This window comes from Aedes aegypti, chromosome 3 (genome assembly GCF_002204515.2).
Source record: "Aedes aegypti strain LVP_AGWG chromosome 3, AaegL5.0 Primary Assembly, whole genome shotgun sequence".
Lineage (NCBI taxonomy): Eukaryota > Metazoa > Arthropoda > Insecta > Diptera > Culicidae > Aedes > Aedes aegypti.
Genome location: NC_035109.1, coordinates 300,747,811 through 300,891,989, shown reverse-complemented (window position 1 = coordinate 300,891,989; position 144,179 = coordinate 300,747,811). Strand labels below are relative to the sequence as shown.

General features: G+C 36.0%; 1 protein-coding gene across 2 annotated transcripts; it reads left to right on the top strand.

The window, feature by feature from the left end:
* Positions 1 to 32,736: 32,736 nt before the first annotated feature.
* On the top strand, positions 32,737 to 136,575 carry LOC5574266 (substance-K receptor). 2 transcript variants are annotated; one of them, XM_021851324.1, is made up of 8 exons: positions 32,737 to 33,572; positions 111,870 to 111,955; positions 112,051 to 112,402; positions 112,461 to 112,582; positions 119,492 to 119,724; positions 120,264 to 120,364; positions 120,500 to 120,590; positions 135,526 to 136,575. In XM_021851324.1, exons 2-8 carry the CDS (start codon positions 111,871 to 111,873, stop codon positions 136,294 to 136,296), a joined length of 1,755 nt encoding a protein of 584 aa, XP_021707016.1. In that variant the 5' UTR covers positions 32,737 to 33,572; position 111,870; the 3' UTR covers positions 136,297 to 136,575. The 2 variants fall into 2 exon arrangements, with proteins under 2 accessions (XP_021707016.1, XP_021707017.1); XM_021851325.1 differs by lacking the exon at positions 32,737 to 33,572 and adding an exon at positions 111,199 to 111,440 and having other exon boundaries at positions 135,526 to 136,296.
* The last annotated feature ends 7,604 nt before the right edge of the window (positions 136,576 to 144,179 follow it).

Below are 144,179 nucleotides of genomic sequence, written 5' to 3'. Positions count from 1 at the left end.
TTCAGTAGCTCAAGGACTACCATTATAAACGCTATGAGGTTCAAAATGTTGCCACCAGGTGGCGCTAGTAAGCATAAAATTTTTGTTTTGCGAATAGCTCATGATCCTGACCGCTTAGAGAGATGGCGTCTTCGGCAAAGTTGTTCAGTAGCTCAAGCGCTATCACTATAAAAGCTATGAGATCCAAATTCCGCCACCAGGCGGCGCTAGTGAGCATAGAACTTTTGTTTTGCGGATATCTCAGGATCCTGACCGCTTAGAGAGATGGCGTCTTCGGCAAAGTTGTTCAGTAGCTCAAGCGCTATCACTATAAAAGCTATGAGATTCAAAACTCCACCACCAGGCGGCGCTAGTGAGCATAGAACTTTTGTTTTGATGATAGCTCAGGATCCTGACCGCTTAGAGAGCTGGCGTGAGAGTTGGATTTGCAAGAATTCCAGTCAGATTTGCAAATATTTCAGTCGGATTCTTAGGGATTGTATTAGCATTATCAAGAGATTTTAAAGAATTTCAGTAATATTCATAAGAAGTCCTGTCGTATTCTCATGGAATCTAATCGGAATCTCAAGGACTCCAGTCAGATTCGCGAGTATTTCAGTCAGATTTGAACAGAATCTTGTGGTATTTGCAAGCATTTCTTTCGGGTTCTTATTGATTCCAGCGGGATTTGCCAGTCGGGACGCCAGTCGGATTCGCAAAGACTTCTGTTAGCGTTGCTACGATTCCAGTGGTATTCGCAAAGATTCTAGTAAAATGTGCAAGGATTCTGGCGAGGTTTACAAAGATTCCTCTCGAAATCACAAGGATTCATATTGATTCTACAAGGATTTCAGTCGGATTCGTAAGGATACCAGTCTAATTTGGTAAGTTTCCAGTTGGATTCTCATTGATTCTAGTTGAACTCGCAAAGGATTTCATTCGGATTCGAAAGGAATCCTTCCGGATTCTCATGGATTCCAACGACATTCACAAAGGTTCCGATCGGATTAGCAAGGATTTAAGTCTGATTCTTATGAATTCCAGTCAGATTAGCAAGGATTCCAGACGAATTTGTAAAGATTACAGTTGGATTTGCAGGGATTGCATTAGGATTCTCAAGGAAACCAGTCGGATTCTCAAGTATTTACAAAAAAAATGGCAGTAAAATCTGGAAACTATTCAAAACATAAAAATCTCCTCTCAGTTTGATGTATGTATCGTGCAAAAGTTTGATTTTCCAATTCTAACACTTTTTAAATCACTTTGATTTCAAAGACTAACATTCAAATTACTAATTGTAAAACTGTACAGTTTTATCGGAAAAACTTCAATAACTTTGGATCTAAAGAAGATATGATCAATATTTTTGCATATAAGTTTACGTGTTTCTAAGTTCTAAGAGGGGCTATCCATAAACCACGTGGTAATTTGTTTGTAAGTTCTAATAGGGGCTATCCATAAACCACATAGTAATTGGTTTGTGTTTTTTCAACCACCTCCATCCTCCCATGACACTGCGTAGTTTTGGCCAAAGTGATTTCAGAAAATTTTCCAAGTATTCGAATAAACATTTGATTAGTATTTCCTTAAGGCTTTCCACCATGAAATGGTTCAAACAATTTTCCAGGGTTTTCTCCAGTGGTTTAACACTTCGTCTTGAGTATGCCTAAAGAATGTTCCTAAGTATTACTGAATTCAGAGAATGTTGTATTCAAGGGTTTTGAATTTCTCAAATAGTTGTTCTACTGTGTCTTCGACTGAGAATCTCTTCAAGTAATTTCTCTATGATTTAACGTGGCTACAACTACGAATTGTTTAAGTTTTTCTGCTACTGATACTCTCACTTCTTTATTAGTATCATTCTAAACATTACATTCATTTCTTATATCTAGGTGTTCTGTGTTATTAGACAACACTATCATCCTAATTTGGTAAAACAAATTTTAGATATTATTAACATTTTGTTAACAACATATTACATTTCATTTGCCGTAGCAGTTCAGATTTTTTACAGATGAGTTGATTTCACCTGCTTATAAGAGAAAAAAAACGCTTTGAATATACTTAACCTAACTTAATCTAAACATATAACGCATAAATCGTGGCAATAGAAAATTGTAACGATTTTTGCCTGAAATTATTAATTATTTTATTTGACATTTGTTCCAATGTTTCAACATTGGATTTTCTATATAACTCATTGGTACTATACCAGGGAGGAAGCTTCAGAATCATTTTCAAAATTTTATTGCTTGGTTTTCTGATTCCAGGCACCCATTACGGGCACCCGGTTTCTCCAAAAATAACATGTCCCGTCACGCGTGAACGGCAAATGTGAGTCCTTGTCATGCTAGGAAAACTAGTTCTACTAGTGATGGATATTGCCATTGTAAAAAACGTTCAAATCATGTATAAAAGACTTTGCTATCGAACCAAAGCCAATCCTTCACAGAATCATAAGTTTTACACGTCATTTCACCTTGCAATTCGACACGACAGATCCACGTTGAAAATAACTAGGATCAAACGTGTGGATTATTTTCAGTGTAGCGCTTGAGCTACTGAACAACTTTGCTGAAGGCGCCATCTTTTAAAGTGGCCAGGATTCTGAGATATCCACAAAACAAAAGTTTCATGCTCACTAGCGCCGCCTGGTGGCAAAATCTCGAATTTCTTGGCTAGAATTATGATAGTCCTTGAGCTACTGAACAACTTTGCCAAAAACGCCATCTTTCTAAATGGCCAGGATCCTGAGATATCCACAAAACAAAAGTTTCATGCTCACTAGCGCCGCCTTGTGGCAAAATTTCGAACCTCATAGCGTTTATAATGATAGTCCTTGAGCTACTGAACAACTTTGCCGAAGGCGCCATCTTTCTAAATGGACAGGATCCTGAGATATCCGCAAAACAAATGTTTCATGCTCACTAGCGCCGCCTGGTGGCGCAATTTCACTTAAGCAGTGTTGCCAGCTACAAAAAAAATTTGAACCCTTCATGAAAAACTGGATTACAGTTGAAGAGTATTACTATGTTGCTAAGCATTATATTTTTCTGTTCCGCTCAAGTTTGATGGTTTTGATCTTTACTTTATTCTTCTTAAACAGTGTTGCCAGCCACTTGAACATTTGTGATTCGGCCGATTGTATGGCACGCAACACTTACTTCGACTTTGGTGAAATGAAACATTCGGTATCGTTATCTTCATTTTTTTTTTGGTATTTGCAAATCACACCCCATAAAATTGGCTCTTTTGATAACAATCGAGCAGTGTTGCCATCTTTTACCAAAATATAAAAACTTGAACGGCCATTTTGGAAAGTTCTCAACCCATGCTTCAACTTTGCCGAAGATCTCGAATCAGTATTTCCGCATCTGGACGTTGCATTTTGCAACAACTTAATTATCATCCTGATTTTTTTTACGACCGTTTTTTTTTTACGACCCCCCGATAACGGTCGTAAAAAGAGGTTGGGGTGTATTAAAATGATGTCAAATCTGTTTTTCCGTTAGTTACACAGAAAATAAAATATGCTCAAAAAAAAAATTAAAAATTAAATATTGTCAAAAGTTTTGTAAAAATTTAAATTTATATTATTGCCAAAAATCAATAACCAAGACTGGCTTCAAGAAAAAATGAAAAAGCGTAGGGATGTTCAAAAATGAAAATTATAAAAATCAAAAACCAAAATTCATAAATTCACGAATAAAAATAAATCAACGTGTTTAGAAAGATTCTAGATAACGAAAAATGATATTTAGATTGAAAATAAAAATTTGGGTATTACAGGGTTAAAGGCGATGGCTGTTCTAATCGCCAATCTAGAAGGCGCTGCACTAATCGCCAATCTAGAACAGTAAAAAGTAAAAAAGTAAGTAAAAATAATATTAATTACTAGTGGTCCCGTCAAACTTCGTTTTGCCATCAAGTAGGCTGCTGAAAAATGACATGCAATCTCCCAAGATTACCACAATCATTTAACTAATAAGATGTTGGCAATTCAAAGCACAGGAAACCGTATATATTCATAAACTTTCGCAACATAACTCCACATTCAATCGCCAATCGGGGTGCCCAAAAATGCAAAAATGTGTCTTGGCAAAAAAGCTCTCAGTTGATAACTGCGGTGAAACTGATGAGAAGGCCTTTCTTATTTGGGATGTAATGCCATAAAAAAAAGAAGCAGAAGGATGAGGATGAACAGTAGAAAAAAAAATCTTATTTAATTTTCCTTTAAAAAAATAAAATAAATCAATGATCAGCCTAACCTATAAGGATGAGCAATCTAAATGCTCCTCACAGCTCCTAAACATCAATACTGTGCATTCATATGATGAAAATGTCCTGACAAAACCGCATTTTTATTTTCAAATTTTTAAAATATTTTGTCTAAGAAAATTATTCCGTTTTTGTCACGGTTCCGTTTTTGTCAACTGAAAATTGCCGATCGTGTTGATAAAAACGGAACATACCTGTATATAGCAATAAAAAAAATAATAATGCATGATAAAAACAACCCACGACTTTTTTCCATAAGCATAATATTGACCCTTTCCAGACACCTGTTAAGATTGGCTTTGACCAAATAAGAAATAAAATATTATTGTGATATCTTTCCAACCATTAAAACCCCATCGGATTGTTAGACGGAGTTCATTTTCTCATAAGCGGTTTGGTGCGAGATCAATTGTATTTAATTAAAAAAAATTCTGTATAATTCCGTTTTATTTCTTTTAACTACTCCCAATAAAACAAATATAATCTATTTTGTGATTAAAACTCATTCATCACTTCAAAATATGAGCATACTAGACTATTTAAAGCGAAATAAAAAAAATCAAAAAAAAAAATAATTTTGGCCTTAAAAAAATTGTGGTTAGAAAAACTTTTTTCCCTAAAATAGGCCCAATTTGCAATGTATGGACGACTTTTAGTAAATTTAATTACGAAACTTTTTGCTTAAGGATGATCAAAATCTGAAATGGCCGTTTTTTTTTTAATTCGACTTTAAAGTTTTGAATCATTGTTTTTTCGGTGTAGAAAATGTTTTTTTTTTATTTTTTCAATATTTTTTTCTAAAACTTCAGAAAATTTCACGACAGTACCCAAAAAACACTTTTTTGTAGGTCTTACCGTTTTCGAGTTATACGGGTTTATAAAAAAAGTAAAAAAAACTTTGACCCTTTTCAAATGTTAGTCAAGATCGATTTTGAAAATACAAAATATGCAAAGTATCTTAGTTTCACATACTTTTGACATCCAGAAAGTTTCATTGAATTCTGAAGGGGTGCTGCCAATCGCGTGTCGAGTTGGCGTGAAATCCGTCAATATGGGTATTTTTGGAACGGGCGCGACGAGGGGATGACGAAAATCGATGTCCGACGCCATTTTGAAAACCAAGATGGTGGCCTCCGGGCATGGACAATTGTTGGAAACTCATGTAATATGGGTATTTTCGGAACGGGCGCGACGAGGAGATAACGAAAATCGATGTGCGACGCCATTTTGAAATCCAAGATGGCAGCCTCCGGTTTGGTAAAATTATTGAAAATCAATGAGTGATTCCAAGCAACAGCACCAACATTTGGTAAATTTTTTAATTCATTTTTTTCTATTGAGCTGAAACTTTGCACAGTTCTCCAGTTCCATCTAAATCGTCATTTTCCGATATCAAATCTTCAAGTTGAGGCACGACTAACTTTTCAAAAGGGTGTATGTGAAAATGGTTCAAAAATATTCAAAAAGCTGCACAGCAAAAACGGTTCGTTCGATTGTTAGACAACTAAAGAAACAAAGTTAGACAACTAAATAGAGATTCCAAAAAACATACACACAGTAAAAAAAAAATATTTTCGCATTAAAAAACATAATTTTTGACACAAAAATTCAAATATCTCAAAACCCTATCGGAATACCAACGTAATTTTTTGAGGGAAAACGGTCCATTATATTAGCTATCTACCATAAAAATTTGGTGATGTTAAGCCAATAAACAAAAAAGTTATGACATTTCAAACATGTCACAATTTTCACATTTAGTAGAAAAAAAAAATAATTTTTTTTCGGTGTAAATTATTACGGGAACCGCAGTTTGTTGCTGATTTTATTGTTAAGGGCCTTGCGTGAATTAAACAAGTCGTTTTCATGTATACATTAGTATTATGTATATTATATGTACAAATATTATGTATATGTATAAATATTATATGTATATGTATATATGTATAAATTAAAATGAATTAACAGATTACACGAAAATAAATTTTTTTTTTACCAGGATATATTTTTTAGAGTATGATCGATGAGATTCTAAATGATATGTATAAACTTTAAAAGTTTTGGATTTGGGTATGCGTTATGAGATCATGAAAACATTTTATTAATACTTATTTATTTATTTATTGTTATTCAATTTTTTTACAATATCGAACACTTTTGCATCATTATCAGTACAGTTCGAATATAGTTTTGCTTTAATTTTATTTTCTGACAATGGAATGAAACAGTGAAACTTTTGGGTTCCTTGGATCGTTTTCGCGTTATTATATTGCTCGCTGAGCTCTGATGCCGTTAATTCGTACTCTTCAGTAGTAGTAAAACAAAATGATAATTTTGTTAAATCTTCTTCTTTTCTGCGATTCGCCCAATCAAATAGTTCTTTTGCAGTTTTAATTGGATGCTCACGTTCTTTGGCTAAACTTGCTCTTGTGGCCATGCGCTTTATGGTTCCTCCAATAGCATCACAAGGACCTTTGCCATGTGACGTAGCAAAGAAATGCCATTCTGCATCAATTCCGTACTTTGATTTAAATTGACATAGGCTCGAAAAATTCTTACGGTTTTTGTACTGCAATGCTGCTCCATCAGACATGAAATATATCTTTCTGATTTCTATATCCTTATCAACTCGTAAAAAGTTAATCAGCAATGAACAAATTTACAGATACTGAGTCGTGTCTTAAATCTTCGGAAATTACAATAAAACTAAAATGTTCAATTTGCGTACTTCCATTGAAATAAATAACGAATGGATGAATTGTAGCTTGTTGTACGTTCCAGTGATGGGACTGCACTTCATCTTGCAATACAAAGCTATAGTTTTCAGAAAAATCACAAATGACTAAAAATTCACCATCTTGTAATGTATTTTTCGTATTTTTTAAAAAGCGGGATTGCTCTGTTTTAATAAAGTCGTGAGGAATTAAACTTTCTGATTTCAAGCAAAAAATGACACAAACTCATCTACAGGTTTTACAATAGTTTCTAGGTCACACCTATCCGTGGTCACCCATTGCTCAATATAATTTTCTTCAAACTCAGCGAATAAAGTATTTTCCAATGATGAAGAATCTGGACAATCCGAACAAGATCGTAGATAGCAATTTGATGTTGTATTTTCACACAAAAGACTACCAGTTAACATTTTAATATCCTTTGATAAATTGATTCTTTTCAAACTATGTAAGATTAGGTTAATATTTTCGTGTGTTGTGCACACACAAACATTATGTGTTCCTGAATTGGATAGAAGCTTGCATTGCCTTGGACGAAGGCTTGCAAATGAGGAAAAACCTACCTTGATATTTTCGTTAATTTCCTTGAAGCGTGTATACGCTTCTTTCAAAGTAGTCATCATTAATCGTTTTTGGATTGCTTGACGCTTTCCATCTTTTTTTACAGATACATAATCTTTTTGGCCAGGCATAGCTCTACTTACTTCATCGTCTTCAAAATATTGAATTATTTTTTCTTTTGTCTCATCTGTTAATGAAGTACTCGACCTAGCATTTTTGGTTGCAAGACAGTTATTTTTGAATTGTTTTGCCTCTTTTGCTGTATTTCTATTGGTTTTGAACTCATCAATGGCGTCTTGAATAGACCACGAGCTTGGCAGCATCGACAAAATCAATAATTTTTCTTTCCTTGTCGTGGCTAGATTCGAGAACCTTTCCTTCATATTCATAATTACCTCATCGTAGTCTGTATTTTCCACATCCTCAGGTCCTAATTTGAAGAGGTTTCTTCGTTTATCTATGGTGCTTTCGGTGAGATTTCGTAGCTCTTTCGAACACTTTTTTTCTGCAAACGGCCTGCAACAGTTGAGAAAGCGACTACTCATGTTGCTCGTTAGATTTTAATAAACAAAATCACTTTTAAGTTTTAACTGACTAGTTTGGTGTCGTTTGCTTGACTGAAGAAAAATTTTACAATTAAATCTTTTATAACCATAGTGGTAGTATATTTTTAGTTTTTTCGTGAGTATGTTCATGGTATGTAACTATCATGTTTTTGATGTTGTTGAAGTTACTCGCTTTCTCCCAAATATGATTAACAAAGTCTATTCTCTACCAAGGCGGGTCTATACCCAGGTGTAATCAGATTTTAACTTTGTGGAGAAAACCAGCGCCGAGAAAACCGACCTGCTTTACGTATACTAGATCACCTGGGTATAGACCCGCCTTGTTCTCTACGAGGTAAACTTTTTGCAGGTAAACTAGTCGTATACCTGTATAGAAAACTTTTTTTGTAGCTTTTGTCTTCAATATTAGATTTCTTATAGGTTTCTTTTATCAAAAAGTTTCAACACTATTGAGAGATTTTTTCTTCAGTTACGTACAATAAAAAATATGACACTATCAAGACTTTAGATCACAACACTGGATCGCGTCTAACTTTCTAATAGATGCTATAATAGTTATGAATAATTAAATAAAATATCATGAAAACAACTTGTTAACCTCATGTGGTACCCTTAACAAAAAATTCAGCAACAAACTGCGGTCCTAAAAAATATTAACAATGAAAAAAAAAAAAATTTCACTAAGTGTCAAATTTGTGAAATATTTGAAATGTCATAACTTTTTTGTTTATTGGCTTACCGTCACCAAATGTTTATGGTAGATAGCTAATATAATGGACCGTTTTCCCTCAAAAAATTACGTTGGTATTCCGATAGGGTTTTGAGATATTTGAGTTTTTGTGACAAAAATGATGTCTTTTAATGCAAAAAAATATATTTTTTTACTGTGTGTATTTTTTTTTGGAATCTTTATTTAGTTGTCTAACTTTGTTTCTTTAGTTGTCTAATAATCGAACGAACCGTTTTTGCTGTGCAGCTTTTTGAATATTTTTGAACCATTTTCACATACACCCTTTTGAAAAGTTAGTCGTGACTCAACTTAAAAATTTGATATCGGAAAATGACGATTTAGATGGAACTGAAAAACTGTGCAAAGTTTCAGATATTTTTGATATGGTCGATCAGAATCGACTTGCATGCCTCCGTGAAATCCTCCAATGCAATATGAGCATTATCGGAACAGGCGCGACGAGGGGATGAACATTAGGGCTCCTGGGAAGAAAATATATTTTTTGACCAGCATACACAAAAAAACCCTTTTTTCAAATCCCCTATTCTTACCTACATCCAAAATTGTCAAACCATTCATATTGTATTGCAATTTTAGAGATAACTTTCCGTTCTACGGTTGAACAGAAAGCTACCGCATTCACATGGATAATTTTCTCAGAGCATCATCAATCGGCTGCGATGATACCTTGGAAACCAAGCTAATGGCTGTTGTTATTTGCTCTTTTTAAAAGCTTTGGACTCTATTAGCATACTTTGCTTAGATGGTTTCGTTCAATGATTCAATGATTTTAAAGCCTACGGTAGAACTTTGACAGCTGCTATAAAACTTGGCGGCTACCGCAGAACGGAAAATTTTCAGAAGAACAGTAATATATTGCAATAATAAATTATCTCAAATTTATGCATAAAAACTGAAAAATAAGAATTTCATAAAACTAATTCCAGATAATCGCATCCCGGATAATCGAGTCGCCGAATAATCGAGCCTCCGGATAATCGAGTCCGACCTGTACCATTAAATGAGGGGTGCCTTCTTCTCGATTGCTATCCAAACAGTCCCAGAATGTTCAAGCTTGACAAGAGCTGCTAGACAAGATCGATACATCACTCTACAGTCGAGACATGCTCTGGCCATGTCCTAGCAACAGCTAAGGATTGTTATTACAGTCATACCTCGATATAACGTAACCTCTTTATAACGTAACTCGATATAACGGAACTTTGTTCGAATCCCATTTATTTTTTTTCCATTTTTTATCAAAAGCATGATTTATGATTTCCATCATCCCCTCATCGTGCCTGTTCCGAAAACACCCATATTGCATGGGTTTTCAACGATTTTCCTTAATCGGAGGCCGCCATCTCGGATTTCAAAATGGCGTCGGACATCGATTTCCGTCATTCCCTCGTCGTGCCGTTCCGAAAATATCCATGAGAACATACCTTGAGTTATTTCTATTAGCTTTTTCCCATTATGCGCAAGATTTAGGTTTCGGTTTTTGTATCAAAGATAGATAAGGATAGCTATAGAATTTTGCAGATAGTATATTTTTCCCCAAAGATAGATGATAAAGATATGCTTGATCCACCAGTGATGAAAAAATGCTGATAGTATCTTCATCCGTCTATCAATTGATAGAGATAATATAGTCTATCTTCAATCCATCATTTTTCAAGAAGTGATAGTATCCCTATCACTATAGTGGTATACCCATAGTGATAGTACATATCATTTGATAGTATCAAAAGGTACACGCAATAATGGTAAATGAGAGGGATAAGGTTGCCGTGAAATATATTTTTGTTTTCAAATTAGGTTTCATAACGTAAATTTATGAATTTCAATCCGTTTTCTTGTGGCGAATTTTCGTAAGGGTTTCCTATGTTTATCGATGGTTCAATTTCCTGAGTGTAGTTTGTTTGACTCCGTAGTTAAATTTAAACAAGACCGATTGAAAACAAAACCATGAGAAAAAAAATTGAAAAGCTCTTCGATATCTGAATCTCACAGTATGGTTTGGTCAATTTTCCATAATAGATTACAAAAAAAATCATGCACGTCAAGCCGAATCCTGCAAAACTCTTTCCGAGTTAATTAAAAAAAAAAAATATTGGGATTGAAAATGTGCTGTACATTTTTGCAGGGGGATGACCCATTCCACATAGAGACGTTTCGCATAGAGAAGTTTCATGCAAGAACAGGTAGCATTTTAAAGAAGGCATATAATTCTGATAAGGGACCTTCCTTAGCCGAATGGTTATAGCACAGACAAACAGACGTCACACTCTCATCATTGCCCATCGATCACCTTAATAACGGTCGATTCAAAAATATGGTAAGTGGCCAATCCGCCACCCACAGCGCTCGCATCGTTTTTGTTCGTGTTTGACGTTTACACACTACCGCCATCTGTTGGCCCGTCGGCCAAACACACCGATTTTAGCATTGGGCGTACATGTCTTCGTGACTATGATTTTGATCAAGATTTGTTCTAAGTGTTACGTCTGTTTGTCTGTGGTTATAGTCCGCGGCTACAAAGCAAAGCCATGCTAAAGGTGTCTGGGTTCGATTCCCGGTCGGTACATGATCTTTTCGTAATGGAAATTTCCTTGACTTCCCTGGGCATTGAGTATCATCGCACCTGCCACACGATATACAATTGCTAAAATGGCAACTTTGGCAAAGAAAGCTCTCAGTTAATAACTGTGGAAGTGCTCATAGAATACTAAGCTGTGAAGGAGGCTCTGTCCCAGTGAGGACGTAATGCCAAGAAAAAGAAGAATTATTCTGATTATGCCAAACGTCTGTATGAGAAACGTTATTATGCGTAACGTCTTTACGCGAAATGTCTCACCCCCTTTGCAGGATCTTATAAGCTGAACCTGTAAAGGCCGTGACCCTTCCGAATGTCAAAAACTTCTTGGGAACTCGAAAAAAAGTAACACAATCTTCTATCTTGTTTGAAATTCGAGTTGATTGTCACTAAATGTCTTGAAGATTGACGTGAGTTTTTCACAGTTGCACTCGACCAGGGACGCGACGTGATAGTGCGATGAAAAAGTTTGGGAAAGCCTCCGGAATAATTGGGAAAATGGGAGAAAACTAATGTGTCGTTTTTGTGGGGAATTACATGACGACTTACATTAGCCTACTTGATGGTCAATCGAAGTTTTCCGGGTCAACTAGCTTCAAATAATTTTCAGTCAACATTTTAGAGAACTAAATCTCCGGTGAATGGTCATTCCGATAAATGGTTCATACCTGTAAATTCCATTGCGGGTAATGCCCGACACTTTGCAGTCCAGCGGTAGAAAACATACATTATAAATCAAACCAATAAAACGTCTATTCTTTGACATTCGCAGTATGAAGAAGTGAGTGTTTAAAAAACAAAATCCAGAACCGCTGTGTGCTTTCCACAAATTTGCCTAAAGCTCCCAGACCAATAATAGAATTCATAATTGAAATTTCCATCAGCCACTTTTAGAGTCTAACCCTTCCCTTCTCCCACCACGTGCTCCAATTGATACCAAATGGGAAAAGAAAGTGTTGCGTCGCAACGGCCATGTGGAGAAGCGACGCAGCAGAGCAGACCGCAAACTGTGCGTTTCACTATCCGGAAGACAAATATAGCTGTTAATTAGACAATGTTTACGTTAGACCCGGTCTCTCTTCAGCTACAACAACAACAGCAGCAAGCCCAATATGCGTGCACCATCTGCTCTCCGGTCGTAATTTTTTGAAATATCCAAAGAACTTTAATCCTTCTATCGGTAGCATACATTTTTTACCGCAAAAATAATCCACTATTTCTTCCCAGGTTCTTAAAAACTCTTCTATTTTAAGAATATATGTTAATTTTGTTCATTAATCATCTAGTTCCAGAAATATTTTAAAATTCTTCTGGTGACCACAGTTAGTGGTAATCTTAAGCAATGATCAACTTTCTTGAGTACTTTTTTACTGTCGGTAAGGCGACAAAGCCGAACAGGATATTTCGAAAAGTCTGTCTTGAAATGTCGAAAGTCGTCACTGGGCAGCCTGGGCAGGCCACCCGAGGAAGCTTGGTGGCTGGTTTCTGGTCAAAATATAACGCCATCGGTGACGATGGGCGGATGACCAAGAAGTTGTCTGCCATCTGTATAGGGTTACTGCTCTTTACCAAACATTCCAAGCTCTAATATCAGCCCCGCTCAAGACTTGAGCGTTGATGCGCAAATCGCTTTGTTTTCTATTTTTGTATTTGGTTGGACATGAGAAAACATTATAATAAAAACGAAACCGATCAACTTTGAGTTCCGTTCGTCTGCCAGCGGTCGATATGAACGGTGGTGAGATGGGTAATGAAGCCGTTCCGCTTAGAAGACTTCACGGGAAAATGGAAAACCGATAGCCCAGGGAGATGGGGTAATGCGAAAACAATTAATGAGAAAGAATATCTAACAGGAAGCGATGCCTTATTATATCTATAGGTATTAATACCTACACTTATTTTTAGTGAAAACCAAACTATTTGAAACCCTTTTTAATTCTATGTCAAATGAGCGTTATCCTATGAAGCAAGGTCGGATTAATCATTCCCATGACACATTTGGCAATGAAAGCTCTTAGTTAATAACTGTGGAAGTGCTCATAAGAACACTAAGCTGAGAAGCAGGCTATGTCCCAGTGCGGACGTTAATGCCGAGAAGAAGAATAAGAACACATGGGAAAATATTCCTTCCATGTTCACATGAAACTTGATGGGCTACAATTTGTTACTTTAGTACAGTTTTGGACAAGAAATGCAAAATTAGCTTATTGAATGGAAAGCTGTGTCTTATTTATTTATTTATTTATTTATTTACCTCATCTTCAGATAAACTGTACAGACTGATTGATAATATATTATTTTAATACACTGACAGAAATAATCAATATAATTGAGAACACAACTACAAGTACATTTCAAAAATAGAGACAAACTTTTGAAAATCCATTCAAGAACTTAAAACTTAGTAAATACTTAGAGCGATAAAGAATAACAAACACTCGAAACAAAATTTGAAACATGTAAACAATCTATCAACGCGCAGGTCTCCATGTCGCATTCGCAAACTCCCTAAACTCTCGGCATCGGATTCCTTTCGGCCACTTCGATAGATTCAATGCGGTTGTACGATGACAGCCGGGTATTTCCACTTTGAATGAGATAAAGTCCATGGTCCAAGCAGGCTTCAAACATTTGATGTACACAACTTCATCAACTCCGATAGAATCAGACATCATTTTCACAATTTCATCTGTTGTTACATCGTTGGCGATGTTCGACAAGTATAGTTTGACGGTAGCATCGTCCGAGCAAGTAGAACCAAGTCTTGTAGAACTCAACGGGGTGAATGAACAACAGATGGTGGTCGAGACGTGGTCATTGAAGTTTTAGAACACTCGTGTATCACATTCATAACTTTTTCAGACAGGCTTTTAATGCTCCCGTTCTTTTTCATAATCTCGGTTTTCAAATGTTCAACAGTTTTCAAATGTTGCAAACAAACGCCACCTTCATCATCTGAGAGTTCCACGCATCTTGCGTGAAATCGTTTAATACCGACGCAAAATCTTTCACACACAACGATTGTTTCGGATGTTAGACACTCGCTTTTACATTTGACACAGTCTCGTTATTGTGCCATACTTCCAACCCGTTGACAACGTAGAGTGGCCTCGTTCGAATAGAGATGGCTGTAATCCAAACACAATGGTAACAGTGCACAACGGAGACAGCCTTCCCAGACAACCAAAATGTACGTATAACGAAATCACCTGGAGGCATTGTATGTATGTGCAAATTTTCACTTATAAAATGTCGCGAAAAGGCCTTCTACGTACAAAAGTGGAGGCAATATGCGTGCATATATTATGTGATGGATAATAACATACAATGCGAGTGTATAAATATTCTACCGAACTAACCTGTAATCATATGCAACTTAACTTATGATAACAAATGTTGATTTGACAGCTGCTACGGATTGATTCCACTTACTTTGTACGAGTGTACGAGACGAAACAAAATGTACAAATGAACTTAGAAAAAAGTGTTTTATGCGAGGAAACTCATCAATCTGACGAGTTTATCCACGGTGTTTTTCGGGTTAGATGTAATTAGTATGAATAAAAGAGTTATAACGTGAACCTTCATGCGATTTCTGGTTGTCTGGGTTTGAATTATGTACCAACTGTAGTTTGAAGAATTCGCGTCGTGATAAAATTTTTGTTATGCGTTTATTGGCGAAAGTTTTAATTTCTACTGCGAAATTCGTAGGCAAATTAACACAACTCAGTTAACTTGATGGTGGTGTCTTTGAATACACCGTATTTAACGTTAAATTTCCACAATAATGCTTTTTTACGAGAGCAAGCGCAAACGACCGTCAGCAGCGAAGCGACACACACATATTCAACCTAATTTATGTTATAACCTCTATATCCAATATCAGGGATTGTATGTTATCGAATTGCTCATTTAAATTTTACCTTTTTCTAAATCGTACGTATGTTAAAATAAAATTTCCTTACATTTTCCATTCCTAGTGTTTTGTACGTTCTACCTTTTACCATTTAAATAATTCAACTTTATAAAATCAAATCAAACACTTAGAGAGCTTTGTCTTCTTTCGACACAGTTATTACACATCCAAGCGACGTTTTATCATCCACTTTCGTTCATGTAATATAATTCACAAAAATACTAGAGTAAAGTGGGGCAAGAGTTTCTTTTTGAAATCCTAGCTCAATTCAAAACAAATATTATATATGTCATGGTGGTTCGAATGCTATTTGTGTAAACGACTTTCACTCCAAATACCATAAAAATTGGTTGGCTTTTATGAGGTATACTACAAATAGTCCTGGTTTGAACAATTTTTGATGAAAATTTAGCGTGTATTTCTCTGCAAACATTCGTTTATAGCTGGTATAAAGTATTTCTGTCATAAAAGTGTAGATATTCTGTGTTTCTTCCAGCGAACTTTTGCCCCTCACTAGATTCGAAGTCTTGCTTCATCGGTGGGCCAAAAGTTCGTTTAAGGCAATTAATTTTAAAACTGTAAATTGGGTATATATTTTGAAGGAGTTTGTTCGGCAAAATAATACCCAATTTGTAGAAGGTTCACTGTGTGGCATTTATTTATTTTCAACTGCTATTGTTTTTCTGGAAGTTTTGATTATACCACTAAGGTTGAACTTATCACCCACTTTACTCTATGATAATTTCCATTTTCCAACTATACTTCGAATGCGACTTCAGTTATTCAGTTATATTTTCGTTCTTATATTACTATATGTTTTGTAAATTTATGTACATATAATGTTTACGAAAAAACACAGAAGAGCAATTCCACTGAACATGACGATTTTTTTTTAAATTTAATTTTTGTATATTTTGAATTGCCTGAAAATTTGCATACAGATTCTTTATGACCAAAAATGCTATTTTGCACCTTCAGACCGCCATTTTGAACCTCGCCTTATTTTTGAGAAGGGCGTATCGGAAAATGCATAGCAAATCTTCAAAAAACTGTAACTCGAAAACGGTTTGTCCGATCGATTTGAGATCTTTTTCAAAGTTGTAGGTATTGCTTAGGACTATATGGAGAAAAACATGCACGGTAAAAAAGAGCTACAGATTATTTTTTATTTCAAAAACAAAATTTTCAAATTGATTTTCTCCAGAAACGCAGCTTCGATTTTTTTTATTTTTGGATATGTTTTAGGGGACAACTTATGTGATTTATTGCACAATGTTTCAAAATGGAAGAATTATGGACAAAAAAGTTATGATATTTTAAAACATTACAGATTTTGAAAATAATCAAAATAGAGGAAAACAATAATTTTTTATGTGAATATTTGAAAGTACAGAAAAATTGCAATCGAAAAGTACCGTAAATTCGGGTGAAATTGATCAGTAGGGTGAAATTGATCACGGTGTCACACGATTCTATTTCCCACTAATAGAGCACAAAAATCAATGCAACCTTAACTATTGTCGAATGTTTGTCTTAACTATTGTCGAATTGCATGTTGTGAAGCTTTTTGTGTTAAGGAATATTTATTTCTATGAAAATAATTGAAAATTTCACAATCGTGTTCTGTGTGGTATTGGCAGACATCAATAAACTTATAGTTTTAAACAAGGCATGGTGTCGACCTGAAAATTTGTAAGGATGCTTGCAATATATCCCCAAAACGAATTTTATCATCCAAATTCGTTCCAATTTGTTCATTTTCTTGTAATAATTGAATTTATTATTGATAACAGAAGATTCCGTCAGAAATTGCCTACATTTAGGCGTTTTCTGCGGTATTGTTGAATATTAATTGTTTATTATTTCCATAAATTATGCATTGATAAGAATTTGGCAAGCATATTTGGATTCAGGAGGCTCAAATTGAATAAGTAAAGTTGTTTTCAAAACTTACAATAATGGTTTTGACAGGTGATCAATTTCACCCCGAAATGGAATTCCTTGATTTATTATTTTAGAGACGATTTTCAGCACTAAAATCACAACTGTTTGAAAATTTGAGTATATAAATCAATGAGGCTCACTGTCGTACTTGTTTTCTTGCACTAAATTGTTTGGAATTGGCAACATCTTAGAAAACAGACATGGAAAACAGTGAAAAGTGATCAATTTCACCCGAAATTACGGTACTTAAGTAAATTTTTTCTAGGTTGCATCAATTTCGAGATATACTCATATTTATATAAAATTTTCAAATAAAAAAAGTAAAATAGGCCCCTTTCAAACATATTTCGTGTTTCTCCATTCCAGAAATATTTTATTTTGATTTAGTGAATCGTAGCTGAATTGTTTATTGTTTGATCATAACCTATATACTAAAGTATTTAAAAAAGTATGCACGGTAAAAAAAATATAAACGAAATTTTCAAATGAACATTTGAAGTTCATTGTTCTTAAAAACCGCAAAATTGATGTTTTTAATTTTTGGATATGTTTTGCAGCATATTGTTTGTAATTTCTTGCACAATGCTTCAAAACGGAAAATTTTTGGATAAAAAATAAATTATTTAAAAAAATAAATAAAACGAATTTAGTAAAACGATATTTTTGGTGCTTTTTTTTGAGTACAGAACAATAACTATATATTTTTAAATATGAAAAATTTGTATCGAAAAATACTCAAGTAAAATTTAGCTGAGATGCATCACTTCCGAGATATACACGGTAAATCTAAACGTGGCATTAAAAATGTGATTCTATCACAACGGTGTACTTTTGATCCCCAGGGCTAAGCCCGGCTAATGGGTAAAGCCCTCTCATCGCGGCAAAATCGTACAACCATGGAGAAGGAGTTTGTTTTTTTTTTGTTTTCTTGTTTTTGTTTGTTTTTTTTTTTTTTTTTGTTTTTTTTTATATATATATAAACTGCAATTTTATTTCTAATTTCAATTTGTGTTTCAGAGATAGGGATAAACGAGTGATATTTCTAAGTGCCTTGAACTGTTTTTGCACTTGAAAATAGTTGGTTAAGTTCTTGTGCAATGATATCATATTCCTCAGTAGTTGAATAACAAAAGAAGATTTGTGTAAGCTGCTCTTCTTTCCGATTTTGAGCCCAATCATATAGTTCCTTAGCATTTTTTATCGGATGTTCACGTTCTTTGGCAAGACTGGCTCTGGTAGCTATACGTTTTAGTGTCCCTCCTATGGCATCGCATGGCCCTTTTCCATGTGATGTTGCAAAAAAATGCCATTCAACTTCTATATCAAAGAGTTGAAAAGTTCTTCCTATTTTTATACTGTGATGCAGCTCCGTCAGACATAAAATATATCTTGTTGACAGTTAATTTGTGATCCAATTGCAAAAAATCTATCATTTTAGATATGAATAAGTTGACAGATACAGAATCGTGGCGCAAATCTTCTGCAATCACAACAAAACTTAAATGATTGTTTTTGCCATCTTGACGATAATATATTACAAACGGATGCAAAGTAGCTTGATGAGCATTCCAGTGATGGCTTTGAACTTTATCTTGAAGAATAAATGTGTAGTTTTCCGTGTTTTACCGTGCACTCATTTTTCAATACTTAAGCATAAATGCTTTGATCAAACGATAAACGATTTAGCTACGATTCGCTCAATCAAAATATTTTTTTTCTGGAATGGAGAAACACGAAATATGCTTGAAAAGGGCCTTTTTTTATTTAAAAATTTTATATAAATATGAGTATATCTCGAAATTGATGCAACCTAGAAAAAATTTACTTAAGTACTTTTCAATTGCAATTTTTCTGTACTTTCAAATAATCACATAAAAAATTATTGTTTTCCTCTATTTCGATATTTTTTTCAAAAACTGTAATGTGTTAAAAAATCATAACTTTTTTGTCCATAATTCTTCCATTTTGAAACATTGTGCAATAATTCACATAAGTTGTCCCCTAAAACATATTCAAAAATAAAAATCGATTTTAAAATTTTGTTTTTGAAATAAAAAATAATCTGTAGCTTGTTTCTACCGTGCATATTTTTCTCCATATAGTCCTAAGCAATACCTACAACTTTGTGGAAGATCTTAAATCGATCGGACAAACCGTTTTCGAGTTACAGTTTTTTGAAGATTTGCCATGCATTTTCCGATACGCTCTTCTCAAAAATAAGGCGAGGTTCAAAATGGCGGTCTGAAAGTGCATAATGGCATTTTTGGTCATAAAGAATCTGTATGTAAATTTTCAGGCGATTCAAAAAAATACAAAAATAATCGGGTTTGCGAAACGGCGTGGAACCGCTCAGAAGAGAAAATAGATGAAGAGAAATCGATCACTGCCGTTATGCCCTTATGATACTGATCGCGAGAACTGTATAAAAATAATGATGAAATTCTCGATGGACTAGTCAAAATGAAAATAAACTAACAGTTTGAATACCTTTGAAAATAACAGCGTGAAGTAATCGAAGATGGTGTGTAAATAAATAAATACCATAGTGGAACACGGTGACCAAACGAACAAGTATCATATATTCGTTTAGCTGGTTGTCAATTGATTTTGATTTATAGCTTATGTTATACATTTAATTATCGCTCATTCACACGGTGGCATGATGCTCATTCAAGTCTTTTTTCGGAAAGATGGAACCAATACGATATTTTCCGGTTCATACCGCACTAAGAGGCTGTACAGCTCTTCGTTGTCTACTAGTTGAAGTGTTGCTTGAAAAATCCCAAATTTAATATTAAAAAAAGGAGTAGCTTAGCTAAGGAAGGCGGCCTGATCAAATTTAGTAGGTTTTTTTTTGATTATGTTTGCACATATTCTGCTAGGGGGTGCTTCGTTAAAGCAGAAAGTTTGTTTTTTCGTCGTCGTACAGTAGAAATGTTAATTATATAAATTGATAAAACAAAATATGGACAGTTTGTCATTGAAAGTGTCGACCAAAACTCTTGTAAAGGGTAAATTCCAAACCCGGAACGTGTTCTTCTTTATATTTTGCATTTAAAAAACCTGAACACCCCTTATTTTGAAGGTTGCTCCCATTTTGATTTTGAAATTCACTCTTCGGTTGTCAAAACAACAAGAGAAGCGTATCAAAATTTTGCTCGCGCATCGCAAAAACCGAGCTCCTTGCACGCAAAGTTAGCAAAACCGCTAAAAGTGGCCAAATCAACCGTTATAAATATAATTCAAATGTTTGGAGAACGTTTGCCGACAGCCATGAAGCCTGGATCGGGAGAAAATCCGGAAGCCGCTGTAACGACAAAGAGAGTAGGCGACAGTTTCAAGCGGAACCCCAATCTGTCTCTCCAAGATGTCGCAAATAAGCTGGGTGTGTCATCTATAACCGTGCATCGAGCCGGACTGTCGGCTTACAAGAAGGTAGTGACTCCAAATCGCAATGATAAGCAAACTACGACGGCCAAAGCGCGATCTCGGAGGATGTACCCGACGATGCTGACAAAGCTTGACTGCGGGGTAATGGACGACGAAACCTACGTCAAAGCTGACTACAAGCAGCTTCCGGGACAGAAGTTTCATACAACAAAAATAAGATGAAAAATACCATATATGAAACCATCGAAGTTCGCAAAGAAATATCTGGTTTGGAAAGCCATCTGTATCTGTGGCTTTAAAAGTATCATTTTCACAGCAACCGGGACTGTCAACCAAGAAATTTACGTGGAAGAGTGTTTGAATAAACGGCTTCTACCTTTGGGATCGTTCAAATATTACGTAACGCATCAGGGGGCGGGACATAGTGTTACGGTCCAGAGAGAGGGGGTCTGAAATTGCCAAATTTAGCGTTACATAATATTTGAATGAACCCTTTCCTGAAGAAACACGGTTGTTCCGTACTGTTTTGGCCGGATTTGGCATCCTGCCATTATGGTTAAAAGGCCACGGAATGGAACGCTGCCAACAACGTGGAGATGGTTCTCAAGGACAAGAATCCTCCCAACACGCCAGATCTCCACCCAATTGGGAAATATTGGGTTAGAGTCAAGTGGAACCTAAAGAAGACCATAAAAATTGCTAGTGACGAGAAGCAGTTTAAGGCAAACTGGAGTTCCGAGGCGAAGAAGGTAGAAGAGGTATTTGCACAAAATCTGATGGCAGGGGTCAATCGAAAGGCTCGGCAATTCGAATTTGGAAAAGCAGAGGCCCAACTAAATATTTTTCTTGAGTTTTTCACTATTTGAACTTGAAAAAGAAATATAATGTTCAACATAACAGTAGAAACTCCATACCTTTCGATTTATCTTATTTTTATCATTATAAAAAAACCTTTCAATGGTTTGATGATAAAAGTGTCGACATATAGTAATGTTCACGTTGTTTTTGAAGAACTGATAGGTGATTTTTTGAATTGAGGTTACATGAATCGCATCACTTATCAAGGTGAATCCTGATCACGCAGCTATGATCCTCCGACTTACATAACTTCTTCCCATGACATCCATGGAGATGCAGAGGTGATCTCGGTCTATAGTCGCAATGGATGTCACATTAATATTCTTTCCATTTCTCGATGACTGTAAGGACGTGCCTGGCGCCGTTTTTGACTTCTTTTTGGGGTTTTTGAAAGTGTACATTGAAGATAGAAAACTACTCGCAAGCTAAATCAGCTGATTTCTTCTGCAACATCGATTAATTTGGTCAATCACGGTGTATAATTTACGAATTGTAAGGTCATCAATGCTTATGGTTATGCTTTACAATTAAACTCTCATGCCAAATTCTGTCGAATTCTTTTTTATGACTTGAAAAGTAAGGCCAGTTGAAAAGCGTTCAAATTTGTTGAACAGAATCGAATTCGTTCACGTAAAATTTGAGTGGTCAAATGTCCATGTCAGAAACTGAAGTGTTCATTGCAAAAAAATTAATTTTCTTTGACGTGAACCATCATTCTGTTCGAAATAACTTTTTTTTTCTGAAAGTTTTTTTTAAGAAATAAGTAAACTAATTAGACAATAGCTATAAGCTGCGATGTGATTTTGGTTCAATATTGAATTAGTTCAACCTAAGCATTTTTCCATTTTTCAGAAAAATAAGCCCATTGACAACATTTGTGAAACATATCAACCAAGCATTATAAGCTAACTTCTGAATGTTTCTTTAAGAAGATGTAGCAATTGCATCCTTACCAGAGGCTTTTATATGTTTAATATTTTCAGTAATAGTTCCACCTTTTTTAAAATCAGTCTCTCAAGAATTGTCGAAAACGTTTTCTTGATTGAGAATGCATTCGAAGTTTCGAGCAGCCTAATTTTAAATCGACTATCATGGCTTAAAACTACATGTTTTCAATCTTTTTCGTAATAAGTTAATAATATTCTGTTTTCCATTGCCTAAATGGGATTTTTGAGTTTCTCAAAATTAAGGATTATTTCCAGCTAGAGTTTAATTGAGATATTTTGTTTTTTCAAATTTCTTGTTTCTCTATTCAGAAAAAAAAAACATTTTTTAATTTCCTTTTGACGTGGCTGGAGGTTACAATCCGCAACGCATGGCAAACCGAATGGACACTATTTAGAGGTAAAGTTAAGCAAGGCATTGATCCCTGGACTGATTTCAAATCGTTGAAAGAACAGCGAATCATATCCCGTCTTCGAACGGGACATACTCGTATATCTCACAACTTCGGTGGTGTTCCCTTCCACAAGATCTGTGAAATCTGCAACACGCTACCCAAGTAACAATTCCACAGCAATTTGGCATTCGTGTGGATTTATTAATGTTTTATGACAGTAACGTGAATGCTAGGATAGCTAGAGGCGACATTTAACGTTGCTAGAAGGTTATATTTTGTGAGTCAGCTCTTAGTTGTTTTCAAAACCTTTTAGAGACAAACTATAAAGTTAAAATTTTGTGGCTACAAAACCAGCTTTATTGCTGCATATAATACCTCATTTAAACTGCTAGTGGTGGCTGAATGACACTTATTTGTGACGGCTATGATAAAAGACTGATATAATACACCTTGCTGTCATAAAAGCTGCTTTTAAACTGATTGACTTGCACTTGAATATTAATAACTTACCTTGTTTATACCTTTGAAATCAGTATTTGGGCTCTTCAGATGTATTGCGAATGCATTTCGATGCATTGCAAACACTTATTCCTGATGTAAAAACGACAAACTTATGTCCGTTTCATTGTTTTTGCGAATATTCTTCATAATAACATACCCAAACTGTCAAACTTTGTTGAATGCTGCTTAGTTACCTTAAAAAGCGAAACAAAGCTGAATCATCTTCAATCAGCATTTATAAAGGTAATTTAACATCCACAAATGCCGAATGCTAACTATGTGCCTTTATTTGTGTATTTATGATGATAAAACAGCATTTGTCGGTGGCAATCTATCAATTATGGTTCCGCCATATTAATTTCACTCCGGTTGCAACAATTTCATTTTTTCTTTTCACATTATCTCCATGAATTCGCTCATAAGATGCTGTGTGATGATTAAACTGACTGAATATAATTTAAAGCACAATAACTGCCCAATCAAACCAAAACATGTTGAATCCTTCACCTGTCGGTTTATATTAGCAATTGCTAAATTAATAGAAATATGCCACTTTCAGAGGGGGCACAGGCAAATTTTCTTCTCTCTCATCACATTTCACAATAAATCTCACTCGGCACTAAAGATTTGAGCACTATATCTAAAGGAATCACTTCAAATAAAAAGCACTACGAAATAAATTATCACAGACGTTTTCATTCTTATTTCGTTTTGTTTACGTTATGAGAACAACGTTATGATAAAATCATTTTCAAGATGAAGCGACATTCATCTAGAACAGGTGGCCTCAAAATTGCTACCATTAATGCTATTTTAATTTATTTGTGTGGCATAAATATGCACTTCATAGCCTCTTTCAGAGTGGACCAACTTGTCACGTTCTAATCTACAAGAGGTTTTGGGGGATGCGATGAAGGCAACAGTGCCTTGACCGTGGTTTTATGGGCGTTAGTTTATAGCACCCTGGAAGTAATTCGTAAAACTAAAATTGTTACTTGGGTAGCCTCTGTGGAGCACATTCTGTGTGTTTGACCACAATACGAAATGCTTTCCTGAAAAGACATTGGATTTCCCAGAATTCTGTCAGAAAACCTCTAAGAATTCCGCTATGGAATTGCACGAAAATTCAATCCCATAAAATATGAATTCTGGCAAGAATTGGTAAAGTAATGTTCAAGGAAGATTCTTACAAATTTCTTTATGGATATCTTAAGAAAAAACCGTGCCCTCTCCCGACTTAGTTTGCGTTATGTTTTTCTTTGGATTCATTCATTTCGAAAGCAGAAGGTTTTTCGACAAATTTCCGCTGCAGATTCGGAGGCAAGAGGCACTTTTCGTGGATAATTCTTTTAAAATCCGGGGATTCGAAAGAGAATTACCATAGACAAATATATAGTAGAATGTTTGACGCAATTTGTGATGTATTTTGGAAATATTTGAAAAAATATCGATGAACTTCGCGAAAGAGTTTTTTTTATAGAAATTTACTAGAATGAATTAATAGAGGAATTTCTAGTAAAACTGTCAGCGAAATATCTTAGTATAAGATTTCACAAAATCAATGTTTTTTTTAGAGAAATCTTTGAACTTTGAGAGGATTAATAAATTTCTAATTGTTGTATCCGGGAACATATTCCGGAATCAGTTTGTGGATTAAAAAAGGACATAGAAAAAACGGCTGCCCCCTGGAGAAATTCATTTTGAATATACGGCAAAATCTCTAAATATTAAATGACTAATTTCCAAGTGATTTGTAACAAAAATTCTGTAGCCACCATTTAATATTCCTTAAGAAATTTGATTTTATTAGAATTCTTTAAGGAATATCGAAGGGCTGCTTCGAAAATGTTAATACATATCTGTTGAAAATTAATCACGTTTTCGTGGAAATATGTACTAAAATGGATTAAAGAAATACATAAGTTTATTCATGCGAAAAAAAAGTAGAATCGAAGAAAGAAATTATTGCTGGAATAAAAAAAAAACTATGGTCAATATTGTTTAACTTTTCACACCAGATTAAATTTCTGGCATCCATCTGAAGAAAACTTGACCAAGTTGAAGCTCTTTGAAAAGATCTATTATGAGTTAAGCCTTATATTTTGCCAACAATACCCGCTATCCATTGCCTAAGATATTCCAATAGGAATTTCGCCTATTTTTCAATTAATTTTGTCGAACGGTTTATGGATTGTAGTTAATATATGGATTTCGCTAGTGAATTCTCATAAGATAATTCATCATTACCGGATACTTTGAGCAGGGCATCCTTCTAAAATATAAAAAATCATAATGCAGCGAATATGCTGCTGTATTCCAAATCATTTAAAATAACATTGTTTCCTTTTTCAGAATATAGGAATGTTCGGAACCAAACTTCCAGGATATTGACCTTTTTTTTGTACCACGGTATGTTCACAAAAAAGACATCTAAAAATTGAGCTTTTCGCACACAACAACAAGCTGGTTTTAGCGGTAACCATTTTAAATCTTTCGGTTGTGATCGGATGCTGTATACGACAAGCGAGGTTTTCTTACTATTGTTGTAAAAAGTAAATGAAAATAACTACTGAAGAGTTTTTTTTATTTTGTATATAATAAGATTCATGTAAATTGATTCAGAAGATTTTTCTTCACTTTAGAATCATGTTAAACGTTTTTTTAATCATTATCATCCGAAACTTCGAATGAAGCCTGGTTGATTCTGGTGGGGGCCCGGCCCCCATGCCCTCCTGTTCCTATGCCAATGTTTCTCCTTTTCATAATGATTACTTGGACTGGAGAAAATCCAAATAAATCATTTATTCCTTTTTTGATCTCTTCAGGTGGATTTTAAGAGTTATCGTCAAAATGCGCCAGTCTTCTTTCTTTGCGATTTGAAAGGAAACTTTGATTCCCCTAATGGTTTTCAAGACCACCCTCCAAATTCGGAACAACTGACCACGATTTCTGACGCTTGTTGTTAACTCACTTAACCCTTTGGGGCCGGCGCGGTCATATATGACCGCAGTACAAAAAAGGCTGTAAGAAAAGAACCAATGAACAAATGTATATACTGTCTTCGGCAAAGTTGTCCCAAATATACTCTTTTATCAGAGAAAAATATGAAGTATATGCCTTTATGACCTAATTGACAACCTAGAACATCCTGAACATCCTGAAGTTTGGAAAATTGAACTATAAGTACATACGAAGCGTGAAATGCTGTTTGTGAACATAAATGATGTTCAGGCTAGACAATACAGAATTATTCTTTTAACAAAAACACTATTTCACTTGCTTTTCTATGTCCTGGGATGTTCTAGGACGTCCAAACTGTCCTGAAGCACACTCTTTGAAATCTACAACCGTAACAGTAATTGTTTGGGTTAAAAACAATAACATTACAAATTCAAATAAAATCTACCAACCTCTGAGAATCTCAAGAGCTATTTCAAGGAACGTTTGGGATATTCCAGGCCCTCCAAATTACCCTGGAGTTCAGAACTTCAGGGCTACACTTATTCCAGAAATTTATCTCGCTAAACTTAGTGAATTTATAAAATTCTTACTGTTCACTAAACCTTCTCATGCATCAATAGGCTGTTTCAAGGTACGTTTGGGATATTATAGGTGCTCCAAATTACCCTGGAGTTCAAAACTTAAGGTCTACACTTACTCCAGTATTTTGTCTTGCTAAACTGAGTAAAGATATATAACTTACCAAGTTTACTGAACCTTGTCACGGATCAATAGGCTAATTCAAGGAACGTTTGGGGTATTCTAGGCCCTCCAAATTACCCTAGTGTTCGTAACTTCAGGTTTACATTTGTTTCAGTAATTTATCTCACTAAACTGAGTGAAGTTATATAATCTAACATGCTCACTAAATCATCTCATGGATCAATAAGCTCTTTCAAGCAACTTTTGGGATATTCCAGGCCCTCCAAATTACCCTGGAGTTCAGAACTTCAGGTCTGCACTTGTTCAAGTAATTTATCTCGCTAAACTGAGTGAAGTTATAAAATCTAACATGTTCACTGAATTTTCTCACGGATCAATTAGGTGTTTCAAGGAACGTTTGGGGTATTCCGAGCCACCCAGATTACCCTGGAGTTCAGAAATTCAGATCTACAATTGTTCTAGTAATTTTTCTTACTAAACGATGAAGTTATGTAATGTTCACTGAGCTTTCTCACGAATCAAAAATATATTTCAAGGAACGTTTGGAGTATTCCAGGCCCTCCAAATTACCCTGGAGTTCAGAACTACAGGTCTTCCCTTGTTCCAGTAATTTTTCTTTCTAAACTGAGTGAAGTTATATAATCTACTATGTTGACTGAACCTTCTCATGGATCAATATGCTGTTTCAAGGAACAATTGAGGTATTGCAGATCCTTCAAAATTTCCCCAGGACTTCAGAACTTCAGGTCTACTATTTTTCCAGTAATATTTACTTCTAAACTGAGTGAAGTTATATAATCTACCATGTTCACTGAACCTTCTCACAGACCAATTGGCTATTTCAAGGAACGTTGGTGATATTCCAGGCCCTCGAATTTACCCTGGAGTTCAGAACTTCAGGTCTACCCTTGTTCCAGTAACTTCTCTCGCTAATATGATCAAAGTTTTCCCTTTGGGGCCGGCACGGTCATTTGTGACCGCAGTCGGAAAATGGCTGTATAAAAGAACCAATGAATAAAATGTACTGTCTTCGGAAAAGTCCTTGCAAATATACTTCCCTGTCAGGGAAAAATTTTAGAAGTCTGACAAATAGAATAATAAGTATAAAAGTAGCTTAAAATGCCTTTTATAAATACAATTGATGTTCGTACTTGGTAATACATTCGTATTATGTCACGAAAAACGCTGCTTCACATGCCTTTTCATGTCCTGGGATATTCTACGACGTTCAGACTATCCCGAAGCTCAATTCTCGAAATTTACAGCAGTAGTTGCTTGCGCTAGAAATAATCAGCGATGCCAGATTTCTTTGGAAATCATTCAGTAGACGAAAAGTGATAAGCGGGGGGAGAGATCCCCGGCATTGCAATTCCGTAGATTTCCGTTGGAAAAATCCGTAAATTACCGTAGAATAATGAGAATTTCCGTAGCTTTCTGTAGAAAATATACATTTTCCGTATAATTCTCGCGGAACATTACTAAAGGACCTATGTACAAATGAGAGATTCTCTCCTCTCTCATTCTCTTTCGATTATAACAGTTAAATACTAAAGATTTTGGGAAGTTTTTCACTATAGATCGAAAGTCAATTTCTTTCACTAGCGTTTCATACAAAAAACGCAACAGAAGAGGTTAATGTGACTCAGTTATTAATGAAAGAGAAATAAAACAAAGAGAGCCTCTCAATGTTAGAAAGGTCCTTTAATAATGTTCTGCGAGAATTATCTTACGGATCCGTAGAAAGTGCTCAATTCCGTAGATCTACGGAAATTTCCGTAGATCTGGCAACGCTGCAAATAATACTATTTTCAACTCCAACGGAATCTATTGACCTCTGAGAATCTCAAAAGCTTTTCCAAACTATCCTGAAGCTCAGAACTTCAAATCTGCCTTTGTGGCAGTGTTTTTTTTCGCTAAATAGAATTCAGTTATATAATCTACCAGGTTATATAGGGCCCCCATAGCCGAAGCTGTAAAGACGCGGGTATTCATCACGACCATGCTGAGGGTTCCGGGTTCGATTCCCGGTCGGTCCAGGATCTTTTCGTAATGAAAATATTCTTGACTGCCTTGGGCATAGAGTAAAGGGTGTCCACGATGAAATTGCCACACACAAAATTGATTCGCAAAATTCGAGTTTTAATCCGATTGCCATCAAAACTGCAGGGATTGAGAAATAACTATTAAACTTCATTTTACCATTTTTCTCGTATTTTATTAACAGTCCATACGTAAATGCCCGCACTTTGACCTCAACCCCGGCCATGAGATTCTGCACAACCTGTGAATCAACCGTTTTTTGCATGTAAACCCATACTTTCATGGACAACGAAACATATGTGAAGGCCGACTTCAAACAGATCCCCGGCAACCTGTTTTTCACGGCCAAGGATAAGTTCAGCGTTCCGGAGCATGTCCGCACTCAGAAGAGGTCCAAATTTGCGAAGAAATTCCTGGTTTGGCAAGCCATCTGCACGTGCGGGAAGCGGAATGCACCTTTCGTGACCTAGGACACGATGAACGGACAAGTGTACATGAAAGAGTGCCTCCAGAAGCGGCTGCTCCCTCTCCTGAAGGCCCACAACGTCCCAACAATCTTCTGGCCGGATTTGGCCTCATGCTACTACTCCAAGGACGTGTTGAAGTGGTATGCGGATAATAAGGTCAATTTCGTGCCGAAAATGTTCAACCCTTCCAACACTCCGGAGCTCCGCCCCATCGAGAAGTACTGGGCGATTATGAAGCAGCACCTTCTTACACACTTAAATTATTTTGCCGACCTCAGCAAACGGATTGCCGAGAATCCAACAGCTTTGATTTCGGTAAAAAACTTTTTACCGAAATATCGTTAAAATTTTTACCGAAATATCGTTAAAATTTTACCGAATCTCGGCAAACCAATTTTTTTTACCGAGATTTCGGCAAACGTTACCGAGATTCGGTAATGGTTTACCGGAATCTCGGTAAAAGTTTTGCCGAGATTCAACAAATATTTTACCGAGATTCGGCTTTTGGATTCTCGGCAATCCGTTTTACCGAAGTCGATTTTGGAAATTTAGTGTGTAAACGACCTAAGGTAGTGAAGACAGTCGAGGAACTGAAGAAAGTATGGGTTCACATGCAAAAAACGGTTGGTTCACAGGTTGTACAGAATCTCATGGCCGGGGTTAAGGCCAAGGTGCGGGCATTTCCGTATGGACTGTTAATAAAATACGAGTAAAATGGCAAAATGAAGTTTAATAGTTATTTCTCAATCCCTGAAAATTTGATGGCAATCGGATGAAAATTCGAATTTTGCGAATCAATTTTGTGTGTGGCAATTTCATCGTGAACACCCTTTATCTTCGTGCCTGCCACACTGTGGAAGTACTCAAAGAACACTAAGCTAAGGAGCAGGCTTTGTCCCAGTGGGGACGTTACGCCAAGAAGAAGAAGAAGAATAAGAATCTACCAGGTTCACTGAACTTTCCGTGTGATCAAATGGTATTGCTAAATACTTTTGAGATACTCAGGGTCATCCGCAATGCCCTGCAGCAGTCCCTGAAATCTACAGTCGTAGCCTAGTCCGTAACATCAGTTGTTTTCGCTTACATAACCAATCGAAATCTGTGAACCTGGGGGTCGGCTCTGGTCGCATGGTTTGCTGCTAGGGTTTGATTAACATCAATAAAGAGGAGTAAATATCAATAGAATGATTCGTTTATAAGGTTTCAAATTCATCGTTAAACGCATGTACCATGAGCTTCTCAAGAGTGTTACGCCTGTTTGTCTGTGACAGTACAGTAGTGACGCCTCTACACGGATAGTTGTGTTGCACGATTGCAAAAAAGAAGTAGAGCTCGAGATTTGTATGACGATTACCGGATCTTTTCGTAAATGAAAGAGTCTTGACTTTCTTGGGCACAGAGTATGGGCGCATGCCTGCCACACGATATATCCATGCAAAAAGGTCATTAGCTGAGAAAGATCTCAGGTAATAAATGTGGAAGTGCTAAACTAACACTAAGCTGAGAAGCCAGCTTCCTCCCAGTAGGAACGATATGCCAAGAAAAAAGAAGAAGTTTCGTCGACAAACACATATATTCAAAACGTGTTTCTACTCGTTTACGCATTTAGACTCTACTGACGTTTTCACAAATTGTTCTCAAACAACAGGTGAAGAGCAGGGGGGTTGAAAATAGTATATTTTTACGTGACATAATTTATGGATGCTTCCCAATAGATGTCGCTAATTATGACTGGAAACTTTGTCGAATACACCATGTTTCGGAAGTGCTTCGTTTCGTGGTTATTAATTTATTACCACTAAATCCTGACTCTCATCGCGTTGTAGATCTTATGTACTGAACATCCCGACAAGAAAGATAATCTGGAACATTCGAAATGATCTGATAATATTTGCTGAACACTCGGAAGGTTCAGAATATACGGTAGATTACAGTTCATCACCTTGTATGATGAACAAGATTGTTATTACAAGCATAGACTTCAAGTTATGAACTCAAGAGCAGTTTGGAAGACCTAGCACTTCCCAAAAAAAATATTTGTCATCATTTCTTGTTATGCTTAGCATTTTGAGCACCAAAACTATTGAAAGGCGTTCAAAAAACTGTATAATAGTTCTTGGAAAAAATCAGGCCCCAAAGGGTTAAATCAAAGACCCTGGGCTAGATGCTGTTAGTAAAATTTGTCTGAAGCATCGAACTGATTGCTCATTTTGATGCAATTATCAACATCAACCATTTCACCCTCGGAAGAAAGCGCGCATTCCGGAAAAACGTCATTTCTTCCCTTTTTGCCATGTTAAGTGATAGTTTTAATACCCTCATTTTCGGAAGGAAGTTGTGAATTCAGAGATTCACCCTTCCTTTTGTTCATGGTTGAAACCATGTTCAGTGAATAAATGAACCTTCTAAGAGGTTTTTTCCATGGCGGTATCCAAGAAGTATTACAATCACTAGCAACAAAATGAAGGCACGTGGCCAAACAAGGATCGAGCAGGGATCAATAGGTATAAAAAGCACCGAAGAGAACTGTTTGATCACTTAAGGTAGATTTATAAAACTTCCGAGAATATACACAGAACGATATGATTGTATTATAAAATTAGACCCTCACACTATCCATAAAAAACTCACGCGGGGGTTGGAAGATACTTCAAAGTTTGGTTCTTACGGAACTTCTACTTACGTTGGGTTTGTTATTGAACCCTTGTCGCAACACTAAAATCACAGTATCCTCATACATATTTATAACTTACTTGGCCCTTCTATCACCTTGCGGCAAGTTCCATATAGTTTCCTGCCCTTGTTAGTGTGTAGGATGTGTCGTCCATCATAAGCAAACAATATATCAAAGCGAAAGATTACGCTTCGATACTGGAAGACAGAAGCACGTGCTTTTTCGGCTATTTCTCTCACATTGGAATGAAATGATCTCTCGGTTTCAGCACGAATGGAAAATCGCTTTCCTACTCTCAACGTGATAATGGGTGAGAGCATGCATTTTCCAGCCTCTCTCGCGCCAGATTTTCCACTGGCTGTTGGCGGTGGCGGGAAAAGCCAAAACCCGTATTGCTCCATATTTCCACATGGGAAAGTGGGCCGATGCTAGCTGAGCTTGCCTAGTCGTCTGGTTCTACTAGTTGCTTCCGTTCATTCATGAAACTGGGATCTCCTCAGTTGAATCCCGGCCGGCATCGCGAACGGTAGCTCTCCAAATCGCTCCAGGAATACCTGATTCGGATAACGTTTAGCTAGTTGATCTTAATAGTTGAGACATTAAAGTATAAAGAATAGTGCTTGACGGGATATAACTTTATAGTTCAAAATTCCTCGCCACCATAGACATCGACCAAAAAAGACGAAGTTTGTATCATAAATTAAAATTCCCGTCGCAAATTGCCTCGAAATTCAATTTCTCGCTAATCTAGCAGAGCCAGTGAAAGTTGAAATTTGCGTGCATCACAGTTCAAGTGGTTCCAGCACCCATATTAGAAATATCCACGAATTGAATCTCGTTTGATCCGGATCTACCGAAGTGGATTTCAAGTGGTTGGAGGTGCCGGCAGCAGTTGCTTGCGTATGATTGAGTAGTGGAAACATGGAAAAGGATGTTCTGGCAATCAGAAGGCAGGCCGGCAAAAAGTGTGTATCCGAAATTTCCAGTGAAAAGCGCATTCCCACCGTTAGCTGTCGTATGTATCAACACGGATCATTGCATGGAATGGCAAAGTGATTCTCTTTAATTTGGCCGTTTGAAGATTGGACTTCAATGGAGTAGTGGTTTTTGTGCAGTGCAGAAAGTTGGCAGATGAATGCCGAAGAATGAAATGAAAAACTAATCTGATTGATTCTGATTCAGAAAGTGGTTTGCTGTTGTGGGAATTGCAGTGCAGATCACTTTGGTTCAGTACATCGAGAAGAATCAACGAACCTGCAGTTCGACTAGAGAGTGGATTATCTGTTAGTGTTATTTAAATTAAGAGCAGATAAGGAATACCAAATTATCTACAAGGTAAAATTCAAATACAATTATGAAATTACTCAATCACAACGGTCGTAAATCATATTTAGTTAAATCAAATGGTTTCCTATAATTGTGGGAGGTGGGGAATTTTTGATCAGTTTTTGATTTCTGTTCAATTATTTGATTCAATATGTGATCAACGGTTTCATGGAAGTGTAAAATGTTTTTGCTCTTTTTTTTCTTCGATGATATTTTTATTGCAAATTTGCGTACCAACAATTTTACAAGGTGTAGGTCGAATGGGAGGCAGATGAGCTCTTCGGCGTTCAGACTAACGGTTGAAGAGGTTCGAAGAGCACCTGAAGAGATTCTTGACAGTTCGTTGTAGATTGGTCGTAACAGCGCAGTGATTCCGTCTCCAAACAATTCTACACCATAAGTTAGTTTTGTTAAGTGCTTGTTTAGTCTTGGCGGCATTCGTGGAAAACTGTCCTCTACGATTGATCTGTATTCCAAGAAAGCGGGCAGCATTAACCTCCGGAATAGCTTCATCATCTACAACCATTGCTGGCAACGTCCTTGACCCCCTGTGACTTGATCTATGACACACATGTAAGAGGCAAGATTTGGTAGTCAAGGATGAAAAATTTACTTGCTTGACCTATGTGTTAACCGTGCTAACTGCATTTGTTTGTTTGTTTTTATTGTCCAGCAGCGTGAGATATAAAATTTATATAATATTTATAGTTATTTCTTTGCTAAACCGGAGGTAGCAATTTTAGAAGATTTAATCTTTTAAAATTGCTACCTCCGTTTAGCAAAGAAATAACTATTCTACTATTGCATATCTTATTTGAATAAACTATTTGTTAACTCTAACTATTGCGGTTCCAAAAGTTGATGCAGTCTCTTTTGAAAATTGCCCCCGACAATGAACGCTTTATTTCGGGTGGTAATTTGTTCCAGTTTACCACACCTCGAACGAACAATGATCTAGCATAACATGTGGTGTTGTTTGCTGGATTTATTAAGTTATTTAAACGGCGGCCTCGGGTTTGAATGATCCTCTGATATAGTGTAACTGGAGACTGTGATGTACAAGATGTAATACAGATGTGAAATACAAGATCGATGAGCCAGGAAACCTCGTAGAGATCAGATTCTGTTGTAAGTGACTTACAGGATCAAGACGGTGTAATCCAAACACGTACGCTTGAGCAGCTTCTCGAATGCTTTCGATAATGCACAAAGTATACTAATAGGTCGCAGATTGTTGATATCATTCATGTAAGGGTATCCGAAATACCGAATGATTCCGTTAAACACGCTTCGAAACAAAATTCCGCAAAATTCCACAGAACTTTAACAAGCGAAATTTTTATTTTACGATTTCGTTTCGTTTCGCCAACTTGTAAACAAATTTCCGCGAAAAATTGGAAACAAACGGAATGAAACGGAAATTCGCGAAATTTCGAGTTTAATTTCGAACCAAAACGACATAGCGCACACTTCTACTCCTTTGTAGTATATCGCCCAAAACTACACACCAATGTTAAAAAAGCTTTATCGCAATATTTTTGCAGGGCGAGAGTCCCCAATGTTACGGATTAACTCAGGTGGCGCACATTAATGATGCACGCATTTGTTCTTTCACTTACTCTCCCGCTGTTTCTATGCAGAGCAAAAAGTGTCGTCACATTAAACTCTACATAAGACCAGTGGAAGAATAGAAGAGAGAACTAGTAGCACATATCAATGATGTGTGCTATCTGAGTACACAGAGATTAAAAAATGGTAAACACGACCAAATTTTAGTTATTTTCAAACTAAAGTTTGGGTTGAATTTTGCACAAACAAAATCTTAGTTTAATGCAATCTCTAACGGTGGTTGAAACAAAAAAAAAATCTTGGTTGTTTTTACCACAACTTTCCATCTAGATTCAACCAAAATTTATTTAAAACAAACAAGAAAATGGTTGTTTCATTTGACAGTTGTGAACACAACCAACGATTTAGTTGGTTTTAAACAAGAAATACTCGTTTGAAGATGTCAATTTTTAGTTTGTTATAAATCGATCTTTTGTTTGAAACAAACAAACTTGTTGTTTGTTGTTAGGTTTATTGTTTTCCTTTTATTGATTTCAAGATTTAAAATAAGCTAAATATCTTTCTTCTTTATTTAGATTAATAAATTGTAAGGTTTATCCGCATGTCTAAAATATAATTAACATCCGGTGCTGCTATACGCACAATATATTATGTTTTTGCTGTACATGGCCGCCAAAGCTCCTGATAACCGGCAAGGATTTTGACCACATCTTAGGCGCTCTGAAATTGAGTTTTTTAATTGATGGCGAACTGCAATCGAAGTTTAAAAATATATATAAGATCATGGATAAGAGAGATGGTAATGTACAATATAAATACCATTATATATTATGCATGGAATACAAGCGGATATTCTGGTCGTTTCTGTGAAATATGGCGTTGGTAGAAACTCTGACCATTTCGTCTTTCATGCTGTGAATAAGTGGTGAAAAACTCTGAAATTAAAATCTACTTGTATTAATTACACAAAACAACACATTGCGGACAACTTACTTGATTTACTCTTTCAAACTGCGATAATATCTAACGAAAAATATACAATTTAACCAATGTAACAAACTATCCTAAGCAAATTAACAAATTTCGTTAGTGGTGGTGGAAACATTAACCCAGATTTTGTTTAAGCAATGTAAATGTTTGTTAAAAACAAATAACGTGTTAGCTCAAAACAAACAATTTCAATTAGAAATAAAATTGTTCTTAGGTTAATGTTGACTAAATATTATGTTTGATTCAATAAAAAAATCAACTTTGCGTCAACAAAAATATAATTTGAAACAACCAAATTCTTAGTTTGAATTTCAACCAACGAAATGGTTGTTCCAAACTAATGCCATTTTTCTCCGTGTAACTTCAGAACACTGATCGAATCTTCATGCAGATGAAATGCTGTTTCGGTGTTGTCGGAAATCGCGAGTTAAATTCCGGATAATTTGTGTCGTATTTCATAGAAAAAAAAAGTTATTACGAAACCTTTACGGGTTTACTGATGACGATATGATGGGGCCGTAGTTTGGCAGCCAATGAACCAATACTAAGATGTGGAAGGAGAAGCAATGCCTATACATTAGGGGTCAATGCACAAAAGCCAAGCGTGACAAGCCTTACACAATTTTCGGACGACTTATACAAAAAAGTGTGACAAAAGGGGAGAGGGGGTCGAAAAAGTTGAATTTTAGCGTGACATAATTTGTGTACCATCCCTTAGTAAAGAGAAAAGACGTCAACAAAAATAATTACGTCATTAATTGACACAGCTTTTTATGAGAGCTCAATCGCTTGTAGTTGTAGATGCCAAATACCGCACAATGGTCTTAGCCTTATGGCGATTCCTCCAAGAACTTATTTACATTTTCTCCAGGATTTTTTCGGGAAATTCATTAGGAACTCATAAATAAACTCCACCAGGAAATCCTTGATAAGTTTCTCCAGCAATATCTCTTATTACTCTTATAGCTGTTCCAAATTTATCTCCCCTGATTTCTCAAGTATACTTTCATGTATACTTGAAAATTTAATTTAATCCAATACTCAAGCAAATACTACAGCAATTATTCCGTTCTTCTTCTTTTTCCTTTTCCTTTTCTTCTTCTTACTGGCGCTTCGTTCCAACTAGGAGAGAGCATGCTTCTCCACTTACTGTTATCATAGGCACTTATCTGTTTATGCCCCTAATCACATTCTTTCAAGCCACAAAGCTACAGTATGGCCAATCATAGAATAGAAAACCATTATTTCGTGTTTTATGGCAGGTATTGATATAACATCACCGCTACACGATTTTTAAATACATTGTAAGGTATTTCAAATAATTGCTTGTGGGCTCAACTCAATATTTTTGATATGGTTTAACAACATTTCAAGAACACCAACCCATTCTCTTTAACGTTATGAAATATATGAATGGTCTTTTTTTCAAACAAGACATAATACATGATGGTTTGTTCTTGAAAGTCAGGAAAGTTTCCAACACGAAAAGATCGGAAAACGGGCTGGGGCTTGTCAACCTCAGCATGGTTTGGCTGAAGCAATTAATATCATGTTGCAATAATTTCTTCGTTTAAATTTTCAATAGTTACTTATAAACCCTTATTAGAATTAAGAACAATCACCATTTTTACAAGGTGTTTATAAGGTTCGCAAAGTTATACCCTAGGGGCACCAGGTGTGGTGTATACACGGTAATTGAGATAAAAGTGAACGGGATGTTTATTCCAGTTATGGGATCTTGTATATTATCAGCAGTTCAATTCTCTTCGTAATGGGACATATTTGTCACCCAAATCGACTGAACAGTAAGACGCACGTAACATATTAAAAGATATGCATGAGGTGATAAGATGCACGTAATATGTACGTTAAGCCAGATGAGTAATAAAATTATTATTATTATTGATTGATTGATTTGACTTTATTAACGAGATTTTTAGCCCTAGGCTAGTTCATCTCGGGACCAACGGCTTTGCTTCCCTTCCGAAGGAAGTCGTTACTATAACTTTTTACGTCATAAGTGACTATGTCGGGGGATGGGATTCGATCCCAGGTCCTCGGCGTGAGAGGCGAGTGTTCTAACCACTACACCAGGTCCGTCCCCACTATTATTATTATTTGTTTTAGAGGTTTTAACTAACATCATTCGCCTCTGCAGTAATATATGAAGCTATCACAAATAGAAGAAGTGCAAGTATAGCAAAATCATCACTACACGAAAAAATTTCGCGGAATATTCTCAAAAGTTTCGTTTCGTTTCGAAACATTTCGTGAGGATTTGAATTTCGTATCGTTTCTACGGAATATTTCAATTATTCGTTTCGTTTCGCCAAGCTCAGTGTTGAAAATTCCGTATATCGTTTCGTTTCGTATCGCCATTGAAAATACTCATATCGCATACCATTACATTCATGTGAGCATTCTTTTTCAGTGGGATAATCTTTGCATGCTTCCAGCACTCAGGAAATGTAGAAGTTCTGATGAATACGTTGAATAAATGCGTTATGTGATGGAAAACCAATGCCAGAGCATTTGCCAAGTGATGACGTACGACCAAAACTATATCATCAGTATAAACTAGGATTCGAACATTCTTAAGTACTCCTTCAAATACGGAATTCATCAGTAGCAAAAACAGTGTTACAGCAAGAACCGAACCTTGAGGACCCTCACTGTCTTGGGATTTTGTAACACGTAGCAGCCGATCTTTAAGAAAATCGGAAAAACAAGATTCCATGCAATTCAAACGGTTCAGCTGATGCCAGATATGTGAACGCCAAGTCTGTCGTAGGTCTTCCTGATATCTAACAAAGGTTCCACGACCATATCGAAAAGCGTGTTGGTTTGGATAAAGAATATTTTACTTTTCCTGATAGCATATTTACCGTAAATAACGTATCATCGGATATCCGGTGTTATGTTTACCCGTGGAATATCCTACATCGGAGTCTACAGCTCGTCGGAGTTCGTCTAATGAGAATTTTTTGTTAAACTCTGAATTCGATTCAGTGGAAGATATCAGCATGGTTTCTCCGTTGCTTGTCCTAGCTGAATTTGTTGGAATTGTAGATGCTTCTTGGAAATAGTTGGCAAAACATTCAGCTATTACGGGAGAGTCTTGTGTGAACGTTCCATCAATGACGAGCCCTTTAATCCCTTTTTTATTTTACCACTTAGCCTAGGAAAGGGTGCGTGGGTTGAACCTACTGCAGAAGTTAGTCCAGGATACCTGTCTTGCTTGGACTATTGATTTTATAGCGGCAGCACAACGAACTTGGAACGATTTCCGTAGGTTGGGTGACAAAACGTCGAAAGACAAAATGTCGAATGCCAAAACGCCGAATACCATAATGTCGAAAAGACAAAATGTCGAAGGGACAAAACGTCGAAAGGACAAAACGTCGAAAAACAAAATGTTGAATAGAGAAACTTAAAAGTAAGTTAAGTTAAGTTTCTCTATTGAGATTCTGCTCAGAGGATTCGAACATTAATTAAAGAAAATGTTGAATGCCAAAATGTCGAATGCCAAACTTGGAATGCCAAAACGTCGAATGAAAAAAAAAATGCCAAAACGTCGAACATCGAAAACAAGAAAATTCGAGAATATCTGACGAAACGTCAACCTATTCAATTGATAAAGAATACGAAGAAAATCGATAAAAATGTAACGTAAAATCAAAATACTAAACAATGATTTGAACAGTCAATACATTGAAAAATAAAGTATTTTCCTATTTTATCACCGTGATACCTTGATTTCAATCTAATCTTTGCAGATTTAATTTAAAAAAAAAAAATCAAAATGATTAAAGTTCAAACTTGTCGAGAAAGCTTAAGATTTTTTTATATAATTTTCAGGCTATAAAACAATGATTGGAGTCTCTCACCAAAGTGCAAGTTTTCGTCAAACATTGAAAAGGGATGCGCGGGGCGCGTTTTGAAATAAAACTATCAATTGATGCTTGTATTGTTCTTATTTTTTTTCTTCGTACGATGCACATTTTGAACGAAAAAAAAAACTTATTATATGTTCAATAGTCGATTTTACAAAAAAGATGGATATTTCGAAGCTGGGACCTTCCTTAGCCGAGTGGTTAGAGTCCGCGGCTACAAAGCAAAGCCATGCTGAAGATGTCTGGGTTCGATTCCCGGTCGGTCCAGGATCTTTTCGTAATGGAAATTTCCTTGACTTCCCTGGGCATAGAGTATCATCGCACTTGCCACTCGATATACGAATGCGAAAATGGAATCTTTGACAAAGAAAGCTCTCAGTTACTAATTGTGGAAGTACCGTCCTTAAATGACGTAGAAATGGCAATTCTTTTCAAACGAGCTGTGATTGCACTGCAAGTTTTGAAAATTTAACTTCATTAAACTATGGAATACATTTTAGAATTGGATTTGTCATAATCAAGCATACCAGACATGTATAAATAGTAGAAGTAGCTATATGAAATACGGTTCCAATGGAAGAAAAATTTAGCTTTATCCAATAATTTTTACAATTACCTACCAAAACTCTAGAAGTTACACGATAAACGCATTCTTTCTCCAGTTTTCCATTGCAATCGATTCATTTAAAAAAATACATTTTTTTCTGAGGGACTTTGAGAAATTATGACAATAAAAATCAGCCATAACGGAAATTCTAAAATTTTCAAAAGTTATTTGTAAATGCTCATGACTTCTGACGTAATATTTTGACAAAAGTATGATGAATATGTGAAATTTTAATTCAAATAAGAGCATTTATCAGTTAATTACGTATTATTAAGATTTGTTGAAGAATATTTGCATAAAATGGATAGTAATACGTGTTGTCTGCCCCGGTTGATTTGAATCCCGGGTTTGCGGAAATTGATTTTGTAATGGTGGAGGTCAGTTCTGTTTGATCCTACGTGGCATCATACTATTGACTATAGAAGATTCGTCACTGTTGTAATCCGACTTGTTCGCTTGAAATGCATTTATTGCCCGCCTTGGTTCACCTATCTGCTGTAAAGTCGGATCTGCTGCGTCAATTCGATGGTTTAGTTTTATCAGTTATTGAAGGTCCTTAACGTCGACTATCGATATCTTTGACCGATAATGTTGACGCATATTATCCCATATGACTTCAAGCTTCCTTGTATTCGATAAGTGTTTCGAAAGCATACGGTTCAACTTCTCTCTCTGGTTTGGGTTTCCAAAGCGATACTTAATTAGTCTCTCAAACGTCTGCCAGTCCTCCAGCTCGTCTACGAAGGTAAAAAAAAAACAATCGGACGCTGGACCTTCTAGGAGAAGATGTTCTTCTTCTTTCTGGCGTTACGTCCTCACTGGGACAGAGTCTGCTTCTCAGCCACAGTTATTAACTGAGAGTTTACTATGCCAATGACCATTTTTGCATGTGTATATCGTGTGGCAGGTACGAAGATACTCTAAGGCCTGGGAAGTCGAGAAAATTTCCAACCCGAAAAGATCCTCGACAGGTGGGATTCGAACCCACGACCCTCAGCTTGGTCTTGCTGAATAGCTGCGCGTTTACCGCTACGGCTATCTGGGCCCCTAGGAGAAGATGTATGTCCCTCAAGAGTTGGTGGTCGGAAACGCCTTCCCGTTCTGCGACTTTCTTCAGTTTGTATAGAAAATTCTCAACGGTGACTGACCTTGAGTCCCCCGAAAACGTCAACTTCCATTTTTCTACTCGGTGGTCTCTAATTCCGTCGTCTCACCTACGTTCATGACGAAAACTTCTTCACCCAGTACTTCTTCTCCCTCCTATACTCGATCCAGTTCTACGTTCTTCCTCAGAATCGCACGGATCCTGAAATCTTTGTCTATTTCCAAATACTCGTTGCTGGTCGTGAGCTACAGCATAGCGTCTTCTACTCTTGAGTACATTTTTCGGACCCTCGTCTCCGCTCGAGTCGGAATGAGGCCGTGTGAACAATTCTGAATTGCGTGAATTACCTATTGAGGGTCGAACTCTCTGTCCTCTCTCCTATTGCACGTCCTGCGACTCTCGCTCCAACAAGAGCTTCGTCGCGCTCTGAAGCATTCGTTTTGGATGATCTATCTTTTGTTGCATTGCGTTCTGGTCTTCTCCTGCCTTCTCAATATTTCAAGCGTGTACTAGAATAAGGGCATAAGTCGCATGATCGATTTCTCTTCATCGATCCTCTCTTATATGAATAAAAGCGACAAGACGCAAGTTTGTCAGGATTTTTTCACCTATGGACGCAATATTGCATCACTGGCTAGCGCCTTGAAGTAAAAGAATGCTAACAAACTCGCATCTTGTCACCTTTATCCACAGAAGAGAGGATTGATGAAGAGAAATCGATCATGTGACTTACGCCCTTATTCTAGCACACGCTTGATTTGCGAATTTGTTTTAATTTGCGTCTCCAGGCGTAAACCCTTGGGATTTTGGCGTGGTACCCGTAAATTTTGGTGTATCCTGCGGAGTACTAATAGGCTGGTCCTGATATGCTACCATCTGTTCAAAGGAAGTTTTACCCATGGAGCTTGAGCTAAATCAACCTTGTCAGCCTCGTTCGACCTGCTGTTCATTTTCTGTTCAACCAGTGAAACTCCTTCATATAACCTTCAATTCGGCTAATCAAATTTCTTTTAATTTATTTTCTTCTGGAAAGGCATCGTTTTGCACGATAGTAGTAATGAAGTAAGCGAGAAATGTATCGCTGTTCTACACCTCGTTTCAGTGCATTCATCAAATCTGATGCACGACCGTCAACATAATCATATTCCTCAGTAATAGTGTATGGCGACTGATAATTTTTCCATATTCTTGACATCGGACTTAAATAGAGTCCTTAGATCCCCTTGTTTGCTTGCCAGATCAAGATTACTATTTTCCTCACCTAATTCAGCACGAATAAGAAGTTCATAGTCAACCTCTTCTTGGTTCAAATGCCCAGCGTAGAGTGGTTTTTCCATTTTTAATGATTAACTGCTTTGTATATGAGTTTTTTCAAATAGTTTTATGGTAAGAAACGATGTACCGTAATCTGGGGGAAAATTGATCACTGGGGTGAATTTGATCAGGTCGATACCAAATAGTATTTCCTTTTAAGGATGCTTAATACTTCGTTTGCATTCCATATATTTCATGTTTTCTGGTTTGTAGATGTCTAATGATGATATCAAATTATTTCATTTTTATTAAGGTCCGTTTTGCATATTTCTAATTCACAGTTTTTGAAGGTGCTAACAATACTGTTTGAAATGTCGGTACTGAACAATCCACTGGTGCTAAGCCTGCATACAAACTTTGAGAGTTAAAAATATTGTGCAAGATGCAGTATGAACTGTTGAACTCGTTTGAAATCGTATAGAATTACAAGAATTGTTTTTTATTCATAAAACCGTTTATTGTTGAAAAACGTGCTTATTTCAAGGGAAATTGCATACATTTAGGCGTATTTTGCAGATTTACAATGTTTAAATTTGCAATATAAAGATGGTATATACACTACCCACCATAAGTATGGAATCGCATAATTCAGTATTGCAACACCCCAGTTGAATATTGCAGCACCCCGAAAAGTTTAGCATCACCCGTAAACTATTACAATAATAACGCAATATTTAGGAAACCTTACTTTCTAGAAAGCTGCGGTCTTCGGCAAAGTTGTTCAGAAGCCTTACGGCGTTCATCAGCTAAAATTTTTAATGCGCCATTTTGCCGCTACGTGGCGCTAGTGTGCATGTAATTTGGTCATATTCTAGCAGGCTCTAGCTCATGAACCTGACCACTTAGAATATTCGTGTTTTCAGCAAAGTTGCTCAGAAGCTTAAAAGCAATCTGAGGCAGCACTGATTGGTTAGCAATTTTGCCGCTATGTGGTGCTAGTGCACAGCCGAGAGAGGAGACAGCTCACTGACAGTTCGTATGTTTTCTTGCCTTCTTAGACTTCTTTTTTTTTTGTTCTTGGGTTGTGCACAACGGTCTAATGACCTTATTTTGGTCAAAATCATTCACTTCCTGTTGTTTACTATGAAAAAGGTATGAATAAAAAAATTCAATAGCAGTTTGCCAACACACGACTAAATTTAAGTATTCAATTATTTAAAATGTGCAGTCATCGAAAAACACATAGAAAATTTAATTACCTTTACTTAAATTTTGACGGTATTTTACGCTTTGCTCTTCAAATGTGTGGTTTTCCAGTGGCAGTTTATGACAGGTTCCCTTGTCTTTTGGGAGCTCGCAATCTTAGCCATCTGTCTCCTCTCTCTCAGATGTGTAGGTAGATTTGGTTATATTTTCGCGGGCTCTAGCACATGATCTTGACCACCTAGAATGTTCGTATCTTCAGCCAATATTTAGAAGAAGGCATATCTACGAACCAGTTTACATAGACAAAATTCAAAACATTGTGGAATATAATACAGTGAGGACCCGATTTTGTCAGCCCCTTGATGAATTTTAGGCTGATAAAATGGGGAACCTGACCAAAATCAGGTCATTTAATTATGTTTCTGTTTTTCAAATTTTGACGTGTTAATGATTGCTTGTGAACCGCGTCAAGAACTTGCATGGACTTTTAAGAGTTCATTTAAAAATTACGTAACGCAAAATTTATCAATTTAAGACCCCCTCTCACCTCCACGTAACAACTTTTGTATGGAAAATTTTAAATTTTTGTATGAACCGTAACACTATGTAAGACCCCCTCCTTCCCCCTGTTGCGTTACGTAATATTTGAACGGTCCCTAAGGGGTCGATGACCATTGGCGTAGCCAAGTTTTTTTTATAAGGGGGGTTGAGAAGATCGGTTCTTAACATTTAATTCACGATTTTCACGACTAAACCATCATTGTACATTACACTCTTTTTGCATAAAACATAAAACTATACAAGATACCCACCGTATTTTTTCATAGTAAGCTAAGTAAAGTCTTAAATGCGTCTTATTTCAGTGTTGAGTGACGGGTCTATTTAAACTCTTGCAGATTTTCCTATTGGAAAAATTCCAAACATTCAATTCGTTGTGGTCCCTTTGATCGGCAATTTTGCTTTGTCCAGTAAGACAAATGGAATCAACCTGAGTTCCTAGTTATACATGATCGATGAATTATCTAAGAATTTCTCACAGAACACAGGAATTCCTAAAGAGGTTCATATTAAAATTCCTCTTTATTTGGAAACTCCTTCGAAATAGCATAAATAATTACCTCGAAGCTATTCTTGGAATTCATTTTAGTATAATTCAAAGAATACGGAGTTTTCACATAATTTTTCCTAAACATTGTTTTAAAACTCAATGTTTGGAAATGGAATGTATGTAAAAATATTTCTTACTGTTTGAAAACCAAGAAATTTTCTTTAGTTTTCATGGATTTTTTTTGCGGGGTTTTTAGCGCAGAAGTATTCATAAATTACATAATATGAAGTTGTGAATAAATCTCATAAATTATTCCCATACCATAGGGATGCCTCAAAATGTTTTTGGTGAAATTCCTAGTCAAGTTCCTGAAAATCTCGTGAGATGATTCCTGTGGAAATCTTTCAATAAGCATAGAAATAAAAAAAGGAGAAGGAGGAGAAAAAGAAAAAGAAGGGTAATTGGATGAATTTCCAAACAAATTTTTAAAACATTTTTTAGAGGAATATCGGAATTATATAAAAATAGATTTTTAATGAGCCCTAGGTCAAACTTCATCAAGAATATCCTAAGAAAGCTTCAACTAATTTTTTTTTTTAAGGAACCTTTTAAACAGTTTATTGTAGGCACAATCTCAATAAAACTTTAAGGAGCAAATTTTGAAGTTTATCTCGAATGAATTGAACAAGGGCTAAAAGAAAATAATTATTGAACCCAGTATGTTTCTGGAACAATTTATACAATTATTGCTTGGAAATTTTTGAAAAAAAAAAGTTTCAACAGGAATCCATAAATTAATTTTTGAAATAGTATTGAGAGAAATTCTCGGAGGAATTCATGAATGAACCTACACACATGTTTTTTTTTTGTGTCATGAACTTGGCTGTAGGAAACCCGTTTTTTTTAATTTTAAGCATAATTTAACTAGCGAATTGCCAAGTTGTTTAGTAACGAAACACAGTTTTATGATACTTGAGATCGCTGTACATATCTCGTTTAATATTTGGCATACTAAATTGAGTTTTTCTGGAAGAATTTTTAGAATCATCTCCAGAAAACACCTTTGAATTTTGTTGAGGAATCTCTGGAGAAATTAGAGGTACAGCCAGGAACGATTTATAGAATAATTTCAGGAATAATTGGAGAAACACGTTGAAGAAATAGCTGGAGGATTATGAATAATATCTCGAGTGGAATTCCTGGGGAAAACACGAGGAGTTTTATCCGATTACTTTAATGATACTATTCTGCTGACAATAAATTTTGTAGAACCTTTTTGAGTTTCCCAACAGATTTGATAAACCCTTCGAATAATTTATGGCAAGATGTTTTTCAAAAGGCTAATTGTTTGGTATACTCCATAAGTTTTCCAATCTATCATCATGTAACAATTATATAAATATGAGTGCTGGAGACAATCTTTTAAGAATACAAACACATGCTTAATTCCCGTAATATTGTTTTTAGCATCGTCCAAAGGGGAGGAGGCACTTCCATTGCCCCCTTTGGCTACGCCCATGCGTGCATGACATTAAACATCATCATCAATTTTAATGAAAATGTGGTAAAACATGGCGAAAACAATTTTTTGATAAATTTTAAACAGGCTGACAAAATCGGGTCAAAAAGCTGACAAAATTGGGGATAGACAAAATCGGGGGCAGACAAAATCGGGGGCTGACAAAATCGGGTCAGTACTGTATAATTGTTTACTATGCGTTAAAAATAAATCAAAATTTGACATTTTTTGTTAAAATAGGCCATATTTAATGCCTTAAGGAATCGTACACAGTTTAAATTTAAAGTTATTTCCAACATTCAGTTCAAATTTCGGATCCATCATTTTGCTAGAAGCAGAGCCACCGACATCAAAATTGCTAACCAATCAGTGCTGCCTCAAATTGCTTTTAAGCTTCTGACTAACTTTGCTTAAAACACAAACATTGTAAGTTGTCAGGTTCATGAGCTATAGCCTGCTAGAATATGATCAAATGACATGCACACTAGCGCCACGTAGCGGCAAAATTGCTAACCAATCAGTGCTGCCTCAGATTGCTTTTAAGCTTCTGAACAACTTTGCTGAAGACACGAACATTCTAAGTGGTCAGGTTCATGAGCTAGAATATGACCAAATTACATGCACACTAGCGCCACGTAGCGGCAAAATGGCGCATTAAAAATTTCAGCTGATGAACGCCGTAAGGCTTCTGAACAACTTTGCCCAAGACCGCAGCTTTCTTGAAAGTAAGGTTTCCAAGATATTGCGTTATTAGTGTAATAGTTAACGGGTGATGCTAAACTTTTTAGGGGGTGCTGCAATATTCAATTGAGGTGTTGCAATACTAGATGATGCGATTCCATACTTATGGCGGGTAGTGTATGAGTTGTGGGGCCCAGATAGCCGTAGCGGTAAACGCGCAGCTTTTCAGCTAGACCAAGCTGAGGGTCGTGGGTTCGAATCCCACCGGTCGAGGATCTTTTCGGGTTGGAAATTTTCTCGACTTCCCAGGCCTTAGAGTATCTTCGTACCTGCCACACGATATACGCATGCAAAAAATGGTCATTGGCATAGTAAGCTCTCAGTTAATAACTGTAGAAGTGCTCATAAGAACACTAAGCTGAGAAGCAGGCTCTGTCCCAGTAGGGACGTAACGTCAGAAAGAAGAAGAAGATATATGAGTTGTAAGAATTTTGACATCATTTTCAGATTCAGGAGACCCAAATTTAGTAAATATGGAAATTTTACATTCTAAAATATGCTTTATTTTATAGGGAAAATGTACCAGTTATGGCTATAGCGATTCCCTATTTGGCCATATTTGTTTTCTCGGAAACTTTCACATTTTGAATATTTTTGAATGTTTTAACATCAAGATATATTTGATATCAAAATCAAACTACTTAAACACACAGAATGATTAAAAATTAGAAGATAATCAAATTATCACGTATGGCGAAATAGGGAACCATTATGTCCATAACTGGTACATTTCCCTAGTGATCAATTTCGCCCCAATATGTCATTTTCAATTTGTTAAATTAAAACTAATTTTATGAAATGTTAAATATAATTTTATAAAAATTCGATTACATAAACTGATAGAGATCAATGAAGTACTGATTTTACCGAAATATATTAGCCAATATTTAAATTGCAAAGGATAACGTTTGAGGTTATGGCTTTCAGTCTTAAATAAAGCTCAAGAACGAATTTTTGCTTACATCCGACGTTTCGGACACATGTATTGTGCCTTTTTCAAGGATTATCTATGTTCCGTAACTCTGGAGTAAAAGTGGCGCCAAAACAGGCAACTGCGTTTTCAGTTCTGCGATCCGGATCGTTTTCGGATTTCTACTCCCGTATAGTACCCGAACAAGGAATTCATTTTATGCTGTTGGACAAATGTTGGTTATACTGTGGGCAAACGATAAAACGGAACACAGCTAATCCTTGAAAAAGGCACAATACATGTGTCCGAAACGTCGGATGTAAGCAAAAATCCGTTTTTGAGTTTTATTTAAGACTGAAAGCCATAACGTCAAACATCAACATAACAGTCGTACCTCCAAGAAAGCAAAGGATAAGATTACAAGAAGTTGTGAAAAAGTGATCAATTTGCCCCCGGATTACGGTACCAAATGTTAATTACAAATTCAATCAGTTCTATATTTAAACCAGCTAAACAAAATTACAAAAAAAAAATATTGAGGTAATGAAATATAAAGTACAACGCTTAATAATGAAAAGAAAAAATAAACTTCCACCATAAATTATTTATATTCAATCAAAAAAATGAGACAAATGTGTTTTGCCAATTTTGTTGGGCGCCAAATGTAACCCGGCAACCTTACGAGTTTCCCGGATGTAAGTTAAAATGGCTTAAGCGCCACTCCGATTGGAGACCACTAATCGTTTTTGGAGGTTGCCCGACCTTTTGAGACCCTTCAGGGGAGGGTTATAGATTTTCCCAAAGTTATTGGGCGGGAAACGAGTTGGCTGACCTAGGAAAACAAGATGCCTCACGACTGTGAAGTCGTGCGAATCAGAAAATTTATGTGTGAAAAAGCGAACTCTGCCGGCGACAAGACAACTCTCGTGAGGGGTATCATCACGGGCAGACTTCACCAGTGAACACTTTTGACAAGCCACGTTCGATGAGAGAAAAATCGTGGGTTGGATTCAGGACCAACCTTCCCAGAAAATACTCAAAAAGAGACTAAAAAAATAAAACGACCTAAAGTGTGAAAAAAACTCCTACATTTACCGCTTAACATACGAAATGCTGTTCAAAAACTTTTGATCTGTAGTGTAACCCAAACTCCCATTTATTCAACTCAAATCAATCTCATTTCAACATGTGTATTTACAATTCTTCTTTATCGACAATTCTTATAGGCCTATCTATCCAATCCATTCAAATTCATTCCCTCTAACGCTAGCTAACTATAAATTCCTACGTGCGGTAGTCTTGTACGGTGCGGTATTCATTCGGTGAACGACTCAAAAATTAAAACATTAAGCCTGCTACCGGCGCTCACGCACGGCTAAACGGTACACCTATTTGCAGCGGCCACACTAGCTGATTTGGCTAGGGGCAGATCTCACCATGCGCATGAGAATCGAAAAGCATGTATGCTACTTACAGTTTGGACGCTGTCTACTCTCGTGAGGGCATCTGCGGTTTGCTGGAAACTCTTAGTACCACGTGTACTACACGCGGTCTCCGCTCCAGTGCTCGACTCTTGGTGCTTCTCGCTAGTTCATCCCTTTGCCTGCCGTTCTCAACCACGCATCCCACACAGATTTGTGTTCTACAACGACGGGGTACGGCCGTCTCACCAACGCTCGAATCTGCCGTTGGTGTAGTGGATACGGTCTTTGCCGCTCACGCTGGTGATAACCGGATCAAATCCGGTTGGGGATTTTTTTAGCTTCGCTGTTTCTCACTCGGAATCTACACTCGCACAAACCGCAACTAACTACTCTAACTTCAATATACACGGTATACGCGCGGTAACCAAAGTTGAACCATTCTCGCCTCTTCCGCGAACATGAACGAAGTGCACGAACTAAGTCTGAGGGTCCTCAGATAAGGCGCGAGATGTAAAGGTCTTCGTCACCGGATATTACGCGAAACTAACGAAGCTATAGCGTTTTTCGTGGTCATTTGGCCGAACAGTTAACATTTTACTTCTTTTTGCTGTCGTTACCTCCCTACTGAGGAAGAGCTTCTAAGCTCAGTATTGTAGTGTGGGACAAACATGGGGATATACTATGCCCTGGGAATTTTCCAACTCGAAAATAATCTCTACCTGAGGGGTGCGGTCTCAAACATTTTGGTCATTCAATTTGAACACACATTTTTCTTGCAGTGCTAGCCCTTGTTTGTTTGTTTGTTTCGCAGGAAACCATTTTCAAGGTGCACACTTAAAAGAATTCCCGCAAAGTTTCTGCAGTTTGATGCAGGCAATATGTGCACAAAAATCAGCTGAATTGAATAGCTGCTGACCGTATGTTAATTAAAAATATATTCCATAAAAGTTCTGAAAAAATTACGCACCGGACCATTTTAATGGAAATTGTAGCTTGACAGCACTGCCCATAACCGCATAACAGTCACATTGAGATTATAAATGAGCCTCGTAATGTAATAGCAATTAAATTTCTATCAGAATTATTTTCTGACTATTCAACAGGTATGCGATATGAGTTGTACAAAATATCAGCCTTAAATGAGCACTTTTGAGTTCCTGGTAATTTTTAGAAATTTTAGTGTCCTCCCATACTGCCATAAAATGCACACTTGGTATTCCATTTACTCAATGCCTACTTTTGTCTAATGTTACATATATGCAGTTATGGGCAGAGCAGCCTGGCTGCTTGTTGATATCCAGTTCGCATCCTCCAGATCTTTACCAGAAAGATTTATATTTCTGCCCTCAACTAGATTTTTTCCAAATTGAAATGAGTTGTATCCGGATCATTCTTTTGATTATTATATTGGTATAATTTCAAACATAACTTACATATCTTATATCTAGTTGTAATATGGTAAGCAACACTATCATCCTTATTTGGTAAAACAGAATTATTCTTTCAACATTTTGGTAACAACATATTAGATTTAATTTGCCGTAACAGTTCAAAATGTTTACAAGTGAATTGAGTTCACCTGCTTGTTAGAGAGAAAAATAACTTATCTGGATTATAAATCCCAGACTTGATCTTTGCTCACTAGACAAATAGAGAAACCCATATCAAAATAGCAATTTCCCTTCAAGAAGATTATTGATATGCTCTCATATTTATCTACTATACAATACACTTCACGAAAAACGAACAAATCGATTGATATTTGATGGACGGCAGTATAAGATGAACGAAGAAAAAAGTTCTCTCACGAGACATTGAACGCTTCCATTAGTGACTGCACAATGCATTAATTTAATTTATCAGGAAACGATTCCGAGGCGGTGCTTCTCGCAACTTTATTGGCGCCTCTATAGTCGAGTATTGTGTGGATGTTATATAGGTTTCCATTTTTTTTCAGGTCATACCCAGAATGTAAGTCTATTCATGGAGGGAATCATTAATCATTCCGTTCGTCACCAGCGAGATCTTAGACACTCATCTTGTCCATCAATTATTCTACATATAGAGTTGCTTATGCAACAACACAACTGGGGCGGCGTCCACAAGTAACGAAACGGTATACGGAGAGAGATGAAGTAGGCTTAAATGTCGCGACTCATACAGTAATTTTAGTGGGAGGGAGAAAAAAATAAAAAAGGTTGCGTTAGGTAGTAAAGGTTATTGTCCTGTGTGCCTGTGCTAAACAGCATTACACAAATTTTCCATCCCGACCTCCAGTTCAATCATTTGCTCGTGGTTGCACGTAGGTCTGGTCGACATGATTTAGAGAAGACATATGTTATTGCTCAAAAAACGATAAAAAGCTTGTTATAGTTATAAGAGATCAAGGTGGCGCGTTATAATCAAACTCCGAAAATCTTAAGTTAACCTCTTAAATTTGTTAATAAGGATAAACAAATTCAAAGGGTTAACTAGGTACTGTTAAAATTTGAAAGGAGTCCGGAATATTTTATGAAGAAAATCGACCTGTATATGGGATAAACTACTTATAAATTCGACCATAAGAGGTTTTATCAAGAAACAAAAAAGTTATACCTCACGAAAATGATATCCGCCTTTTCTCCGTGTTGTACCAGGCAGCTTTGCAGAAAAAGATTTTTGTTTAAGTGCTCAGATTTCATTGAATCATTGAATCAAGATGGTGTCAAAATCCAAGATGTCTGCCAGATTTTTTACACTAAAAATAATACTCCTATTCTTCATCTGACTCTAATAATACACCAACGATTGAAAACTTGCTTCTTTGTTGTACGAAAAATGATGTAAGTGCATTGAATGCACTCGCCATATACGTCAAAATCGTAGAACATGATTTAGAAAATCATTCATTTCATAGGGTAAAAACCATTGCTCACCTGATTTCTGTAGCATATCTTACGCAATTTTCCTTCAGCTTTCTGATGGTGATCTCAGAATTCAAAACTAGCGGAGCGCTAGTGGTGAAAAAAATGATTTTTCTAAAAAATCTCAAGATGGCGGTCAAATTCAAAATGACTGCCAAATTTTTTTTTAACTTCAAATGAAATTTATATCCTTTCTCTATATGATGCCACTAAGTTTGCTATGTGTTCCAAGGGAAATATGAGACATATCACGTGAAGAAATACCCAAGATTTATAAAAAAAATGGGCTTTTCCGCAAACTGTTTAACTAGCTGGCGTACGAGGGGTCCACCAATTTGAGAAAACCGGAAGGACCACCCTTAAGTTTTATCTAAAACTAGCGATCAATGACATAAAATTGGAATTCTAACGATGGGTGCCGATGGCGGCCTGGTTTCAGCGAGAATTGCTCAATGATTTTTTTTGCCCCTTCTTTTTTGTTCTTCGACTTTTTGTCATACACGCTAAACTTGTCACGCTCAGAAATGAGTGCCGAGTACACAAAATCAGCCTCTCTTCATGCAGCACAGATTCTGTGCAAAGGGGGCTGTACACAGTTTTGTGCAAACGGTGGTAAACAAACCGAATGAGTGAAATGCGCACAGAGGAGGAACGCTTGGAATGCGGAATTCGCTTCCATTTTTGTTTTGCTTCTGAAAACATTTAAAAAAAAACATTCAAATTTTCAAGTTTTCAGAGATTTTTTCATTCGAATAGCCGAAGCGGAAGCAAACGGGGAAAAAACTTTCGCATTTGCGACCATCTTCCGGCTTTTCGCCTGAAAAAATCACAGAAAACTCCCCATCTTACCAACGGCCAACTGTTTGCTGCCGCGCGGGAGAGATTGACAGTTCCATTTCCACCAATCCCCGCACAGCCGAAGGCCAACACATCGGCTACAAATAGCATGAGTGCGACTCACACAGAATTTTCACTCAGCCAGAGAGTCCTGCATTGGTTGCCTCATTCTGTGTAGCGCTGCGTTGAGCAGGCTTAGCGTGTAGATTCGGTCAATTGCTATTTAATTACAATGCACCTAAATCTAATCTAATCACTTAATTTGAGGTCATTTAAGGCTTCTCAGATGAATTTATTTGCGAAATTCACTGTTTTTCTTGTATGCTAAAAATCGGAATCATTAGCAACAAAAAATTTGCACGCTAAAAATGTGATCTGAAGAAAAAGATTATGTTTCCGAGGTCGCCTACTCCCTCACAATAAGAAGGTGCAAAAATTTTGAAACGGGCAAAAGTAAGCTGTGCGAAACAAAAATAATTCAACTGTTTGGAGATCGAAGCCAATTAGGAAGCCAACGTGTGTATGTTAGCCGCAGATTGACTGAAAGATGTTCTCGTCGATCGATTTTATTACCTTAGCAAACTGAGTGGTCATGTAAACAAAGTGAATTTGAAGAATGTGAATGGCTCTCACCGTGCAATGAACGTGTTCAATCCTAAAGATGGAAAGAGCGAAGGTACCAGTCTATTATAAAAGAACTATATATAGGGTAGGTGTACCAGTTATGGATATAATGGTTCCCTATTTCGCCATACGTGATTACTTTCATGTCTTCAAATTTTGAAAATGTTTGTGTGTTGTAGCAGTTAGATTTAAGATAGATCTTGATGTTAAAACATTCAAAAAGATTTAAAATGTGAAAGTTATCGAAATTTCACATATGGCCAAATAGGGAACCACTATGGCCATAACTGGTACACTTTCCCTACATGGGTATTCTTCGATTCAACGTACCTTCAGTGCGCATCGTACCTTCGTGATGTGCGTACACGAATTCTCTCTGCTCTTGGAAGTTTTCTTAAAAACTACCTAAAGCAATAAAACAGTACTTATCAATGCTACATAAACAGTACTTTTCAGTGCTAAAATTAAAAACGGTACTTTTCAGTGCTATTTTTCCACTTTTGATCCCTTTACGATCCTTGTTTGGACCCGTACCATCGATTTTTCGTTGGACCCGTTGGAGAAAGCTAGCGGTGGTAATCCTTCTTGGACACCGTCTTGGGAAAAAAACCTCTCGAAGGTCACGTCTTCTTTCGCTTATTAATTAAACACGGTATTAACAACAAACAAAAGGAAGGGTGAATCTCTGAATTCACTACTTCCTTCCAAAAAAGTGGGTTTTAAAACTGTCACTACACGTGGCAAGAATGGAAGAAAGGACGTTTCCCCGGAATGCGAACTTTCTTCCAAGGGTGAAATGAATAATTATATCGAAATGAGCAATTAGTTCGATGCTCTAGACAAATTTTCCGAACACCAAATCGGTGCAGCCTCTAGCCCAGGCTCTTTGATTCAAGTGAGGAAGCAAAAAGTGCCGCCTATCGTGGTCAGTTGTTCCGAATTTGGGGGATTTATGCAGGAGATCTTGAACTCCATTAGGGGAATCAAGGTTTCCTTCCAAATCGCAAAGAAAAAAGACTGTCGCGTTTTGCCGGAAACTCTTAAAGATCGTGAACTTCTTCTCAAACATCTTGAAGAGAAGAAGCACAAATTTTTTACTTATGACGACAAAATTGAACGTTTGTTCAAAGTTGTCTTGAAAGGTCTCTCAAGTGACTATAAATCACCTGAAGAGATCAAAAATGGAATAAATTATATACTTGGATTTTCCCCAGTCCAAGTAATCATTATGAAAAAGAGAACCCAATCTGGCATTGTTCGGAAAGGGCTTTCTCAAAAATATTATTTAGTTCACTTTAACAAAAAAGAACTAAATAATATCAATGCTTTAGAAAAAGCAAAATTTTTGTTCGATTTCCGTGTGACATGGGAACATTTCCAGATATCTGGAGGAAATTACCAGAACTCCACTCAGTGCCGTCGGTGCCAAAATTTGGGTCATGGTATAAAAAATTGTCGCATAGATGCTAAATCCATGATTTGCGTAGGTTCTTCTCACGCCAAGGACGTCTGTCCAGTGAAGGAAGATAACACCAAGCTAATATGCTCGAATTGTGGGGCTAATCATAAGTCAAATTTTTGGGATTGTCCTTCACGCAAGAGCGTCATTATCCTTTACGATAACGGTCGTTTCCGGAATTTGCCTGGTAGAGTATCGAACAATGCTCATTTTTCAGTAAACGATCGCTTGATCATGAATCATACCCTTCAGGAAGATCATAATCATGCTCAAACTAATTTTAATCCGTCGGGTAGCCGTTCGAATCTTTCAATTTCGAATATATCTACCCACGGAAAATCCTTTGCCGATAGGTGATTTGAGCTCCTCCCCTATTCGTTCCATGAGTACCCATTCTACTTATTTCAAATCAAATGAAAAAAAACCCTACCGCCACAGGTAATTCCTACTCAGCTTCTTCGTCTACCAAAAATTCTAATGGGAAATCATCAAATGGACCCACTTTAAGTGATATGTCTGCCTCTGATTTTAATTTTCTAACTGAACAATTGAATCTAATGATTGATGCAATGTTCAAAGCCACCACTATGACGAAAGCAGTCCAAGTTGATGTAAAATTTACAAACCAAATTGTTATTGGATTACGTTTTACTAATGGATCCAAATAATAATTTAAATATTTTAAATTGGAATGCTCGTTCTCTGAATAGCAAAGAGGACGAATTGTTTAATTTTCTTACAGTAATAACGTGAATATAGCATATTTAAAACATGGATCTAAACTCAAAAGAGATCCTTACTTTTTTGTTTATCGTAACGATTGACTTGATGGGGCATGTGGGGGAGTTGCAATCATCATTCATAGGCGTATAAAACATCAACTGTTTTCGTCATTTGAAACTAAAGTTTTTGAAACTTTAGGTGTTTCTGTTGAAACACAGTTTGGTAAATATGCTTTCATAGCTGCCTATTTGCCTTTTCAATGCTCTGGACAGCAAGTTAATTTGCTCCAAACTGACTTGCGAAAATTGACTCGCAATAAGTCATTTTTTTTGTCATTGGTGACTTTAATGCCAAACATCGGTCATGGAATAATTCTCAAAGTAATTCCAACGGCAGAATTTTATTTGATGAGTGCTCTTCAGGATATTTCTCAATTCAATACCCTGATAGCCCCACATGTTTTTCCTCTTCTAGAAATCCATCTACGATTGATGTGGTCTTAACTGACTCTAGTCATCTTTGTAGCCAACTGATTACTCATGCTGATTTTGATTCTGATCATGTCCCTGTTACATTTCAAATATCCCAAGAAGCGATTCTCAATCCTATCAGCTCCACTTTCAATTATTTACGAGCTGACTGGAATATATATAAAAGGTATGTTGACTCTAATCTTGATGTTAACATTTCTTTAGAAACTAAACTTGATATTGACAATGCTCTTGAAACTTTAAAAAATTCCATTGTTGAAGCCCGGAGCATTGCAATTCCAAATTTGAATCCGTGATTATAGACGATGATCTTAAGCTCTTGATTCGTCTTAAAAACGTGAGGAGAAGGCAATTTCAACGCACTCGCGATCCTGCTATGAAAATTATATGGCAGGATTTGCAGAAAGAAATCAAAAAGCGTTTTGCTCAATTAAGGAACAAAAATTTTGAAAATAAGATTTCTCAATTGGACCCTGGCTCTAAGCCCTTTTGGAAATTATCTAAAATCTTGAAAAAACCTCAGAGGCCAATACCGGCATTGAAAGAGGAAAACAAATTATTACTAACTAATTGCGAAAAAGCTCAAAAACTTGCTATGCAGTTTGAAAGTGCGCACAATTTTAATTTAGGACTTACTAGTCCAATTGAAAATGAAGTTACTCAGGACTTCGAAAATATTCTCAATAAAGAGAACGTTTTCGAAAATGCCTGGGAGACTGATTTGGAAGAAGTGAGAACTATTATTAAAAAAAATCAAAAATATGAAAGCTCCTGGCGATGATGGAATTTTCTACGTCCTCATCAAGAAACTTCCAGTAAGCAGCTGATCATTTTTAGTTGATATATTCAACAAATGTTTTCAATTAGCATATTTTCCTGACAAATGGAAAAATGCTAAGGTTGTTCCAATTTTAAAACCAGCCAAAATCCTGCAGAAGCTCCTAGCTATCGTCCAATCAGTTTGCTTTCCTCCATCAGTAAACTTTTTGAAAAGGTTATTTTGAACAGAATGATGGCCCACATCAACGAAAATTCAATTTTTGCCAATGAACAGTTCGGATTCCGCCATGGACATTCGACCACTCATCAACTTTTACGTGTAACAAATTTAATCCATTCCAACAAATTTGAAGGCTTTTCTACTGGTCTTGCTCTTCTAGACATAGAAAAAGCATTCGACAGTGTTTGGCATAAGGTTTGATTGTAAAATTGAAAAACTTTAATTTTCCAACATACATTGTTAGAATAATTCAAAGTTATCTGTCAAATCGTACACTTCAGTTTAATTATCAGAACTCCAGATCTGAAAGACTTCCTGTAAGAGCTGGTGTTCCTCAAGGCAGCATTTTGGGACCAATATTATACAATATTTCCACATCTGACTTAACTGAGTTCCCTCAGGGATGTCAAAAATCTTTGTTTGCGGATGACACAGGCCTCTCCGCCAAAGAACGAAGCCTGCGTGTCATCTGTAGTCGATTGCAAAAAAGTTTGGATATTTTTTCTTCATACTTGCAAAAATGGAAGATTTCTCCTAATGGTTCCAAAACTCAACTAATAATATTTCCACATAAACCAAAAGCTCTTTATTTGAAACTTTCAAGTAGACTTGTTGTCACGATGAGAAGGGGTTCCAATAAATTGGTCAGATGAAGTTAAGTATCTAGGGCTCATGCTAGATAAGAATTTAACTTTCAAAAATCACATTGAGGGCATTCAAGCCAAATGTTATAAATATGTAAAATGTCTCTATCCCCTTATTAATAGAAAATCAAAACTTTGTCTTAAGAACAAGCTTTTGATATTCAAACACATTTTCAGGCCAGCCATGTTGTATGCTGTACCAATATGGACTAGCTGTTGTAATACCAGGAAGAAAACTTTGCAGAGAATTCAAAATAAAATTTTGAAAATGATTCTGAGGCTTCCCCCCTGGTATAGTACCAATGAGTTACATAGAATATCCAATGTTGAAACATTGGAACAAATGTCAAATATAATAATAAATAATTTTTGGCAAAAATCGTTACAATCTTCTATTGCCACGATTAATGCGTTATATGTTTGGGTTAAGTTAGGTTAATTATATTCAAAGCGTTTTTTTTTCTCTTATAAGCAGGTGAAATCAACTCACCTGTTAACAATCTGAACTGCTACGGTAAATGAAATGTAATATGTTGTTAACAAAATGTTAATAAAATCTTAAGAGCCAGTTCGCGAGAACCGCAACCCCCTTTCCAAGGGAAGTTGTATTGATGTTCTCCGATCAGGCTGAATTGTTCAGGAATTGTATATAAAAGAAGATGTTTTGCAAAATTTTAGATTTTTATATTAGGGGGAAATGGGACAAAATGACCCCCAATGATTTCATGTCACTAAACATGCAAAATCACAAAAACTGATATAACTATAGTAAAAGTGCACGGATTATGTTGAAAATTGGCATGATTACTCTACGTTATATAAACTTTTAGATTGGCATGGTATTTGGATTTTAGAAGTTCTTTAAATCGAAAAAAAATGAGTTTTTCGTAAAAATTTTAGTAATTTTCAAATCGATTTTTTTTCTTACCAACCGAACCAGGTCAAAAATCTAAACATGAGTTTGTAGGGCAACTCATGGGCTTTCATTTGAGGTGTAATCCAGATATGCCGTTTCAAAAATTTTCGTAATTTTTTTTTCGGGGTGGTGTTTGAATTTGAGCTTTTTTGCGAGTACCGCAACCCCCTTACCTAAAACTGTTTTGACGGTATGAGCAACGTGTGAAGGCCTCCGATTATATCATACCGTGTTATCGTTGCCATATCTGAAAGAAATGTCATTTCCTTGCAAAAGTGATTATGTGGATAACAATAAGGCATTGCACCAATGTTTCCAGTCAGCAGTAAGTGTTGTTTCTTCTCACGCTATTTGATTGGGAATCAACTACCACATTTTATCAATTTGGGTAATGATTTGATGGGTTCGATTGGAAGGGCCACATACGTGTGTACCTTATATGATGGTATGTTTGCTAGAGATCATTTTGTAAATAATTGAGTTGAGCTTAGTTTAGACTGACTGCACATATGGCTGATATGAGACATTGTACAGTTTATACCTTGAATAGAATTTTGACTTTTACTGGCCTTGATGTTTACAAACTTCACGAAAGAGTGAAATTGCATTTTCTCACGAAAATTAGGTGTTTTTACAATAAATAAACCTTAAACGTTAAAGTAATTCTTATGATTTTGTGTATTTTCCGACATTAATATATACGGGCTAATAAGGTCATTTTGATTCAATTTTAACTTATGAAAAGTGTAGTTCTGCCAAATGTGTTCCATTTTGAATAGTAATGAAAGCATATTAAAAAACTATAGATTATTATGAGATAGTTGACAAGCTTTAAATTGTGCTTATTGTAATTTGCTTACCTGTTTAAGTTCAAACACTACAACGAAAAATGCAGAAAATCATAGCTATAAATCCGAACACTTTTAAATCAAAATCCGATCAACTTTGTTTCAACATAAAATTGTAAAATTGAACCATGCAAAGCTTTTCAAAATCAACTAAATAACACGCCTTTAATAACTTGTAGAATGCATGTTTTCTGTATTCGTTTAAAAATACAAAAATAAGCAATGTTTGTGATTTAGTTGTTTGGACAGACATGTTTGTGGTTTAAACTGCAATCATCACTGATTGGAACAATAAATTCGCATTGAACGACGCACAGTATTGTTCTTATTACATATTACTCATGTGTTGATAATGATCAAAATATTATTTCAGTTTTATTAGAAAATTGTGTACTTACGGCATCTAAACATACGATTCCAATACAATTTCCGGATTTAAAAAATATGGCTCCATTCCGGACAGCCTCTTTTTACCATTTTAAACTGTATTTATATCATATTTTTGCAAAGTGGTGTCACTAAACTTTTAAACTATAACTTTGCATATTATTATGTTACAATCACTATATAGAAAGCATATTTTTCATTCAATATAGTCGTATAAACGTTGTGGGTGTATTCGTTGGCACTATCACTAATACAAGTTCACCACGGAAAATACACCACGTCTGGAGTTACTTCTTCATTTTTATTAATAATTTATCAATGTTTACTGAATTAAAAATGCGCTTAAAACAAGTAATCATGTTTATAACAAATAAAATATTAAAATAAACATATTACCCATCAATTTGGCATTTTTTTGGTAAATATTATCAGAATGTCCGGATATTGGTGCCGTCCGGATTTTGGTTCACCACGGTACACCACAAATGAGCCCTTGAGTTACCTTACAAAACTTTACATATTTAGTTTTTTGACCTAGTTCGGTTGACAAAATATAAGTCGATTTGATAAAAAAAAATGATTAAAAAACAGTTAGTTTTTTATGTGAAACATTTTTTTCAATCCAAATATCATGTTCATTTTGAAGTTCATGTAACGTTAAGTAAACATTCCAGATTTCTTACAAATTCGTGCATTCTTACTATAGCTATAGCCATTTAATTCATTTTTTATATTTGTTTTCATATTAAATCATTAGTGGTTAATTTGTACCACTTCCCCCTAATATAAAAATCTGAAATTTTGCGAAATAACTTCTTATATATAGGAAAACAACTCCTGCAAATTTCAGCTCGATCGAAGAACATCAATACAACCTTTCTAGGCAAGGAGGTTGCGGTACTCGCAAAATGGCTCAAGTTCAAACACCACCCCGAAAAAAAAAATATTTTTCGAAAATTTTTGAAACGGCATTTCTGGATTACACCTCAAATGAAAGCCCATGAGTTGCCCTACAAAACGTCACATTCAGATATTTGACCTAGTTCGGTTGGTAAGAAAAAAATCTATTTAAAAATCACTAAAATTTTTATGAAAATATTTTTTTTCGATTTGAAGTACTTCTAAAATCCAAATACCATGCTAATCTAAAAGTTTATATAACGTAGAGTAATCATGCCAAATTTCAACACAATCCGTGCACTTTTACTATAGTTATATCAGTTTTTGTGATATTGCATGTTTAGTGACATGAAATCATTGGGGGTCATATTGTCCCACTTCCCTCTAATATAAAAATCAAAAATTTTGCAAAACATCTTCTTTTATATAGAAGAACAATCCCTGAAAATTTCAGCCTGATCAGAGAACATCGATACAAGAAGGGGTTGCGGTTCTCGCGAACTGGCTCTTAAATTTGTTTTACCAAATTAGGATGATTGTGTTGTCTAATAACACAGAACACCTAGATATAAGAAATGAATGTAATGTTTGGAATGATACTAATAAAGAAATTAAAAAAAAAACGCCGGATTGAAAACCGGTCCATTTGTACCTCGGTTGCAACCGCGGTTCAAACTTTGGTGCAAATCTTCGATTGCATTCAAGGCTCAGAATGATGACACAAACAGACAGACAGAAAACAGTTGATATCTACGCTTAGCAATTTCTACTTATCGTGTCTTGTAGTATGATATAGTAAAATGCATAGTTTGTTTTATAAAGTTACCGCTAAATGTTATTGAAAGTATTGATCTTAGTTGATCTGCTTCAATAAAACATTTATTCAAGCCTCAAGGGTCGCGCGAAGAAGTTCCATAGGGGAACTGGGGGTAAATGAATACCTTAAGCAATTTTCACGTTTTCTTGCTTATGAAGCTGGCAGATTCTTTTTCAATTGCTCAGAATTGAAGAAGGATGTTTATGCAACGTAACAAGTTGAAATATTGTGATGGAAAAGGAATTTTATCAAAATTATTATAAATTTCAAAATTTCTTTAACCAAAATGAACATGTAACGGGGGTAAAATGAACACAAACTTGGAGGTAAAATGAACATATAATGGGGGTAATATGAACATATACTGGGGGTAAAACGAACACATGCTGGGGGTAAAATGAACATCATTCAAATTGAACGGGTTGCGGCATGTTTCTCGGCATCTGGTACATGATCAATGCATATCTCACAGACATACTCCGAATCGATATAATGTTTAGCCGCGACTATTTGGATGGCTGTCCATGTCTGTTTTTGTATTTTCTCTGGAAAACTCGCGGAATCTGAAATAGAATCTGGTAGTATTCGCCCTGCCATGGTGTTCATATTACCCCCATCTCGAGTGGTTCATTTTACCCTCAAAGAATCAACATCTTCAAAGCATTTCTACTATGAAGTTAGGAAATAAAAATACTTTCAATATCCGTGTACTTATCATAAATAGGGGAAGTGGTGGTAAAATGAACAGGGGTGGTAAAATGAACACCTTTCTTTTTACCGAGAAAAAACAAATTTCGATGAATGTTTATCACGCACGGACGATTTAGAGCATAAATCTGAGTGTTCGAGTTGATATGGAGGTCAATTGAAGTGAAAATATCAACGAAAACTAACATTTTGGATAACCACGTTTGAAAACTAGAACTGACATAACTTTAAGCTTGGAAGGCTTGAGGTTTTTCAGTAAGGTGAATATCGTTATGATATGATGTCAAATCTGATAACTTTAGAATTCTTTTTGAATTGGTTATAATCATTAATGGATGTATTTTTAATGGGGCAATAAAACTTCAGAAATATTTGTTTTGCACACGGTTTTTGCGTGGTGTTCATTTTACCACCAACCGCTGTTCATTTTACCTACATAGTGCGTTTTAAGCCATATTAAGCCATTTTAGGCCGTTTAAAGCAATTTTAAGCCATATTAAGCTGTTTTAAACCATTTTAAGCCATATTAAGCTGTGTGCTCGACACTGAAGAAGTCTGTGAGTCGCAGACGAAATAGGCCTATCTGTCAGGATAAGCAACACATATTAGAGTTAAAAGGTATTTGCTCACCTTAGTGATTTTAGTATTTTATTTTTTTGCGAAAAGTGAAGGGTTAAAGTTCATTTGTAGTTTTTCATATTAAGCCATTTTATGCCGTTTTAAGCCACCCTGCAGGGAGGAAGGCAGTGTGAAGTAGACAAGTAGGAAAATGTTGTGCCAGTTTGCAGAGTGCCAGTGGGCAATCGAGACCAGTGTCTGTGCCGATGGGATGAGCTGCAACCACTGCGTGTGTGGACTGTCCACTGTTGGAAGTTACGAACGGGGAAGAGAGCACAGCTCGGCGCACATTTTAAGCCATTTCAAGCCGTTTTAAGCCGTTCTAAGCCGTTTTAAGCCGTTTTAAGCCATTTTAAGCCATTTTATGCTGTTTTAAGCCATTTTAAGCCATATTAAGCCGTTTTATTTACATTTGCATCGCTTTTTGATAGCGATGAAAATATGTGAAAATTTATCTATTTTAGTCTGAATCCATGTCGCTGCTATAGATTTCTTCCCTATTTTTGATGTTGTGCGATAGAACTATACAAATTCCTCGTTTTTCTATCAGAAACAAGATGATTTCCTTAAAGTGTTCATTTTACCACCGCTTCCCCTACTTTAAAGATATGATGTGCTACGCAGTTCAATAGATTTTTGGTGGTTTATGTCATAAAAACCTTACATTCCATGAGTGAAAAATTACATCATATGAGAGAACGGAGAGACGTACTTTGTTTTTGTTTACTTTTCCAGCTTTTGACAGTTCTAGATCGCGATAGAGTCATCGAATTAGTTCTTAATTCTGAGGATTAAGGATGGTGCAATGTTTTGCATAGATTTAAAGCATAATTACCGTAAAACACAAACCTGTTCATTTTACCCACAGTTCCCCTGTATGATTGTAGAAATTTATACGCGTGGATTTCAACCGTTCCCCGTTGGACTGCTTTGTGCCATTATTTGAACCAAAGTTTGAACCGAAGTACACATGTACCGGGTTCGGTTTAAAACACTGGTACAGAGACGAAGCGCGTTTGCGGTTCAACACAAGTTACAAGGTTCAAACCAATGTTTCACATTGATTCTGTTCATGGGAAGACTGGTTGAAATCCTTCTCGCCTGTTGAGGTTTGCGGTGGCGGCTTCTTCGGGGTCTTCTTCTTCGCGGCGGTCTTGTTTAACAACTGCCTACTTTTCTCCTTCTCCTTCTCGGATGCCAGTCACAGCCACAGTTTCCCGGGATTTCACAATAGAAATATAAGTAGTAGAACGCTAGTAGCGCTGTTGTCACAAAACTAATTTTAATTATTCTTACCTTTAATTATTGTTTTTCATTGTTTGTTCAATGCCTTGTCGTTGTTTATGTTTTTATAATTAATTTGACACTTTGATGCCCGGTACTCAGGCTGTCAGTTCGTGGCAAACTAGATGTTGGTAACACGAACAGCAGCGACATTAGCATTCTTAGGTTAATGCTTCTACTGATTTCACTTCACCCTTTGCCAATCTTGCAATCTTGCCGACATCGCAGTTGTAGTTTCCACCTATGTATTTCACGATGCAGGGAGGACCCGTTCCGTTCGTTTAGGGCTGCAATGGCGGCCACAACCATCTTATTCTTCTGTGGACTGCTTCCTCTTCTTCTTCTTGGCGGCGGCAGCGGTGATGGCTTTGGCTTCGGATGGCATCTGCTCTCGGTCGGTCGATGCAGTAGAAGCATTAACCTAAGAATGCTAATGTCGCTGCTGTTCGTGTTACCAACATCTTGTTTGCCACGAACTGACAGCTTGAGTACCGGGCCTTAAAGTGTCAGATTAATTTTAGAAACCAAAACAACGACATGGTATTGAACAAACAATGGAAATCCATAATATAAAGTAATAATAATTAAAATCAGTTTTGCGACAACAACGCCATTAGCGTTCTACTACTAATATTTCTATTGTCGATGTTCAGTTAGATTTGAGCGAAGCAAGACAAACGGGGGGTCCTTCGCTATCGATGTCTGTGCCTAAGAAGCACGTTCGGTCATAGCAAGCCGATCTGTAAGTGGAGTGAGTGAGTGGAGGAGAGTGAAAAGCAAATGTCGTCAACTTTTCCCTAGCACCCCTATTTATAGATTTGCTTGAAATCAACGTTCTCTTTTAAAACAGTTATTAAACTATTTGGACAGCTATGTGGGATTCAGTAAGTAAACGACATGAACCTTTGATGCCTTGTCTTTCGATTGAGGTGCTAATCAAGGAATTTCGTTAAGCCAGCAAAAAGTTATAAACGTGTAAATATGCCATTCCAACGTAACGCTCTTGGTTTTGAAATTCCAGTTTCACTCCTGTAAAGAGAAGAAAGGCGTAGTCCTACGTCAAAAAATTCCGATTACAGTCAAAACTTATTTTACACTTAATCTTCCAATATGATCTATTTTTCGATCCGTTTGTTTATAAGCTAGGTCATGTATTTTTTTTCGAAATTATTTCCAGTCCTGTCGTCCTGCTTAGTCACGCTTAGTCGACGACTAAGAAGCTTTTCCCAGTTTTTTTTTTAGAATTTTTCACCCGAAGACATAAATAATAATGTAAGAAATCAACAATAATCTAACACCCCATAAGCTATCAATCGAAATTTCCAACCTGTACCTACCAACGCTCTGGAGTTATTTATACCTATTTGCATAGAATTTCATGTATAACAAGGCCATATTACCGCCCTGTAGAAAATCAATCGAAATTTACGAGCTGTATCAACGCCCTAGACTAAATTCACCAAATCTATTGGCCTATAGAACATCGATTGAGAATTCCAGGCTTTATCAACGCACTAGAGTAATTTGACCCTATTCCACGTAGATCAAAATCGAAAACTCCAAGCAGTATCAACGCCCTGGAGTAATTTACCCCAATATAGTTCTGTAGCATCCAAACGCCCTGTATGACACCAATTAAAATTTCAAGCTTTATCAACGCCTTGGAGTAACTTGGCCTCACCTTATGTAGACCAAGTTCATCTTTACGCCCCACATCACTTGAATGTTCCAAGCATAATCAACGCCCTGGAGTAATTTGGACTCATGCCATGTATCAGTTGCATCTTAACGCCCTGAGGCACATCTTAACATTTGTATAAATGCCCTTGACTAATTTGACCTTGTCTTACGTAAATTCCTGCCCTGCATTGATTGAAAACTACAATCTGTATTGACACCCTTGAGTAATTTGAACTTGTCTCATATAGATCAGCTACATAAACGCCTTGGATTAATTTGACTTCATCCCATGTAAATCAAGTGCATCTTGACGCCCTCTATGACGTCGTTAGAAACTCCAAGCTCTATCAACGCCCTAGAGTAATTTAACCTAATCCCATATCGATCAAATGCATCTCAACGCCCTGTAAGTACATCAATTGAAAATTCAAGCTTTAACTGCGCCCTGGAGTAATGTGACCTAATTTTACGTAGACCAAATGCATCTTTACGCCCTGTAGGACATCAATCGAATATGCTAAGATTTAATAACGCCCTGGAGTAATTTGATCTTGTTCCATGTAAATAAGTTGCATTTTAACGCCGTGAGGGACAAATGTCAAGATGTATACACGACCTCCACTAATTTGAGCTTGTCTTACGTAGATCAGGTGCACCTCAATGCCCTGTATTGATTGAAAATTCCAATCCGTATTGACGCCCTGGAGTAATTTGACCTTGTGTCACGTAAATCTTAGATCAGGTGCATATTAATCCCCTGTAGGACATCAATTTAAAATTCCATGCTGTATCAACGCCCTGGAGTAATTTGGACTCGTGTCATGTAAATCAACTTTAAATTAACGCCCTGTTCGATATCTATTTTTCTTGTCTTTCAACCTTGTCCAATGAGACGTTGTCCAATGACCTTGTCTTAAGTAGATCAGGTGCAACTTAATGGTCAGTTTCCATTGAAAATTCCAAGTTGAATCAACGCCCTGGAGTTATTTGACAGGTACATCTCAACGCCCTGTAGGACATCAATTAAAAATTCCAAGCTTTAGCAACGCCCTGTAGTAATTTGGCGTTATTTCAGGTAGTTCAGAAACATCTGAACGCTTTGTATAACATGAATCGATCAAGTTATATCAACGGTCTGAAGAAGTTTGACTTTATTCCATATTGATCTTTGCGGAATCTGGATCATATTTACACCCTGTTGAAAATCAACTGAAATGTCTTAGCAGTATCAACGCCCTGGAGTAATTTGACTTTATTTTATGAAGATCAGATGCATCTTAACTCTCTAATGGATGTCATCGAAATTGTCAAGATATATCAATGCCCTGGATCATTTTTTTCCTATCTCACGTACATTAGGTACATCTCAAGGTCGTCTCGGACATCAATTTGAAATTCTAGCCTTTTCTACGCCCTGGAATAATTCAAGCTTATCTTATGTAGGTCAGGTGCATCTAAACGCCCTTTAGGATATCAATTGAATATTCCAAACTGTTACGCCCTTGAGTAATTTGACCTTATTCTATGTGGATCAGGTGCAACTTATCGATCTGTAGGGCATGAATCGAAAATTCCAAGCTGTATCAATGTCTTGGAGTAATCTGACCTTATTTCACATTAATTAGGTGCATCTTAATGCCCTGTGTGGCATCAATCGAAATTGTCAAGCTGTATAGTAATTGATCTTGTTTCATGTAGACGCATAGTAACGCTTTGTAGTTAGATTATTGCATGTTAAAATGTGCATGCATACTGAGCAATATCAACGCCCTGGAGTAGTTTGACCTTATCCTATGAAGATCAGGTACATCTCAACGCCCTGAATGACATTAATTCAAAATTCCAAGATCTATCAATATTCTGCAGTAATTTAACCTTAGTTCATATTAATGAATTAAATCGTAACACGCTGTAATAATCAATCATTTTTTTTAACCCGTATATGCCTGAGTGAAAGAAAAATTACTAAATCTCTCACAGCAAAGCGAGTACCTAACGGATTTAAATTATTTTTTGTCAGTATACTGGCACACATATCTAGTTTCTAAAAGTGGCCAAAGGATTTCGGGAATGTTCATGTGTCCGGAGTTATTCAGGTGGGTTACTGCGTCAGATCGTCTGGAAAGTATGCTGTTCTAATATGCCCCTGGAGGTAGGCAAATTTTAAGTAACAGATAATTTCCTGAATCGGCTATAATGTGGCCACTATATCAAGGAGTTTTAAGAAAAACGCATCAGCGTAAAGCTTTTGAGAAACGATTGAGTTGGATAACCTTGTGTCCTGAATTTGTTTGACCTTTGAAATAACAATTTTGGGTCCCCAAGATGCCTTAAATTCACGACAAAGTGGACAATTTGTATCTAAACATATGTGTCAAGCTCATGGGAATGTATTTCAGTAAATTATTGTGTTTGATTTCTACTGTTAGAGAATTGCAACGGTTTAGCATCTAACAAATCAATAGCCGGTTCTGTAGGGCATTAAGCCCGAGTGACCACATCCAGTACATTCTAAACGGTGCTTACCTCTTCATTTATAATGTTGATATCAGATCTTAATGATTTATGCAAATTAAAATTATTGCCATTGCAAATAAATAAAGACAACTTGGCGTGTCCCCAAAAATACCCCTTTTTTACCCGACCTGACCCAGTGACCCACCAGAATATCTCCGACCACAGGAACATTCCCGAGATCCCTTGGCCACGTTTAGGAACTAGATATGTAGGCTAGTATACTGACAAATAATTATTTGAATCCATTAAGTATTCGCTGAGCGGTGAGGGTTTTAGTATTTTTGCTTTCACGCAGGCCTATACGGGTTAATCTGTATCAACGCCCTGAATAAACCATGTTTAACATAGGTAAGCTGCAACTTAACGCCCTGTAGGAAACCAATTAAATTTTGTTTGCTTTATGACCTTAACTAATGTATATCAAGTGGAGAGTAGTATTTGGTCGTTTAGTTGCGTCGTCTGCTCTTGCGGGAACGAGCGAAGCAATCAGGATCAATGTTGATTAGCGTATTGTGTATGCCGAGCAATTTATTTATTATATTGGTAAGTTCTTTCCGTTCTATATGTTGGTTATAATATCTATATTTTTTCTCATATGATTTGTGTACACTATTTATCAATCGATTGTTCTACTTTTCTGAAATGTCGTTTCCGTGAATGACAGTTCCCCGAATAACCGTTTTCCTCGATTGCCATTTTTCCGAATGATTTGTCTCTTCGAGAAGTGATGCAATTCATGAAGGTACAAGAGTAGTTCTCAGTGACAGTGTGCGTACCAGATGACTGGTCCGTTTACTACCCTGAAATGTGGGAAGTTGTGAAACGGGATATTCCGAGAACAGCCATTCAAGGGTCTGGCGCTCGAAGGAAATACATTTGGGAAATTAATATTTAGGGCAAAGTAGCACAATCCCTTAATTAAATGGATATTACTATATAAAAGCATTTGTATGCGCTTGTCCCTAATATTCGGTATTGTTAAAGAAATTGTTAGTTAAATTATCTCGATAAAAGCACGTGATCATTAAGAAGCCCAAGACCACTCTCGAAGTTTGACTTATATGTTCTTAAGACAGTCAGTTCATACCCTTGTTTATACTGGACTTATAATTTTCATGTGACAGTAATAAATTTCATAATCAAGTATGCACCAAGAGAAGCATTTTTGTGTTTTTGAATTTGATGAAATTAGTTTGAAAACCATCTGTAATTGATACTTGGCAATTCCAAGACTCACTAATATATCTAACGTAAAACTACAAAAGATAAAACCATAGCAAAATATATTGAAATCCAGAGAAATTGTTGATTTTTTTTCCATTTTGTTATCACCTAAACAGCGATTTTTTATTTGTAATTTATGCCATATCTTCTTCTTCTTTCTGGCGTTACGTCCCCACTGGGACAGAGCCTGCTTCTCAGCTTAGTGTTCTTATGAGCACTTCCACAGTTATTAACTGAGAGCTTACTATGCCAATGACCATTTTTGCATGCGTATTTCGTGTGGCAGGTACGAAGATACTCTATGCCCTGGGAAGTCGAGAAAATTTCCAACCCGGAAAGATCCTCGACCGGTGGGATTCGAACCCACGACCCTCAGCTTGGTCTTGCTGAATAGCTGCGCGTCTACCGCTACGGCTATCTGGGCCCCATGCCATATATTTGGCTGAAAATCGAACACCTCTTCTTTATGTAAAAAAAAGTTCAAACGTTATAGATTTTCTGCTTTTGGAAAACTCAAGACAATCTTAGTAAAAAACATCATATATTTCTATAAGAATGCTTCATTTATTACTTTACGTACAATTATAATCAAACATTCAAAACATCGAATCTTAGGTATTAATTTATTTTTGTTTAACTTTGAAACTTTTCTTCGCATTCTAGTCAAGTCTACATTTTTTTCTGGTCTGACATGACTGAGAATACGCATCACGGTGCTCCAATTACCGTTATTATCAAATAAAATATACCATCCAAACGGCAGTCGGCAGATGATTTCTGATGTTGTTCTGCATCTCTGGACCGAATTTCAAAAAAATCCTTAGTCAGAATTTTGAGTTACGCCCTTTTGAAGTTTATATGATAGAAATCACATGAATTATGTCACTTTAAGTTGTTTAAACAAACATATTATAATAAAATTTTGTATTTTTTTTGTTTTATCTAGTTTTAGATATTGAAAAATACATTTCTCTAACTTTTTTCCAGACCGACAATTTAAAAGGGCCAATGCTATGTGTAGTTATTAGTAACTTATTACCGTAATTTCGGGTGAAATTGATCATTTTTTTACGGTTTCTCTAGTCTGTTTTCTATGATGTTGACAATGCCAAACAACTGAATGCGGGAAAACAAGAACGAAGGTGAGCCTCATGGACTAATGTACCGAAATTTTGTAACAAATTTCATTTTAGTGTTAACAAATATCTCTAAAATAAAAAAAACAGGGGATCTTATTTCGGGGTGAAATTGATCACTTGTCAATGCCATTATTGATAGTTCTCAAACCAACTCTACATAATAAATTTGAGCTCTCTGAATCCGAATCTGCTCTTCAAATTCTTAGCAATGCAATATTTATATAAATAATGAATAGTTAATGTCAAGAATTACGCAGAAAACGCTTAAATGTATGCAATTTCCTAAAGAATTCAATGATATTCAACAGAAATTCAATTATTTCAATCATATGAGCTAATTGGTACGAGTTTTGGTGATGAAATCTGGTTTCGGGATATATCTTAAGCATCCTCACAAACTTTCAGGTGTATACCATGTTCAAACCCTTGTCTAGAACTAGAAGTTCATGGATGTTTGTCAATATTGCACCGTACATGATTTTGAAATTTTACATTTTTTTTTCATAGGAATAAACATACTTTAACGCAAAAAACTTCACCACACACTATTCGACAATAGTTATGACAAACATCGTTCATTTACTGCAGGTTACATTGATATTTGTGCTCCATTAGGAATAAATAAAATCGTGTGATACGATGATCAATTTCACCCTTCTGATCAATTACACCCGATTTTACGGTACTAATCATCAAATACACGAAAAATGATATCTACCAATCTTTCGCCTGATAGTGATTTTAGGAAGTTGTCCAAACCATTCGAATATGTATGAATAATTCTTGGGTAGGATATGCAGATACGCCCTTTTGAAGTGTATGGAAAGAATATTGCATGATGAATTCCGTTCCATCTATAATCAACGATAGGTGCATACATTATCATATGCAGTTGTTCTTTTTCCATTCAGTTCAGCAAGTTGCATAAAACTTACACGTACACCAATTGTCTAGACTGACATTAGAAATGGGCCAAAGTTTAATTTAAATATATACAAATCAAAATAGCTAGACAAAGACTGTATCAAAGTTGATCGAAACACCCGAACATCACATATCTGTATTCTATTAGATTCTATTTGATTCTTTTCTATTTTATTCTACTCTACTTAAATTCACCCTACTTGTTCTTATAACATATGTTCACAACTGCTAATGTTGTAATCATCAACTGCACGCAAATCATTTGAACGGTACACTTTCGATGTTTGTACGACTTTGTAGCGCTGACAGGTCTGCGAAACAGCGCTATGCACAGACACCGACGCCTGCTCATTATGTCAGTCTAGTCCTCGACCAGTCGCATTGCAGAAGTCTTTTACATAAAACTTGGTGATATGATATTTCGAAGATTTCGACAGACTCTGCTCTTCTCAGCTCTCGACAAACTTGTTCAAATTAGTTTCAAAACTGGGATCCAGCTCGAATGAAAAGCATTCATAAAAAATGCTTCAAGTCCTTGAAATACATAAAAAATAACATATCAATTAAAACCCTTATTTGAACTTACAGTGAAATACCCATTCAAATCTTCATTTTCTTGGAGCAAATGAAAAGCACGGATTAGGAGTCAGAGTTTATGCATAGCAATTTTTCACAGACATGGGAGCACTACAAAGCCGTACAAACATCAAAAGTGTACCGTTCAAATCTTTTGCGCGCAGTTGTTATTTAATACAGTTTCCATTTATAAAAAATATATATAAGAACAAGTAAAGTGGATCAGAATGGAATAAATTAAAGTAGAGTAGAATTGAATAGAATAGAACAGACTAGAATAGAAAAGAATTGAATAGTATACAGAAGTATAATAGAGATACAGATATGTGATGTTCGAGTGTTTCTGTCAAGTTTGATACAGTCATTGTTCAGCAATATTGATTTGTATATATTTCAATTATACTTTGGTACTTTTCTAATGTGACTCTAGACAATAACGTATCGTAACGCAATAGGAGGGGGAGGATCTTCGGTAATGTTACGGTTCATACAAAATTTTTAAATTTTCCATACAAAAGCTGTTACGTGGGGGAGGGAGAGGGACTCAAATTGGTAAATTCTGCATTACGTAATATTTAAATCATCCCTTTTATACAACTTGCTCAATTCAATGCAATAAGAACAACCGCAAAGGTGTAATGATTATGTATGCATCTAACAGTTGATTATAGATGGAACGGAATTCACCAAGCAATATTCTTTTCATACATTTCAAAAGGGCGTATCTGTATGTCCTGTTCAAGAATTATTCATACATATTTGAATGCTTTGGACAGTTTCCTAAAACCACTATCAAGCGTTAGATTGGTAGATATCATTTTTCGTGTATTGGCTGATTAGCAATAACTAAACAAAGCATTGGCCCTTTTCAAATGTTGGTCTAGAAAAATTTTAGAGAAATGTATTTTTCAATATCTAAAACAAGATAAAAAATATAAAACTGCAAAATTTTAATTTGATCTGTTTGTTTGAACAAGTTAAAGTGACATAATTCATGTGATTTCTATCATATAAACTTCAAAAGGGCGTAACTCAAAATTCTGACTAAGGATTTTTTGAAATTCGGCCCAGAGGTGCAGAACAACATCAGGAATCAACTGCCGACTGCCGTTTGGATGGTATATTTTATTTGATAATAACGGTAATTGGAGCACCGTGCGCATAATATTTTGTTAAAAAATGTTCCGAGTTATGGTTGAGTAAAAATTGTTGGAACGCGGTTACCATCGGCATATATAATTGGAATTACAGTTTGCGTCGTATTTTGCTTGATTTTTATAAAACTAGAGGAGTAGCATTTTGGTTGACTCAAATTGCTGGACCCTAGCTGGACAATTGGCAAAAAAGCTCAGTTTTTGAAAAAAATTATGTATTTCTTCACGTATCTTCTTCTCATATATTCCCTGAAACACGAAGCAATCTTAGGGCATGTCATGGAGGAAAGTTGTAGTCTAATTTAAAATAATTTTGGCGACCTTTTTAAATTTGGCTCCATCTTGAATTTTATCAGTAAAACGTGATTCGTCTTTAGCGCTTTGTTTTGAATTCTGAGATCAGCATCAAAAAGCATAGAAAAAGAAGTACCTACAAAAATATTTAACGAATGAACGATTTTCTTATTAAATGCAAACATCATATTTTGTACAATGCCATTTTGTTCTTAGTCAATTTATCAAACAAAAAGAAATGCAATATCAAGTAATTAAAAAATCATACGATTTAGTTGTTTTGTCAAAATTATGCTTTTGACTTTGGAAGAATAGTACCAGAAACATAAATTGTCGTTACTGGAAATCTTTTGCATCAATTTGCTTCAATTTTTCACAATTTTGTTTGAAAAGCGAAATGCAATAACAAAATATTGTTTTAAAAGTGAAATGCTGAACATGAAAAAAGTTTTGAAATTTGAGGGAGACACAAAAACGTTTAAAAATAAACGGTTCTTTGTGGTTTATAGATTATCACTAGATGATTCGTTCTACACTGAGTTATAGGTTCTACGAGACTGAGTTTATTTCATGGATTGAGATTTCTATTTAAAGGGCACATCGTTATAGTATTAGGTGTATGACTCTAGGAAATAGTCACAGTTGGCATTGTTAAGGTAGATTCAATTGATCCAAGGACAAAATAACATTCACTTTTTACATCAGCAAATTTTTCAACTAAATAATGTTTAAGCCCATGATCTCTTGATACCTGATCTCTTTGTACAATATATTAATAGAAATGGAACACAAACCAAAAACGTGCAAATGCATATTGGTTTTCATTTGTTAGGAATGTATATTGAAATATTTGTGATATTTGTAATTTTTATATATTAAAATGTTACTAAAGGATTTCGGTTTTCCGTTTATGCTCTATATACACTGAAAGTCGAAAACTCATATCAACGTAACCTCCATCACAGTTGATCCCTCTACATTAAAATATTTGTGATATTTCTTATGAGACGACATCATTAGTGCCTGGAAGTAGAAGCGCCCTCTGGGGTATAGCAACGCCCTCCACAAAAAGGGACGACTAAGAAGCTCAAATTTTACGACGACAGGGCTGATTATTTCACTTACAGCAGGCAAGTGAACACGTTTGCAAAGAAACATAAATTTGTATCGTAGAAGATTGCAAAAGTCAAGTGAACATGTTTGAGCAGAAATATAAATTTTTGTTTACACTCTAAAATTCACTTTCTTAATATATCACGAGGAACCCCATTTTTTGGATACGTTTGCAATTCAAATCTAGGACATGTAGTTTCACATGTAGTAGAAGTAAAGTGAGCATGTTTGAGAGTAAAAGTAAATATTTGACCCACAAACTCAGGACATAAGTTTATGCTTTTTTTTATAGATAAAAATAATTTATTTTTCTACTTGATTTCTACAAGTGAATTAATGACGAAAAAACTACATATCACAGCCTTTAATTTTGACTTATAGACAAATAAACTCAGGAAATACGTTTTTTGAGCAAAATAAATTTTGAGTGTTATTTAAAATTTATTATTGAACTAAAACATTTTCACTTGAATTTAACAATTAGAAGAAACTATATCATCGAATCGAATTTTGAGGCCCAGGCAAACTGGTCCAAAAATAGGGATGTTCGTAGTATATAAAGTAAAATAAATTTTGAGTGTAATAAAAATTCTCATTTACGCTCAAATACGTTCAGTTGAATTCTACAAGTAAATTCAAGCCAAAAAATACATTTCGTAGCCTTGAGTTTTTGTTTGCAGACGAACATACTCGGAACATAAGTTTTTTGTGGTGTTTTCTATGTTAAAACAAGTTTTGAGTGTAGTTAAAAATTTATTTTTCTACTCAAACATATTCACATGACTTCTACAAGTGAATTCATGCCGAAAAAACTACATGTCATCGCCATCAATTTGATTTAAAGATAAATAAGCTTAGGAAATACGTTTTATGTGTGTTTTCCGGGTAAAATAAATTTTGAGTGGTATTGGAAATTTATGTTTTCACACAAAAACTTTCATATTACTTTCACAATCAATTTTATGTCGAAAAAAACTGTATGTCATCGCGTTGAATTTTGTGTTACTGCTCCAAACTGGTTTAAAAAAAAATAGGATTCTTCGTAGTTCATTAAGTATAAAAAATTGCGAGTGTAATTAAAAATTTCAATTTCTGCTCAAACATGTTCGCTTGATTCTACCTCATTATCCTGAATGCTTCTTCTTCTTCTTTCTGGCGTTACGTCCCAACTGGGACAGAGCCTGCTTCTCAGCTTAGTGTTCTTATGAGCATTTCCACAGTTATTAACTGAGAGCTTTATTTGCCAATTGACCATTTTTGCAATCGTATATCGTGTGGCAGGTACGAAGATACTCTATGCCCAGGGAAGTCGAGAAAATTTCCAACCCGAAAAGATCCTCGACCGGTGGGATTCAAACCCACGACCCTCAGCTTGGTCTTGCTGAATAGCTGCGCGTTTACCGCTACGGCTATCTGGGCCCCTTTATCCTGAATGCCATCATCCCGAATACCATTACCCCGAATGTCACATTACCCCGAATTTCATCATACCGAATGCTTTTTCCTTGATTTTACAATTATCTTACATAATGCAGGGTGGCCACCGAACCGGGGAAAACGGGAAAAGCGGGAAAAAGACGGGAATTTGAATCTATCGGGAAAAAAGACGGGAAAAACCGGGAATTTTAGATGATCACCGTGAAAATAATTTAGAATGGCGATCCTTAAGGTGATTGTAGAACGAAACCACACCTCAACTTTTCAAGAGCTCAAGACTTGAGAACCAAACAGCGCTCCGCGTTGAAAATTTATCCCATTGGTCACCCCAGCAAGCAAATAATTTGATTGGTTTTCAACGCGAACTGTTGACAAATTCTCCAGTCTTGTGCACTTGAAAATTCAAAGTTTGGCTTCGTTTTATAATCACCTTAAGCTCTGAATCTATAAAATCACCGAAATTAGTCGTAGAAAGTTGTTACGATTGATGATAGTGCCGTTGCGCATGTGTAATTGTGCACAAATAACTTTTAAACACTAATGATTCAATTTCTTGTAGAAATAATCTACTTTGATACACTATAACACTTCACTCATTGGATTCAAAGTTTCGAAATATTTTATGATTTCTTTTCCTCTTACTATTGACTTGATTTTTCTCTAACTTATCTGACTCGAAGTTTTGAATCTGAGTTTCAAGACTTCTGACAGCTTAAGCACTCAAAACTTTCTTTAGTTGCTTTAAATAAATCAATAAATCCAAATGTTCTCGAAAACTTGAAAACTTGTTTTGTTGATTCTCATTCATATGAGCTCCTAATGTGTCATTCGTTGTCTAATTGATCAAAAGTTGTATAAATAAGGTGTGATACATGATTCAACACCGTTGGCTTTGTTTGATTTATTTCATCCTTACCTTGAACTTATTTGCTTTAGTAAACTCTTCATTTAGGGAGACTTACGGCTTCGGCACCATTCGACTTTTATCGGCAACCAAATTTCAAACGCCAAATTCACAGTAATATTCTATCAAAACACGTCAATGAAAACATTTAGATGATTCTTTGTTCTGTCCGCTTCCCACTGACGAGATTTCAGAGACTGAACAAACAATACCGCCAGAGATGTCATCAATTCAAATGAACGCGCCTCAAAATGCGGCTGATTTGGAGCTGCCGAAGTGATTCACCAGCAGTTCTTATGGGAAAGTTGCCGAACAGAATGAGGCTGCCGACAATAGTCACACTGACAAGAGGTGTTCGCAGCGTTGTAAAAACGTTTCCAAAAGCATTTTAACAAGTCTGTCGGTGTGAATCGATAGAGGATTGAGCAACGCATTAATGTAAACAGACAAACACGGAATTCTTCTGCTGATGTCCGGGAATATTACAAAAGAAGCGCGGCATCGGCTTAGACTGCCGAGAATACGTAAGTTCCCCTATATGAAGATAAAAAAATATTGTGAATTGAAATACTTTCATATATTGTAGTAGGATGTACAAAAGGGGCATATCTATATAAATGAAAATGGAATGGTGTTTTTATGTCACGAATTGGCTTGAGAACAAGACGATAGATTTGAACGATTCTTTCACTTTTGTTTTCCTCAAGGGCTCCGACGTGTTTGTGTGGAATAATATTTCTCCGAGAAAGTTGAGAAAACGAATAATATAAATTTGACACAAATTTAGGGTCGCTTGCTGTACGGCCTACTGGACAATACAACGTTTGCCGGGACAACTAGTTGTTGGTAAACATGGGCTTGGTAGCTTTTAAAACCAATCCCTGTCAAAGTGAATTTAAAGTGCCAAGAATAGAATAGCACAATTGAGCTAAATGAGGGTATAATGCCAGAAGCCTACACACTAAGCTCTTACGGTGAATTTCGCCGTAATCTCAACAGCTGAACAGTTCGGTGAAATAAAACATCGTAACTTTGTCGGAATTTAACGGATTCCGGTGATTTTTTACGGAATACTTAAAAATTTACCGTACTCTGTTAATTTATTTTACCGAACTGTTCAGCTGTTGAAATTACGGTGAAATTCACCGGAATCTGTAAAATAATTTAAGTGTGTAGTTTTGAGAAAATAGACTATTAAGTTTTTTTCAGTAATTTTTCATTCTATATTAATTGCGTAGAAGCCAAAAACAAGCCGATCTCCTACGAATAATATTATTTTTCAGATTGCTCGTAAAAATCTCCTTAAATGCCATTGAAAAGCTTGAAGTAGATTTTTATATTCCCCTCAAAAACTGACCCCGTTTACGTTTGGGCCCCTTTATAAAATAAACCGGGAAAATATTGAAATTTGTACCGGGAAAAAGCGGGAATTTCAAAATGAATATTTGGTGGCCACCCTGATAATGACATTGATTACATTTCCCCATGGTATTGGAATTCGGGGTGATGTCATTCGGGATTATGGGTCGGTTGGGGGTTTGGAATTCGGGGTAATGTGATTCGGGTTTAAGGGCATTCGGGGTATGTAATAGGGTAGAATCGTTCACTTGGCTTCTACAAGAAGTAAATTTGTGCTAAAAAACTACATATAATAGCCTTTAGTTTTGATTTGCAGACAAAAAATAGAAAATACGATTTTTGTGTAAAATTAATTTTAGGTGTTTTCGGAAGTTTATTTTTCTACTCAAACATGTTTACATATATGACTTTTACAATCAATGGTTTGTCAAATAAGCTCTAAATTTTGTTTTATTATTGAATTTGTGAAAAAAGCGTTTTTTTAAAAAAAAAAAACTATGATGTGCTTTTTGCTGAATAACTTTGGGTAAACGTATCTATTTCAAAAACCTAAAAACGAACATCAATCTTGATATCAATCATGAAATTTCATCGGTTCCATTGCTGAATTTTTTTTTGAAAATCGCTTTGAAAACGACAGAGACATGCATGGTTAAAGTTGCACAACCAACTTTTTTGGACCCTTGGTATTTGGCGTATGTTTTCATCCCCTTGGTAGAATAATAGTAGAAAATATTATTCATTTATGATTTTTATTGAAAATCGAGCGATTGATCGAGCGATTGCGAGGTTACAGAATTTTAAAACTTCGATTTCGGTACTCAGTGCTGTGATGGTTAATTGGGCTATGGCTACGCGTCGCTCCTCCAAGGAGTTTCGGAATATCACCGGATCCAGATGTTTAATGATCAAAATCAACATAGATTCTAAAATAAGAAAAGTTTTTTGAGAACAAATGGTGTAAAAATTTCGAAAATCTAAAAAGTTATTGCGATTTGTGGTGATCAACAGATGCTGCTAATAGAGGGATAAAACACTTAAATATGAGTTTTCAGGCGAAAAAAACACAACAATTAGTTATTGCTCAACGTTGTTTGAGTGTCTATACTAAAATTTCTACGGAATTGTTTATTGTGCTTCTCGGAATACAATCCGTTACTTTTTTTTATTACATGTTGATGTCTGCCGTTATGGGATGGTACACAAATTATGTAACGCTAAATTTCAACTTTTTTGATCCCCCGCCCCCTTTTGTCACGTTTTTTGTATGAGTCCTCCGAAATTTGTGTAAGGCTTGTCACGCTTGGCTTGACCCCCTCCCTCCCCTTGAAGCGTGACGTAATTTGTACATGACCCGTATTCCTCATTGGTATAAATAAACCACATTTTACATTTCCTCTGTACACAATCAAAATTTGTTATATAACGTTATCCCATCAAAGGACACCCCAGTCAATTATTCGGATTATTTTTTTATTATTCTCTATAATAAAACATCAAAAGCGGAAGGGTACACATGATACTCGTGGATTTATTGTTATGCTCGAAAAACACAATGGGAACCACTTCAAAAGCAATATTTGAGCTTACCAGTGCATGTTTTCTTCATTCTCTAGTATGTGAACACTATTTCTACGACTCGTTTTTCATCATACCGAATGCCATTATGCACTACATAAAATGCTTGCTGGATAATCTTAAGGTATTTTATTGATTTGTTGGGCTTAAAACTACTTCTAGTGGAGACAATCTAAAACCGGGAATGTTTCTATACCACAAGTATTTGATAGTTTCCGACTAAAGTGCTGGACATTATAAACAAGATTTTTCTTCCGAAAAATATAAAAAAGAAAAACACGTATTTGGTGGTCCTTGTACTCTTTTTCCAATCAATTACACGCCTTGCGGAGGTCACAGATTGGCTTCTTCCATTGTGAATCTGCTCATGTGCTCCTGCAAGATGTGCACGAACCGCAGCTAGAGTGCGATCCAACAAACAAGCCGCACATTTACCACTGAAGAAGTTTTCCTTTCAGCAAATGGATTTTGCAAAAGTGGGAGGACGTGTTTGCGTTGAGGTTTTCTGGATTGACACGTAGAAGCAATGTGAGCCGGCGAGAGTACCGTGACGATAGGTGGTAATTGGATTTGCGGAAATGCTTCTACTGGGACGATTACCGCTTTTGCGACGAAATTGTTGATGTGGGTCCTGTGTACTTTTCCTTTTCCGGTGGTTGACCGAGTCTCTCCACTGCCGGTGCTTTATATGACTTTACTTTGGATAGGTCGTTCTCGGGTTTTTCCCCACATGTACCATCCCAGAAAGAACACGATTGTGGTTCAGAAATAGTTTTCGTCGGAAGTCTGCAATTAAGGAATTAGCCGTATTATAGGATTGAATGTGATATGTTTGACAAAGGGATTTTCCTCGGTAATGGAATAAGACCATATTAAAGGTAGCTGCTCAGTAACTCGGAGCTTTCTTTAGCTTAATGGTAACGTCCGCTGCTGCAAAGCAAAGCCATGCTGAAATGATGTGGGTTTGATTTCAAGTCTATCCAGGATCTTTTCGCAATGGAAAATTTCTTTGACTTCTCTGGGCTTAGTATAAATCATACCTGTAACAAGATACACAAATACAAAAATGGCAACTTTGGCAATAAAGGCACTTAGTTAATAACTGTAAAAGCGCTCCCATTGCACTAAACTGAGAAGCAAGCTCTGCCCCAGTGGATACATAATGCCAAGAAGAAGAAGGTTAAAAGTGTATGTGTTTGTATCTCTTTCATATTCGAGTTAGACTTTTTCTCTATTACCAACTTGGGCATAGAGTGTCATCGTGCCTGCTACACCGTATTATAAAACAAGAAAGCCTTCAAGTAAAAACATGGATTCCGACATGGACTTTCAATCACTCACCAACTTTTACGAGCAACAAATTTGATTCGTTCCAATAAATATGAAGGCTCTTCTACTGGTCTTGCTCTTCTAGACATAGAAAAAGCGTTCGACAGTGTTTGGCATGACGGGTTTATTGTTAAATTAAAAGAAACAAATATTTCCAACATACATTGTTAGAATAATCCAATGTTATTTTCCAAGTCGTACACTTCAGTTTAATTATCAGAACTCCAAGTCCAAAAGACTTCCTGTAAGAGATGGTGTTCCTCTAGGCAGCATTTGGGACCAATATTATTCAATATTTTCACATCTACCTTTCTTGAGTCACCTCAGGATGTCAAAACACTTTGTTTACGGATGACCGCTGAAAAAAAGAAGTCTGCGTGTCATCTGTAGTCAATTGCAAAAAAGTTTGGATATTTTTTCTTCATACTTGCAGAAATGAAAGATTTCTTCTAATGCTTCCAAAACTCAACTAATAATATTCCCACATAAACCAAAAGCTCTTTATTTGAAACTTTCAAGTAGACAGGTTGTCACGATGAGAGGGTTCCAATAAATTGGTCAGATGAAGTTAAGTATCTAGGGCTCATGCTAGATAATGCTAGACAATTTAACTTTCAAAAATCACATTGAGGGCATTCAAGCCAAATGTAATATATATGTAAAATGTCTCTATCCCCTTATTAATAGAAAATCAGAACTTTGTCTTAAGAACAAGCTTTTGATATTCAAACAAATTGAAAACGTGTTTTTTTTTCTCTTCTATGCAGGTGAAATCAACTCACCTGTAAAAAATCTGAACTGCTACGGCAAATGAAATGTAGTATGTTGTTAACAAAATGTTAATAAAATCTTAAATTTGTTCTACCAAATTAGGATGATAGTGTTGTCTAATAACACATAACAAATGAATGTAATGTTTGGAATGAAACTAATAAAGAAATTAAAAAAAAAGTACACTCGGCACTGCCACATGTGATATTATTCACAAAAGTTCTTGCTTCACCCAATCGCACCTCCATTTTTGATGTTTAAGATACCGTGTCAAAAAAAAATAATTTTTGGGGAAAAGTCAAATGGATTCTAGAAAATACGAGTATTGAAAAGACTTTCAACTTTCTACTAATATAACAAAAGAGATTAAAGTACATGCGTAATACTTTGCACATGAGAATCCTTATGTTGTAAATTTTCTCTAGATTCAACATACATGATATATTAAATAAAGTTACTAATTTTAGTAACATCATATTTTCCCATTTTGACCCATTGCCACCCCCATCGACGGTACGTTAGTTGTAACAATTTTAACATCATGTTCACATTCAGGAGAATCAATTTTAATAGATATTGATATTTTTATTCTTAACCTTCTTTCTTATATGTTGAACAATTTCGCTCCGGTGTGTTAATTTCCATTTTATATTAAAACTAATATTATGAAATTTCATGTGAAATGTAATTATATAAAAATCGATTGCATAAACTGCCCGAGCAAAGCTTGAGATCATATTGAAAACTAATTTTGATGTTGTGATGTCATAGATTTTGATAACTCAGTTTGTTGTCATTTTGGTCGTTTTAACGGTTAAAATATCAAAACTGAGAGCAGAAAAATATTCCCATGAAATCAAATTGATAACTATTTTTGCTGTCAGTGAAAGCAAATCGAAAACTGTTTGTGCTTTCATGGACAGCAAATTGAGAACTCACTGAGATATACATGTTTTCGTTTGATAAAGAAACGAGTCTGCGTCAAAATGGTTGCTTTATTTTTATATTCTCATATTCTTTATATATGTAACTGGAATTAATTTATAATTTATTAAAATTATAACAAATTATGACATCGAATAAATCAATGATAAATTGATATCAAATTATGATATCAACTTGATGCTGAAAACAAGATATGTTTTCGACTTGCTTTCATTTTGATGTTGGACTTTGCTCGGGTGATGGGTATGGAATATGTGGATACCGAAAAATCAATATTTAACTTCATCTTTTCACTCATTACGCGTGGTAAAGATGGATAAGTTATGAGTGAAATCATGAAAAAAATCCATGTACCGTAATCCGGGGGCAAATTGACCACTGGGGTGAATTTGATCAGGTCGGTACCAAATAACATTTCCTTTCAAGGATGTTAAATACTTCGTTGGCATCGCAGATGTTCTATGTTTTCTAGTTTATAGATGTCTAGTGATGATTTTAAACAATTTCATTTTTATTAAGGTCAGTTTTGCATAGAAATATGCACAGTTTTTGAAGGTGTTAGCAATATTGTTGGATATGTCGGTACTAAACAATCCGCTGGTGCTGATCCTGCATGCAAACTTTGAGTGTTAAAAGTGTTGTGGAAGCTACAGTGTGAACTGTTGAACTAATTTTTGAAATCGTGCAGCATTAAAAGAATAGTTTTCTGTTGGTAAAATCGTTTATTGTTGCATAACGCGCATATTTCAAGGGAAATTGCATACATTTAGGCGTATTATGCAAATTTACAAATTTTAATTTTGCAATAAAATGATGATATACAAGAGTTGTAAGAATTTTGACATCATATTCAGATTCAGGAGATCCAAATTTAGTGGATAGAGAAATTTTACATTCTAAAATATGCTTTTTTATATAGTGATCAATTTCGCCCCAATGTGTCATTTTCGATTTTCGATATTAAAATCAGTTTTATGTAATGTTAAGTTTTATTTCATAAAAAATCGACTACATAAACTTATAGAGATCAATGAAGTACTTACAGGGTGATTACTAATTCCTGTCAGTAAAGTTAATGATCGTAGATAAAAGATGTATGTATGAATTTTAATTTCCGGTGTAGACGAAGACAAATGTTATTGATGTCCAAAAATGGATATACACTGCTAATTAAAATTCAAACAACCATCTTTTTTGTATGATTACTTATTTTACTGACAGGATATAGATACTGAAAAAATTGACAATATTTGAATTCTAAAGGATAAAATGACAAAAAGTTGTGAAATAGTGATCAATTCTCCCCCGAATTACGGTACTCAGGTGAGATTCTTTGGCGTCCCACTTTACATTATACGGGAAATTGCTTATTGGGTTGGCGTCATTCAAGGGGAGGGCAGCTTTGCTCTGAGCAGGCTATGCGCATCGAGCTAACTCTGAGTTGCTCACATTTTCTCAGAAATCCACTTTTTCTGCTGCCAGATTTGTTTCGATCTTGCATCTTTTTACAACAAATGTCAGGTGGAAGTCTTGGATTCGATAACGAAAAAGGAAGTTTTTTGGAAAAATGTTTAAGAATGTGAGATGCCACTAAAATGATGAGGCTAGTCCTAGCGATTTCGTCGACATTGTTAGATAATGGATCGTTAGTCTTGGAACATGTAGCGTCCGTTTAAAGACTAACTACCACACTTCTTAGTACTTAATGAAATGTAACACTTTCTTAGATTATTATTATTACCTTTATTAAAGAGACTTTCAGCTCAGATCGTGGCTGGTTCGTCTCTGAGCCCTTTCTTAGATTAATTAATTGTCAGAAATACCTCTTGCATTTCTATGTCATTGTAAACCTTATTTCACTGCATTCACTTTTCTTTTCACATTAACACGACAATGCGAGGAAAGTGCTTATAATGAATTAGTGGCAAAGATTTCATAACACTGTAACATAATTATAGCTAATTGTGTTCGATAATTCCCGTATAATAATGAGCGAATATGAAAGAACATGTTTTCACCCAGCCAATGAGCTCTCATAAGGATTTCCGACTGCATACGACAAGATACGAAAACTTTTCACTGTAAAACAAACAACTCAGCACATACGGTTGCTATGAGCACAAAACGACGAACGAGTCGAGTTACTCTGAGTTGCTCAAAAGCAACTCATGATCTACCTCAAGATCAGTAGGCTGTCCCGCCCCTTGGCGTCATTTGGAGCAGGAGTTACATACAAACACGTGCTGTCCGTAAGATGGTCTGAAGTGAAAAGAAGCAGAGTCAACTTCGTGAACATGCATCTACCCCACCGAGCTCATTGTCGAAACGAAGATCATAAAGAAGAGAGAGAATAAGAGTAAGTCATTTATTGCTCTTTTGTGCAAATATCGGTTATAGCAACAATGAACGTTAAAGGTTCTCAAATCAACGAGATTTTTTACGGCGACAGCACAAACAATCGCCGCGTTTTCGCTGATATTTCGCTGCATGCGCAATTTGATGAGCGTGTCTAAGCCACAGTGACACGATTTCGCAGCGATATTCGTCTTTTCTCTGTCACTGGAAAAAATTGCCTTGATTTGGGGAAGCCTTAACAGAGTAAGCTATTATAGCGCGAATGAACCCTCAGTCATTTCGGGTAATTCGATAGGGTGACCAGTACCCACAGATTCGAACCCATGACTCTTGTATGATGAAATAGTGCTTTACCAATTAAGCTACCGAGCCACTTGCAAACCCAATAACTCAGAAGTTTACTAGTTTTGAATTCAAATCCCAACAACTCTCGCAGACCTTTTTCATAACCCATATCCATCCATCTCATGTATACTCCACACGCGCGCAGAGCGAGTGCGATTCATTCAGTGTTGAAACTGTTTGCCTATCATACCCATATGCTTGTTCAGCAACTGTATTATAGGAGTGAATAATGGAGGAAGTTGCAGAATGATGATTTTTACATCATCGTAAATTCATCCTACAAGGCTTGCCGAGTAGGATAATTACGACGAGTGCTGTAAAAATCGAGTTCTGCTACGAGTCACGTACAACAGTTTTCGCAATTTCGTGGATGACCACTTGAGGGTATCAGAAATTATATCGGAATGCATTCACCATTATTTTACAATTTCTGAAAAATTGTTGTGTAATGATTCATAACGCAACTCAAAACAGTTTCGTAATGAGAAAGCGTTGCGTAATGAATCATTACAGCAATGGTTTCAGTTGCGTTATGACTACTCATGCACTGCATACTTCAGTGCAGGAAAGTAGGCCGTTTCATGACAGATTGCCGTTAAAAAAAAAAAACAGCCTATTACGATGAAAAATTGCAAAAAATGTTTTTTTAAAACAAATGTAATATATTTATGTATAGTATGAATGGTATTACATTCATTCTTGTTATTAGAGCTGTGCTTTTATAGTGGCCTATTTTCCCAAAAAACTCTAGATGTATTTTCTCCATGGTGAAAAACTATAAGGGTACATCCCTAAGGGGTTGTACGAACTGGTGACGTAGGACCACGACGGTTTATGTAATTGATTTTGATGTCGTTCTTGTTGCTCGTTTTGACTTCATACTGTTTTCAGTGCTCGAAAATTTCGTAAATATTTATGCATATAACGATTTGCAGCCAAGTGTACGTTTAATCATGTCCCAAATATACTTTATATTTATCCGAAGAATGTGAGTTCGTTTTGTATGAACATTACAATTTAGTCAATCATTCGTCATACTTATCTATGAGGATGTGAAATTTCACTTCAGGTTGTATGATGATTTTGATATTATATTATGAAATATATGATAGCATTGGAAAGAACAGTAGTTCCTCAATGTTCACCATGCTAAACTAAATAGCGAATATTTAATAGTAATGTGTCTATAGGAAATTATTCAAGGATTGTAATGAAAGCTCCGGTCATCGCTTTGTTGGTCTTATGGTTTGAGAGAAATATTATTCATTGCTTGGCAATGTGATAAATAAAGTCGGAAATATTATTCTGTTAACTCTTTTACGCACATTTGGTGGCCCTGGTGGCTTTGTTAGCTCGGATGTTGTCATAGATGAATCGCACTACAGGATGTTATCAGTTGATTGCCATGGTTAAACGGAGAATCCTCAACACAAGTGTATAAATTTGAATAAGTTCTCTGCTTATACGACGAAACAGCTGAATGTTTGGTGGTAGGGATGGCACACATCAGCAATAGGTAGTGGATCACACGGCTGAAGTCGAAATCTGGAAATGTAGCTCAAAATGAAATCTTGAGTCGAAATCTAGAAGCGCGGGTCAATCTAGGGCGATTTCACAAACCAGACGCTGATCAACAGCTAAGCAGGCTTCTGGCTGCAAGGTGCTCCTCGCTAAGCAGGTTTGGATGATTTCTTACCAGCTCGGAAGTCGAAACGGAATGAAACCGAATCCAACGAAGGAATAGCATGCTTCCCTTAGATTAGCAGATTATGCTCCTCCCCTTCGTGCTCTTCTTTTTCTAATCGACAATCTGGGAAATTCAAATGTGCCAATAATGAGTTGGACTTAGAATTACTTGACAATTGCGAAAAATGATAATGCGTGAGAAATTTGTCGAACATGAATGAAAGGGTTGACAATTACTAAATATTCAATAGTTCGCTATTGATAATCAATAGTTTTCTTTAATATGAAGGTAAATTTCTGATCCATGGTGCCAAAATTATGAAAATTGTTCAATGGGAATTTCTTTTCAAAAGCATTCTAAACATGTCGCAATTTTGTTACATGTGATCATTTTCGTAATCGAAGTGTTCTCATAAAATATGGCAAATCAAAGACACTGTCGGAAATTCCACTCTAGTTTACATTCGTTGTGAAATGTTAAGCACTCACCCCGACGGCACAGCAGCAGCGTCCAAGAATAGTCTCAAATTGTCGTGCCATCAATTATTCATGACAAATTAAATTTTGTACGAAACTGTGAGATTGATTGAGGAATTAAAGATGTAATAAGGTCGGAAATATTATTCTTTCAACTCTTTTCAACAAATTTGATGGCCCTGACAAGGGCCGATGGCTTTCTTAGCCTCGATGCGATCATAGATAAATAGCACTGCGGGATTGATCAGTTGATTGCCATGGTCCGTGGATGGTGCACAACAGCAACGGGTAGTGGATCACCGGGCACAAGGCGAAATCTGGAAACGATGCTCACTCTTGAAATCTTGAGCGATTTCATAAGTCCGACGCTTGTTTCGCTGCTCTTTTCTCTTCGGATCAGCTTCTGGAACTCAGCTCCTAACGGGCTTGCTTCTTGACCACCGATCACCAGACGCTGGATTGCTAGCTTGGAGGTCAGCAGGTGCGGACGTCGCTGCACAGGATCGGAGGAGCTCTTGCCAGCTCGGAAGTCGAAACGGAATGAAACCGAATCCAACGAAGGATGCATGCTTTATACCCTTAGATTAGCAGATTATGCTCCTCCCATTCGTGCTCTAGTCGACCAATCTGGAAAAGGGGTATGTGCCAATAATGTGTTGGGCTAAGAATTACTTGAAAATTGCGGAAAATGATAATGCGTGAGAATTTGGTCGAACATGAATGAAAGGGTTGACAATTTCTAAATATTCTATAGATAGCTATTAACAATCAATAGTTTTCCTTAGTATGAAGATGAATTTTTGATTAATGCATGCCAAAATGATGAAAATTGTTCTATCAGAATTTCTCTTCAAAATCATTCTAAATATGACCCAATTTTGTTACATGTGATAATTTTCATAATCGAAATGCTCCCATAAAATATGGCAAATCAAAGACACTGTTGGAAATGCCACTCTAGTTTAAATTCGTTGTGAAATGTTGAGCACTCACCCCGACGGCACTGCAGCAGCATCCACGAATAGTCTCAAATTGTCGTGCCATCAATTATTCATGACAAATTAAATTTTGTACGAAACTGTGAGATTGATTGAGGAATTTAAGATGTAATAAGGTCGGAAATATTATTCTTTCAACTCTTTTCAACAAATTTGATGGCCCTGACAAGGGCCGATGGCTTTCTTAGCCTCGATGCGATCATAGATAAATAGCACTGCGGGATTGATCAGTTGATTGCCATGGTCCGTGGATGGTGCACAACAGCAACGGGTAGTGGATCACCGGGCACAAGGCGAAATCTGGAAACGATGCTCACTCTTGAAATCATGAGCGATTTCCACCGATCACCAGACGCTGGATCGCTAGCTTTAAATCAGCAGGTGCGGACGTCGCTGCGCAGGATCGTAGCAGCTCTTGCCAGCTCGGAAGTCGAAACGGAATGAAACCGAATCCAACGGAGGAAGCATGCTTTATACCCTTAGATTAGCAGATTATGCTCCTCCCTTTCGTGCTCTTCTCTTTCTAATCGACCAATCTGGAAAATGGGTATGTGCCAATAATGTGTTGGGCTAAGAATTACTTGAAAATTGCGGAAAATGATAATGCGTGAGAAATTGATCGAACATGAATTGTTGAAAGGGTTGACATTTACTAAATATTCTATAGTAGATATTGATAATCAATAGTTTTCTTCAGTATGAAGGTGAATTTCTGATTAATGCGTGCCAAAATGATGAAAATTGTTCTATCAAAATTTCTGTTCATAACCATTCTAAACATGACGCAATTTTGTTACATGTGATAATTTTCATAATCGAAGTGCTCCCATAAAATATGGCAAATCAAAGACACTGTTGGATGTGCCACTCTAGTTTAAATTCGTTGTGAAATGTTGAGCTCTCACCCCGACGGCACTGCAGCAGCGTCCACGAATAGTCTCAAATTGACGTGCCATCAATTATTCATAACAAATTAAATTTTGTACGAAGCTGCGAGATTGATTGAGGAATATAAGATGTAATAAGGTTGGAAATATTATTCCTTCAACTCTTTTCCACAAATATTATGGCCCTGACAAGGGCCGATGGCTTTCTTAGCCTCGATACGGTTACATATAAATAGCACTACGGGATGTTATCAGTTGATTGCCATGGTCAAACGGGGAATTTGCTTATTCGACGAACCAGCTGAATGGTTCGTGACGTGGATGGCGCACAACAGCAACGGGTATTGGATCCCCGGGCACAAGTCGAAATCAGAAAACGATGCTCACTCTTGAAAGCTTGCGCGATTTCACCAGTCCGACGCTCGATTAGCAGTATCTCCTCGGATCAGCAACTCTGGGGGCTTCTGGTTTCTGGTTCCTAACGGGTTGGCTTCTGGACCACCGATCACGAGTCGAAATCTGGGAGCGCGGATAAATTTGCGGCGGCGACGACGATGGCTTGGACGCTTCTCCGAACAGCAGTAGTTTGCCGCTCGGAGAAGCGCCCAAGCCATCGTCATCGCCGCCGCAAATCAATCTTGCGTCTTCCTCTTCCGACGACACAAATTGGACTGTGACGCGGGTGCAAAAGCAAAGCGAGAATGACTCGCCTCACAGTCCGACCGCAAAAAGAAGACTGAGGGAAGAAGCAGGGACCCGTTTGCTTTTATAGTGGGAAGCGACACCGTCGAAAAGTGCTCGAACGTGATTGGTTGGATAAGAAAGGGGTCAACATTTATCAAATTTTCAATAGTTTAACAACAAAATTCACTTATCGGATATATTACTAACGATGCGTAGATACATTTTTGATCGAATGATACTAAAATCGTAATAATTGGTTCATAAACAACTGAGTTATTAACGTTCAAAATCTCCCCTAATTTCGTTACATGTCTCATTTTCCGTACTTTTAAAGTGCACCCCAATATAGAAAACAAAGACGTAGTCCTACGTCAAAATTTTCTGGGAAATGTTTTCTTTTTATATTTTTAATTGATTGCTGAGAATTTCTTTTCGATTTTACCAAAAGACTTTTGTTCTACGATGCATAGTTCAGGAGATATGAATTTTTAAAGTTTGAGGTATATAGGAAAATCGAGAAAATGCGTTTTCCGGGAAAATGGGCCACTATATTTTTTTTGAATTTCACTTTTGGCCTTGTATCCACGAGCTCTACCTTTGGTGAAAATTTCATGCAAATCGGAGAACCTCCGGCCCAAATCGTCCGATAATAAAAAGAAATCCCCATGAAATGAAAAAGTGCCGTGTTCGATTAGTTCTTTTTGATCTTTCGACCTTGACGCTTGCTCCTGGGCAGTGCGTCAAGAAAGCCCGGGCAGTCGTCAGTTGTTTTCCCACTCGGGTCGCGCGCCTATTTTCTTTGAGTGCTTTTATATAGTCGAGCAAACGAGTGAAGCTGAAATTGGATTGTTGCTGCTCAATCAAGGATGACGCATCAATTGGTGAGCTCGTTTCATGTTACTATTTCTAATCTATTGAATATGTATGACTGCACATGTAATCGTGACAACAGTGGGACGTAAATATGATTTTTCAACAAACTATGAATGGTTCGTCACTGTGAGTGTCGACATAAGCTCTGATTCATGAATTATTTTTGTTAACCTTTTTTTTAAAACACTCCTTTCTTTTTACATTTATTTTTGTAATTAAAAAACATTGAATGGTTTGACGCTACAAGTGTAGACTAGCGAAAGGTTCACTTTATTCAACAAACTTTGGATGGTTCGCCACTGTAAGTGTCGGCATAAGAATAAGAGTGTTCTATGATGTTCCAGCCAATCGAGTTTATTGTTTCTTTTCGAATAAGTAAAATATAATAACACATGCTTTCGTCCTGTCAGCTGTAGGAATTTAGGTATTTGTTCAAAAAACTTTGAATGGTTCGTCACCTCAAGGGTCGGCATTATTTTCCTCTACATAGAAATTGTTCATATCAAATGAAAATGTTTTATTTACATATAAGCAAGTTTATATCTCATAAATAATTATTTATCTTGGTCTAATCGTTTATCGAAGTGAATCCTGTAACCCAACGATCCTCCCCATTAACAAGCATCCCTCCCAGTAACCTTTGTGGAGATGCAGAGGCAAACACGGTCTCCAAATAGCAAAGGATACACAATAAAATTCCTTCCCTCAATCCCACCTGACTGTAAGGACGTGGCCGGCGCCGTTATTGACCCTGTATAAATAGAGGCACTGAATTATGCACACTGAAGAAGATTATGGCCAATCCCAGCCGAACTTCTAGTTGATTCTTTGTGTATCTTCACTGATTTCGGTCAATCACGGAATAGCAACCATTGATATGTGTAGTCACTCTAAGCTAAGCTAAGCTAGAACATTTGATAGAGTCAAATAACTTACAGTAATATGCTTTCAATTGGAGAATTTGGGTTTTGTGCTTTTTTGCAGTACAGTTTAGAAAAACTACCACAAATTTGGTTTGAATTAAGCAATATTTTTATTGCACCAGAAACCTAAAAAACTTTCAAGAGGAATAATTGAAAGCTTCTCTAGTCAGTTTAACCAATGTATGCGAGGAATGAAACAACTTTTGAAGATATTAAAACATATTGAAACTAGCGTGAGCAGTATGATAATAATACTTGATCCACTTACCCCTTCCCATCAAAAAGTACACTTCTCCAGTGTACCAAATCTAATATATCTGCATTTATTAAAAAAAAAATCAAACTTTTTTCAATATGATTCATTTAATGAGAATTGAAATGTTCACCATGTATTAAAAAAAACTAACAGTATTCGATTTCACGCAGACATAGGGTGCATAGCTACTTGGGCACTTCTATGGTTCACTTTGGCATGGGGGTTTTTCCTCGGTCGAATCGCCTGAAGCACATAAGAAACACTTCAATACAACACATATTGTGTCCAAATATGAGCTCAATAGCTTGCAAAAAAAACCTCAATGTCATAGTGAATCAAAAGTACCAAGAATAGTATCCGGCTTCCTACATAGTATGTTTGATTGACAAAACATTTTTAAAACTTATTATTTTTATAGCTAACAAGTTTGCTTGTATTAATGCACGTGTAGTACCAGATTTGCAGTAGAATCAGTGTGACCATGAGAATATATTTCTTTCTGAAGTTTTGTCAGCTCACTTGAGGCAGCTAAAACGACTTTAGCTTCTACGTCTCCGACGTTTCGGCGTATATTTTGCCTTCTTCAATATACGCCGAAACGTCGGAGAAGTTGAAGCTGCTCCACGACTGATAGAGCTGATAAAACTTCAGGAGGAAATTAGACATCGCAGTCGAAAACATTAATCAAATTATCGTGAAAATATAACCTAAAACGAAGCAATGGTATGAAAACACAAAATATTCAAATATTCAAACTTAATATGGACAAATGATTCGTTTTCCCCACTGGTACACTTCCCCCACTGTACCTTAACAGCAAATTATCTGCGTGGTATACGAATAGTGCATTCGTGAAAGCATGCGTTTTGGAGTTTCTTCGGGATCGTCTTATCTTTGATTCATAATTGTGGTATGATGTTTAATACCCAGTTTTGAATTAACGCTTCTAGGGAAATGGTCATAAATATGATTAAGCATAATAACACTATGGAACAAGATTTTGTCTCAAGCACCAAAATAAAGTACCGCGGGGCAAGTGGGAACGAAAAAAACGATAGTTCAAACAAATTGATCAATAACATTTTCAAATGTCAATATTTTTCAAATCCAACAACACAATCACGTTTTGGCAACATATTTGCTGGTGTCTGCATGAAACTAATCGAATAATTTCGAAATTGTGATAACCTTGGAAGAAAGTTTTAGAATGAGCCATTGGACGCAGTTGCCTCGCTAAACGGGGCAAGTGGGACACATCCAGTTTCATGCGTCAATCCACATCAGTAAGTTAAGCATTACAATAATAGGATTTATAAGTCATAGATTATTTATTTTAAGTACATATTTGATGTACATAAGGGATCAACCATAAAATACGTTACGTTTTAGGAAGAAACTCTTCATTTAATAGTATGTTACCTCACATTTAATATTAACTGAAAATTCCTCAATAAAAGCGTAAATAGGAATCAAACATGTTCAAAATATATCATATATAAGTTGTTAATTAAAATATAGCACAAAAACAATCAATAATTGACGAAGTTATAAATATGTTTTGTTATTATTTATATGCATGGCAGAAAACCACCTTATGGGATTGAATTGTTTTCCATCACTACTTAATTTGGTAGAAATAACAAATAAAGTTCAAATAAAATAGAAAAGTAATCGTTATCACGATGCATTTCAAATTTCAGCTGAATGTTTGTTCAATTTTGAAGTCGTATTTCAAAAATAAAAAATAAATTAAAAAATTAAGAATAATAACACTTTTCTTCTCCCTTTTATGCAATTACGTAGTTTGAGGTTGATCTTTTTTTTATAAAAATCATTTGTTTGAATGTTTTAGTGCTACTCTCTAGGAAAATGTATGGAACGTTTACGAAAAGTTTTGATTCTGGTTTTTGTTTTGATAGGTCCCACTTACCCCAGGTATAAATATATTTTGGGGTAAGATAGACCAACAAAAATTTCATAAGAAATGAAAACAAAATACTGGTTTATCGTTAGCAGCTTGTAATAATACTTGGAATTAAAGCTTACTGATGGAAATTCGATTTAAAACAAATTTATTTTTTGCGAGTCAATGCAAGACGTGGAACGTGTCACAATTTATCATGCAAGTTGAAAATGGCGCTGAACTTACAACTGTTACATGAACCACATGGTAATAAAAATATCAATATGTTTAGTACTAAATACATTCCTTGTCATTGTATCTTCAACTTTCTAGAAGAATATCCCCATGAAAAACTTTTCCTAGTTGAGCTATGACGAAACGCCCCACTTACCCCGGATTCTCACTTGCCCCTGGGTACCTTATAGCTATTTACATCATTAAAGGTTGCTGAATCCATTGCCAGTTTCAGAAATAGCATAAGGACTGTTCATTTTATAAAGTGGACACTTTGTTTATGCTATATATTTCTTATTTATTGATAAAATCGTAATCGGTTTTCTGTGTATCGTTGACCTATTATTCTAAAATGCTATGAAAATATAAAATCTTTGAAAAGGCTTATGGTTGAAGAGCTAAATAGTTTTTTCCAAAAACTCTTAAAAAAGCTGTCCGTCAATGTTCAACATTATTTTTCGCAAAACAAAAATCCTTATTTTTATGAACAAATTGTATGTTTGTATCCTTTACTATTCTACTAAAGGTAAAGCTTTAAAAATATCAATTATATTCCACCATTCTATGACACTAGGTAACTTTAGTGATTTACCCATTTATGGCCAAATTTGCTGATACACCATCCTTTCACTCCCAGCAAAAGAGAAAAGTAAAAAGCGTGTTCAAAACTAGTTTGGATTACTAAAGAAACTATATTAGTATAAGCGAAAGCTAAATCGTGAGATTAAACTACAGTCTTAAGTATAAATTTTACTGTGTATGGTAGTTTTACTAAAAAGTCTCATACTTTTAAAATCATGTACGCATATTTATCGATCTGCAGCAAATTGTAAACAGTTTTCTCCGAATTTTTCAATTGGTAATCTCAGAATAACATATTATGAAAATAATATGTGGAAAATAAAATCGATTTTATTACAGCAGTGTTGCCAATTTTGATGATTGTCAATGTACTTTGATAGGTCTTCTAAGAATAAAACAATTGTGTTTCTGTTGTGCTTTGAATGTGACGTGGGGACTTACTAAGTAACTCTATGAATGCGTAAGTTATTTTTCATATTAATACTATATTAGGACTTCCATCAGGACATACTTTTACACAAAAAAATCTACTCATATCAATTCCCATCAAATTTAAAAAAAAAAAAAATTTTAAAATATACGGAAAAATTGATTTTATTATATCTGTAAAATTGTTGCTCCAAAAATAACTTGATTTTTTCCATCAGGCTTCTGATTGATGATGCTTTCGAAGAACAAGCCTTTTTTGAAAATAGAAAATATAAATTATCGAATTTTCCAGCCAATTTCTTACAATCATTGATTTTGATAACCTCAAAAAATCGACCGATCTAATCGTTGTTCCATATTCGTGTGAAATTTAATTATTTTTGAGAATTTTTATTATCACAACATTGTACAATACTAGTCGAACGATGTGCAAAAAACCGATTAAAATTTCATTGATTGATAAGAAAGATACAGCATGCACAAGGTGTCCACTTTATAAAATGAACAGTCCTTAGTACGTATAGTTTTTGAGACATTAGCAGTTGAAAGCGCAAAATTTGACTGTTTCAGCCAACTTGCATGCAAGTTTGGCAGCTTGTATGGGAAATTTTTCACTTAATTTGTCTCAGAATTCAAATATTATGTTATAGGGTTCTGGGTCATTTGGCCGAATGCCATTTGGCCGAATGCCGTTTGGCCGAACGCCATTTGGCTGAATGCCATTAAGTCGAGTGCCGTTTGGCCGAAATAGGAAATAGTAGTGAATTATATTTAGCATGTTATTGTAGTGAGTTTCAAAGCTGAATCTCAAAAAACTTATTCAACTCATTTTTAAAGAAGGTTAATCATCACTGATATACACATAATTGGCTCTTTGATGTTAGTTCAACAAACAGTCAGTGCTGAAAGAGGAACATCCTTAATTTCAGCAAATATTCACTTTTCTGCTAGCGGTAACAACTGCCAGCAGAAGTTTTTGCATTGTGTGTGTAGTCAGCTTTTGACAGTAACTAAAACGGTTCACGGCTTATTAGTCCTGCTGCAGGAGTGGATTGCTTCGATCCCTTGAATCGTATTAAGTAAATTATTTCATAGTTCTAGTAGCCGCCAATTTTGGCTTCTTATTTTCTCAACGGAGTAACTGTGACCTTCTCCCACGTAATTGTTCACCGAGTCACTTGGTTTACTGCTATACGCAAGCTACGCTGCAGTGCTCTGTTCCTACGTTGCAATCCTTATATTGGAGAAGAAACAGAAAGAACAGCCTATGTTCAAAACAAGGAAAAATCTCTTATGAAAATTTAAGCAAGTGCGATGCAAACAATTTTTGTATTAGTATAACAACAAAGAACTGCCAATGATTTGAAGAAGGTAAAATTTCCAATTAAAATATAAGCTGAATTATTGCCAATAGTAACGAAACCAGTATAACTCGAAAAAATAGCCTATGCTTAAAAGAACGAGAACCTTCTAATGAAATCATTAAAATCTGGAACCCTATCATATCGTTGGTAACCGCAGATGAAACAACCATGCGCTTTGAGTCTTGATGCAATGAGTGCAGTTCACAACTTAGTCCTAAATTAATGGGTTAATTTTATCATTCTCTTGGAGCACTTATACAGTGACAAACATTACGTCTCAACAAATCATTAAAGTCAAATAATTAGCTGATTAATTATTGGGTAACACCTAAGAATCTTACACATAAGTGTTGTAGTAGTTTGATAATTTTTTGTTCGTAATTCAGCCAAACGTCATTCGGCCAAACGACCCATTCGGCCAAATGGCATTCGGCCAAATGGCGTTCGGCCAAACGGCATTCGGCCAAACGGCATTCGGCCAAACGGCGTTCGGCCAAATGGCCGGACACCATGTTATAGACTATTGAGCTTTTACAGGCAAGAGAAAAAACACGTCGGTTCAGTTTAACAGCTTGTTTAATAATGATAAATAGTGTATCTAGGGTATCTAAGGACCCTGAATGGTAGCATAGTCAACACCTCCTTTGATTAGTTTCAACAGCCCCTCTTGTTGACTTGCTTGAGTGATTACAGCAAACCTATCTTCCTCCGGCATCCTTCAAAAAACGTAGTAGTCAATGGTTTCGTCAAAATATCTGCCTCTTGATCACGAGTTGGAACATAATTAATATTAATGTTTTGTTGCTCTACAGCATCTCGAATAAAATGATATTTAACGTATATGTGCTTCTTCCGTTTTTGCCATGGCTATCACACCTTGATTGTCCTCAAACACATGTATTGGGAATATATTCTCTAAAGGCAGCATATCGTGTAATAGTCCTCCTAACCATATAGCTTCACTACAACAAGAACTCATTGCTACATACTCTGCTTCCGTAGATGACATGGCAACAGATTGTTGCTTCTTCGATGACCAAATAACCGTGTTGCCGTGAACTTTCATCTGGACACGCATTTTCTATCAGTTTCATCACTTGCATAATCTGCATCAGCAAACGCTTGAATAATTGTTTTTTTTTTGTTTTTTTTTGGTGTATTTAGATTTATTTTTTTTGGGTTTAATCACTGTTGATTGATATCTATCTATTTTATTGATGTTTTTCGGTGAACAAATAAAACATTGATTTATCGTTTGCGTAACGTTTCGGCCTACTGCACTAATTCGGCCATCTTCAGACGCCTAAAATTTTTATTACAAAAAAAAACACAAATTCATATAACATTTTACATACATTTTTTTTCCACCACAACTCACATATCAATCACCGCAGCTGAAACTACCTCCTTCCAATCCAGCTGGGAGATCACGTACAACTGTTCAGAGAGGTACTTTGCTGTTGTGGTGTACGTCCTCTACCATTCTCGCTTCGTCTTCTTTTGTTATTGGTCATTTGTCGTAGTTTAACCACTAACGCATTGTAGTTAGTGTTGAACAAACCACACTCACGTTGTAGGTTGACTGTATTGTTTTCTCCTGCCAATTTGATATGGAAAGTCTCCGCTACGATCCTGCTTTCCTGGTCAGCGATGCGTTCAACAATTTTTGTCTCGTCAAAATTAAATACATGTCCGTCAAATAATGTGTGGTGTGTTAGTCCTGTCCTGTTGTCTTTTCGTTTAACATCATTCTTATGTTCTCTTATTCTCGTGTCAAGTTTTCTTCCAGTCTGTCCTATATGCATCTTTCCGTCTCCAGTGCCACACGGTACAGAGTACACCACATTCTTCTGTTGTCCTGGTGGAATGGGATCCTTCAGCTTGGTAAAAATTTTGTTTTTCAGCTTGCATTTGGGTTTTACCGCCAAAGTAATACCATTTCCCTTGAGGATTTTTTGTAATTTCTCGCTCAAGCATGGTACATATGGTACAGAAACATATTTAGTTTCCTCCCGTTCGGCAATGCTCTGTAACCCGTTGTAATGCTTGTGTACCCTTTGTTTCAGGACGTTTTGGATAAACCAATTAGGGTAATTCAACACATGTGTATAACAATACAAAGTTCATCATATTGCCGATGCGCAAAAGTTATTTTATTGTTGGTTTAGAAAAGTATTGTCTTTCCCATATAAGAGAAACGAAGAATTTTGTATGGAGACTGCAAGCATGTTGAAAAAATCGATTTAATCTAAATTTAACCGTGCAATTCCAACCAAATTGTGTTTGAAATGAAACTTAAAGTCGTATTTTGCATGTTTGGTGGATTATATCACAAAACTTGTTGATAAATCATTGATTAAATTTTATGTAAATATCAATGAAACCAGTATATTATGCAACTTTGGCGACCTGAAGCTAAAAATTGTGACGTGTTGGAACATTTCTTAGAACGGCATCATATTCAGCAGCCCCAATTCTACTAGAGACACATTATTTGATCCTTGAGACACGCAACAATGTCATTTTTGTTACGCTGTGTAATCGATAGCGATGCTGTATAGATGTATGATTCACTTAGGAAAAATGTGTTCTGCGTATTTGCAAGTCCATTTGGTACAATATTCTCCGTTTAATCTAACTCTGTTCCATATCTTTGTGCTATCCATAACAAATAAGCTTTGCGTTGAAGCACTGCGAAAGTACTTCAAAAACACTTTGTTCGGAAGTAGTGTTTGTACTTGTCATGGATGCAATGTCAAACTAATGCATTCTAACAAAGCTACCATTCTTCCATTAGTCATTGCTGTACCAACTAGGGCAAACGTACCATATGCGGTGCACCTAATAAAAAACAGCCAAAATGTGGCTATAAAATCATGATATATGTGATTTTAACGCACCAGTCGATAGACTTCAAGCAATTCCATCAATCAAAAGTATGAAAATCACAAATTATTCAAAATTTCCCTGCCAAGCCAATAATAGGAACATTGTTCCTTTGGCGGATATATGCTTTTGGTATGGTTCCTTTAATGGCGCAATCCACTGAATTATTATGAGGCCCTTCACTATGGGTACTGATGCACCACTATAGGTGTGAAGTAACGAAATTCTTAAGCAAAGTAATTGTTTTAATCCGTATAGGTCTGAATGGAAGTAAAAAAACTGAAACTCTCAACGCTAAGCGAATACTCAACGGAGTTCATTTATTTTTACTGTTACACATATCTTGTTTCTAAATGTGACAGAAGAATCTCAAGAATGTTCCTGTGGCACATTGGTCCAGATTTTCAAAACCTTATAAAATTAATAGTTATTGTTGAAGGTACTTCAAATATTTAAAGAAGAGCTTCTTTATATCGTACAAATCGCTCCCCGCCACTCCCCGCGGAGATATCTTGCTCAAACGCGCGTTTAAGACTAAAGAAATCGAAGACTCTTCTTGTCTAAGCTTGCCTAAATGATAGTTGTTGGAAAAAGTTGAGAGCCAAAAAACGTATGACAAATAGCATTTTTGTTACAATTTTGCCCTATGACACCGAAAAAATTGTGATTATGCCCTAAATAGAGTCTTCCACCCTAAATCATGTTCCAAAACCGAAATTTAAGCAATAATTTTGCAAAACTGGACCAATATGTGTGGAAGGAGTTTTTTAGGTGGGTTACTGGGTCAGGTCGTGTGAAAAGAATGCTATGCTTCTGCATCCCTTAAGGCAAGCAAATTTCAAGTCACATATAATTCTCGGAATCGGCTGTAATGTGGCCAACGCCACTATATCGTAGAATTTTAAAACAAACGCATGTATCCTGTACAGTAAATCGGATTGTGGTCAAAACAGACGAAAAACAAATAACAAAGCAAGCGTGCTCACAACCGTTTGTCCTAACTTTTGCGGATTGGGATACAATCAATAGAAAGATTGTCATGACAATTACTGGAGGCAACATTGTTGCACCTTTTCAACTCGTGATTAATCAGTAATTTCAAACACGAAGTCAAATTTGTTTTACGGATGCTGTTGGTGGGCAAGTGAATCACTGAACCTGTATTGTCACCCCACCGGGACGCCTTAAATTTACGACAAAGTCCCAAAAAATAGCACTTTTTTACCCGACTTGACCCAGTGACCCACAGAAGTATTCCCGAGTTCCGCTCAGGGTTGCCACATATATAGATTTATTTGTATTTTACAATTTTCTCGAATATTTTGTAACTAAGAATCTGTATAACCAGATTACAGATTCGTGGGGCCTTCCTTAGCCTAGTGATAAAAGTCCACGGCTACAAAGCAAAGCCATGCTGAAGGTGTTTGGGTTCGATTCCCGGTCGGTCCAGGATCTTTTCGTAATGGAAATTTCCTTAACTTCCCTGGGTATAGAGTATCATCGTACCTGCCACACGATATACGAATGCGAAAACGGCAACTTTGGCAAAGAAAGCTCTCAGTTAAGAACTGTGGAAGTGCTCATAAGAACACTAAGCTGAGAAGCAAGCTCTGTCCCAGTGAGGACGTAATGCCAAGAAGAAGAAGATTACAGATTCTTTGAAAAAATACAGACATACAGATTCAGTATGCAGAATTTTGAAAAAAGTAAACAGATTCATACTGTTTTTTTTTTGCAAAAATGATAGTATGTATTTTGGAAAACTTTTAAATTTGAACTGAGATGTGCAAATTTTGCTTTGTACCATGACCCCACAGTTATGGATCAAATAGTGTGGAGTCCAACCTATAAAATTCAATAAAACGACATGGAAAACGTAAAATTGTAATTTAAAAGCACGAATCGAATCGTTTCAAATTGGAACTTCGGTTAGTAAACTATTTTGAAAGTAATATTTACATAGGATTGCATAAAAATTAAAAATTGTGTCGGTTCCTGAAAACCATATTATGGATCAATTTTCATATTATGGATCAAATTGTGACATATTACGGATCAGTGCGCAAAATCAAGAGATTTTCAACTCAATGCATCTGTATTGCATGGTATGGTGAAAGTTAACAATGTGTCATATATTACTGCAAAAATAGCAGTGTTAGAGCTGGAAACAAGGGTAAAATGCCCTTTTTATTGTGATACTGCATTGTAGTAACTGAGACATGAACTGTTTCCGCTCCACACCAAGTTTTCCTCCCATTTTTGCCTGCTAAAATATGAAATTTACAAACCTTGATGTTTTATTAGTTTTATCCTTAGTGCTATTGTCTGAAAATGTCGAATCCAATGCATAAAATAGCAGAAATCTACATTCTTTGGAAGTGATCCATAACCGTGGTAAACAATCATTTCCTGGTCCACATTATGGATCACTAGTTAGAAGTGATAATATTCGGTGTTTTGAATAAAAATTCATGTAAAATGTTTTCCAAATGTGAATTCATTCTAAATCGAAGCGAACGAACATAAAACATGCTATAACATTTGAATTTTACCACCTATGGGAGCTTATGAATGCTGACGGCACTTCTTACAGAAAACGACCTTATAATGATAGCTGTGTGGTACCAACTAAACATTTGTCAAAAACACCGTTATTTAGCGGTTGAATGTTGTGCTTAACATTACAAATGGTAGAAGACAAATAGTATAACATGGGAAAAATATGTTTTTCGTCAACGTTTATGTTTTGAGCGATTTATCCGATGTTGAACGCCAAAGTGATCCGTCTGTGTGGGCATGGTAGTTACAAATGATGAGTACCGTAAAACGGGGTAACTTGGATAATGCGGGTAACTTTGATAGTGCGAGACCCTTAACATATTGAACAAAATAAAAAGTTTCGATTAAGCAAAACGAATACAAAAGTAAAGAGTATTAATATGACACTTCATGTCAAAGCTATTTCCGTTGGAATCAAGTGCATTTGACGATTTATATGCAAATATTAAAAATTTATAAGATATTAGCATATTTGCAACGCTTACGAACAATCTGTTATACGATCACTATTTGACGAAGTCATAATGAGTTCGTCACTTATCCTTGACAGCTTAGTTATAGTAGAACATGAATTCGATCATTCGTGTAGTAGGCCATGAACTGACAGGACGTTATTTTTCTGATGACTGACATTTTTTTCTCTTTTCTATGTGAGAAAATTTTCAAGATCTACGGATTGGATTTGGTGTTTTGCCTGTGTGGTGCGGTAGTAGACGATTCTCTGTGTGGTGCGGTGTGGACGATTCTCTGTGTGGTGCGGTAGGAGTTATTCGAGGGCGGGTTGCAAGCTTGAAGCCATTGTGAAGCTTTGCCCGTTAGTTTGGCCTCTGAAAGGACTCTTTGTCGGAGGATACACTTCCTGTGTGGTGCGGTAGGAGAATAGAATTTCCTGTGTGGCGTGGAAGGAGTATATCAAGAGGACGTTATTCGCTTTGAATCATTGAAAATTGAAGCCACCTTGGTTGCAGTTTGGTTCAGCTGAAGTTTGTTGAGTATTTTTTTTTTAATTTTATTTTTTATTTTTCTATTCTTTTAAATTATAATAATACTTTTATACTAATTGTTGAGTTTCCATCATGGAAACTGATGATGGAGAGGGGTCTAAAGAAAACGTTCTACCTAATGATCCCTCTTCATCGAATAAATCCTTTCGAGTAAAAGTTTATCCGTCTAATTTTCCTGGACCTTTTGTAGTATACTTTCGTAAGAAAGAGAAACCTATCAATGTTTTATTGATCTCTTCTGAGATATACAAATTGTACACGTCCGTTAAAGAAATTAAAAAAAATTCTCTGGACAAATTGCGCGTAATTTTTGGATCAAGAGATGATGCTAACGCTCTTCTTGAATCCAAATTATTTTTTGATTCCTATCGCGTTTATGCTCCTTCTAATGCATGCGAAATTTATGGAATTATATACGATGAATCTTTGGATTGTGAAGATATCAAAGTTCATGGTTCAGGCGTTTTTAAGAACAAATCCATTTCTCCTGTTAAGGTTTTGGATTGTGTTCGTCTATCGAATTTATACTTTACAAATTGTATAAAAATAACGTTCTTCGGTTCAGTTCTTCCGGATTACGTTATGATTTATAATGTAAAATTTCGCGTGAGACTTTATTATCCAAAGCTCATGCATTGTGATAAATGTCTTCTGTTTGGACACATTTCAACGTTTTGTTCAAACAAACAGAAGTGTTCTAAATGTGGAGAAGCTCATCAATCATCCGAATGTAATAAAATCTCTGATCTATGTTTTTATTGTAAACAAAAACACAACTCTCTAAAAGAATGTGTTGTTTATATTGATCATCAATCTAAATTCAATCAAAAAATTAGAATAAAAATTTATTGTCCTACGCTGAAATAACAAAATCCAATAATAATTTTTCATCTCCCAATTCATTTGATATTTTGCATGATGATGTTGAGAATGAACCACCACAAAATTTGAATAATTATGTTTACAAACCTCCTAGTAAAAGGAAAAAAATTTCTAATAAATCTTTAAACAACCATTTGTTTTCTGAACCTCAACCATCTACTTCTTTTGATACTTTTTTCCCGATATTTGATAGCTCTTATCAATTAATTTTGAATATTTTGGAAAAAATTGTAGATATTTTGGGATTGAGTGATTTTTGAAAAAAAAAATAATCGAATTGATTTTACCATTAGGGTGCCGGTGCCATTAGTGGACTACCTAAGCTATAAAAAGCATAACAAAATAACGAAAAGTCTTAGTAGAGATCTTTTGGCGTCAACAGAAAGATTTCAACCTCTACTATATGGGAAATATATAAAAAGAGTGATAAAACTAATTTTTTAACATAAAATCGCTCGAGCCACTATTGGCACACGTGTTCCAGTAGTTGCGCTAGTGCTCCAGTAGTAGACGTTTGGGAATTATACAAGGAATTTTAAACAAAAAGGCAAATTTTTACACAGGTTTAACATTTTTCCCTTCGAACAGCAACTAATATCTTTCGAATGAAGCATTAAGAACATCTCTGGGACTGTTCTTCATTTTTATACATCCATTTTAAAAACTGCTTCCATTCGTTGATCCACTACTGGAACACGACGGCAACTATTGGTGCAAGAGAGCAAATTTTGTGCGTAAACTTAATTATTTATAAGACTTTTTGATTAAATAAAAAGCTGAAATTTGGCAAATCGACTAAACTAGAGGCGATCTATCCACCAAAAATAGCATATGTCGTTTTTATCAAAAAATGTACGTTTTATTCCATAGTCCAATCTACTGGTACATTACAACCATTGGTACCGGCACCCTATTGACCTCGTTTTTAGATAAATTGAATTCATTTGTTCCCCTTATTTCTTCTCTATTTTCATCCTAATGGCTTTAATCAATTCCAAGAAATTACACATTTTAAAATGGAATTGTCGTAGTTTTATTCCTAAAATTGATAGATTACAAGTTTTATTGAGTAATTTCGATGTAGATGTGTTTTGTTTAAATGAAACGTGGTTAGGTACAGCTAGATCTTTCCGTATCCCTAATTATAATATTTTTCGAAAAGATAGAGATACTTCATTTGGTGGAGTTTTAATTGGAATTCCAAACACAAATAGAATATGTGGCTGTTACGATTAGAAATGAAAAAAATGAGTTTTCAATTATATGTTTTTACATCCCTCCAAATTCAAGTTTTAGTTTGTCAGAAATTAAAAGTATCTTAAATGAAATCCCATCACCATTTTATATATTAGGAGATTTCAATGCACATAATTTTGCCTGGGGTAGTGAAAAAACTGATGGTAGAGGTTCATTAATTATGGATTTGATTGATGATTTGAATTTGAATATTCTTAATGATGGATCGATTACTAGGATTGCTGTGCCTCCTAATAATCATTCAGGTGTTGATTTATCTTTATGTTCAAATAATTTATCAATGCAATCATCTTGGAAAACTATTCATGATGGGGACGGACCTGGTGTAGTGGTTAGAACACTCGCCTCTCACGCCGAGGACCTGGGATCGAATCCCATCCCCGACATAGTCACTTATGACGTAAAAAGTTATAGTGACGACTTCCTTCGGAAGGAAAGTAAAGCCGTTGGTCCCGAGATGCTAGGGCTCAAGGGCTAAAAATCTCGTTAATAAAGTCAAACCAACCAACTATTCATGATCCGAATGGTAGTGATCATTTACCAATTTTGATTAATATGCAAACTTCTGAAGACAATGAAGTGTTTTATGAAGCTATTACTCCCGATCTTTGTAGAACTGTTAATTGGAGTAATTTTTCTGATCTTGTTTCCATTTCATTGGTCAATATTGTCAATTCAGATACTCCAATTGATTGTTACAATACTTTTTCAAAATTGTTAATAGATTGCTTGCAAAAATCTCAACATAATAAACCATCTTTGAATAATACAAAAAAAAAATCGTCCTTCGTTTTGGTGGGATAATGAGTGTTTCATTTCTTAAGGAAATAAATCTAAAGCCTTCAAATTATTTCGCATATCAGGCTCCAGAAATGATTATTTTCTATATTGCAAAGCTAAAGCACAGTTTACTAGACTCACTAAATTTAAAAAGAGAAACTATTGGAAAAATTTTGTTGAAAATTTGGACAGAGAGACTTCTTTATCTACTTTGTGGTCCGTAGCACGTAATTTAAGAAATTATAATTCTTCTCCACCTACTATTTTAAAATATTCAGAAAAATGGAAGGATGATTTTTCTTCTAAAATTTGTCCTGATTTTGTTCCTCCGTCTATTGGTTACAAAACTAATTTAATAAATTACTTTCCTGATCTTCCTGATAGAAAATGGATTATTTCTATAGCTGAATTTGACATGGCTTTATCAATAACCAAAAATACTGCTCCAGGTATTGACAACATTAAATTTATTGTACTTAATAATTTACCATATGAAAGAAAACTTCATTTACTTTCGATATAAAATGCTTTATTTTGTCAAAATATTATTCCTTTTGAATGGCGTTTCATTAAAGTTATAAATATTGTCAAACCTGGTAGAGATCCAGCATTTGCTGATAGTAGTAGATCTATCAGTTTATTGTCATGTTTGCGGAAATTACTAGAACTTATGATTTTAAATCGCCTTGAATTATGGGCTGAGGACAATAATATTTTTTCATCTTCTCAATTTGGATTTAGAAGAGGTCTAGGTACTCGTGATTGTATTGCACTTTTAGCTTCACAAATTCAGCTTTCATTCAATAAAAAGCAGGATGTTGTGTCAACATTCCTGGATGTTTCTGGAGCTTATGATTCTGTGTTAATTGATTTATTATACAATAAAATGCATAATTTGAAAATTCCAAATTTGATTGTAAATTTTGTATACAATTTATTTTCTTTCAAAATCATGAATTTTCATCATGATGGTAAATCGAAAATAATTCGTTACATTTATTTCGGTCTACCACAGGGATCTTGTTTAAGTCCTTTTTTGTATAATTTATTCACAAGTGACATTGCTTCAATTATTCCTAATGGATGTTATTTATTACAGTTTGCTGATGATAATGTCATTTCTATCAGTGGCAAAAATAGAGAAATTATAAGACATTTTATGCAATGTGCCCTGAACAATATTGATATGTGGGCTCATGAAAATGGTTTTTCTTTTTCTGTAAAAAAAAAAACAAAATATATAATATTTTCGAGAAAATATTCGACTTCTTTAATTCATTTATATTTAAATGGTATTGAAATTGAACAAGTTGATGAATATAAATATCTTGGTATTTGGTTTGATTTTAAACTTAATTTTAATTCTAATATTAAATATATTCAAAAAGTTTGTTCAAAAAGAATAAACTTTCTTCGTACAATTACAGGGACTTGGTGGGGTGCAAATCCTTTTGATTTAATTACACTTTACAAAACTACTATTCGTTCACTAATGGAATATGGTTGTTTTACATTTGGGAGCGCTGCACGTACATATTTTGTCAAACTTGAAAAAATGCAGTTTCGTTGCTTGAGAATTTGTTTGAAACTTATGAATTCAACACATGCTCAATCAGTAGAAGTTCTTGCTGGTATATTATCATTGAAGATTTGTTTTCAAGAATTGAATTGCAAGTTTGTGATGAATTGTTTTTCAAATAATCATCCTCTCATTGATTTTTTGAAATCTTCATTTGATATTAATCCTACGAGCAAAATGTTAGATTCCTTCATTCATTGCTCAACGGAAAATATTGAACCAATTCCTTCTTATGCCTTTTGTCATTCAAAAATTTCCATTCATTCATACAAACCATTAATTGATTTGTCTCTATTCTATGAAATGAAACAAATTCCAAAATTTCACCATTCTCATTTTGCTAACATTCTATTCGAACGCAAATTCAATGGAATTACTCCCGCACAATTTTTTTATACTGATGGTTCATTGATTGACGGCATCGCAGGTTTTGGTGTCTATAATTTATGTTCTGGTCATTTTTTAAAATTGCAATCTCCTTGTTCTGTTTTTTTTTTTCAGCAGAATTGATTGCTCTTTATTTTGCGTGCAACTTGATTAAAGATTGTGCACCAAATATTTATATTGTTTGTTCGGATAGTTTGAGTTGTCCCCAGGCTTTAAATACAATTAATTTCAACTTCAAAATTCATCATATTATATTAATTATGAAAAAAATATTGTTTGAACTTAGTTCTCGAGGATTTATCATTAAATTTGTTTGAATTCCTGCTCATTGTAAAAATTAATGGGAATGAACAGGCAGATACGTTAGCTAAATTTAGTTTTCATCATGGAATAATTTACAACCGTAACATATTTCCTTCTGAATTTTATCCAAAATTGAAAGCAAAATATCTTTTGGATTGGCAAATGTGTTGGGATTCGAGCGACAAAGGACGTTGTTGTCATTCTATTTGTCCTAAAGTCAATTATTTTCCATGGTTCAGAAATATGCCAGCAAGTAGAAATTTAATTTGCTCTTTTTCGAGATTGATGTCGAACCATTATATTTGTCACAGTCATTTGTACCGCATCAACATAAAAGATTCCAATTTATGCGATTATGGGGAATTTTATGAAGACATCGATCATATAGTATTTCAGTGTGACAAATTCATTACTCCAAGAAATAAATTCATCAACAATCTATTAAATTTGGGTCAACCTATTCCTGTATCTGTACGTGATATTCTTGGTACAAAATGGTATCCTGTAATGAAACTTTTGTTTCAGTTTCTAAATGAGATCTCATATTTGGTTTGATACTCTTTGTGTTTGTTTTTTACGTTTCTTTTCAGATGTCCGGTTGGATTCGTTTTTGATTCTCCCCCTCACTGGCTTTCAATGTCAATCCTTAGTTAACGCTGATTGTGTTGTTTCAAGATTACGGCTCTGTTATGGTTCACACTTAAATTATTTTACGGATTCCTGTGAAATCTCAACAGCTGAACAGTTCGGTGAAATAAATTAACGGAGTACGGTAAATTTTTACAGTATTCGGTAAAAATCACCGTAATCCGTTATCCGTTTTGTGCCTCTTTGAGAAAGATTTCCAATAGAAATCACTCAAAGGGGTTTTTCCCTCTTTCAAAATTATAGTAACAAATAAATAAATAAATAAATAAATAAATAAATAAATAAATAAATAAATAAATAAATAAATAACATGAATTCGATCTCAAATCTTTTAGCGAGAACCATTTTTACAAACTGGGACCATTTTTGTAATCTAAGTCATAAATTTCCGTATAGCGTTAAACGCCTAGAGGTATGCAACACCCTATAAATGTTCCCTAATGCATTCAATTATGTTCAATTTATACTCCATTATCAAAGTTACCCCAAAACAGAAAACCGACTTTCCATTACATGAAAAATTATATATCCATTCAGAACAAATCTTTTGGTAACCCATCAACTGCAATTGATGGGTAAGATACCAGTACTTGTTATAATTCTATGAAACAGCATGCATAAATATTCAAGTTTTCTTCGAAAAAACTATCAAAGTTACCCCGTTTTACGGTATTTCCTTAAATTTCTTCTGTAATTCTCATTTCTATCAGGGATACAGATTTTAAATACGATATTTTGCTCCACCCAAGTAACATAAGCAGCTGAACAACAGTTTAATCAGCTGAAATAATCTTTAGAGTGTGTTCGAGCTCACCGCAACGATTCCCCATTCATTGCTAGGCGCACTCTGCTACAGCAGATGCGCAGCAGCGCGTATTCAATTTCTCTTCTTTCGCCCCAGCTAGCAGCAAGCAGCCCAATTGCTTTCATGCTGTTGCTTTGGACTGCGTGATGCTAGCTGTTGGCGCATCAAACCTTTGTAACATTACACTCATCCGTACTACCTCTAGGATATATAAGAGGCACCTCGTTCTGTATGTAAATTAGTCGTAAGTCGTTGTTGTAACCGTAGAGTATCCCCCACCGAGCATGAGCACTGCCTCTCGGTGGTGGGCAATAAATCAACGTGAGAGTAATAGTTTGCGTAGCTTCGTTATTCGTCTGCCCCTCCGAGACCAAAATAGAAACACAACGTAGGGCCTGGTCAACCCTGGACGAAACAGAGTGGTTTGTTCAACTCTTATTCCACTAAAATGTTTTTTTGGGCAGGACACATAAATGCAGATAATTTAGGGAAAAAATATACAGATTTTATTGTAACAACCCTGATTCCACTTTTAAGAACTACATATGTGTATTATTAGACTGACAAAATAAATTGAAGCCGTTAGTATTCGCTATGGGTTTTAGTTGAGGGTTTTAGTATTTTCGCGTTCAATTATTCCTATACGGGTTAAAAACCTTTCCAAACAAATTTAATGCATATTATTTGATTTGCTTGTATCATTTTCGTATTGAACATCAGAGAAAAATAGCACATACTCATTTATCAGTGTAAAACATGTCAAAACACGCTACCTCCACTAAGGGAGCGTTTACCCTAACTCCAGTTTCGTAACTTAATCCATTTAATCCGGGTTCGTGCCTCTGTTTCAGAATGCGAGCTGTAGACGGAATCGCCTTCCATTATGCAAACAACAATACACTGAACGGCAGCGATGTGGAAATAGTCAAAGAGCAGGGTAAGTAACCGACCGTCAGCACCACCACAAAGCTGGTAAGCACCGTTATGTACCGGATGAACGAATTTCCGTTTCTTTCTCTTTGGCCCCGGCAGATGCACTCTACGATGTTCCGGTGGGGTTGGTCGTGCTCCTTTCGATTTTCTACGGAACAATCAGTATTATAGCTGTGATAGGCAATTCGCTTGTGATATGGATTGTCCTGACGACCAAGCAGATGCAAACCATCACGAACATGTTCATTGCGAACCTGGCCTTGGCCGATGTCACCATAGCAGTGTTTGCGATACCCTTCCAGTTCCAGGCTGCGGTCCTGCAACGGTGGAATCTGCCGGAGTTCATGTGCCCTTTCTGTCCGTTTGTGCAGCTGCTGAGCGTCAACGTGTCGGTTTTTACTTTGACGGCCATAGCCGTTGATCGACACCGGGCCATCATCAATCCGCTCAGGTAAGGGATCGGAATTGAGACTGTAATCTAATTACTAACCACAATTTGGCTCCCAAAGGGCACGTGCTTCGAAAAATATTTCCAAATTTGTCATCAGTGCCATCTGGATGATGTCGTTCGCACTGGCCGCTCCAACTCTGTTTGCCCTGCGTGTGGTTCCCGTGTCAATCGTTAGCCTGGGTGAGTGTTCGAACACGTGGCACAGTGGTTCCTGCTACATAGCAGGGGGTCATGAATATAAAATGCGATTTTATTTATTAGTATCCAAACATTCCAAACCTTAAATTAATTTCTTCTATGTTAGAAAACACTATCATCCTAATTTTGTAAAACTAAATTAAGCATTTATTAGAATTTTATTAACAATATATTACATTTCATTTGTCGTAGCAGAATTTTACAGGTCAATTTATTTCACCTGCTTATAAGAGATAGATAAAAGAACGCTTTAATTTTTTTTAACCTAACTTTACCTAAATATATAACGCATTTTGTCTAAAATTATTTATTTTTTTTTAAATTTTTCCAATATTGGATATTCTATGAAACTCAGTAGTAGTATACCAGGGAGGAAGCTTCAGAATCATTTTCAATATTTTATTTTGAATCCTCTGCAGAGCTTTCCTCCTGGTATTACAACAGCTAGTCCATATTGGTACAGCATACAACATGGCTGGCCTGAAAATATGTTTGAAGATCAAAAGCTTGTTATTAAGACAAAGTTTCGATTTTCTGTTGATAAGTGGATACCGAGTTAAATGTTTATCTACATTAGGGTGCCAATGGAATGTATGGGCAAAATTTTGCCATCGAATTTCAAAAAATGGTAGTGCTCAAAAGTTTTGTCTCCTCGAAAAAAGTCCCCATGCAAAATTTGAGCTCAATCGGACTTCATTAAGTGGACCCCCAAGACGGTCAAAGTTTGGCTTTTTTGACCCATGAAAAATCTCCAAATCGAATAGAAATCGAATCGAAATTTTTTTTTTATGCCAGATGTCTTAGAAATGCATGAAACGTCGAGATCTGGTGTTATTTGGAAAAATTTTTTTCGGAAAAATCGACCTTTTGGGACTTAATAAATTTTTAAGTTGGGGGAGTGAATTGAATTTGAAATGAACGATTTGAATTCAATTGCTGAGAAATTCAAGGCAATAATATTGAAACATATCCTATATTATTGTTGGCCTCTGAAAGCATATTATATGTGATATTTCATTAGGGTGGTTCATTTACTTTCCATTAGGGTGGTCCTTTTTGTTAAAAAATAAAAACAATAAGAAATAGATTTTTAATTGAATATTGAAGACAATAGTATTGGAACATCTCTCACATTATCATAAGCCATTTTCTACATTTATTATGTGGTATTTTATTAGGGTGGTTTACTTATTTTCCATTACAGTGGGCCTTTCTGTCGAAAAATCATAATTTGAATGGGATATTAAAAACAATAGTATTTTATCACCTCTTTCATCATCGTAGGCCATTTCCTTCATTAGATTCGTGATATTTCATTGAGAAGGCTCATTTATATTCCATTACGGTGGTCCTTTAAAAAAATGGAGAATTTGAATGGAATAATAAATACAAGAGTAATTATACATCTCCTATGTCATCGTAGGCCACTGTTAACATATAAAAAGTGATATTTCGTTGAGGCTTTTGTCCTCAGTTTTGCATAAGGGTGATCATTTAATTTGTAAATTTAAAAAAAATATTATCAATAGATCTAACAAATCAACTTTGTTTGTATATTAAGGTTTTTTTTGAATAGGTAAAATAAAACGTTCCAATAACAATAATCAGTGAATTCAGTGAAGCACAACTCTAACTGCCATAATCAAAATACAGATAAAAAAGGAATGAAATAATTTTTGACGTATTCAAATTATGACAATAGCTTGATGAGCGAAGATGAAGGGCAACAAAAGTGTTTAGTTTATATTTTCAAAAGAGATTCTCAGCCTTGGGCTCCTTCATTCCCGAAACAAAAGTACGTTGCCTTCTGCTTGCTATATTACACGCGATTCAGTTGTGACAACGTAGGCAATTCCAGTTTTAACAATCAGTTCTCGTTTATGTAACAAAGTTCCTTATAGAAATTTCGTCGGAATTTCATATGGATTTTTTCGTTGGAGTTTTTAACGGAATTTTCTTTGGAGTTTCCTTTGGAATTTTAATCGGAATTTCCTTCGAAATTCCTTTTAAAAAATTTTATTGGAATTTCCTTCGAAATTTTCCTTGGAGCTTTCTTCGGAATTTAATTTGGGATTTCTTTTGGACTTTTGAAATTTAGTGCGGAATATTCTTAGAAATTTCCTTTACAATTTTCTTTCGAATTTCTACAGTTTTCTTAAGAATTTCCTTACAAATTTGCTTTGGATATTCCATAGAAAATTCCTTAGAAATTTTCTAAGAAATTTCCTTTTAACTTCCTTTTTTCATTGCAATTTGCTTCGGGATTTGCTTTGGAATTTTCTTTGGAATTTACTTAGAAATTCCCTTTTGAATATGCTTTGGATATTTTTCAGAATTGTCGTCGGATTATTCTTTGGAATGTGCTTCAGAATTTTTTTAGGATTTTATTCAGTTTTTTTTTAATTTTTTTTTCGGGATTTCCCTTATATTTTGAAAGTTTCCATCGAAGTTTCCTTTGGAATTTCTTTTGGAGCTGTGATTTTTTCTTCGAAATTTCCCTAGAAATTCCTTTTTGAATTTCATTCGGAATTTGCTTTGAATTTTTTTATGGAATTTTCTACGCGATTTTCGTCAGAATTTCCTCTGAAATTTGCTTCGGAAATTCCGTTGGATTTATTTTAGTTTCCTTCGGAATTAACTTTGGAATTTCCGTCGAAATTTCCTTAGGAGTGTCCTTTAAAATTCCTTTGCAGTTTTCTTTGAGGCTACTTATCAAATTTTCTTCAGAATTTCCTTTGGAATTCCTTTATTACTTCCTTCAAAATTCTCTTTGAAATTTCTTTCGGAATTTCGTTTGAAGTTTACTTCCAAATTTGTTATAGAGTTTCCTCGGAATTTCCTTTGAAATAACCTTTGGAATTTCCTATGGAGATTTCGGAATTTTATTTAGAAGTTTTGATTGGAATTTTTTACGGAATTTTCCTTTGGACTGTTTTACGTCATTTTCATCAGAATTTCCGTTGAATTTTCTCGGAATTTACTTTGGAATTTCCTTCGAAATTTTCGGAATTTTCTTAGGAGTATCTTTTAAAATTCCTTTGTATTCTTCGGAACTTCATATTTCATTTACTTCAGAATTTCCTTTGGAATTTCTTCATGAATTTCTTTCAGTAAGTTGCTTCAGGAAGTTATTTTGGATTTCTTTGGAATTACTTTCGGAATTTCCTTCTTCAGTTCTTTAAAATTTTCTTCGGCGTTTCTTTTGGAATTTCTTCCGGAATTTCTTCTGGAATTGCCTTCGGAATTTCCTTTGGAATTCGCTTTGGAAGTTCCTTTGAAATTTCTTATGGAATTTTTTTTGCAATTTCTTTTAGAGCTGGCTTCGGAATTTCATTTGGAATTTTTTGCGCAATTTTCGTCCGAGTCTTCTTTGGAATTTGCTTCGGAACATCCTTCAAAAATCCATTCGAATTTATTTTTATGGAATTTTTTTTTGAATTTACTTTGGAATTTCTTTCGGGATTTGCTTTGGAATTTCGTTTGGAATTTCGTTTGGAATTTCTTTTGGAGCTACCTTCGGGATTTGATTTGGAATTTTCTACGTTATTTTCGTTGAAATTTACTTTGCAATTTGCTTCGGAATTCCTTTTGGAGCTTCATGCTAAATTTGATTCGGGATTTCATTTGGAATTTCTTTTGAAGCTTTGAAATTATTTCGGAATTTTCTTCGGAAGAACCTCTATAATTTTCGTTTCCTCTGGAATTTCCTTCGGTATTTCCTTCGGAATTTTCTCTGGAATTTCCTTCGGTATTTTCTTAGGAATTTTCTCTGGAATTTCCTTCGGAATATCCTCTGGAATTTCCTTCGGAATTTCCTCTGGAATTTCCTTCGGAATTTCCTCTGGAATTTCATTCGGAATTTCCTCTGGAATTTCCTTCCGTATTGCCCCTAGAATTTTCTTCGAAATTATCTCTGGAATTTCCTTTGGAATTTTCTCTGGAATTTCTTTCGGGATTTTCTCTGGAATTTCCTTCCGAATTTTCTCTGGAACTTCCTTCAGAATTTTCTCTGGAACTTCCTTCAGAATTTTCTCTAGAATTTCCTTCGGAATTTCCTCTGGAATTTCCTTCGAAATTTCCTCTAGAATTTCCTGCGAAATTTCCTCTGGAATTTCTTTCGAAATTTTCTCTGGAATTTCTTTCGGAATTTCCACTGGAATTTCCTTCAGAATTTCCAATGGAATTTTCTTCGTAATTCCCTCTGGAATTTTCGTTGGAATTTTCTTTGGAATTTCCTTCGGTATTACCTTTAGAATTTTCTCTGGAATTTCCTTTGGAATTTGCAGAACTAAATTGGAAAGGTCACTGAGGCTCAATGCTTGATCTCTGAGATGAGTGCATCTGAAATCACGAAGTAGCAAGCGGATTTTGTATGAGACGAGGACTCCGAACTGGTTCAGCTTAGTGAAGTGTTGCATTCCGAATGAAAATCACGCAAAACTTTTCAAAAGGACCTTTCTAACAATGAGGGGCTTTCTAGAAAACTCTTTTGTTGTTAACTAAGTTACCTTTACATTTTTCGTCGAACATTACGCAAATATTATGTAGTAGTCCACACCATAATCTTTCGGTCTGTAGATATTAAGGTTGAAATTTTTACAATGACACCATAATTAAGGAAAGTGGACGAGACTTTTGCGAGAAATCATGGTTTCAAACTGTACGAAAAATGATGCACCCTAACGGAAAATGAGAGAAACTCCCTAATGAAATATGTTAACAGTGTCCTACGATGATGTCGCATATCAAATGGAACTAGAGACGCATGAATTCAGAGGAATTTAAAGCCTCGCTAAACAAAAATGAAGACAATGGCCTACAATTATAAAAGAGGTGTTAAAATACTAAAAGGATCAAATTCAAAATTTCTTGATTTTTTTTTAATTTTCGGCAAACACGAATGGAAAATAAGTGAGCCACCCTAACAAAATATCACGAATCTAATGAAGGAAATGCCCTACGATGATGAAGGAGGTGATAAAATACTATTGTTTTTAATATCCCATTCAAATTATAATTTTTCGACAGAAAGGCCCACCGTTATGGAAAATAAGTGAACCACCCTAATAAAATACCACATAATAAATGTAGAAAATGGCTTACGATAATGTGAGAGATGTTCCAATACTATTGTCTTCAATATTCAATTAAAACTCTATTTCTTATTTTTTTTATGTTTTAACAAAAAGGACCACCCTAATGAAATATCACATATAATATGCTTTCAGTGGCCAATAATGATATAGGATATGTTTCAATACTATTGCCTTGAATTTCTCAACAATTGAAATCAAATCGTTCATTTCAAATTCAATTCACTCCCCCAACTCAAAAATTTACAAAGTCCCAAAAGGTCGATTAAAAAAAAAAAATCCAAATAACACTAGACCTCGACGTTTCATGCATTTCTAAGACATCTGGCATCAAAAAAAAATTCGGTTTCGGAAATGTCATGTTGGAGATTTTTCATGGGTCAAAAAAGTCAAACTTTGACCGCCTTGGGGGTCCACTTAATGAAGACCGATTGAGCTCAAATTTTGCATGGGGACTTTTTTCGAGGAGACAAAACTTTTGAGCACTACCATTTTTTGAAATTCGAAAAATCGATTTTCATTGGCACCCTAATCTACATGAGCCCTAGAGACTTAACTTCATCTGACAAATTAATTGGAACCGCTCTCATCGTGACAACATGTATACATGAAGGTTTGAAATAAAGAGCTTATTGTTTATGTGAGTATATTATAAGTTAAGTTTTGGAAGCATTAGGAGAAATCTTCCGTTTTAACGTAAAAATTGTTTATATGATAATATGCCTTTCATTTCAAAACATTTCAAAATTTATGACATTTTTTTCCACTCAATTTCTCTCACTTACACTTACTGACTTATTTTAAAAAGTTTAGGTAGGAATTCAATAATAGTTATTTATGCAACAAGTTGCAAAATGATGATTTTTTCAGCACGAGTCGTACATTTATCCAGCGAAACTCGCCTAGTTGGATATATATGACGAGTGCTGTAAAAATCGAGCTTTGCAACGAGTTGCATACAACATTTTTTGCAATAACGATAAATGCCGGTAAAGTTGGATTTTTGGGGATATTTCAAGAAAATCCACATGACCATCCATGCGTTGTAGCAATTCAGTATCTCTCAATCAGGTAGGCTGTGGAATGACTGTCACAAATTTCACACTTTTATTGCTGGTTTTACTTTCAAAGACCCCGTCTAGAATCTTCAACCATATTGTATATGCTGAATTATCAAGATTACAAGAACCGCCTCATAACGCTCCCGTCCTATTGTTTATAGTGAACTCATAAATCCTCTACTTCCGCAAGACTCAGAATCCCCACGGTCAACAAGCTTCTGATTCTAGGATCTGAATCCGATTTAATTCGGTTCGTCAAATGGATGAAGAATCAACTTAAGTTCTAATTCTACATCCATTTGACGAACCGAATTGAATCGGATTCCGTTCCTAGAATCAGAAACTGGTTTGAGAAAATCACAGCATTTCAATAAATCACGTATGGAGGTGATCCGACGCCGATTCGGTAACTTCCAAAACAGTACTGAAAAGTGCTACTTTTCGATACTGTTATAAGTGCTGAAAAGTAACACTTTTCAGCACTGTTTGTATCGGTAGGAAAATTAGGCTGCTATGTAGGTGATTTCCTTGATAAAAAGTAAGCCGATATGCAATCGAATTGCAAAAATATAATTATGCAACTTTGGCTTGATTACCAAGTCATTATTAAACAAGTATCACGATTTAGCTGATGTCGAAAATTTGGATTCATGACCTCTGAGGGAACCACTGTGCTATTACGTTGATCCAATCTTGTTCCGTTCACCATTGAATATGCTTCATTTCCAACCCGACAGGCGAAACCAATGAAACCTACATCAATATGACGAAACCATTTTGCCAGGTGGTCAATTTTGAAGAGTCGGAGATGCTACTGTATCGATACATCCTGACGTTGGTTCAGTACTTCGTTCCACTTTGTGTCATCAGTTTCGTGTACATTCAGATGGCACTCAGACTGTGGGGCTCGAAAACTCCCGGAAACGCACAGGACTCGCGTGATATGACAATGCTGAAAAACAAGAAGAAGGTATTGAGGTTGCGTTACTGCTTGGTAGGGTGCGATCTATTTTTCGATTGAGCACTTTCGTATTATTAAATTCGTATTGTCTCTTTAATTCGTAACACATAAAAAATAGAAACCTCAATGTTTGAGCCAAAAATATTAAAATTGAAAGGTAGCATAAGCGACTTAAAAGTGAATTTTCAAGTTATAATATATTACTTTCAAGAAAGTTTACATAAATGTGTCATTTTTCAATCAATTCTGAAAGAAAGTTTAGAAAGCTTGTGGAATATCAAATTAATCTTAAATCAAAGCTAGTCTTACTTCAAAATAGTTTTATCAAAATGTTTCTTCATTTTGCTTGAAAAGTGATCTTTGTTTGACCATAAATTAATGAATACTTGTTTATGTTTCAGGCTTTGGGGTTTCTCTTTTCGTGTGATTTTAATTCTGCTCTTTTGAACATTTCACAACATTTGACAACTTTTGAAAAATAAACCACACCCTACTGCTTAGTCGTTTGATGTTCAAGGGAATCATTTATACTCATTACTCATACGCAGGTCATCAAAATGTTGATCATCGTAGTGGCCCTGTTCGGGATCTGCTGGTTCCCGTTGCAGCTGTACAACATTCTACATGTTACCTGGTCTGAAGTGAACGAGTAAGTAATTTGATGCTGCGGAAAGTGATCTGCATATGGCTGTCATTGCATATGCAACGATAGATGGCGAGCTTTTCATCTGTTCATCTGTACAAATCAGATATGACATTCATTTTTTTTTTGTCTTCACAATAGGTATCGTTACATTAACATCATTTGGTTTGTCTGTGATTGGTTGGCTATGAGCAACAGCTGCTACAACCCGTTTATATATGGGATCTACAATGTAAGTATCTTACAGCTCTTCTGGGAATTAATATTTCGTAGAATATTTTTTTGCAATTTCTCATCGTAATTGGCTGTTGTTCATCATGCCAAAAGGGGAATTGCCAATCTGACATGAAACGGCCTACTTTCCTGCACTGAAGTACACAGTGCGGGTATAGTCATTACGCAACTGAAAGGGATCATACACAAATTATGTCACGCTAAATTTCAACTTTTTCGACCCCTCCCCTCCCCTTTGTCACGTTTTTGTATGAGTCCTCCGAAAATTTTGTAAGGCTTGTCACGCCCCCCTTAAAGCGTGACGTAATTTGTGCATGACCCCAAACCAGTATTGTAATGATTCATTACGAAACGCTTCCTCAGTACGCAACTGTTTTGAGTTGCGTAATGAACCACATCACAACAATTTTTCAGAAAATCTAAAATAATGGTGGATGCATACCGATATAATTTTTGATACCCTCAAGTGGTCTTCTACGAAATTGCAAAAAATGTTGTACGTAGCTCGTTGCAGAACTCAATTTTTACAGCACTTGTCGTAATTATCCTACTCGGCAAGCCTCGTAAGATAAATTTACGACTCGTGCTGTAAAACTCATCATTCTGCAACTTGTTCCGTAAACTACTATTATATGTGATATCTCTTACATAATTCTTAAATGATTCTTATAAATTTAACGAGTGATACGGTGGGGTTTTAACTCACGACCCTCGGGTCTTGCAGAACAGCTGCGCGTTTACTGCTAAGGCTTATTGGGTCCCTACGTTTTACTATCTTTAAAAACATCAAAAATTTATATGCAAAATCCGAAGGAAATTTTTCAAAATATTACTTCTTTAATTTAACAAATTACTGAAAAATACAAAAAAACATATCTGACGACATTTTCCGGTTGCTTTTTATTAATGATTTCCCGATAAATTTCTTAAGTAAGAAATTGATTGAAGAATCCTTAACTGCTCGTGGTTCAAGGTTAGTGACATAGTTCACATACTATTTGAAGCTGAGCATAACCGGTGCCGAAAATTCTAATCATTACCTCAACGATTATTCTTACGTAAGAACTTTTAGCAGCAGAATCTGCTGACACAGCTCTTAAAACTCCATTTATTAAACTATAAGAAACATTTCGTTAACGATTTTCCTAATTTTTGAGGCTAATGCATTTTTCTTTTGTTCATGTGTAACTGCGGTTGAATAAATCTTGTAGTAATATACGTAATTCGCGACGCTTGATCTTTTCCGAATCGCTAGAATACATTTCACGAATGCGAAGCTCGTGAGTTCCGTCTATAGCTAAATCGTCCACGTAATAATTGTTGCACTGTTGTTGTTGTTGTTGTTCCATCATTCTTGTATAAACATATTTTATTCAGGTAAAAAAAGAAAGTGAAATAAAATCATTCGTGGGGAGCTGAGCGCAAAAAGGTAATAATTATTAGTGAAGAAAGCTAATTTCCCGTTATTTTGATACGGCCGAATGCCATCTGACCAAAAAATGGCACTACTGGAAAATAATTAATAGCATGATAGAACCAAGATGTGAAGCTCATATGGTATAGAGTGCGACTCTTATTCTTCAAGGATAATGACATCACTGCTTAACTTAATAATACTACCTTCCACTTTATTTATGCAGATAAGTGAAGAGAGGCTATGATTATTCCAACATTATCAATTCAAAGAATAGCCTATTTTGCAAAGAAGGTAAAATCTCTCATGAAAACATTAGAATTCATTATGTCAACAATCCTGTCATCGTTGTACTTGTAAGAAAAGCTGATGATTAAAAGAAGTAAAAATATCTAACTGAGTATCAGCAAGTGCAATGCCAATTATCATAAGAACAATATGATTTAAAAGAAGATTACAAGAAGGAATAACATCTGATAAAATGTAAAACAACTGTAACGTAACCATACCTGAAATATCATAAAAAAATTGCTTGTCAATTCAGCAATGCTAAATTCCAAAATGAAAAATTTATTGGTTCAATATTTTGGGCCGTACTTCAGAACCTTCAAATGGCGTTCGGCCAAACAACATTCGGAACTCTAATCACGAATTGTCTGAATACTGTTTGGGGCTGTCTATATACCAAGTTGCCAACTTAGAGGGGGGTAACTTACCTCCAAGGGGTGAGCCCACGCTAGTCCATGGAGAGGGGAATGGGGGTAAATGAAATGACCATGTGGACACTAATTAATAGACGAGAAATTAGATTGAACTATTGAAATTTTAGATGATAATTAGGGTAAAGTATATAACTTGGACAGGGAGGATCTCGAGGAGCTTTTCGTAAAGGAATTTTTCTCGATTCCCAGGACATAGAGTATCTTCGTACCTGCCACACGATATACAGATGCAAAAATGGTCAATTGGCAAAGAAAGCTCTCAGTTAATAACTGTGGAAGTGCTCATAAGAACACTAATCTGAGAAGCAGGCTTTGTCCCAGTGGGGACGTAACGCCAGATAGACGAAGATAAGTACCGGAAATCATGTATTGCATTATTAACACACTTACTACTGATTAGGCTGACCATATGCTAACCGAATAAAAACGGGACAAATGAAGAACAAAACGGAACAATCGAACGTAGATTATGCAATTCCCATAATACCCTACATCTGTGTATGATTCAATAAACCCTTTTTATAATTTAGTAAACGTTACAAAACTTATAATACATTTATCCATCGTTTAAAACTATTCTCATACAATTTCTTATTATTCCATCGTTGTTCGCGATTCATTTCAATGAAATCTGACAAATCCCGTTTTGTTTTTTTTTTCAAACTGTATGCGATTCCTAGAGTAGTAACCCATAATGATACTTTGCTCTGAAGTTGATTATTTTCTATTATTCTACCAAGCAATCAAGTCAATGGGATCATTAATAACTATTTTCAACTTATTTGTTATGGTATTTGATATCCAATTCCAAATAATGCTACTATTTTCACAATTTTTAAACCTATGTTCAATGGTTTCTGTTTTTCCGCAAATATTACATTTATTGTTACTGGTACCTTTCACTTTTTTATCTACTAGTTTTTGTTTGCTAGGAACTATATCGTTTAAAACTAAAAATACCAAGTGTTTAAGTTTAGAACTGATAAATTTTTTGTTTAAGATTTGCCATAATTGATCCCATGGTCTATTTGGAAATTTCGTTGTAATTTTAGGTGTAATACACTGTTTACTTAGAAAGAAATTATAAATTGTTCTACAAGTTGAAATATTAATCTGATTCTCTAAAATTTGAGCCTCACGAATCCAGTCACACGTGTTTCTGGTTATCGATTGACTAAATTCTTGTAAAATCATAAAACAGTCTTTTCCATTATTTTGGCCAGAATTCAATAGCTTTTTAATAAACAACGATTAAGTTTTGCTTTCAACGTCAATGAGCCCTAGTCCACCCTTATCTACATCGAGATACAGCTGATTAAGACTTACTCTAAATATTCCGATTCCTTTAAATAAAAAGTTCCTACAAGCTGTTTTGATTTCTGCTAAATGAGAATTATTTGGGGGAAAAACTTGTGATAAATACCACAATTTTGAAAGAATCAAATAATTTAAAATCCAAGTTTTTTTTGGAATATGTTGAGGTTTCTTTTTTGATGGATATTAATTAAATATTTCATGGTCTGTATCATTTTTGAATAGTTAAAATTTATCGTTTCTCCGAAATTTTGAAAAATTTCAACCCCAAGAATATTGAGCGATTTGACTTCTGTCAAAAGATGCGGTCCAGTTCGACAATTGTTTAATCCCATGAAAAAAGATTTCTTGACATTCAATTTAATTTTAGCGAAATCGCTAAATTTATTGATGATATCTAAAATTGTGTCAAACTCTTCATCATCACGGATGAAGATGATGATGTCATCTGCATAAGCGATAACTTTGTAAAAGATATTGTCTATGAGACAACCTCTAATACTATTACTTATTTTTAGCATCAGTGGTTCAATGTACAAAATAAACAGAGCCATACTCAAGGGGCATCCTTGTCGGACTGATGATCTGATTGGAATTTCATTGGTTAGAAATCCGTTGAATAACATTTTGGATGAGGCTTTTCCATACAGATTCTTCAAGCAGGTTATAAATTCTATTGGAAATCCAAATTTCTCCAAAACCAACCAAAGATAATCGTGATTTACACGATCGAAAGCTTTTTCAAGATCGAGATTTACTATGGACCCTTTGAATCGTTTTGAGTTCGAAGCTTTGATATTTATGTTCCTGATTTGCATTAGATTTGTAGTACATGATTTATTGGGCCTACAAGCCGATTGACCAGGGTCAATAAGAGATTCGATGATATTTTGCATGCGATTGTACAGAACTTTTGTAAAGATTTTGTAATCACAATTCAACATACTAATTGGTCGTTTATCGTTAATTGAGCATGATTCTTCTTTTTTTGGTATTAAAGTAATTATACCTTCAGTAAATGATGGATCTGGTTCTGTTCCAGATAAAGAAACAGTTGAACAATTTGACCAAATCGTGTTGTAGTTCCTCTAAGAAAACTGAATAGAATTCATACGTAAGACCGTCCGGTCCTGGGCTTTTCTTTTTTGTTGCTTGTTTCAGTACTATTTCGATTTCTTTAATTGTAATAGGAGCATTAAGACGTTCGCGGTCGTCTGCAGTAAGATGTTTATCAATGACATTGAGAAAGTTATAACAACTACCGAAAAGCTAAACATTACATATAATTTGCAATTGGATTAGATGGACAAATTGATGTGAAGATTTGCGAAAAAGTTACACGTTTTCTCAGTGAGAATCGAACTCACGACTCCCCGATCTCTAGTTGGGGCGCGTTACCACTACGGCATGAGAGGACTCATGAACGCACCACCGCCACGTGTTGCCGCCGCAGCTAGCTTCGGACAGTTAGATTTTTCGTGACCTTCACTTTTGCAGTAGAAGCACTTGTTTTTCAGCCCGTCATAAAAAATACGAGCTCGGAAATGTCCGACATAGAGGTGAGCTAGAATCTCTCTTGAGAACTCCATGTGGACGCCACGCACACCCGTAAAAGTGTTAACATTCACTTCACTAGGGAAACGTTCGCGCACGTGTTGCCGTATTGTACCGTATTGACCTAACACATATTGGATTTCACGGTCCTCGATTTCGGGTGGCAGGTTAAAGATTCGCACGTATCGGAAGATACGGCACGCTTGATCCACTTGTACCTCGGTCACTGAACCGTCGTCATAACTAAAACTGTAATTTTCTTCTGAGTCCGCGATGAAGGCAGAGAACGTTGGTTCATCGATCACTTTCACATAGAACTGACCACCATTTTCGTCTTTGTAAATGGAGTGGGTATCCGCTGCTGATGATTTCAGGTTTCCGAGGGAGAACTTCAGCACTTCCAGATGAGATGGCACATTGTGTGAATCTGGTAGAACGTGTAGGGTAGAAGCACCGGTTTTGGCCATACGCCAGTTGTAGCAATAGTGAATTTTACACCGTTCTACCAAGCCAATCAGTATAAAACTTTTTGTATTCAGTAGATCACATTCACATAATAGAACTACATTTATTTACTCGTCCAAATTGATTCAAAACATAAGAAAAACAATTCATTTCCCTTATAATTTTAATTCTCATACACCTAATTTGGCCAGAATACTCCTGATTTGGCCAATCCCATAAGAAATCAAAGTGATTGGCCAATTTAGAAACCGAAGTTAAGTCTCTGGCCAAAACTGGTTCTGGTGGCCTATATTGTCCAATGATATTTTCGAAGCGAAGCGATGGTTTTAGCTCAGATTCGATATTCACACACATAATATGGATCGAAAGCTTGCATTTGACATATTTGTAGTAGAAATACGGCTTCCCATATAATTTTTATTGACATTTTCTCTTAGACTGGCCAAAATCGGTGCTTTTACCCTAATTACTTTTTGTACACTGATTCTCATCCCCCTACTGATATTCGGTAGCAGCAAATTCTTCACAAAAACAGAATACTTCCTAAAACATCCACTAAATGCAAAATTTGTATTTTTCTTTCTTAAATGGCAATCAATCAACTGAATGGAATCAAATTGCCATTTCCTTACACAAGTAGGGGGAGATCCCCCAGTGCCGGACAGCACCCAATACCGGACAAAGTTGAAAAATTGAGAAATCATGGTCCAATCAAGATGGTATATTAGAAGAAAAGAAAGCTATTATAGAGACTAATGTTTGCCTAGAATAACACATCCTTGAATATGCATGCCTTTTTAAAAAAGTAGAAATGTTTGAAAATCTTGGAAAAATTAACGTATCCCCTAAATTTTGAGCCTTTTAGTAATTATTTTGATCATGAAAAAAATCTTTGGATCACGCAAGCATGATCGTACATAAGCCTAATTTGCTAGTATGAATATATTTTATACCATAATTAAACTAAATATGGACAAATTACAATTTTGGTGAGGCACGTCCTGTCCCCCAGTTTCGGACAGCTTGATTTGTTATATGATATCTTTGTAATTATTGCACCAGTGTCTCGAAACACTTTCATTTTTCATGGATTCCGTCGATCATGGTATCAAACATGCAATAAAATTAAGAAGAATGAACATTCAGAACAACATCGTGCTATTTTTCATCATATATGAAAGAGGTTTTTGATGAACATCTTGCAAACTAATAAAAACTCAAATTATTCTTGTAAATATTGCAAATGCATTGAATTGGTAATAATAAACTATTCCTATAGTGAACTTATTCAATGATGTTCAAATTTACAGAATTCGAGGTTTTTCCAGATCGTGTCCGGTATTGGGTGCCACCTTTCAAGATCGATCATTTAGGTACTAAAATACATCATCAAAATGCAATGTCAAAATTAATATTTATATTTTCAAATTTATTTTTGTACACTATAAAAATCATGATATTTATCATAACACGAGCACCTAAAACCAATATATTTCGAATTATGAATTTAGTGGCTTAAGCGTCCCCGGTACTGGGGGATCTCCCTCTAATAGAAAATTCATTTGTAAGTTTTTATATTCAATTTTCAGTTTCAAATCAATTAAATATTGAAATGACACCAACAGTGGGTGAAACTGAATGTGTGCGTTTGTTACATCCACTCTCTTTCTCATCGCATTCACTCTCTTAATCAGACTGGCTTCGTGCTAGCGGAGTTTGTTTTCGTTCGTTTTCGCACTGATCGGGAATCATTTGGCTGAATTTTCACGACACTGGTTTCATCCATAATCATGGAAAACATTGTTTCAAAAAGTTCAACAATTCACGCATGAACGAAACTTAATTTTCACAAAAAGTTTAATTTTTATTAGTTTATAAATCATGAAAGAGAAGCACTATGCATGCATCTACCCAGACAACCAGAAATCGCATGAAAGTTCACGTTACAACTCGTTTATTCAAACCCGCAAAACACCGTGGATAAACTCGTCAGTTTGATGAGTTTCCTCGCATAAAACACTTCTTTTCTGAGTTCATTTATACATTTTGTTTCGTCTCGTACACTCGTACAAAGTAAGTCGCATCAATCCGTAGCAGCTGTCAAATCAACATTTGTTATCATAAGTTAAGTCGCATAAGATCACAGGTTGATTCGGTAGAATATTTATACACTCGCATTGTATGTTATTATTCATCACATAATATATGCACGCATATCGCCTCCACATTTGTACGTAGAAGGCCTTTTCGCGACATCTTATAAGTGAGATTTTGCACATATAAAGCCTCCAGGTGATTTCGTTATACGTACATTTTGGTGGTCTGGGTAATCTAATATTCCATCAATAAATTATGAACCGAACTTCTTACTAGGAAGGACATTTGGATTAAATGTTATCCCGCTGATCAATGTTACCCCAAATTACGGTTAAGATTCTACTTTCATTTTGTTCCATGCACCATGTTCCCTGGTTGAGTGTTGAAAAGCATCAGCGTTTACTGCTTAGCTTGGCCCGCGTTTTCGACCTGTGCTGTTTGGGCCGGCCCGCGTGAGAGATGATTGTTAGGCGAGCTTTGTTTGTACTCGACAGTCGCAATGTTTGATAATTACAATTTAAATAGCATTCGGACATCTATGAAATTTATATCATTTATTCTGAATTGAGCAACAAATTTTTAAAAAATATTGTCCACTCGAAATTTTGGCCAACTTTACTCTACCCGAAAAAAAAAACTAGGAAATTTACGAAAGGTCGTCGTAAATGCCATTGCCAATTTTTACATCCTAACTAATTATTCAAGGTATGATTGCAAATAATATTGTTTGATATATATATATAGGGTATATGTTTTAATCCTCATCTAAATACTTGTGTAGAAAAATTGTTAAGGAATTCGTTATTTGTCGTTCAAATATCAAAAACATGGCACAAATCTCCCAACTGGTGGGGAACGTGCCTTTGGAGCCGGCCTTCTGATAGGCTGATTCTGGCTGATCGACCATAAATGACGTAGCATTTAAGGAAAGATGGGGGTGTTCGACTTTGTGACGAACCATTTATTAGGTATGGGATAATAGGCTACGATGAAGACGGGGAGTATCTAAAATCTGCCAGAAAATGCTACGTCTTTTCAAGACGTTGCCTTATTGAGTGGGGCGATTCTCCGGCCAATCAGATCACAACCTACAGACATTTTTCTAATAATAAATGGTTATGGCCCGAACCGTTACCTGTACCCGTTTTCCAGTCCAGAAATTGAACAAAGTCGAGTCTTTACATTGCCCACTGTGAAAAAAGTAGGATGCATTTCCTTCTTAATATAACGATTCTACTCCTTTTCTACTTGTTTACTCTTTATTGTCAAATGCCTCCCCGTGACATTTTGAGATGCTACAATTGAGAAAACTTTATCAAAATTTGTTGCTCAGTACAATTCTCTATTAGAGTTAACAGGTATAATACGCCCCCCTAAGGAAAAACTGCTCTATCGCAGTGGCAAATGCATTAATTCTATAGTTTTTGGTGTCAAAGTGTTATTTACTAAGTTGGTCATGCTCTGCATGCAACTTTCTCAAGAGATTGCCAGGTAGGGTGCCGGTACCAATGGTTGTAATGTACCAGTAGATTGGACTATGGAATAAAACGTACATTTTTTGATAAAAACGACATGTGCTATTTTTGGTGGATAGATCGTCTCTAGTTTAGTCGATTTGCCAAATTTCAGCTTTTTATTTCATCAAAAAGTCATATAAATAATTAAGTTTACGCAAAAAATTTGCTCCCTTGCACCAATAGTTGCCGTCGTGTTCCAGTAGTGGATCAACGGATGGAAGCAGTTTTTAAAATGGATGTATAAAAATGAAGAAAAGTCCCAGAGATGTTCTTAATGCTTCATTCGAAAGATATTAGTTGCTGTTCGAAGGGAAAAATGTTAAACCTGTGTAAAAGTTTGCCTTTTTGTTTAAAATTCCTTGTATAATTCCAAAACGTCTACTACTGGAGCACTAGCGCAACTACTGGAACACGTGTACCAATAGTGGCTCAAGCGATTTTATGTTAAAAAATTAGTTTTATCACTCTTTTTATATATTTCCCATATAGTAGAGGTTGAAATCTTTCTGTTGACGCCAAAAGATCTCTGCTAAGGCTTTTCGTTATTTTGTTATAATTTTTTGTAGCTTAGGTAGTCCACTAATGGCACCGGCACCCTAGCTTCTAAAAAGAATACAAGACGATTTCTGTAAGTGGTCCAAATCTTGACGTTTCAAAACAAACCGGGCAATAGAAAAAGTTCCGCAGCGTTGCAGCGATTTTATCCAGGCATTCCATCTGGAGAACTTCTAAAGATTCAATCATAAATTTCACGAAGGTTTCATGCAGCAGTTCCTTCAGGGTTTTTATCAGGACTACACACTTAGATTAAATTACTGGGGTCGGTAAAATTTTACTGGGTTTTGGAACTACCGAAAAAGTCAGTAAAATGAAAACTGTCGCCACGCGTAATTGAAAAGCAAATTTCACTATGTTTTATTTTTTATCGATATATGATATAAAAAGAAAGCTCTCCGCAAAATTTCAGTGAAAAATCTCTGTTTTTAGATTTTTGCCAATTTTTTTTAGTTTACTGACTGTTTCGGTAGTTCCAAAACCCAGTTATTTTTACCGAACAGATTGAGTGTGTAGCTCTAGGGATTCCATCGGAAGTTCCTCTCCGGATTCCATCTGAAGTTCCTCTAGGAATTCCATCAAGAATTCTTCTGGGAGTTTCATCAGCTATTCTTCTAGGGATTCCATCTGGAATTCTTTAGGGAATTCATCTGGAATTCCCCCAGAGATTCGATCAGGTGTTCTTTCAGGGATTGCACCTGGAACTCAACTAGGGATTTTATCAGAAGTTTCTCCTGGGATTCTATCAGAAAATATTTCAGAGATTCCACCTGGAATTCTTCTATGGACTCTGTCCGTCGTTGCTCTAGGGATTCCATCAGGAGTTCTTCTCGGGATTTTAACAGAAATTCCTCCAATGATTCCATCCAGAGTTCCTTCAATAATATCTTTAAAAAATCTTTCAGGGATTCCTTCAGGAGTTCCCCCAGAGATTTCATCAGGAGCTCCTGTAGGGATTCTATCGGGAGTACCTTTAGGGCTACTGGAGATGTCATCAGGAGTTCTTCCAGGGATTCCATCAAGAGTTCCTTCTGAAATTTCACCCGGAATTCTTCAAGAGATTAAATCAGATGTTCCTCGAGGAATCCCATCAATGTTTCTTTTAGAAATATCAGGAGTTCCTCTATGGATTCTATCAGGAGTTCTATCCGGAAACTTATAAGGAATTCTTCCAGGGATTCTATCAGGAGTCCCTTCAATGATTAGGAGTTCCTTCAAGAATATCTATAGATAGGAGTTCTTCCAAGGATTCCATCAGGAGTTCCTATAGGGATACTATCTGGAATACCTTTAGGGCTTCCATTAGAGTTCTTCTGGGGATTGCATCAGGAGTTCCTCCAGAGTTCTTTCAGAGATTCCAGCTGAATTGCCTCCAAGGATTCAACCAGGATTTCCTCCAGAGATTATATCAGGAATTCCTTGAGGAATTTCATCAGGTTTCCTTCTAGGGATATCATATGGAATTCTCCTAGGGATTCTTACAGGAGTTCCATCAGAAATTTCTCCAGGGATTCCATCAGGAGTTCCTTCAGCGATAGCAACTGGAACTTCTCCAGGGATTCCATCAGTAATACCTCTAGCAATTCCATTAGAAGTTTTTCCAGCGATTCCATCAGCAGTTCCTTCAGAGATTCCACCTGGAATTCCTTCCAGAGATTCTATAAGGGGTTTCTCTAGAGATTCCATTACTAGTTATTCTATGAATTTCATCAGAAATTCCTCCATTGATTCCATCAGGAACTCCTTTAACAATATATTTAGGATTTCCTCCAAGGATTTCATCCGGAGTTTCTCCATGGATGCCATAAAGAGCTTCTTCTGAGATTTCACCCGAAATTTCTCAAGAGATTCTATCAGGAGTTCCTCTATATATCCTTCAACAATATCTTTATATTCCTTCAAGGATTCCATCAGGAGTTCCTCCAGGGATTCTATAAGGAATTCCAATAGTGATTCTGTTACAAGTACCTTAAGGGCTACCATTAGAGTTCTTCTGAGGATTTCATCAGGAGTTTCTCCAGAAATTCCACCAAGAGTTCCTTCAGAGATTCCAGCTAGCATTTCTTCCGAGATTCTATTAGAACTTCCTCCAGAGTTTATATCAGGAGGTCACCTAAAAATTCCATCACGATCTTCTAGGGATATCATAAGGAATTTCTCTAGGCATTCTATCAGGAGTTCCATCAGGAATTTTATCAGGAATTCCTCCAGGCATTTCATCAGGAGTTCCTATAGTGATTCCATAGGGAATTCTTCAAGGGATTTCATCAGGAGTTCCTCCAATGATTTCATTTGGAGTTCCTGCAAGAATATCTTTAGGAATTCGTACAAGTGTTCCATCAGGAATTCCTCCGTATTCCGTCAGGAATTCCTTCAGGAATCATCATTAAATTCTTCAAGAATTCTTTTAAAGGTTCCTTCAGGAATCCCTCTAGGGTTATTCTGGGTTAATTTATTATGAATTCTTTTCGAAATTTATTAGGAGATACTACTCGAACTTCTAGAGAACACTTCAAGAGATTCATCCAAGAACTCTTCAAGGTAGAATTGTAATTCCTTAAGGGATTCCTCCCGGAATTAGTCAAGGGATACCTCCCGAAATTTCTCAAGGAATTCCTTCAGCAAAATCTCCAACGATTCTCGAAGATTATCAGGGTTTCCTCCAGGGATTTTATCCGAAATTTCTTATAAGTATTCCATTACCGGCATTACGCAAGAGATTCCTTCCAGAATTTCTCAAAGGATTCCTCGCGGAATTCATCATGAGGCTCCTCCCGGATTTCCTTAAAGAATCAATCCCGGAAATCCTCAAGGGATTTTTCGGATTTTTCAAGGAATTTCTCGTGGAATTACTCCAGGGATTCTTGAGGGTTTTCAGGAACCCTCCAGCGATATAACCAGAAATTTATTATAATAGTTGTACCTGTAATTTGGGAATCTACCAGTATATCATCCAGTGACTGCATCAGGAATTTCTTCCTGGGATTCAAAACATGAATTCCTTTAGGGATTCATCTGGGAGGTTCCTTCGTGGATGCCACCAAGATGAACTACAATTATCCAATAACGAATTTCCTATGTGATTTGACCACAATTTCCTTTAAAGATTCCACTAGTAATTCCTTCAGATACTTCAAGAGTATTCTCCTAATTATATCACCTGTAATTTTTCGCGAGAGAAGTTTTTTAAGGAATTTCACAAGGAGCGTTTACACTGGGAATATCACCAGAGTTTCGCTAGAATTATCACCAGAAAAATCTACCAGAGTTTCGCCAGAAGTTCAACTATAAAATACTTCAATGGTGTTACTAGAATTGTGCTTCAGGATTATCATAAATTGCTCCATGAAGTTAACTGATATTTATTCAGAGTTTCAAACAACACATTTCTCTAAATGCCTCAGGATAAATCCCTAACGTACACCTAAGAGATTTTTTTTTTCATTTCTGAAAAAAAAAAATCCATGGAGATATATCTTTAGAAATTCTTAGAGGTATCACCTAAGAAATCAATAAATTCCTAGATCGTTTCCTGGAGAGATTCCTAAGTATATTTCTGGAAGAAATTTTAAAGCAATTTCTGAAGGAGTTTCTGAAAGATTCCCTAAAGTAATTCCTGGAAGATTCCTTTAAAAAATCTTTCAATAAATACGGGATGGAATTGATCGATAAATTTTTTTGGGAATCCTCGGAGAAATTTATATTAGATTATTGAATTAATTCCTGCAAAAATCCCAGGACGAAGGCCTCGTAGGGACCCTTCAGAGATACAAGGAAGAATCTTTGGAGGAAACACTGGTGCAGTTTATAAAAGAATTTATTGAAGATTCTCTCAAGAGGAATACCGAAGGATAACCTGGGGGATCCTCTCAAAAAATTACAAGTGGAATCTCTAAATGAATTCCTGCTGATCAAGTTTTGATGATTTTTTTTTAAATCTTGAAGGCTTCTGATGGAATTCTTAGGGGAATTGATGGTGGAATCCCTGGAGGAACTTGATGAATTCTTGGATAAATTGTGGGTAGTATCTGTATAGAAATGCTTAAAGTTTCGCTGGAGCAATTCTTAAATGAATTTTTGGAGGATTTTTTGGTGGAACTCTCGGGAAGTATTTGTATAGATCCCTGGAGAAATCTGTTGAAAAATTGCTAGAAAGAAACGCTGAAAAAATTCCTGGTGGATTTTCTGATGTAATTCCTTGAGGAATTTGAGGAAGAGTCCTAGGAGCAAGCCCTTAAAAAGCTCTGGTGAAATCCTTGGGAAAATTTCATTTTTTTTTTTAGAAATCCCTTGAGAAGTATCTGAAAGAATTCGTGATGCGATTCCTGGGTAACGCGTGATGGAATCCTTGGAACTAACTTCCAAAGAAATTTCTGAAGGAATCTTTGAAAAAAATGTTATAGCAATCTGGAGGAATTCTAGGAGGCAGCCTTGGAGTTAGCCCTGAAGAAATTCCTTGAGATTTTTTTTTGGACAGATCTTTGAAGGAACCAGTGGTTGAAATCCACTTTAATTTGTAGGGAAACCTCTAAAGGAATCCTCGGAAAAATTCCACCTGAATGTATGCCTGAAGAATGTTCCCCGGAGAAATTTCTGGTTGAATCTGTGGATAAATTTCTAAAGGAATTATTGATAAAATTCGTGGTAGAATCCCAGGAAGAGCTTTTGGTGGAATCCTTAGTATAGCTTATGGATTCCTGGAAAAACTTCAGAGCAGAATAACAAGAGGAAACGACTAAACGATGCTGGATAGAATGTTTGAAAAAAAAATCAATTGGCCATTCCCATATCAATGGCTGCTCAAAATATTTCCCGATAGAGACCAGTCATGATTTTTGAGTTTTGCCGGAATATTTCGTACGAATTATAACTGGAATTCCTCCTTACTATTTATTTCTTCAGGTACTTAAATATTGAAAGCTCTTCTCTTCCTTACTGCGATTATTGCAAGAAAATCGCGAAAAGATTCTCCCTCACAGCCACAGCATTCGAAAAAAATAACAACCACATATTCACTAGACTCTCGGCAAGCCTAAAACATGCAAAGCAATATCGTGTTGCTGCAACCAACCTTGACAGTTGGTCAAACGGTTGTATCAACATAAGTCGGTTTGACTAATTTGGGGGCGGAGTCAATGTTGGTCAAACCGTCTGAGCGTCTGTGGGCTGCATAACCCGGTTGGGGCACATTATATTGTTTTATCTAAAAAGATCACGAGTCCGTTCACCATGAATGCTAATTATTGTTTCCTCTTCTTGTTTTTTTTCCTTTTTCATATTCCTATCTCTCGCCAGGAAAAGTTCAAACGAGAATTCCACAAGCGATATCCGTTCCGTGGGCGTAATCAGAGCTACCACCAGGAGCAGTTGACTGATAAAACACTCTCGATGTTCACCCGTGTCAGCTCGATCCGGTCCAATTACGCGACTTCATCGATACGCAACAAGCTCTACACGGGACCGATTGGAGGTGGCAGTGGGAATGGAGGCACCCATGTCGGAAGTGGATACAGTAGCAATGCGTTCTATCAAAACCAAAATTCCCACCATCAGCAATCGTACAAATCTCCTAACACAAATAGTGTCGCTGGTTATCAACGAAACAGCACAACTGATAGGAACAGTAGCAGAAAAACAGCTGCCGGTGCCCCGTGGGATCCCAAGTGTTGTCCATGTCGGCAAAACTCTACCCGGACTTCCACTGCTGCTGCTTCTGCATGCCCTTATCGGATGCCATTACCTGCAGTGGCCAGCGATGGGGACAGCGGAAGTGAAGGAGGTCCATGTAACAGTGCTGGTGGTGGACAAAGTCCAATGATAAACAACGATGAAAGACAACTTCTCGGTGCAGATGATAATTATGGAAGCGCCGCACAGAAACTGGAGGTTATTTCCTTGGACCATCCACATCCGGATAGCGCAGATGACGAGACCGGTGTGGCGGAAACGCTACATTCTCGCACTGCTAATGGACAGGAACAGGATGAGAGGTTACAGCTAACCTCATTTATTTCTTCCGGCAATGGACGACACGAACGGTTTCATCTGCACATTAACAACTTGTAGAATTTGAACCAATTTTACAATTAAGTCCGATGTGTTAATGTTGGTGTGACGATTGTTGCGTTTGGAAATATTGCCGCTGAATTGTGACGCGAGCGTCTTCTATGTAGTTAATGAGAAAATCTTCTTTATGTGATGTGTAACGATGTCATCGAAATAAGGAGTGATGCAAACCAGACTCGAATTACCTATTTATTGAAGTTTTATTCAATTTCCGTATTGTAACAGAGCCAAAGAGCGCAGAATATAGGGAAGTAAAATATAACTGTATTATATTGAAAAGTGGATCTGATTCAGTTGAATCGATGACATCCTGTAAATAGAAGTTTATTACTATCTCATTTGCATGTTGAAGGTACGGTGGCTTAGGCGGCTTCAATGAGATAGATTTAACGGTGAGTATAAAATAACACATTCTGGAATGAAATACATAACCTGGACATTTTATTGAGCATAGATAGAATCAATAATCTATGAGCATTTCTACAATTATTGGCTGAATGCTTCATTAGTCAATAATGGACCATTTTTGTGTACGTAATTACCATATGATGTTTTTTTTGTTCAACGGTCAACGGCACGTGGCACATAATATGCCGGTGCTCATTCTGTGCCATGACTGAGTAACAAATCTGATGACCGAAACATGTCATGTAGAAAGAGCGCTCTGTGCCATTTGCTGAATGATGAAAAATTCAAATTCCTGTTCTTTGCATTACAAACCCACTGAGACAAAGCTAATATTATGAACACTTTCACGATTATTAACTGAGAGCTTTATTGCCAAGAAAGAACCGGTACATTCAAAACTAATGGCTCGATCAGCCGAATTGCAACAGCAGCAATTCCAGCAGTTGTTATCCAGTAGCAGTGAGAGTCGGCCGTATTTTGCACTACGTTCTACACGATCGTCCAATTGTTTCGCTGCTCATGGCGGTGATCGGGCTTCGTGAGAACACTTTCAAAGTGGATTTTACGAAGTTTAAATCTCGACCTTCATTTGAGAAAGTTCATTTCTTTCTGTATGATGTTGTCGGTCTACCCCGTGATCAAATTAAAAAACTGCAAATGCACCATGCACAGAATTGTGCCTTTGTCAAGTGCTCTAACCAGCAAATCGCCGAAGAAAAAGTGAAGCGTCACAACAACCAGCACCATATAGAAGTTAATGGTGTTGACTACAAAGTGCGTCTAGCGTTAGACGACTCATGTATTGAGGTCAAAGTACATGACCTCTCGGAGAATGTTACGAGTAACGATATTGCAGCACTTTTGAAGCAGTATGGAGATGTGCATGATGTACAGGAGCTTGTTTGGGGATCTACTTTCTCCTACAAAGGCATCCCAACCGGGGTGCGAACAGTGAAAATGACGCTTCATCGTCACATCAAATCGTTTATCACCGTGCTTGGTGAAAACACACTAGTTTTATATAAAAATCAGTGGGGGTTGTGTACAAGACACGACCGCATGACGTTAACTACGCCATGTGATTTGTTGCATTTGAATTTAAGTCAATTGTCATATTAGCAACCTTCGTGAACCTTTGTGAATTCAAGAACAGTGAGAAGCTCTTCGTTCGGAAAAGTGCTCCAGTCATCGATATCGCCATCGCCAACGTAAATTTCAATTTGTCGTATTGTCAATTATTCTTCTTCTTGGCATAACGTCCCCACTGTGACAGAGTCGGCTACTCAGCTTAGTGTTCAATGAGCACTTCCACAGTAATTAACTAAGAGCTTTCTATGCCAAAGTTGCCGTTTTCGCATTCGTACATCGTGTGGCAGGTACGATGATATTTTATGCCCAGGGAAATTAAGAAAATTTCCATTACGAAATTACCGACCGGGAATCAAACCCAGACACATTCAGCATGACTTTGCTAAGTAGCCGCGGACTCTAACCACTCGGCTAAGGATGGCTCTTAGTTGCAATTATTCATAACATATCAGATATTGTATGATGTTACGAGAAGAATTAAGTGATTATAGCAAGTATGTGGCATTAGGAAATATTACACAATTAACTCTTTAGTACACATTTGTTGACCCTGGAAAGGGCCGATTGAATTGGTAGATTCGAGTAACACAGACACATTTTGACGGCACACAGACTAAAATTCTCTTCTTCTAGAAATCTTGTTTGATTTCACAAACCAGACGCTGGATTGGCAACTTGAAAATCTACATCTCAGCAGGCTTCTGGCAGCGAGCTACTCCTCGCTGAGCAGGTTCGGAGCATTTACCAGCTCGAAAGCGAAAATGGAATGAAACCGAATCTGACGCAGAGAGCATGTTTTATTACCTTAGAATAGCAAATGATGCTCCTCCCTTTCGTGTTCTTCTCTTTCTGATAGTCAATCTGGGAAATGGGCATGTGCCAATGATGTGTTGGGCTGAGAATTACTTGAAAATCTCAGAAAATGCTTATGCGTAAGAAATGAATGATTTGTTGGAAGGGTTGACATTTACTAAATATTCAATAATTAGCTATTGATAATCATTAGTTTTATTTATTATGAAGGTAAATTTCTGATCCATTATTACAATTGCCAAAATTATTACAATTGTGCAATTTGAAGAAGATTATAAAACTGAATTTAGTACAATACCATTAAATTCCACTAGAGTTTGTATCCTTTGACAGATACGCGTATTTCAGCCTCAACTGTAAGGCCGTCTTCAGTGTCGTGTACTAGACTCGACTGTGCAATTTCGTTACATGTGATAATTTTCGTCATCGAAGTTGTCCCATAAAATATGGGAAAACAAAGACGCTGTTTGAAATGCCACTCTATTTTACAATCGTTGTGAAATGTTGAACACTCATCTCAACGGCACTGCAGCAGCGTCCTCGGAAGCATCCTCAAATTGCCGTATTGTCAATTAATCGTAATAAATCAGTTTTTGAATGATGCTATGAGATGAATAAAGAGATGTGGTAAACACATTAGGAAATATTTCACAAATAACTCTTTAAAACACATTTGTTGGCTCTGAAAAGGGCCGATTGAATTGTTGAATTTGCGTAACAAGGACACATTTTGACGGCACAATGGTTGCAATCCTCCTCGCCCGATGAGATTTGCGGTGGGGATGACGATGTGCGCTTCAACAAGCGGCTTTGGTCGATTTTCTTAAGCCACTTCGTACAAACTTACCTTTGCGCTCCGATTCCTGCAGCGCCAATCCTGGAAGCGCGAGTCCATTGATAAATCTTGAGCGATTTCACAATCCGGACGCTGGTGTTTTGACGCCGCTTGATGATCAAGAGCTTGCCTCTGGTAGCGAGGTGCTGACGGCGCACTGGTAGAAATCCTCCTCGCCCGATGAGGTTTGCGGTGGCGATGACGATGGGCACTTTAACAAGCGGCTTCAGTCGCGGAGGCGTTTTGTTGTTCCATTCGCGTTCCATTGAAAACTGAGCTGAGAATGCGAAAGGCACTCGAGACTTGCTCGCCGACCATGTTCACAGTCTGACGGCAAAAAGAAGAATGAGCGAAGAAGCAGGAATCGGTCTGCTTTTATTGTGCGAAGTGGAACGCAAAAGAAGCGTGGAAAACTGCTTGCACGTGATTGGTTGCGTAAGAAAGGGGTCGACATTTTCCCAATTTTCAATAGTTTATTGTCAATAATCAATAGTTTTCTCCATTCGAGGAAATTGTTGTATACATTTCCAATCGATTGGTGGGAAAATATTGAAAATCTATCGATAAATGACTAAGTTATTAGCGTTCAAAATCTTACATAATTTCGTAATGGTCGCAAAATTTTAGATTTTCAATTGATACCCAGTATATTGCCGTAAGACGTAGTTAACGTCAAAAATCAACCTAAGAGCTGCCGCTATTGTCTTCAACCTCTTCATCCAGGCAAATCCTGCTCGGAGAATAAGAAAGACACCAAAACAACTACTGGAACAACTGAACGTGAGCCACCACCAGCGGAACGATGTGATGAGCCGTCGTCGTCAAAAACGAATCAGCAGCAAAAACATCCCCAAAAGTTGAAACGGACTTTTCGCCAATTGAGCCCATGTGAAGCTTCCCCACCGCCGCCAAAGAGAACAGAAAGAAGAGACGATACCACAGAAGCAACGAAATGGAACAATGTAAATGAATGAAACAGCAAACAGTGACTCTGAATCGGAAGGCACTGTGGATATGGATACGGATTCCGGACCAGATCTAGACCCAAAAGATGTCGAAGGGTGGATAATTAAATTTGATAAGCGAAGTAAACGACAACAGAAACGGTACGATGAAATAATGAAAGATTGTTAAATTTCCAATGTCAAATAGTTTTAAATAAATATACAGACCTGAATGATCCTTGTTAGATTAAAAGGTCTATAAAAAAAAGCAATTCCAGCGCAACTTCATCGCTCGAAACGCTTTACAAGACTGGCGTGTCATTCGTCTCTTCCCGTTTCCTTAGTTTTTCATTGTTACTGGAACTATATGTTCTGCTTATTTGATGTCTCCTATAGTACCCCTCTCAATCCCTACATTCTCCTTCTGATCTACTCTTATTATTGTAAGTGTTCTTCTTCTCCACGGTTCGTGGGTTGGGAAGGCCCACCACAAAGCTCAAAATAAGAATCTGAACGATTCCGTGCAATCACGATCCGAACCACAGTTTTGTTTTGCTTTCCTTTTAAGTGCTATTTCTTCACCACTGTCGAGCACACTCGCCTTAAGGCCCAAGTTAAAATGGTGCAAAAGTCAACACTGAAGAAGCAGTTTTCTCTTTTTAAATAGACAAATCGAAGAAAATAAAAACACACAGCTCTTTTATTTGCCAAATAAAAAGGCTGTGTGTTCTTATTTGCATCAATTTGTTGTTTTGAAAGAAGGAAACTACTTTTTCAGTTTTGACTTTTGTGCCATTTTCTCTTGCACCTTAACCCGAATAGCATGCACGGGAATAGCGACACGACACGTGACACCTTTTTGCACTAATCACCGTTGAAAGTCGTTTTCTTCAGAAAATATTTCGCGCACTTTTGATTTAGGCAAAATAACTACACTTTTATTTAAGTAATGAAACTAGAGCATATAATATTATTTTGAACACGCGGCGGTAAGGAAAAATGTGCTTTATTGCCTGACGATCAATTGGCTACTAACTGCCGTTTGTTTGTTTGCCGGTAAGCTATTGTCTATTGTGACCCGTAACGCGGGTAGATCACCTTTACGAGGTGCGTTACGGGGTAAGATCTACCATATTGTACTCTTGTTGTATCTGTTCTTGTGAATACTTATAAGTTACGGTCGGAAGAGTATAAGAGAGTAACAAGCCACTAAGACCCACCTATTTGTCCTACTTAGATGATGAGGAGGTCGAAGTGGAAAAATGGCTCAATCAGCAACTGAGGTTGGTTTCAACTCATGAAACAATTCCTTTCCGAGTTCAAGAGTTTATCATTCGATATCTAGGAGGGAAACGATTCCGAATCGGTGGAGTAGCAGAACTCTTAAATTCTGAAATAAGCTTTCTGTTTCAAGGAATCTAAATGTCTCATGCGATGAAACCTGTTCACAGTTTCAAAAAACGACTTTGAATCTTATAAGTAGAAGCAATAATTTGATACGCTAGAGTATCGATGCATGGTCAAAATCAGTATCATTCAACCAGCTTAGTGGCCGAACCTGACTAAGGGGCGCGCTTTTGAGAGTTTAATGGTGACAAACTGTTTTCTCCAAAAGGTATAAATAGCGGTATCTTTTTCTAAAGAGGCTCTATGCAAAATGGTAAAGAATGATATTTGTATAAAAAACGACTACTTCATTACTTCTCAATAGTAATGGAGTAGAACGACATGCACTAAACAAAGGACACAGGTATACCACAAAAGATCAAAGAAAACTGGTCGCAGTGGTTCATCCTGAACAGAAACAGAAGCTATTGTCCCTATATAGTCTTGTATATAAATCATCGTCTCCTACATCTGTGTTGTGTGCTATCAATGTTATCTGTGTTATCAATATTGCATGTGTGGTAATACAGAAATTCAGTGTTTTGTGTCTGGGATGTGTATAACAGTTTAATTTTTTTAACCTATTTAATCCTAGCTTTAAGTTTAAATACAGTTTTTGTTATATCTGATTTTAGGTTTTATTAATTCAAATGTTTCTCCATACTAATCTAATTGTTAACAGTAAGATTGTTACATCTATTATATCTCAATGAAAAAAAAAATCATATTATCTTTCGCTCATTCCATGTTGTCCTTGAGTTCTTTCATACTGAAGATAACATACATAGGGAGCCGGATCTTATTCTTGACACTTTTGATTCACTTCAGCAGTGGGGTTTTTTGAAGCCCATATTTTGCCATAATATGCGTCGTATTGAAGTGTTTCTTGTTGAAAAGTTTCAGACAATTCGGTCGAGAAAACCCCCTCAAAATGAATCTTGGATGCGCCCAAGTAGCTCCGCACTCTATATTTTAAAAATTGTGAGAACATTTTGTTTCTACACCATCATCATCATAATCATTATTTCTCATATCCTCATTTCTCATTTTTCACTCCTCATTCCCCATTCATCATTCATCACTCTTCTTTTCATACTCATCACTCTATATTCCTCCCTCCTCACTCCCCATTCTTCATTCCTCACTCCGATCTCCTCACTTCTTATACCTCATCATCATCATTTCTCATTCCACACTTCTCATTTCTCAATCCTCATTCCTTATTCCTCACTCCTCTCCCTCCATTCTTTATTTCTCACTCGTCGTTCTTCACTCATAACTCTTCAATCATCACCTTACTCCTCATTTCTCAATCGTTACACGTCATTCCTCACTCCTCATTCCGTGTCCCTTGCACTCCTTGTCCTTAATTATTTACATTACACTGAATAATACCTGGTCATTCATAAATATAAAATAACATAACTTCTTCTCCAACATTTTAATTCACCACAAGCAACTAGAAAACCAAAACCTTAAAAGTACAGGAATCGCGACTTCTGAACTCTATCAAAGCAATCCAGTAAAAAATCAATAAATATTTTTAAGGTGCAAGAGAAAATGGCATAAAAGTCAAAACTGAAAAAGTAGTTTTCTTCTTTCAAAACAACAAATTGATGCAAATAAGAACACACAGCCTTTTTATTTGGCAAATAAAAGAGCTGTGTGTTTTTATTTTCTTCGATTTGTCTATTTAAAAAGAGAAAACTGCTTCTTCAGTGTTGACTTTTGCACCATTTTTACTTGGGCCTGAACACACCATGTCTAGCGCCGAATATATGACGTCCACGGTGTGCCAGAAACCGTTATTAACGCAAAAAAATGTCCAAGAATTTGGCATCTACCATTCAAAAGATATAGTATTCGAGCATCTTCTCCGTGAATTTGAAAGTATTTTAACGAGGGAATCGAAAGTTATCGTGATTTGAAGGTTTTGAGCTGTTTCGGAAGGGATTTTCACATACAACACAATTTTTCTCACCTGTGCATCATTATTAATTTGTTTACTAGCCTAGTAACCATCAGCTTTGCGTTAAGCATTCAAAACATATGATGTCTAAGCATATTCTCTGAAAATTTGAGATAATTTCTTCGAGAAAATCAAAAGTTACAATGATTTGTACATTTGCCATTATTTCTATGAAGTTTGAATAAGAACTCATATGTAAGGCTTTGCTATATTAAAGTCCATAATTTACAAATGGAAATGTTTATAGGACTGACAATCGGTGTTCAAAAGATATAGTAGTCAAGCATCTTTGCAGCTGCTTTAATAAAACTTTATCAAAAGACGACATAACTGGAGTACTTTTTAGTTGGACCTGTCTATAAGATTGGTTTTGCAATCGTCTAAAATAATGTTCGCAACACGCATTATATCATTGCGACGCAAATTAACTTAACAGATT

Bases quoted from the DNA above. Each gene is read 5' to 3' on its own strand.
- LOC5574266 (XM_021851324.1), top strand. From the start codon at position 111,871: ATGCGAGCTGTAGACGGAATCGCCTTCCATTATGCAAACAACAATACA. The intron at 111,956-112,050 runs GTAAGTAACCGA...TGGCCCCGGCAG, and splicing joins GGAAATAGTCAAAGAGCAGG to ATGCACTCTACGATGTTCCG. The intron at 112,583-119,491 runs GTGAGTGTTCGA...CCAACCCGACAG, and splicing joins CGTGTCAATCGTTAGCCTGG to GCGAAACCAATGAAACCTAC.